This window comes from Cupressus sempervirens, chromosome 1, assembly GCF_028749045.1.
Source record: "Cupressus sempervirens isolate cs-2001-9-10 chromosome 1, ASM2874904v1, whole genome shotgun sequence".
NCBI classification, from domain to species: Eukaryota; Viridiplantae; Streptophyta; class Pinopsida; order Cupressales; family Cupressaceae; genus Cupressus; species Cupressus sempervirens.
The window spans coordinates 309,791,276-309,935,454 of NC_143118.1; the positions used below are offsets into that span (position 1 = coordinate 309,791,276).

Consider the following 144,179-nt stretch of genomic DNA (forward strand, 5'->3'; position numbering starts at 1 on the left):
TAGGAGTGAAGCATCAGGACTACCCAAAAGGTCACCCATCCCAATACTACTCCAACCTAATCTTGCTTAACTATGAAGTTTCCTCCATGGTTAAACCCAAATATTGTAACCCAATTTTAAAAACCTTCACCAATTTTTGTGCCTTATGAGCCATTCATTAGAAATCCCCTTAAGTTCATCAATTGATAAGTAGGCGATAATATCCACAGCAAGTCAAATTGTGATATTGTTATCATGATTTAATCGTGTAATTTTTTAGTCAAACTCATTGACCCATGTTTCATGAGTAGTGATTCAACATGAATCCATCTCTCATGAGTATAAATGGAACACTTAGCACTCATTGGATCTAGGTGATCCTCATAGGGGTAAAACAGTACCAAGGCTTCTTGGGAGGTCACTCATTCCAATACTACTCCAACCTGAGTGCACTTAACTAGGAAATTTCCTCTATCGTTAAACCCAAAGCTTGCAAAGACTTCACCAATTGTTGTGCATTATGAACCATTCATTATAAAGCCCCTTAAGCTCATCAATTGATGAGTAGGAGATAATTTCTATAGCAAGTCAAATTGTGATATTGCTATTAGGATTTAACTTTGTGATTTTTGAGTCAAACTCATCGACCCATGTTTCATGAGTAGTGATTCAACATGAATCCATATATTATGATAATAAATGGAACACTTAACACTCTTTGGATCTAGGTGATGCTCATAGGGATGAAGCATTGGGACTTCCCAGGAGGTCACCCATCCAATTACTACTCCAACTCGAGTGTTCTTAACTATGAAGTTTCCTCCATGGTTAAACCCAATCTTGCAACCCCATTTACAAAACCTTCTCCAAGTGTTATGCCTTATGAACCATTCATTAGAAAGCCCATTAAGCTCATCAATTGATAAGTAGGAGATAATTTCCACACTAGGTCAAATTGTGATATTGCTATCAAGATTTAACTATGTGACTTTTGAGTCAAACACGTTGACCCATGTTTCATGAGTAGTGATTCAACATGAATCCATCTCTCATAAGAATAAATGGAACACTTAACACTCATTGGATCCGTGCAATGCTCACAAGGGGGAAGCACTGGGACTTTCAGAGAGGTCACCCATCCTAGTACTACTCCAACCTAAGTGTGCTTAACTACGGAGTTCCCTCCATGGTTAAACCCAAAGCTTGCAAACCCATTTGCAAAAAATTAACCAAGTGTTGTGCCTTATGAACCATTTATTAGAAAGCCCTTAAGCTCATCAATTGATAAGTAGGAGATAATTTCCATAGTAAGTCAAATTGTGATATTGCTATTAGGATTTAACTCTGTGATATTTGAGTCAAACTCATTGACCCATGTTTCATGAGTAGTGAATCAACATGAATCAATTTCTCATGAGAATAAATGGAATACTTAGCACTCACTAGATCTAGGGGATTCTTACGAGGGTGAAGCACTAAGACTTCTTGGGAGGTCACCCATCCTAGTACTACTCCAACTCGAGTGCACTTAACTACAAAGTTTCCTCCATGGTTAAAACCAAATCTTGAAACCTCATTTGAAAAACCTTCAAAAAGTGTTTTTCCTTATGAATTATTCATTAGAAAGCCCCTTAAGCTCATCAATTGATAAGTAGGAGATAATTTCCATACCAAGTCAAATTGTGATATTGCTATCAGTATTTTACTGTGTGATTTTTGAGTCAAACTCATTGAGATATATTTCATGAGTAGTGATTCAACATGAATCCATCTCTCATGAGAATAAATAGAACACTTAGCACTCATTGGACCTAGGTGATGCTCATAGGGGTGAAGCACCAGGACTTCTTGGGAGGTCATCCATCCTAGTACTACTCCAACCTGAGTGTGCTTAACTATGAAGTTTCCTCCATGGTTAAACCCAAAGCTTGCAACCCCATTTGAAAAAACTTCACCAAGTGTTGTGCCTTATGAACCATTCATTAGAAATCCACTTAAGGTCATCAATTGATAGCAAGTCAATTTGTGATATTGCTATTATGATTTAAAACTATTTGATTTTTGAGTTAATCTCATTGACCCATGTTTCATGTGTAGTTATTCAACATGAATCCATCTCTCATGAGAATAAATGGAACACTTAGCACTCATTGGATCTAGGTGATGGTCAATAGTTTGATTTTCTGGTGATGCAGAGTTAAGGAGATATTCCAGACAATGTCCTAATGACGTGGTTAAGTGCACAGAGTCTAAGTCGAATGTGTTTGACAGTTGTACCTGATATACAAAGAGTAGTTCAGAGATGGAGTATTGGGAAAGAAGTTCTTGATGCCTAATTGCTATATTACATCTAAGATGAAATGAAGAAATGTGTAGTCACATAGTGACAAAGGACAGTCATGTGGTGATGTCAGCAAGTACACAAGCCCTGGTATCACACGTGTGAATTTTTGTATAGACAATGAGCCGAGAGTGCTATTTTAGTTGTGATTAATTAATTATCTTATTATAATTAATTGGGAAATCCTCAAGGCCGAATCAAGGAATTATGGAAAATTGTTTTCCTTATTTGTAAAGTATCAATCATTGTATGAATTGTGAAGTGTGAAAAGGAGCAGAGTGCTTACTAAATATGAGTAAGCGATTCAAGGGATTATTGGATGTGAGATTTGTGAGATCTGGTTATAAGATCTGAAGGAGCAGAAGCTTGGTTGACAAGATAGAGATAAAGGAAGGAAGTACATTTCAATTCTATTATTTTGCAAGTAATAAGACAAAGATCAGTTGGATAGTGGGTTTATTGGTATTAACCTTGAAGCTATTTGGGCAGTGGGTCTAGCTATCTTCTACAACTCCTAACAGGGTTGGCATAACTCTTAATAAGGTTGGCACAACTCCTAACAAGGTTGGAATCTCCTAATAGGGATTCAAAGTCTCCTAACAGGGACTCATATATAATGAATGTTGTAATAGACTTCTAACATGGTTTATCCTCTAACAAGGATGGTTTATATTAGTACATCATCTTGTGGGTACCATCCCCACTAAGGTTTTCCCTCTGATCAAGGGTTTCCCTAGTTAACATATCTAGTGTTAATTGTGTATGAGTATCTTGTTATGGTTTCAGTTTATATTACTCATATGTTTAAGTTTGTTTAAGGTTGATAATTGCGATATTAGTTGGATAACTGATTCACCACCCCCTCTCAATTATATAAGTGGACTATATATTCTAATAATTAAAATGAAATACTTATATCCAGTGTAGCTCTCTATGCCAATAGGTCCACAAAGGTCTGTATGAACCAGCTCCAAGACTTCTTCAGAATGATAATTCTTGCTTTTGAAACTTGTCTTTCTCATCTTTCCAATTTGAAAATTTTTGCAATTGCCCATTTCAAGTTTCCTCAAACTAGGAATACCTCTTACTCTTTTTTTTTTTCTTATCTTGACTAGGTTATAAAAATTTAAATGGCACAACCTTTTATGCCATAACCAGCTTTCTTTTACTTGAGCAATGAAACATGAACTTTCATTTAGATCCAGGTAGAATAGATTACCTTTTGTTTGATTACTAGACCCAACTAGATTTTCTTTTCCATCTAGTAGCTTTGCCTACCCATTCATGAATTCTACCTTGAATCCAATGTTTTTCAACTATACCACACTTAGTAGATTATGCTTCATTCCTTCAACCCAATAAGCAATGTCACATCTAAGTTCATTAGTTAGTTAAATACAACCTTTTTTCTTTTATACAACAAGGTTCACTATTTCCAAATTTGACACTCCCACCATCATAGTGTTCCATGTGTTCAAACTTTGTTTTATCACTAGTCATATGATGAGCACAACCACTATTAATAATCCATGTATCATTTTTACTAACATGAGAAATAAGTGTCATCTTATCATCTGATTCATCTTTTACAGCAATATAAACCATTTCATCAAATTCACTACTATCAAAATCTTTAGCCATGAAAAATGACTTCTTACCTTTATCCTTGTAGTCTTTTTAGTTTTTGAAATCCTTCTTGGCTTTGTACTTGTTTCTCTTCTTTTCCTCTTTTCCTTCTCTGTTTGGACACCTTGTAGCAATGTGACCAACTTCTTCACAAGAAAAACAAATTAGAGGAATTTTACTTTTGTACTTTCCTTTTCCTTTAGGACATCTTCTTGATGGTAAGGCTTCAGTGACTTCAAGATCAATGTCTGAACTATCTTCTTCTTCACTTTCAAATTGTTTTCCTTTAGATTTTGCAACTTTCTTCTCAAGTGAGAGCTTATCTTCAAATGCAAACTCAATGCTTTTAGAGTTAGGAACATAGTTGTCATAGTTATCCAATTCAAAAGGTGTCAATCTTCGCACTAGTGCATCTAAATTTATGTCATTTTTGGGATCACATCTCATTTCCTAAATAGCTAATACTTTAGTTGCATAGATAGGAAGAAGAGTTCTTAGTACCTTGCTAACCACTGTGACATCATCAATTTTCCCTCTAGAGGCTTTGATTGCAGTGACACTTTCTTTGATTCTTTCACTGTATTTTACAATGTTTTCATCCTCTCTCATCTTCATTTGATCAAACTATCCTCTTAAGCTTTCTACCTTGGCTCTCCTTAGATTATCATCACCTCCATAGATATCTTTCAGCTTGACCCACATTTCATGAGCAGATTCACAATTTTTTGACCTCATCAAATTTAGTATAATTAAGAGTAGATGCAATGCAAATCATCATAATGTTATGATTTTTCTTTTTAGCAATCTCTTCCACAGTCAAAGTTCTAGTAGGAGCCTTGTACTTGGTGTTCAAATATTTCAGACCTAAGCCACTGTTGGTTGCCAAATGTAGCTTCATAATTTCCTTCCATGCCTCAAAGTTATCTTTGTTCAACTTGGAAATCTCTACCTTGTAAGACATCTTGATCTTTAACTTAGGTCCTTGAAACCTTCTTGGCAAGCACCAAAAGCTTTGATACTAATTGTTGGAAATATAAGAGGAGTAACTGAGAGGGGAGGGGTGAATTAGTTACCACAAAAATAAACCTCAGATCCCTTAGATGTCAATATTAATCAAAACATAAACTCTGATGAAACTAAATTACTACTATCACTCGGTTAACACATAGTCACTTGGTTAATACTAACAATTTGTTGGAACTTGGCAAGCACTGTAATATCAAATATAACTTGGTATATACTAAATATGAATATCTTAAGATGTTAAGTGTGATTAACCTTAATAAACTTAGTTGCATACACATAAGAGAAATGGGATGAACACAAGAGACACCAATATTTAATTTGGAAACCCAATTTGGGAAAACCACCAATTGCAACTAGTTATTATTTTTTCACTCTTCTAAAGTGAGCTCTGTTAGGAGTCAACCCTATTAAAGGTTATAAAATACACTATTAGGTGTGACCCTATTAGAGGATTTTATCACCCTGTTAGGAGTGACCTTGTTAGAGGTCTTTAGACACTTCAATCTAGAAATGCCACCTTGTTAGAGGATTTACAAATAATTGTTAGGCTAACTCTATTCAGAGATTTGATTCACTACTACAATGGTTAGAGAGTAAAAATGAGCTGACGTGATTGTCGATGCAATTTTTTTTGTTGATTTAGATCTCAATTCTAGCTTGAATACTCGATCCTTCCTAATCAGATTAATCTTTGCAGCCCAACAAGGATATTTTTCTTATCTTTCCAATTTGCTTCCTCTAAGCATCTTCTTATCTTCCATACATTCTCACACATTCAATCCTCAACTTGACCTTATATAATTTATATCATATACATTATCAAGTTGACTTGAATACAACATAAAAAAATTAATAATCAATAGACAAATCCATTAAACTCAATATGCCAAAACAAGAAAATCCTTTGTTAGTCGACCTATCTTGGTAGACACTAACTCAGAAATGATTTTCTTGTGTTAACCAAATGGACTCAATTAACACTGCAACTTCATAAACTTCCTTTGGTAAATGAGTGAGCTCAATTAACATTGGTTCTATCCAACTTTCCTTTGTTAATTGAGTAAGCTCGGCTAACACTGAACCTCTTTGAAGTTCTCTTTGGTGCCTGAGTGAACTCAGTAGACAATGTCTTCTGAACTTGGTAAACACTAGAAGCTTAGCAGACACAGGAAATTGTCTTCATTGCCGGAGTGAGCTCAAAAAACACTAACTAGTAAAGATATGACATTTTGTGTAACATCAAAGATACTATACAAGTGAATAATTATTTTCAACAATTAAGTCATAACATAGGTTGATGTGTCATAGACTCAACCAAATTATCACTACATATTCTCGTTGTTTTATAGCCCATTGTTCACTAACTCAAATTCTAAAAAAATAAGGAAATATAAAAATGTTAAAAAAAGGGAAGTCAAAATGAGTTAGTTAAAAGTTAAATTATGGTATAAGTGTTAATTAATAAATTCTTTACAAATATATATTCTTTCCCTTCCCCTCTCCATTTTCCTATAGCTATCCTTGGTGTCCAAGTTCTAGTACTAAATGGTCTTTTTATTGGAGGGTTTTGAAATTGTAAACTACTTTCAATGAGTATGGTTAGTAGTTTAAGCATTATTTGCCTGAGAGAGGTGAGAAAGGAGGTAAATATTTCTTGAATTGGTGTTTTTTTTCTCAAGGGACGATCTTGATCAATTGGTATTATGATTTTGATTGATTATTTTTCTAATTTTGATCTATTATGGTTCCCATGTATTCTATATTTGTGTGTGTTTTGGTGAGGATTCTCAAGGATTTGAGGTAGAGGGGCGTAGATAATTTTGCAATGTGCGAATGTGAGGAGTTTCATCAAATTCATATGTTCTTGTGTCTTTCTTCAATGACATTGTTAATGGAAATATTTTTCATATGTTCAAACACTCGCCTAGATTTTCAAGTATCTAATACAAAGTTCTTGCGATGAGAAGAAGTGAATTTCATCAATGAGTGACAATGTTTAGCCAAAATCTTATGTTTTGGTTTTGAGTCATTGTCCAATAATAATGAACTAACCAAAGTGTTCTACAATAATTTATTGGTGCCTAAAATTTATTAATTCTAATACAAGTTTTCAACTAAAAGGAAGAAAGAAGGATAAGAGGGAGAAAACCATTCATGAGTTAGGGAAATTTTATTTTTACTACAAGAGTAGGGAGTTCCAAAGGAGTAAAAGAAAATGATAGGGGATACATTAGGGAACTAAAGAGGGTTAGCTTGGTGAAGTGACCTATTAAGAAGAGAGAGATTTGGTGTGGGGTTCCAGAGCTGAGATGAGTTTGTATAAGCTCAAACATGTGGAAAGGGATAATAAATAGATCTAGGTGGATGTAGATTGTGGGAATAGAGGTTCCAATAAGGTGGAATAGAGTGGAATGTCTTAGTGGAAAGAAATTATTTGTAGATTTTAAAGCCATACAACTACAATTTTATATGTTAGAAGATTTATCATGACAATAAAGTTTTATTACTTATTGCAATTTTGTGTAGTTGTAAATAAAGATTCTCTATTCTATTTAAGTCAAATAGAAAAATAAAAATACTCATCTTATTTGTTTAAAATATGTCTTTTAATTGATAAAATTATATATATACACACACATATATATATATATATACACACACACACACACACACACACACACACACATATATATATATATATATATATATATATATATATAATCTTAATAAATAAAATTTTGCTAATAAAATAATTATAATAAAGTACTAAAAATAACTTCATATATTTTAAACAAATAAGATGAGAATGAGAATTATATTTTTATTTGAATGTTTTCATTATATGTATAAAATGTAGAAAAAAATAAAGTATTAAAAGTAATTTAAAATGTAAATTATTTTTTAAAATTTTAATTGAATAGTAAAAGAGTATATAAATACTTATATAAAATAAAATTTAAAAATGACTATATTTATAAATATAATTTAATTCAAGAATTTAAAATATCTTGACTAAAATTTATATTTTAAAAAGATGCAAATTTTAAATATAAGCAAAAATTATATTTTCATAATTATTAATGTATTCTTTTAAAATTTTCAACTATTAAAATCAAACTTATTATTGTTTAAATATGCTTAATAATTATGTATATTACATTTTAAATATATATTGTGTTATTTTATCCTAATCTTAATATCATATTTTGCTTGTTTTGGCTTACTTCTTAAAAAGGATAGCTTAAAATTTTGTTAAATTATTTTTTGTTGATAATAAATTAATATGCTATCTATGTTTACATGAATTTTTGAAATCAAAAGAAAGATAAAAGAATAATAAAATATAAGTAAAAAATGTTGTCTATAATTCTACTACAAGAATTTAAACAGAAATTACTTATATAAAATTAAAATTAAAACTTATATAAAATAAAAATACTAATATAAAATAAAAATACTTGTATGAAATAAAAATTAAAAATAGAAGTAAATAATTATTATATTTATAAATCTAATTTAATTCAAAAATTTAAAATATCATAAGTAAAATTTATATTTTAAAAATATGTATATGCAAAAATTATATTTGTAATGACAACATTTTCATAATTATTAATGTTTTCTTTTCAAAATTTCATCTATTAAAACTAAACTTATTATTGTTTAAATATGCTTGTTAATTATCTATATTACATTTTAAATAAATATTACAATATTTTCTTTTATTCTTATTTTAATATCATATTTTTGTTTGGCTTACTTTCTAAAAGAATTTAACTTAAAATTTTGTTTTTTTTTGTTGATATTAAGTTAATATACTATCTATTTTTACATGTAATTTTGAAATCAAAACAAGGATAAAGCATAAGAAAAAATGAACTAATTTTTTGTGTGTATAATTCTATTACAAGAATTAAAAGGAAATTACTAATATGAACATGCACTCATTAAAGATTGTTTAATTAAAATAATTTATTTAATAATAAGTTTTTATATAATAAAATTTGAAATTCAATTGTACACATATTTTCATATAATAATCTTCTCAATATTTAAAATATGAAACATCAAAAATAACAAGTATATTAGAAAATATAAAATTAACATTTAAAATTATATCTAAAAATTTATTCGATAGCCACTTTAAATATTGAAATTAAAATATTGCATCTTATTGAAATTAAAAGATAACATTTTTTAATTAAATCAATTTCAAGGGGACATTTTTATTTCAATACAATATAAAAAAAATATTATTATCACCGTGATTGATTTGACAGAAGATGTTTGAAAAATTAGAAATTGTTACTGTTAGGGTAGGGCAGGGTAGAATTGGCACAACTTTTCACTGGGTAAATAAGTTGCACCATAGCCTGTGCCTTATGCTCAGAAGTGGTAAGGCGTATGGTATGAAGGTACCATTGGTTGCGTGTTGTGTTTCAAAATGACAAAACGATAAGAATCTATCTACGCTCCAAATTGTTTCCATGGCAGTCATTTCGATTTGCACAAATTCTCACCCTTGGATGTAAATTTTAGCTTCTCCCTTTCATATAAGGGAACGCCTACGGCGTAATTATTGTGAAGGTTGCTGCTATCACATTCTGCACTGGTTTGTGGTTGGGTTTTTCAGTCAATTAATGTTGGTTCATGAACCTATTTCAGTCGTCATCTTTAGACTTCGTGTTAATTTCAGTCGTCTTTAGACTTCGTGTTAATTTTTCTGGTTAAGATTTCAGATCCTATCCTATTTTAGTTAATCAAAACATGGAAAATTCTAAATTTAAAATGCAGTCACTCTCAATCTGATCGTACCAATCTGAGCACAATCGCTCTTTCAGTCCCTTGAATGTAGTAAATTTGTACATCAGTTGGCCCATTAGTTTGACATGCAAAATTAAAGTAGTACCACATGAGACCCGTGGCTATCCAGCCAACCAAACCTCATGAGATACAAGTAGAATTAAAGTTAATTTTTTATTCATTGTAGATCAAATAAAAGGTTAAGAATCATTACATTTTATAGAATTAATTTTTTGTGTATTTTTATATTGGTTTCTAAGCAAGGTTATAATAAGGAGGTTGCACGGTCGTAAAACAATGACCAAGTATTTCTTTCAAGAATATTTTGCATTTCATATAGGACAGATAGTTTAACTTCATTGCACAGAAAGTTATTAGACAAATTATATGGATATTGTTTCAAACATCAATTTATTTGCGATGTTTACTTTGAAAAACTTACATACATGGATGATGCACAGATAATTATTGATCCTCCTTCTCCTTGTGCCTATTCATACTTCTATTCTCATGTAGTCTATGTCAATATAGCATGGAATGAGTGGTGTATCAAATCAATATAACAAGTCATAAAGGTTATGTATTAGCCACCTCACGTAGCCATTGTCATTAAGTTTAGATCATCACTTATGAGTGGTGTGTATTTTCAACTCCTAGATCATTGATAGTCACATTAGAAAGTAGGCAATAAGTGCTACAAAACCCAAAAACTCCACTTGCAGCTAAATTAATATTTTAAAATGATGGAGCATAACTTAGGATAACAAAGTTAGTTTTTTTGGCAAAAAGATGTCAACAAAAAAGGTTTTTTCACATACTTTATAGTGGTGCATGATTTTATTAAAAAGAAATTGTCATTGGTGAATCTTATTGTTTAACAAAGTCTATATTCCAAGTTTGGATGTTCAAGCTCAAATAATTTGTTGTAATCACTATTTTTAAAGATTATTGAAGAATGTGAAAGACATTAAGGAGCTCTACCATAATGTTCATGCACTTTTTTAAAGAATAAGTTCCATGTATATTATGAAATTTTCATCCATGTCAAATTATCACTAATTACTTAGAAAACATGAGTCATGGAGAGGTTATGCCTTTTTGGAAAGGCTTTACTTGTAATATTGGCCATATTATGGAGCATCTATACTCATGTTGAGTTATCTATCTTTGTAGATTTAAATTAATATCATCTTTAATAATTGGATTTTCACTTCATCTTTGTTTGATCATTCAAAAAAGTGAAAACGATAAATAATTGAGAGATGACTCATAAAACATCTCAGATGGATTAATTCCATACCATATTTATACAATGCCATTCCCTAATTTGACACATCTAGTATTAATTACTTAGAATTATAATGTGTATCATGTCCTATGCATTATTGCTTTGCATAAAGATGATGACTTGTTCAAGTCTATATTGAATTTGAGTATTCTCTTTTTAGACTAAATTTAGAAATTATTTCGAAATATTGATAATCAACCTTTCTAAGATCATATTTTTAATGATTGTAATATGCATCTTCCTATTCAAACACTTTTTTTCTTGTAGTACTTTTAAATTTTTAAAGACAATAAATTGGCTTCAATAAAATTCAGTTATTCTTCATAAACAGTTGTTGCAAATAATATCTCATTGATTTCTTATACACATTGATTCCTTCCATTCACGTTTGTACTCCTAGTAATATGTTAACACTATGAACACATCATAATAGATATAATTATTTTCTAACACTGTAAACTAGATTACTTCAATCAATCTTAGGGTAAAAGTGAGATGTAGAAACGTAGCAGTCTTAGAATTATAACTAAGATGAAACAGAGAGAGAAAAGCCAGGTTTGAACAAGGAAGTTCGCTAAACCGGTAAACGAGACGAGGAGCTATCTTCACGATCCAGCCCACTGACCTCGGCACTTCCAGCGCCGATCAATTCATGGGAGGTTTCATCGCCTGAACGGAATAGCTCCAGAAGCCCACACCGCTCTGCTCTAGACCATATGCATTCAACAATGTCATCTAAAAAAATATTTGCACCGCAGAGGTGGTGGAATCGGGCACGCGCCACGGAAAATTCTGCCAATCGGCGGAAACCAATGTACAGGCCACACAAAGAAATGGCAACTAGACTTCCTAACACAACCCAAGAGAAGGTCTTCACCTTACGTGCCACAACCGTGTAAATCGCAGCCATAAACCCAAAAGCAGTTAAGCCAAAGCTGCAGGAAATCATTAAACTGTTGCCGGTCATGAATATCATTCTGTCCCCTGGGGAGTGCACTGGAATCATCTGCCAATTTATACAAACAAAGAGATAGAAAGAAGGCTATGCAGTCGAAGAAAAGAAAGAGCTTGAACGAGGTGAAGGGTATGAGAAGAGGGCTCCCTATCTAAGGCTCGCTTGTTAATCCTGCGTAATTTTCCAATCTAGATTGGACTATAAGATATTATTATTCTACATAATTTGGTCTTTTCTGATCAGAAGATTGACATTTCTTATTGCTGCCAAAGTTTCAGAGTGCTGAGTGTATTACCCATTGACTCGTGGACCATGGTTTTCATCAAAAGTAAGTGATTTTTAATTTATTTTTGATGTGGTACTGGTACTGGTTATTTTTTATTGTCTAGTGTCCACTGGTGACTGGACATCTCACATGCTAAGATAGGTTTGTGAATTTTATTGGGTAATACCATAGACTATAGTACCGTAGTGGTAGTACCTTGGTACTGGTACTGGTTTTCATAAAAGGTAAGTAATTTTTAATTTATTTTTGATGTGGTACTGGTATTGGTTATTTTTTATTGTCTAGTGTCCACTGGTGACAGGACATCTCACATGCTAAGATAGGTTTGTGAATTTTATTGGGTGATACTGTAGACTATAGTACCATAGTGATAGTACCCTTTTTTATGAGAATGAATCATATTATTGTTATTATATGTAGTCTAAGTAGTCTATTGTCATAGTCTTTAACTTGTCACTCTTTGAGTCTATTGTTCAACAACTAAGTTGATTTGTTTTTTGTAGCCTTTATTGGTTAGCAATATCAAACAAGACAGGTAACAGGGGTTCTAATAGGATCCTTGACAACCAAGAGAGGCCACCATTACCAAAAAACATAATCATATCCACATATTTTGGTAGTGGAAATGTTGGCAACCTACAAGATTCACAAATTAGCTCTCCAGTGCTTATTGAAAAAGGAGATTCATCACAAGTTGGAGACCATATTGAAGAAGTTCAAGTTGGTGACCCTGATATCTCAGTCAAGGTAAAACTTGAACACGATTTGGAGGCACTTCCCCTGAGTAGGGAGTCACAAATTGATATTATAGACTTGGAGTCAGTTTTGGACCAATCGAGTGAGAAAACCAAAAGTGATTTCATAAATCATGTTCATGTTCATATTCTTTATAGGAGAAACTTGAACTACATAGAAAATTGTTGAACTGTAATATAAACAATATAGGTATTCAGTGCTCCATATCTTCTATTAAAACACAACTTTGGGCAATCTTAATCATTATGTAGGGGGAAATGATCCAGAATAAGAGGTAAATAATAGTAGTTTAAAGAAAGAAATAGAAGCTTCAAGCACTTAATTTAGTAGTTAAAGTAAGAACATATAAAAGAGTTCATGGAGAGCTATTCGATGATAAAGTCTAGATGCACTCTAATCTAGAACAAATCCAAAAATTAATTTAGGTTTCTTATAAAAATATTTGTAGGAATGAAAAGCATTAGCAAGAGGTGCATTTTTTTTTAGAAGATATCATTGAAGATGTCCTTTTGAGGAAGGTGGATCAAGATTATAGTGATTATATTGATTGAGACTTTTATATTGAACGTGTTATTTTTTCAAAGGCCCCTAATAAAATTTATTGAACTGACAAGTTATCAATTGAATTTTATCAAACTTTATGGTAACATAAAAGGAAGATTTATATTTTATATACCCTAAAGATATTAATGATGGATCCTAGGATTAAAATATGAATAGATGTCATATTAAGTATCTTGCTAAAGGATATAATTTAGGTTGGGTAACTAGATGGTACCCATTACATTGTTCAAAATGTCTTACAAAATAATTGCAAAAGCTTTAGCTAAGAGGATGAAAGTAGTACCCAAGATGATAGTTAGACTTGAACAAACTATACTACATGTGAGGATGTTATTTAGAGACACAAATTATGAATTAAGGGTCAATAACTCACTATATTATCCATATCCCTTATATTTCTCAACATGACAAGGTTTCCCCTTATCTCCATTTTTCTATGTTTTAGTTGTTGATGATCTTAGCTATATTTTTCATACATAAAATATTATTGGTCCAATCAAGGAAATATATATATTCCTAATAATTTAATGGTAACTTTAATGGCTTGATCTTCATGAGTATAGATCTTGGAAACTAGTGTCAAGCCTATTTTTTTTAACACTGTTCACATTAGAGGTAGATATTATAATGTTTTATTTGACATTTCTTGAGCTACATTTTCTATGTTCACAATTGATGATTGAGTAGAACGATGGAGCTAGATACCAACAACACTTGGATGAGACAAAGCATCAATTTTTGCAACTTTAGGAAGAAGAGATGATATGTTAGAGATAGCTTCAATGACTCCTAAAATGTTTACACTTAAATTATCATTACATATCATTCCAAATGTACATTATATTTTGGAATTGATAGTTGGGTCATTTACGATATAAGCTAGTTTCTAATGAGCATGCAATATGATTATTTTTTGTTCATAAAAGTCAATGTACTTCCTTTAAATTATTATTTCTTTCATGTAGTCTTTTGATTATAGTGTAGTCCTTTTGGTCATGTATATCTATATTTTATTCAATTTTAGTAACTTTTTCAAGTTAACAAATCTTCTACTTATAAATCCTAAATTTTAGTTTAAAGAGAAAGAGGATACTCAAGATCAATAATTAAAAATGTGAATCTATAACTCATAAGACATGATACCACCTATAATTCCAAGCATATTTTTTTATTAGGCATGTTAGGTGGAGGAACAAGCATATAAAAATATAGTAAAATATCAATACATCTAAGAGATTTTATGAGCTCAATTTTTTATGGTCTCCCCTTTTTAGGATACTCAAATAAGAATGAAATGAAAAGAAAACTATCACAAATATGACATTTCATTAAAATTACCAAGGTCTAATCCTCAAAAAGACTATAAAAAAGTCCCAAATAAGATTAATATTGTAAATTAGGATTTTCCAAAATTCCCAATCTCTCTAGGAGTTGGGATTTCTAAGACTTAACAATATCATGATATAGTAAATATATGAATATAAATAAATTTAGGAATTAATTAAAAAAAATGCATAAGCATAATGATAGAGCTCCTTAATAATTTTCACACCTCTAAAAAATCACAAATAAAAGATAGTGGCAAAATATTTTAGCTCAAAGGTCCATAATAAGAAAATAGACTTTAGTGAGAATAAAATTCATTGATAAAAACTATGTAGAATTAACCTATACAATTACAAGGTATGTGAAACTACCTTATCAATGATATCTTATTTGAAACAAATTGAATCAATTATCCTATGTTATATGTTTGATTGAACAAATATATCCAATTTGGCTATAGGTGACACAAATTTGGGCCCCAAGGCACTTATTGCTCGATTTCCAATATGATGATCAATGCTCCAGGGGTTAAAAATATGCATCACTCATGAGTGATGACCCAACTCCAAGTAGTGACTATGTATCATTTGGTGCTTACCTCACCCCTTTCCTCCCACCACTCTAATATTACTTACTCATGGTTTATGGAAAACCATACACTATATAGAAGTATACAATTATACATTTAAATTAAATGAATAAAATATTAAATTTCACAAAATATTTTTGAGCAAAATTTGTACAATGTAATGCAATTAAATAATAGTTCCATATGCAGAGGTTGTAGAGTTGTGCAAATTGATGTAGTTCTTGGATAGAGACAAAAAAGTTAGGAACTATTCTCATATTTACAAGCCTTGACACTTATTTGCACTACTTGTACAAACCATATAGTTACTTATTAATGCACACAAACATGAAAATGGGCTAAAAAATTCTTTGATGCCTAGGTCAAGGTATTAGCTATAGATAATTTTGTAGACCTTAGTAGGATTGTTGGGTACTTTAGACATAGTGGTAGATCTTTTTCCCATTCTACTCTAAAATTTCAAAAACCTCTTGGATGTGGTAAGTCGCACTAACTTGAAACACTCAAATCTTTTTGAAAATATATTATATTTAAGTGAAACAAAACTATCTTGACTTTCTTAGTCCTACTAGAATCAATGCAAAGGTAATATATCCTCCAACATGTGCCAAAGATTGCCAACAAACTCACAAAAAGTCTATTATTTGACAATAGCTATAACTCATTATCAAAGAATGCTTTTGCATGACCATGGTTTCAAGATACCATGTAGGACATGTTGAAGCTAGAAAATCAAGGATTAGCAATGAAAACAAAAATGTCTTCAACATTGAAGTATGCAAGATAATGAGATTTCTTGAGTACTAAGATATGTGATATCAAATATGCTACAAATGTATCAAGTGCGACTCTACAATTGTTCCATAATCACTTCACTTAGGTACAAGTACAAAGCTATGAGGTATTAATCTTATATGAAGGGAATCCAGATGTTGCGCCTTGTATGTATCATTTTAGAAAGCTTAAGAATGAAAGAAGCACACCAACAAGAAGCATGTGAAAATATACACTTCAAAAAGAGTACGCATAAATTGATTATATAAATACAATTTTTTGTTAATAGAACAAATAAATAAAAGTAATTCAATAAATTAACTAAAAAGAAAAAAATAGTAAATATGAATAACGCATTATGAATGTTATCAAAACAAACTTGCATTTATGTAATGTTTGCAATATCTACAATTCAGATAAATGAGAGGCAACCGAATTGCAACCGTTCTTAGTGGGTTTTAGTTTGTGTACTAATTCCTAGTGCACCATTCTAGTTGTTTCATGGACGACACCAGACGTTGATTGAAAATTAGACATACCATTTTATGTGTGGTAAAATGATCATTTTTCACTCTCACTAAAATCTGTACGATCGAGAATAGACCCACCCGAGGTGGGGCCTCAAATTACCATAGTTAAGATAGCGCTTTTCAACAAGAGAAAGACGATGATATCGTATGGCGTCATCTGTATGATGTTAAGATTACGTGCCAGTCATTTAATGTTTGCTATATAGTGACTTTCATTTCGCATGTCAAATGAATGGGCCAACTGCTGGTTACATCTTCTACCCATTTTCTCCATACAAGTCTATATTTCATTTAGAATCAGATTGGCATCATAATATTGAGAGTGACAACACTGTAATTTGGCGGTCCGTCATCTCGTAGTGGACGTAAAATGACTGCGATGGAGTAATGACGCGCTCTAAAGTCTGCATATGTGTGTCAAATGAATGGACCAGTCTAATGGTACATCTTTCTACATTTTTTCCATAGGCGTTTGGAATCAGACGAATATATTTCACTACATAATTTTTTCACACGAGAGCCTCATGGAATGCAATATAAGAGTTTATTTCACGCACGATGTGATCACATCTTAACAAAACAAAATTGGTGGTAGTATCCAATTGATGAAGCATCTTAGCAGTAGATGAGCTCAGTAAATATGTGACTCAATTTAAAGCATCTATTATCTGAATTCACATTACAAAAGAATAAAATTACTAGATTAATTGCCGAACTTGCATTATAAAGTGTAAATGACCAGCCAAAATGGTTGAGTCCGTCCATTTGTAGATTAATTTTGTAATTGAATTGAGTCCATGCAAACATTAATTAGTGCTACAGTCTAGATTCGTAATACATTCTTTGTAAATTGGTTCAAAAATCTTTACGGTTAAGTATAAAGAACATATCAGTAATCTACTATATTTTATTTAATATTGTAAAGAAAATAAGTGTCATATAAGAGCATGTATTTTCCATAATTTATAATAGCTTAATTAGATATATAGAGTACTAAAGTTAAAAATTTGATAAAATTTAATGAAAATTTATCAATATTTAATTAATATTATAAAATTCAGGACTAATTTAATTTTTTTTTTAAATTATATTTTTACATTAAAAATCAAATTTTTAATTTAGAAAAATAATTTTAATAAAACATTTATAATTAAACATAAATGTCATCATATTGTTATAACTAATAAAATTGTATCTTAAAGTATTAATATTTTATCTAAACTTAATTTTTTTTATAAAAAATATTATTCATAAAATATAATCACAAGTTATTATAAAAGAAAAACATTTTATTAAAATAATTGTATAGTAACATATTATGGATTTAATATTTTACATAACAAAATATTTTTACATTCTAAAATATTGGATAGTGCTTCCTCAAAATCCACTCCTATAAGACCCAATTTTATATGCCAGGAGAGGAGCACCATTGAGCAAAAATATGCAAAGTAAGCAGTGTTGAGCGAAAATGTGTGAACCACAAAAGTTGATTTGGCTTTGCACCATGAAGAAAATTAGTAGGTTAGGCGATATGATTTTGTAGGGATTCTACAACTGCACCATAAATAATAGGGTCAAGGAAAACAATAAAGATATCACGAAAGGTTGTTGATCCTGCTCACTGCCAACAAGGTGGCGAAGGATAAGTTTGGGGTCGACGGCAGTGGACACCTGGGTGTCCCCACACATATGACCATCGATGGTGGCTATTCTTTACCAAGCGCTCCATTTAATTCTAACTCCCTTGCAGGCAATGCTTTTTCTTCCAAGCAGCCTCCTATACCTCCTCCTTTGGCTAATGCTTTTGCCAACATTAATGGATATCCTCTATTGACCACTAGCAATTATTTTAAAGCTAAATCTTTCTCAGAGGGAGTTTCCAACTTGGTAGGTGGTATCCATGAACACGCGAGGTTTGTTGTTGCTGCCCTTGACAACTATGAGGTCACCAAGGATGGTAAGAGCCATCTGGCTCCCTCAGCTCATTTTTCTTTAGTTCCTACTTCTGAGATGGTTACCAAAATTATTAAAGAGAAAGGTAGGCTTAAAAATAGTGCAATCTTTTTTATTGTTGTTGAAATTGAAAAATGTCCTCCTCGCAAGTTTATGGATGATTGGTTTCATAATTTCTAGAATGCCAAACTAGGGTTTCACATAACATTTTGCAGATAAATTCAAAAGGGGATTTTTGTTATCTTTTTTGCTAACCATGAAGCCCAACAAGAGGTTCTGAAAAAGAAATATTGGACAGTTGGGTCGACATCCTCTTGAGCATTGGCTTGGACCCCTAAGGCCGTCCATGAGGAGGTTTTGGCCCTCTCAACACCCAGGTGGATTCTTGTGAAAAATGTACTGCCATTTCTTCGGAATTTTTTGCCACAACTATTGGAAAATTTGGGAAAAATTATTAGGATGGATGAAACTATTAGATTAGTCCCACATATGGATGCTAGGGTTCTTATATCACTTCTTCCTGGCAAAGAAATTCCTTCTAAAATTAATATTAATGTGCTTAATGAAGATTTTGTTTGCCCTATTCAAAATTTAGGGGGCTTGAATGCTTATTTTCTATGTAGGAAGGAGGGTGATCGATGTAGAGATTATCCCATCCTTAATAAGTCTTCTGCTAAGTCTTCTAATAGCAATAACCCCCTCCCAAGCCCCCTTTTCTGGTCAACCCCCCTATTGCTTCTAAATTTGATCATCAACCTACTATGAAGGCTCCTATTTCCTTAGATTTTAACCAGGTTGTCTCTACTCTTAACTTGAATTTATTTCCCCCTCCAGAGTCTATGTTGGGGCCTAATTTAGATGATGGATTTATTCCTGTTAGAAGTAGGAAAAGGAGGAGAGAGACTACTTTGGATAACCCTAAATCCAATTATGTTAATCCGGATTCTCATCCCATATTAGATCCCCTGCTAAGTGTGGTCACGATTGGGTGTCCTGCTTCTTCCATTGAAGTTGTCAAGCCTACCTTGAATTTGCTAAAGGATCCACCAAAGGTGTTTAAGGAAATTGAGGATAGTTATATTTTTGAAGTAATTCTTGCATCTGGGTCAATTCTCTTTGATCTCAATATGGATATGGAGCCGTCAGTCCTTGATGAGTCTCCTAAATTAGACATCATTTCCACCAATAGGTGTGGGAGGCAACCAAGGTCCAAAAACAATTCTGCTAATAAGAACCTTGGGGATGCTCCTAGTAGTCCTAGCATGACTGTTAAAGATGCATCCCAAACCCCTTGCAATGTGTCTCAATGAATTGCCTATCCTGGAATGTTAGGGGGCTTGAGTCCTCGGATAGAAAATATGTTGTTAAGCATGTTTTAAATTCTTTTAACTCAATTGATTTGTTTATGATGCAAGAAATTAAAGCTTTTGGTTTCATGCTCGATATCAACCTTAATTTTATTTGGAAGGATGCCATTAAGTTTTACTCTAGGCATATCATGGGTAAAGGTGGAATTGCTATCCTTGTTAATCCCAAGTGGGGGAAGTTCATAATTGATAATGGTGTTTCCCCTTGTCAAAGGGCTGTCTAGTTTACTATGCATATTAATATTAAAAAAATAGGGTTTTGCTCTATTTACGCTCCTAATGATACTAAGGATAGAATCTCCCTCTAGAATTGGTTGTCCTCTCTCCCTGATATTCCTTGGTTTTTTGGAGGAGACTTCAATATGATTGAGTCCCAAAAGGATAAAATTGGTGGCAACCCGTTTAGGTGGAAGGATTATGAGTATCTACATTGGTCTAAGTTTATTAACTCAAAAAATTTGTTTGACCTTCTAGCTAACATTGAAGACTCTCATCCTAGAATCTGGCACACTTGGTGCAATTTCCAACAAGGTTGATCTAGGATCTATTCTAGATTAGACCGCTTTTATGGCAATAAGGACTTCTTTTCTTTTCTTCCTGAATGTAATGGTAACATTGTTTTGGTTTCTACCAACACCCTATCTAATCATCATCCTATTTTCACCTATATCAACATTAATTCTAATCTTGTTCGTCATAAAAATACCTCTTCCAAATTCTTGTTGACTTCTAAGCTATTGCACAATGATGATGTTCTATGTACCTTGCAACTTATCAGGAACATCAACTTCTTTAACATGAAGGACTCTTTCATGATTGACAAGTGGAAGGCAAATCTCCTAACTTGGAAAGGTTTCCTACAAACCATTGGCCAATAGTATGCCAAGGACTATAGATTCACTAAAAAGTTGCTCTGCTTTAACCTTCAAACTACTGAGTTTAATGTTCAGGCTAACCCTTCCAATGCAGATCTTTTGAACCAAGCTATTGCTGCTAAGAATGCCCTTAGCAAGCATCAATAGACTAAAATTCATGGAGCTAGAATCTGTTCTAAGATTAATTGGATCCAACATGGTGATCAAGGGTCTAAACTTTTCTTTAATTTTCTTAAGCAGAAACAAATTAAAGAATCTATTAACAAGCTTGTTATTAATAATCAGGAAGTCTTTGATCTTGTTTGTATTTATTTGGCTTTTGCTGATTATTGTAGTAAGCTTTTCTCATCTGAAGACTCCATGGAGGCTAAGGAAATTAGATCCAAGTGTAGACCTCTTATTCCTTCTAAATTAGATGTTGAAGATGTTATGCTTCTTTTGACCCCTATATCTATTGATGAGATCAAGGGGGCTATTATAGCTCTCAAGGATGATAAGGCCCTTGGACTGGATGGGCTTTCTATTGAATTTAATAAGGCTAACCTTAGTTTGATTAGCAAGGACTTGTTTGATCTTTATAATGATGATCCAGGGGATAAAAATTACTGAAAAGTAAAATGTCCCAATGCTCCAAGAGTCAACATCATTACAAAGTGTTCACAATTTTGAGTCCAACATAACTTGAACGAGCAAACTTGGAGTTCAAGTGCAAAAAGTATGACTAGTCAAAGTTTGGTCAAACTGGGACTAGAGGCCATAAAAGGGTGAAAAAAATAATCATCTCAAAAGTATTTGACAATGGATTTCAAATGGAAGAGCTCGTCAAAAGCTTTCCAATGGCGTTCATTTCATCAAGAACGGATATCGGATATAAAAGTTATGATGGTTTCAAATTCAAGCAAAAGTATGGATTTTGATTATGTCAGCATGACATCACAAAATCATAAAGAGAGGGAAAACATTCAAATTTGAATTAAAATAGCTATTTAATTCGAATTAAAGGAATGAGATAATGGGAGTTGAACTCCTAACCATTGGCCTCCTAAAATCAAGGCCAACCAATGGGCTATTTATGGTATATAAAATATTAAGGGAAGAGTTGTTATCTATCCATAACAAATCCGCCCAATCTTATCTAAATAAGGGTATTTTTTGAAAACAAACCCTTAAAATTTTGGTGTGAGATCATAACAAAATATTGGTAAAAGAGGTAAATTCGAAATATGTAACCAAAATGGGGGATTATGTTGGTTAATTGTTTTAGCCCATTTTTGGCTAAATTTGATGTATAAAATGGGGGTAATAGGCTTTGGAAAGACATCCAGGTGATGAGAAGGAGATTATGATCTTGGAGACTTGATGATTATTCCTACACATTGGAGAGTAATGCTACAATTATGCTTGAAGGGAAGATCTTGAACACTTGTAATTGATTTTGGAGCAAATTGAATCAGTCCCTCTATTGGAGCAAGACCCGAAGATGTAGTCTGACCCACAGATGAACTTTGTTATCAATCGTGTTTTGTCTTATGTCTCTCTACTCTCTTTCTTTCAGTCATTACTCTTTTATGCTTTGTTCATTTCAACATTTAAGTTGTGTTAATTTGCTAATTAATGCTTTGAAATTTTACTTTATGAAATAATGTTAAGCATTCCTCTGTAATAGTCCTAGATCCTAATCAAATCAAATTTGGTATTAGAGCTTTTGTTGGACTAGTATTGCAGATTTGAATACTAACAAGATCCAGGATTGAGAAAGGCGAAGGAAAGCTCGAGGAATACAATCTTGAGATTGGAAAATGAAGGACTAAACCATCATCACAAATGGCAGATGAAGGTGGTGGACAAGCTTTTCAAGATAAGAGTATTCAGAAGACTCTTCAGAATTTGCAAACAATGGTAGAAGTTTTGGTACAAGAAAGAGAAGAGAAGATGCGAAGACGTGTCGCTTGAAAGGACAAAGGGAAAAAGAAAGGCGATGATCGTGATCCACCAAAGACACCTCCATCTTCTCCTTCTTCTCCCTCTTCTCCTTCTTCCCCCTCTTCTCTTTCTTCTACCCATTCTGAGTCTTCTAATATTTTTAAGGGTGGACATAAGCATCGAATCAAGTTGGATGTAAAATTTGACTTGCCAAAATAGTGTGGGGAGTTAAATGCTGAAAAACTAGATGATTGGATTCAGCAAGTAGAAGTCTACTGTAGAGTTCAAAACCTTGTAGATGATGTTGATAGAATTCAGTTAGCCACTCTTCGGTTAGGTGGTGTAGCCTTAACTTGGTGGGAGAGTAGGTCTCGGGATGAAACTTCACAGTTTGGTAAGTTTAATTTGTCTTGGTCAGAATTTGTTACAACTTTAAAGAAGCAATTCTACCCCCTAGGCCATATGCAGCAGTTAATGATGAACCGGCAACATTTTAGGGAAGGGAAAGGTCAGTCTATCTAGGATTACACCCATGAATTTCATAAAAAGGCTATTTCATTAAATGTCCCATTATATACCCAGGACACTTTACTCAAGTATATAGGTGGTCTTCATTCTTACCTAAGGCATTCTATTCTCATCCTGAATCCTTGTAATTTGGATGAAGTATGTGTCCAAGAAACACATTTAGAATCAAGGGGTAAGGGTACTTTCATTGATAAGTTTGATAAAAAACCATCTAAGTCTGAAGAAAAGTCCAAAGGCAAAGGAAATGGTAAAAAGACAACAACAGAAAGAAAGAGAGTGAGAAACCCACATGCTCACATTGCAAGAAAGAAAGGCATGATGATTCTAAGTGCTGGAAACTGCATCCTGAAAAGAGGCCAAAGCGATTTGGTGGAAACAAAGGAAAACAAAAGACTGCTGCTATAACTCAACAAGATCTTGGATTTGACTCTGGAGATGAGACAAAGATTGTTGCTACTAGGATTCAAGGTAAAGGAAAAGCTATATCTCTCACATCAACTAAAAATTCTTCTAGTATAAGTGCAAGTACAAGTAAAGAATCTTCTCCTAAGAATGATAAGCAAAGGAATGAATTATTTCACATCCGAGTTGTTATCAAGAATACTAAGGTTGATACATTATTTGATACCAGGGTTCTCAAGTTAATTTGATATCTGAAGAAGTTGTTAAAAAGTTTAATTTGACTACAACACCTCATCCAGAACCATATCCTCTTGGATGGGTTTGCGATGATGCACAGTTACAAGTAACTAAACAATGCAAGTTAAGATTCGCTATCACTGCAAACTTTGTGGATGAGGTGGAAGTTGATGTAGTCCCTTTAGATATTTGTGGTCTTGTACTTGGGAGTCCCTATTTGTATGATCAACAAGCTATCTTCTATAGGGGGGAAAATAAGTATCATTTGTTTAAAGACAATATTGAATACATTGTACGGGTACATAAGGTTAATACTAATCTAGCATTAGTCAATGCTGGTCAAATGAAAAGGTTAGTCAACTCTAGTAAGAATTTTGTGTTAATGCTTGTAAAAGCCAAAGAAGATGAAACATCTAAGGCATTTAAGGGATGTGATCCAAAACATAAGGCTGAAATGGTCAAAGTTGTTTCTGCTTACGATGACTTGTTTCAGGAACCAAAGGGATTGCCTCCTAAGAGAGAGATACAACATAAGATTCAGTTGCAGCAAGATGCACCACTTCCTAATATTGGCATGTACCACTTATCAATGCTGCAGAATGAAGAAATCAAAAAGCAAGTTCAGGAGCTCGTTGAGAAAGGAGTTATCCATCCTAGTACTTCTCCTTGTGGTTCTCCTATTGTGTTGGTTCCAAAGAAAGATGAGACTTGGAGAACGTGTATTGACTACAGGGCTCTGAACAAGATAACGGTAAAGAATAGGTACCCTCTTCCCAGAATTGATGATTTACTTGATCAGTTGAAACATGCAATTTATTTCACTAAGCTAGACCTACGTAGTGGATATCATCAAATAAGAATTGCAGAAAGTGATATTTGGAAAACTACTTTTAAGACAAAATAGGGAACTTTTGAGTGGTTGGTCATGCGATTTGGGCTTTGTAATGCACTAGCTACATTTATGAGAGTCATGAATGATGTCTTCTGTCCCTTTATTGATGATTTTGTCATAGTCTATTTAGATGATATTCTTGTATTCAGTAAGTCTTGGGATGATCATGTAATTCATGTGAAGAAAGTACTTGATGTACTGAGAAAAGAAAAACTCTATGTAAAGATGTCAAAATGCTAATTTTCAAAGACATCCTTAGTGTACTTAGGCTATGTTGTAGGGAATGGTCAATTGAAAGTAGACCCTACGAAGGTCGAATGTATTTTAAAATGGCCTAAGCCAAGTACAATTATAGAAGTCAGAAGTTTCTTAGGTGTAGTTCAGTACTAGAGAAAGTTCATTGCAAACTTCTCTTATATTGCATCACCGTTGCATGAATTAACCAGTAGCAAGGAAACTTTTCAGTGGGGAGGTCTACAACATAAGGCTTTTGACACTTTAAAGGAAAAGTTGAGCATTGCACCAGTGTTAGCTCTACCTGATTTACGTCAACCATTTGAGATTGAGACAGATGCGAGTGGGTTTGCCATGGGAGTTGTACTCATGCAAGGAGGTAAAGCAGTCTGCTACCACTCTGAAACTTTTTTAGGAGCAGTAAGTAAATATCCTACGTATGATAAAGAACTTTATGCTTTAGTTCAAAGTGTTAAAAAATGGAAACATTACTTAACGGGAAAAGAAACTGTAATCCACACCGATCACTAGCCACTACAATATTTGCGCTCACAATCTAAGTTGCGACAAAGTAGGCACTTTAGGTGGATGGGTTTTCTACAACAGTTTCATTTGGTAATTAAGTATAAGAAGGGTTCCCATAACAAAGTAACAGATATGTTGTCTAGACCTCCTGTTCAGAATGCTTTGATAATCCTTCAAAATAGTTCTATGGTTCATGAAAGTTTTCAAGAACAATATGCTAATGATGAGAACTTTAAGGATATCTATGCAGCTTTAATCCAGGGTAAACATGTGGAAGAGAAAGATTACTGTGTGTAGGACAATTTGTTGTACCACTTGGGAAAACTTTGCATTCCTAAAGATGAATATGCACATGTAATTCGTGAAGCACACACTTCTTTGATTGCAGGGCATTTCGGGGTAAGTAAGACATTAGCTCAATTGCAAAAATATTGTTACTGGCCTCGTATGCAGGAAACTGTCACTAAGTATATAAAAGGATGTGTAATGTGTGCAACCAGCAAACCAAGTAATAGGAAATTGGGTTTGTACACACCATTACCTGTACCATCATGTCCATGGGAAAGTGTGTCTATGGACTTTGTAGGAGGTTTACCTATGTCTAGGAAGGGTCATGATTATTTGTATGTAGTAGTTGATCGGTTCAGCAAAATGTGTCTTTTAATGCCTTGTAAAAAGCAGGTCACTGCTGAACTGATAGCTCATTTGTACTTTCAAAATGTATGGGTTCATTTTGGGTTACCTACTTCTATTGTATCGGATCGAGATTCTCGATTCTTAGGGGAATTTTGGTCATCTTTGTGGGAACTCATGGAAACCAAGTTGAAGAAGAGTACAACCTTCCATCCACAGACCGACGGATAGACAGAGGTAGTGAACAGGACAGTTGTGCATCTACTTAGAGGCTATTGCAGCAAACATCCTAAGTTGTGGGATGAAAGTCTTCATTACGTGCAGCATGCTTACAACCATGTGGCACACACTTCTACAAAGAGGTCTCCTTTTGAGACTTGCTTCGGTTACTTGCCTAAGACACCAATGGATTTTGCTTTTGGGAAGGACGATGTTGTAGATAAATGCCATGATGCAGAAAAGGCTTTAAAGTTCATCCAGAAGGTCCAAGCAATCCATCAAGCAGTAGAAGCACAGTTGGAGCAGAGCCAAGAAAAATACAAGGCTCGCCATGATAAGCATCGTATTGATCACCAATTCCAAGTTGGTGACAGAGTTTGGTTACATATCAGTAAGGAAAGAATGCAAGGTGAAGGAAGGAAACTCAAGCCTATCAGGTATGGTCCTTTTGAAATCTTAGAGAAGATTGGTACCAATGCTATCCGCCTTAATCTTCCTCCATACAAGAAAATTTACTCAGTTGTCAATGTTGAGAATCTGAAGTTGTATGAGCCTCCAATGATCTTGGATGAAGATGTTACTGTTCAGGTTCCATCAATTGATGACCTTTCACTAGAGTACATGTCAGAATTGCCACAAGATGTCATCCTTGACAGGAATGTCAGAACTTCACGAAGAGGACCAGTTGAATACCTCTGAGTGTGATTGAAGGGGATGCATCCAAGCAAGGCAAGATGGATGGAGATTGGTAAAGTGAGGGAACTATACCCTCACCTTCTTTCTGAGTAATCCAAACTTTCGGAGGTTCGAAAGCTCTTCAGTGGGGAGGCTTGATCCAGGGGATAAAAATTAGTGAAAAGTAAAATGTCCCAATGCTCCAAGAGTCAACATCATTACAAAGTGTTCACAATTTTGAGTCCAACATAACTTGAATGAGCAAACTTGGAGTTCAAGTGCAAAAAGTATGACTGGTTAAAGTTTGGTAAAACTGGGACCAGAGGCCATAAAAGGGTGAAAAAAAAATCATCTCAAAAGTATTTGACAATGGATTTCAAATGGAAGAGCTCGTCAAAAGCTTTCCAATGGCATTCGTTTCATCAAGAACGAATATCGGATATAAAAGTTATGATGGTTTCAAATTCAAGCAAAAGTATGGATTTTGATGACGTCAGCATGACATCACAAAATCATAAAGAGAGGGAAAATATTCAAATTTGAATTAAAATAGCTATTTAATTCGAATTAAAGGAATGAGATAATGGGAGTTGAACTCCTAACCATTGGCCTCCTAAAGTTAGGGCCAACCAATGGGCTATTTATGGTATATAGAATATTAAGGGAAGAGTTGTTATCTATCCATAACAAATCCGCCCAATCTTATCTAAATAAGGGTATTTGTTGAAAAAAACCCCTTAATTTTGGTGTGAGATCATAACAAAATATTGGTAAAAGGGGTAAATTCGAAATATGTAACCAAAATGGGGGATTATGTTGGTTAATTGTTTTAGCCCATTTTTGGCTAAATTTGATGTATAAAATGGGGGTAATAGGCTTTGGAAAGACATCCAGGTGATGAGAAGGAGATTATGATCTTGGAGACTTGATGATTATTCCTACACATTGGAGAGTAATGCTGCAATTGTGCTTGAAGGGAAGATCTTGAACACTTGTAATTGATTTTGGAGCAAATCGGATCGGTCCCTCTATTGGAGCAGGACCCGGAGATGTAGTCCGACCCGCGGATGAACTCCGTTATCAATCATGTTTTGTCTTATGTCTCTCTACTCTCTTTCTTTCAGTCATTACTTTTTTATGCTTTGTTCATTTCAGCATTTAAGTTGTGTTAATTTGCTAATTAACGCTTTGAAATTTTACTTTATGAAATAATGTTAAGCATTCCTCTGTAATAGTCCTAGATCCTAATCAGATCAAATGAGGCCATTAGTGTGGGTTCTCTTAGCCTTGAGATCAACAGAGGTATCATTAAACTCCTTCCCAAGGAAGGGGAAAAAAATCTTATTAAAAATTGGAGGCCTATTTCACTCCTTAATGTTTCTTATAAAATTTTAGTGAAAGTTTTAGCGCTTAGATTGGTTCACATTCTCCCTAAGTTTGTTAGTAGTTCCAAAACTAGTTTTATTTTTGAAAATCTTATTACTGCTTGGGAAGCTATGGATTGGGATAAATGTTCTCATCAGAACTCTGCTTTGCTCCTCCTTGAATTTGAGAAAGCTTATGATAGGGTTGAATGGAAGTTCATGTTCATGATGTTGCAGTCTTTTGGTTTTCCTTCGTACTTCTGTATGGCTGTTCAAACTCTACTCACTAATGCTTGTGCCCAAATTGAGATTAATGGTTCTATTTCTGACCCTTTCCCTCTTAGTTGGTCTATCAGGCAAGGTTGCCCTTTAGCTCCTGCTCTTTTTATTATTGCTACTGAAGCTTTATACTATATCCTTAGAGATGATATTTTGTCCATGGAAGTTAGAGGGCTTTTCCTGCATAATAATTAAGAGCTTATAAATAGTCACTTTGCTGATGACACGGCTATCTTCTTTGAGCTTTTTGACAACAACCTTAAAAATTTGTAAATTAAGTTGGACTTATTTTGTACCATCTTAGGTGCTAAGATCTCCCAAGCTAAGTCTATTTTCTTGGGTTGGACCGAATAGCCTCCTAATTGGTTCTTCTAGCACAAGTTTCAATGGGGAGGCCCCAAAAATATAGTCAAGTATCTTGGTATCCCCTATTTGGTTGATCCTACTCTCAAGAACATGCGGGCTTGGGTTAAGGCCAAGATTGAGAATAAACTTAATAAATGGTATAACATATCATTATCTCTGGCTGGGAGATTTCAAGTTTGTCAAAATATTTTATCTTCTTATAGCATTTATTACTCCTCTACCTAGATGTTCAATAATTACAAAATTCTTGAGATTCAGAAATTCATCAGGCATTTTCTTTGGTTTGATGGCAAGGGCATTAGAAAGTATCATGCTATTAAGTCCCTAGGGGGGTTGGGGTTAAAAGATCTCAAGCTACAAGGTATAGCTCTTTCTACCAAATATATTTTTCAATCTATGGAGGGTGATAGTCCTTGGAAAGTTCTTGTTAGACACAACATTGAGAGAGGTTTTCCCAAGGAGGCTAGATCTTGAAAGAATCTCTCTTTATGTGACCTTATTGTTGGTAAGTTCTCGGTTGTGGTCCAAGGTTCGCCTATTCTTAGATCCATCTGGTGAGCATGTTAGGAAATTTATCACCAATAGGGATTTTTATGATGATTGTCACCTTCATAGAGAGAGATCCATTTGGTGGAATTTGAGCCTAAATAACAAACCCTTAGCCCTCTACCAGGGGTGTTTTGCCAAGTCCTGGGCTAAAGCCGGTATTTCTCAATTTGTTGATATCTTCAAACATGATTCTCTTATCCCTTAGGAAGATCTCAAGATTAAATTTAATTTACCTCTGTCTCAGATGAAAACCTATAATTGAATTTCTCAAGCTTCCAAGCATATTCCCTTTCTTTGCCATGTGGACTCTTATAAATACATTAAATGCAAGTGGCTTGATGAAATTGTTCTAGATAAGCTTAAAGCTAAGAATATTTATAAGGTTATTGCTCATAATGAGGATATTCTTGCCCATGTCAATAAACTCTAGTATTGTTCTTTTGATATTAAAGTTTGTAAAAAGTTGCTAAATTCTATTTGGAAAGGTCCTTGTGAGCCTAAAATTCAATGTTATAAATGGTTGTTGTTAGTTGATAGACTTCCTATTAGAAGAGATAATCAACATTCTGATATTTGTAATATTTGCAGGTTACCTAAAATAGGTAGACATATCTTATTTGATTGCCTTTTTGCTAAATAAAATTGGAATTTATTTGGTATTTACTATCCCATTAGTGTGAGCATCATTGAAATTGTTACTGGTCATATTAATAGGTTTAGTAAGGATGCTAATTTCTTCTAGAATATGCTGTCCTCTAACATTCTTTGGAAAATTTGGAAATGCAGGAATGAGGAAAAGTACCAAGGTAAGCCAAGGATTTTTATTGAGTTTTTTCAAAAACTCACACATTTTAAAATCTTCTTGTAGGTGCAAACCACCATGATAATTGAAAAGGACAAATTAAGTAGATTTCTTAAAGATGGGTAGGTTATTTTCTTTGTTCATGAACTTAAGTATGGCTATTAATGGCAAAGGACTATGGATAATCTATGGATGTTTGAGCACACATGTTGGAAGCTGAACCAAGATATTAAGAGGAACCATAATTCTAGGAAGGAGGAAATCTTTATGTTGTCCCAGATTCAGGAGTGGAAGACTATTGTTTGGATGGAAGGCCCACTCGATTGGACTGCTTGGGTAGATTTGTACTATGATATCTTGTACTAGCCTTGTGTTGTTTGGTTTTTGTTGTTCTTTGATATTTTCTAGCTGATCTCTTGCTACTATGGCTCTGGTTTGAGGCTTTGCCTCTTTTGTAGTGCTCGGAGAACTGTGTAACTCTTTTTTGATCTGTCTATATCTAATAGATTTTTTTTTATAAGCCAATGAAATTCAAATAAAATAAATTTTAAAATTTAAAAAATTAAAAACCTCATAAATAAACATTACAAAAATTTAAAATTAAAAGTTAAAATGAAAATGAAAAATACTTACATCTAATTGGTTGAAATAGAAAAGTTTAATAACTAGTTAAGTACAACTGTTTGCAATAGTATAGCCTACGACAAATACAATAATAATAATTCAAAGAGATAGTCTTCATCACTAGAAAAATTCTTATAGAACATGACAAGTGCCATGTACTTGTTCTTAATAGTTAATATTAATAGTTAATAATTAATAACTAATTGAATAAAATTTATAACCATTATTTTTATAAGTTGGTTTTCAAAAGTTAATTACTTGTCACACTTGAAATTGTTTATAAGATTATATAATTAAAAAGAGTAAAAAATAAAGTAAGAAATGTAGAATATAATAAAACTTATGTAATTCTAAGGTAAATTTTTAAAATTTACATATACATATATTTAGGTTAATTTGATTAAGTTGCAATTTAAAATTGTCATTTGATTGGGTTGCAATTTAATTGTCATTATAAATTTATTTTTAAATATTTCTATTAAACTGAATATATAACCATAAACATATGTGTGTTTATGTTTTAACCTAAAAGATTAGTTAGATGTTTTTAGAAAGTTGTTTATATATTATACAAATTAATGTTTATATTAGTATTAATAATACAATACATATGCATAAATCTTATGTAAAAAAATTGATTTAGAATATGTGGGTATGTGTTGGATCATGGTGTGCCAAAAAGTGGCGATCTAAAAAATATGCAGTTCTGGAATGCCTCAAAGAATTTCAAAATCTATTCCAACTTTTTTCCCACCCATCATGATACTAAATGAAAACAATTAATACCTTTATAATTCTTACTATATCTTTTGATACCAACCTTATATGGTCATCTTTAAAACATCCCGAAAATGTATTTTTGGCATGTTCTTATGTGTTTTTTACTTCAAGTATGTAGCTGACGACTTTTTTTAAACCAAAATTTGATGTAATGAAAAGGGTTTCTTAAGAATGTTCTTAGCTTTTCATAAATGTAAGGTTTGTCAAATTTCAAGTTCAGTAAGTAATTATTACTTATTTTCTAATGGAGTTAGGTACAAAGTGTTGATTGACATACTAGTTGAAAAATAGCTATAACTTTCAAACCATATAAGATTTGTGAAATCAAAAAGATGCATCACATTCTATGCTTCAACTAGTATAAGAAAAAAAAAAAAAAAACTTAATTTTGATTTTTTTTTAACTAGTTAAGGTGGTCAGACACGAGAGTTTTTTAATTCTGAAAATAGTATAGTAGAAAATTCATAATTAATTATTTATTTGGAATAAAAATTCCCAAAAATATGCATCACATCCAAGCATGAGTCTACTTTTTATATCTAAAATTATATTTAAAAATATTATCATTTGATTATGATTAAGGTGGTCAGACATACACCTACTTTTTATTTTTGCCCTAAAATTTTTGTAGTACTGCATTAAAATCCAAACTTTTGACCAATCAAATAATTTTTTCTTTAGATAAGTCCTTGTAGTTTAGAAACTAGATTCAATTTCCTATAGATTATTTTCTTACAACTTTTTGATATAAAGTCCAGAACCACTTCAAAATTATGTGTCAAGTTGACATAACCCTGATTTGCTAGTTTTTCACTACCACTTAAGGCCATAGTTTGGTACACCATGATCCTGCACATACCCATGTAATAAAAACATTAAGCTAATATTCAAAAGATACCATTTTAGTTTAATAAAAAATAATTATAGTTCAAATTTTTGTTAAAAAATAAATAAAAATAAATAATTGCATCATAATAAAAATAAAAATTTGATTTTTTTGTGGAAAAAAAAGAAAATGGAAAAAGCCTCTGAAAAAAGGGCTCCTATAATGCCAAATGAAATCAATCTATCATAGTTGAGATAAAACATTTATATAATATATTTATTTAATAAATAAATTTAAAACTTCAAAAATATTTGATTAAGAAAAATATTGTTGTTTATGATTGGTTGATTGATTGATAATTAATTCACTAATTTGGAGAAGTGAATGCAATAGTATTTGCCTATGACAAGTACAATAACAATTGAACCAACTATAAATCTAATTCAAAAGAATGCCAAATTGTGTTATCGAACCACAACAAAATAAATGTCAAATATTTTGATTAATGAAAAAGAAGATACAAGGTAAGAAAGAAGAAAAGACTAGGTTGTACATTTACAAAGTTAATTACAATAAATAAATGGTATATTATAGTTTTATTAGTTTGTCTTAGTTTATATAACTTTAGAAAAATATAATATGTATTTATTTTGAAGTAATATAAAAATTAATGTTTTTAATTAAAAGGTTAAAATAGGTTTTTATAGAGGATCCAAAATCTCAAATAGTTCTTACAAAAGATATAATTATTAAGTCTTAAAAAAGATCACTTGTTGGTCAAGACTAACAAGACCACAACCATAGCCCTAACAACCAAAAAAAACACCCACACTAACAAAACCACCTATAAGAGACATTTATAGGAAAAAAACAAAAAAGGACAAGAAACTAACACACCATGATTTAGGAAAACTTTGTAGAAGACACTATTAGTTCCTCCTTAAGCTCATACATTTTATTAACAACCTTCTTTATCTCCACTAGGTCTAGTGAGGGATTGAAAACTCGCTTCTTCTTTGTACTAGATCTTGTATATTTCTATCGCCAACCATCTTACCCATAATATCCATTACATCTAGGTCCAAAACCAACATTTCCCCTACCTCTTGATCCACTTTTCCCATTATCTTCTTTAAGTAATCAACCGAAGCCAACATGTTTTTTTGACAGGTGTTAATGACACCTCTAGCCAAGTTCTCAAATTTATCCATCCTTTCCTTTAGCTCCTTAATCCTTGAAACAAGCATTTTCTTCTTCTCAATCTTCTTATCTCCTCCTACACATCCCCTTGACCCTCTTACATCTTAACATTTAAGGTTCCACATTTTAGGTGAAAGGACTTAATGGAATTGAACACCCACTTCTCCAACTAAAAGGAGTACATCGAGATAGCTTTGGTGAACTAGACTAATGTTGTCCTCTAGTAGCTTGAAATGAACCTCACTTGGGTCAATAGTCTTAAGGAGGGGGATTCATCTTTTATTCACCTCTTTCTCCTTCTCACCAGTAGTCTCACTCTCCTCATCCCTGTTGTTGATCTTTTCAATCCTTTCAATAGAATTCCAAGGGGAGATCTAGGTATCATGCTCCATAGAGTCATCATAGTCTACCATAATAGTGGCCTCTTTTTCCTCTAACACATCATTATCAACCTTGTTCATATCATTCTTGATCACACCCACCCCGGTAGGAAGGATTTCTGCCTTATATAAAAATTAATATTGGTATTAGTATAATCTAAAAATGAAGTTTTGATGTTGTTCTTGTTACCAGGTTCAAAATTTAATGGATATGTTTCTGAACTTTTCTATCAAATATGAGGTCTTATGTTTCTAACCTTATCAGCTCACATATCCAAGTTAAAAGTGTTTATTTTAAGATAGAAAATAAAAATTAATCATTAATTATTTTTTACATTCTTCATCTTTTTTTTATTAACACTTTTAATTATCCTTTTCTTTATTGTTCTATATTCTTCAAAGGAAATATGTTACAAGTATGAAAGAATTATTACTGAAGTGAGAAAATTGCATCTTATATAGGAGATTTGTTTTCACATTAGTCATATATTGTACCACAACTTTGGCTTCCATTTGAATTATCATTTTAGATTTATAGCTAACTCAACTAATTTTATATTGTATAATAATATTATTTATTCAATATTGGAGATTTTCTATCTTTTAAGTTTATTTATTTTTATTTTCCTAATAATGAATTTGGCTCAATAAAACACCCCAATTTACTCATATTGACTATACCAAGTTATCAATTTACCAATAATTCTTGGAAATCTAGATTGTAGTATTTTCTAACATTTAAGTGGACTTAGTTAATTATTAAAAAAAAACAAATAGAAGGATTTAACCATTTTTTCTAGTCATTTATACTTTGTAATTCATATTCATTCATCTTGTCTAATCATTTAAATTGAGGTTCAATGGAAGGGAGATCCCCAAAATGTACCAAGTTAAAGTTGATTACTATTTTTGAGGAATATTTTTAAGTTATTGGTCCCATGAGCTTTGTAATCTAATTGAACTTAAAAAAATTAAGATATTTTTTAAAAGTTCAATTAGATGTCTCATAAATACACTACCTTTACATGTGTTTCATATATTTGGCAATAGATACAAATAGATAAAATAAATTATTTTCCCTGGAAAAGGTTTTATTTTACTAAAATAAAAACATAATTGCTTAACAATTGGCATATATTCCTAATTTGGTAGGACAATTAGTTTCACCACCAAGTTTAGAGAGGTTTGGAAGCTTGCTTCTTCTTCACACTAGATCATGTACATTTCATGGTCCATCATCTTGCCCCACAATGTCCTTTACATCGAGGTTAAAAAATAGCATTGTCCCTACCTCTTGCCCCACTTTTCCAATTAGCTTGTTCAAGTAGTCAAAAAAAGCCTCCATGATTTTCTGATAGCTATTAATGACATCTCTAATCAAGTTCTCATAATTATCTATCTTTTCCTTTATCTCATCAATCCTTGAAACAATCATGTTCTCCACCTCAATCCTCTTATCTCCTCCCCCACACCCTCATGACCCTCTTCCATATTAGGATTTAAGGCTCTATACTTTAGGTTAAGGAACTTAATGGAATTGAACCTCCACTTATCCAACAAAATGGAGTGCATAGAGATAATTTTGGTGATTTGGACTAAGGTCATCCTCTAGTAGCTTGACTTGAACTTCACTTGGGTCAATAGTCTTAAGGAGAGGGATGCATATTTCATTCACCTCTTTCTCCTTCTCACTAGTAGCCTCACCCTCCTCATCCCCACTATTAATATTTTCAACCCTTTCAATAGAAATATGAGGGGATATTGGGGTATCATGCTCCATAGATTCATCATAGTCCACCAGAATAGTGATCTCTTTTACCTCTTTCACATTAGTATCAACCTTGTTCATATCATTATTGATCACCCCTTTCCCAATAGGAAGGATCTTCGCCTTATACATAAAAAAATGGTAGTATTAGTATAATCTAACAGTTAAGTTTTGACATTGTTCTTGTTAGTAGGCTCAAAATTTAATGGGTATGTTATTGAACATTTCTATCAAATATGAGGTCTTATGTTTCTAACCTTATCGGTTTGTAACTCCAATTCAAAAGTGTTCATCTTGATTGAGAATAGAAAAAAAAGAACATTAATAATTTTTATACTCTTCATCTAATGTTCATCTAATTTATAAATTATAAATTTATAATTATCCTTGTCTTTATTATCTCTATATTCTTCAAAAAAGGAATATGTTACAAGTATGAAAGAATTATTAGAAAAATGCAAATATTGTATCTTATATAGGATATTTGTATTCACATTAGTCATAAATTGTAACACAACCTTGGCTTCCCTTTGAATTATATTCATATTAGATTTATAGCTAACTCAATTCATTTTATAATGTACAATATTATTGTTTATTCAATAATGGATATTTTATATGCATTTGGTTTATTTATTTTTGTTTTCCTTATAATGAATTTGGCTCAATAAAATACACTAATTTTCTCACATTCTTTATATTTGACTATAATGAGTTACCAATTTTCCAAAAATTTCTTGCAAATATAGATTGTAGAATTTTCTAACATTTAAATGGGCATAAATAATTATAACAATAATATATCAAATAGAAGGATTTAATCAATTTGTCCATTCATTTATACTTGGTAATGTGAAATCATGTATTTTGATTAATCAATTAAGTTGAGGGTCAATGGAAGGGGGTTCCTAAAATCTATCAAGTTAAGGTTGCTTGATATTTTTCAGAAATATTTTAAAATTATTGGTCAAATGAGATTTGTAGTCTAATTCAACTTAAAAAATTAAGCTAAAAAAATTTAGAGAAGTTAGTGGTCTTATAGATACACTACTTTTACCTTTGTTTTCAATATTTGGAGACTAATAGAAGTAAATAAAATAAAAATTTCCCTCCAAATTTTTTTTTTACTAAAATAAAAACTTAGATGCTTAACAATTGGCATACATTCCTAGGTTGGACAATTATAGTCTCACATACTTTCTAAAAATGTAGGAGTTTCTATTTTGTAGAAAAAAATGTCAATTAAGCCCACACACAAAAAATAAAAATCTTTGAAAGTCGTCGGAGGATTCAACTCCATAAAAAAGCCCTTAGGGCATCTTTCCATTCCATTTCTTACCTTGTTTTGTATAGTAATGATTGCTCAACTTTTTTAGGACAAATTGATAGGGCGGGTGGCCTGCAGGTGAGGGGAAGGATTAAGGGTAGTCTTATAGTGGCAGGTGGGTTGTAGGGATAGGGGAAGAGTGGGCAAAGATAGGGGTAGATAATCAGGGGGTGGGCCCTATGGTTTTACTATACTGTCATACTATTCTATCGTAGGTGGGAGGTGTGCATTCTAAAGCATTAAGGCTAATGCTAGGTCAAGGTCATTAGCTCAATTCAGCCTGGAGCTGGCGTCCCCATGAATATGTATTTTGTTGTTTATTTTGAATAAAAAATTCAAAAATTTGAATTAGTTAGTTTAATAGAAATTTATAAATAAAAAATACAAATATAATCTTTTAAAAAGGAGAGAAAATTATTTGTAGATCCATGTGGAATTTTTGGCAATATGCAACCACTTCCTATTTTTAGTCCCCACTTTTCTCATAGCTTATTTTTAATTCCTAAACAAGATATTTATTAAAGCTTGAGCCCTTGCCTTCTTTGAAGAGTGGAACATAGATTTCAAAGAAAATAAGTGGTCAAATACATAGATACAATGGTTGTTAAAATAACAAATTGTTAGTCTAAATATAAGTTCATCAATTTCATTTAATTAAGTAAGAAGATAGGGAGACACACATGATAATTTTTGAATGGATACACATATTTGCAAAAAATATTCACAATATTTAAGGCGTAAGAGGAAGCTCTTTTAGTTTTCTAGATGTAATTTTCCTAATTCATAAACATTTGTAATGGACACATGACTAGAAATTTGTGCCTCTAAAAATGAGAGTAGTAATGTCTTTAGATTTTAATAAAGTAGAATGGTAATGTCATTGAATAAAGGTAAAGTGCTCAACAATATCAAACTTAAATAATAATATGTATATGTTATAATTCAAAATTTTAGGAGGGCTTATTAAAAATCAAGTAAAAGTAACATCAATAATAATAATGGTAGCCATGAGATAATTTTTCATACAAAAAAGATAATAGATGAAAAATCTTATGAATTACTTGATAAGCGATAAATTGGCATACAAATCTTTCTTCTATAGATAATTGTTTTATGGCATGGTTTTCCACAATGATATCATGTATGTTTTTTTTTTGGCTTTTCATTCCTATGTTCTCCACTCTTTGATGATTCTCCTTCTTTAGTAGATGATATAGTATCAGTATAACCTAATATAGAGGTGTCATGGGGTCTTATCTATGATATCATCATTTCTTCATAGTATCTTACAACTTCTTTGGGTTTATTCATCCTTTCAATAAATTCCTTTCTAGATCTCAGATTTGCAATCTCCACATATTTCTTATTTAGCTCTTGATTTATACTTAGTAGTTGGCTGAACATATCAAATTGCTTATGTGTGAGTTTCTACACATATGTCCTTTCATCAAGTCTTGTACCCATTAGTCTCTTGTCCTCATCAACCACTTTCTTATCTTCTTCAACTTCCTTTTCCTATTCGATCACTTCACATAGTCTTGCTAATTGGATTTCATGTTCTTTCTTTAGTCCTCTTATCTCTTAATTCAATTTGTTGTTACTCTCCAATAGATCTTCTATTTATGTGTCACTTTCACTAGAATTTTCATCATCATATAGACCTTCAATGTCTTCCTCCTAATATTGTGTATCATTTTGTTGGATTTTCATTTCCTTCCTTCTCTTTAAAGACTTCTTTAGATCTTCTCTTTTTGTTTTAAGTTGATTTAGTGCAAGCTATATATTAAGCTTCTGATTTTTAATGATATTACCTAACTCATAGGCCTCCATCTCCAAGATCTTGCCTAATACCAATTGTTGGAAGTCTTATGGGAAAGTTTGAGATCTATAAAAATTTAACCCTTTCCATTATCAAATCTCATAACTTCATCTCTAATCCTTATCTCAAAAATATCATAAATCACATAAACATTTACTGCAATGATGTATTAGATCTAACGACTAATCACATACATGAAACATGTAAGAAAATGATCAATATATAATACAAAGATATTGGTTACCAAAAAACCTCCAAGGTGAAGGTAAAACTAGGGTGGGAATGTCACCCAAAAAATTCACTACTATAGTAATAAAGTTTTCTTGTTAGGGCTATAATTTTGATCACTTCTGATGATCTATCATGTGTGGGGTCTACCCTCTTAAGATCTTACAAGACTTATACATTCTACCTTGATTAAATGATTTAAAATTACAACTAAGTAAGCACTCTATTAGGAGATTTATAAAGGTCTGTTAGGACCTCTCTGTTAAGAGATTCACCTTGATTACACTTGCTAAAATAAATCATTACCTAATCCTTCAATTTAAACTTCAAATGTTGATAATAGATCTTCTCTTTATAGTTTATGATCATTTTACTAATCTGATATGTCTTTTCTCTTCACTTCATTGCTTTAATTGGTCACTCTGTCTGATTTACCTTCACACTTTTCCTCTAGTATCCAAACTTGCAACCTCTCTTGTGCACACATCTAAAATTAGGGTTTGAATCCTCTTCTTATAACCATATGTATAAGTTTCTAGATCTATATATTTTTCCACTTAGTCTTTCCATTTTTCTAATTTTCTATTCACATTGCATAGGGATTAATGATCTTTAGCAAAATACATAGTAATCTCCTTGATTGTTCCCTTGATCATTAAAACATGCGTTTAAGTTAGCTAAAAAAGTCTACTTCAATATTTGCATCATTCAAAAAAATATATCAAAACTAGTTCACTTGACATTTGATCATTCTGATGCTCAGTCATATCCAATGTTCATGCTTTCACTCAATCTATATCTTCTCAACTTATTTTGTGTAACACAACATCTATACACTCTACTTAAACTATCTTCTAGATGAGTTGACATGTAATGGAGTATTCAATGATCATAGAATTTATTTCCAATAGTAATTGCTTAGTTTTAACTAAATTACATAGAACTCTTCTATAATTTTCTTAACCTTAGCAAGATGGCTCAATTGTAGTGATGACTGGCCAACTCTGCCTAATGAATGACTAAGTGCTTGATCCTAATAGATAAAATACCTTAGGGATCAACACACTCACACTCACATGCTCATTACCTAAAAATTAGATCATACATCCTCCTTAAATAGATGAGTGTGTGAACCTTATAGATCCAAATCAATGATCTAGAATCATTCCTTTTTGCCACATAGTCCTTGCATTTTTCTAATTAGTGGATTCCCTTACCTAGGGATTATTGATCTTCCTTTGAACATGTAATCACCTCCTTGATATTAAAAAAAAGCTTCCATCTCAAAAAAAAATTTTTTGATGCAAGACCATCATGAGTTGCCTTACTATCTTGCTCATCTTTGTTCATTTTTCCTATTAGTTCTACATTTTAGTGATTGTTGGGCTCCAATTGTTGTCGAGTTGTTTAGTGTTGGATGAGTGCTTTGGTAGCTGACTATTCCTTCATGTTTCAAGTGAACCTAATGTTTGTTGATACTCAAATCCTTCTTTGACTGAGTTTATTTATGATTGGTTCTTAGTTTGAGCCAAATTGTGTATTTAATTTGGATTGTGATTTTAATGTAAGGACCTTGTCTTGGGATGTGTTTTAGACCATTTTGAGGTTGACCTTCTATTATGTAATGGTCAAGAATCTTCTTTAAGTCATTTTGGAAATTATAAATAGGGATTTTTAGGTTTAGGTGAGGAGAGGCTTAGGGTGAGTATGAAGTCAAGTAATCTTAAAGAGTTGGGATGAAGGATCTGTGAAAATTCTAAGTCTAGGATTTCATAAATCTTGTTGTTCATAACCCATAAGGAATATATGATAAATTAATAAAGGTTTTTTTTTCCTTCTCTCCTTGGTGCTATTCTCTTTTGTGTGCTTCCATTATATTTACTCAACAAGATGATTGGATAGTTAGGTGTGCATCTGGCCCTAGCTATTCAATCCCTCCTTGCATTAATTTTAAATAGGATTTAGTGTTGTTCCAAAAAATATGTAAAACTATTTTACTTGACACTTACACCATACTAACTCTTAGCATAAGCAATTCCATCATGGTTTCCATCGACCTTAACTGTGCTTAGCTAGAAATGAATAACTTGACCTCTTTATCACACAATATCAACTATTATCTCTAACAAACTTGATGTACATTGAAGTACTTGGAAACTATTAGCATGATCGACAATAACTACTGTTTGACACATGTCTTGGAACATTTACATGTCAACTTGGCCTATATAGGATGACTTACTTGCAATGATTAGCAAATAACCCTACCTTGTGAATGATTACACTAATAGACAACATGAATTAGGGATCAAAAATTTGCCCCTTTGAGATTAGTGATAAAAAAAACTTTGTCGTGATAACATATTATTCAATACAAAAATAAAATATGAGTACTCTTCCTAATAATATAATCCATACCTTGACTTGGTATACACAGTACATGTTCTGACTCTTGCACTCAATATGTTCATGTAAAATTTCAAAATTTCAAGATTGGTTTCTTTTCTAGAAATTTTTTATTGATCATCATAATCATCTTCACTATGTTCCTTATCTTTGTCACTCATGGCTGCTGGGGTGAAGTAATGGTAATGCCATACTTTTCCAAAAATTCTTTGTAGATCTGTAAAATCATGGCTAGAACATGATCCCAACTTGTCCTTACATACTCCAAAACTTGAATTTTGATTTCTAGTGTGGCTACTAGATCTACTAAACTATCAACATGAGAGAGATTTGGATCTCTTTCTACTACCTCCTTTGCTGATTAAATCTGTCTGCATAAACTTTAAGTGAGGTATCAACATTTTTTGAATAGAGATAAGATTATCCCTTATTCTTCCATCATTAGCCAATGATTTAGCTAACCTTTCTTTGGCAAATGTTAATCTATTAAAATGAAATGAGCTCTTACTTGCATCCACACTCAATGTAATTCGAGAAAACTATAAATTTTCTTATTGTTTATCTATAAGCTCTTGATTTTCCTTTGTAAATAATGTTACATCACCAAATTTTTTATACAAAGAATGAATGTTCTTAATAACTTCTTCCATACTATTTACAAGGTTTGAAATAATTACTTGCCTTACTACAATTTTAGTATAAACATTTTCCATAATTTTCATCTCAAATATCTTTGCTAACCATTGCATCATCTTTTCATTTGTGTCAGTATTAGAATCATTTACCTTCTAAGAAATATTCAGTAATTGGTCCATGAAAGGTGATTGCACATTAAGATTTTCCACCATAAAATCTTCTAGTAAAATATCCTTAATCTCATGCAACACATGTAGTTGTTGTTTCTTTCTTCACAAATCTTCTTGTTTTGTCTTCCTTGCCAATAAATCTTGCAAGGTTTTCATTTGTTCATATGTAAAGTTATTAGTGTCTCAATTAGGAATCACAATACCTTCATCTAATGTCATTGGCTTCCTAGGTGACTTAGTATTTGATTTTCATAGTCCTCATTCATGGAGTACTAGAGCTTGACAATGATAACTAAAAAAATTGAGTCTAGAGCTCTATAATAAGTACATTTACAATTTCTTGTGTGACCTCAATAGCATTTGGATCTTATTTTTTTATCTATACCTCAATTGATGTTAGTTCAATAGTTTAACTTGGTTGCACTATCTCTTTTGCTCCCTCATTCAAAGGTCTTGAGACACTAGACCTTTTATAGCTAGTAGTAGATTTCTCTACTTGAGCATTTTGTATCTCTCGCTCCTTATTTTCATCTTGGGTGCCCTTGGTGGCAACATTTATCTATTCTCTTCCTTTATTTTCTAACACACTCTACTACTTGGCAGTAGCAACATCACCTCTTGCTTGATCTAAAATTTGTATATTTGTATCATAGTAATTATAGATGTATCAATTAGACTTACTATTACCTATTGAGATTATTCTTGTTCACCAATATTCATAAATTCCTTAATATGCACAATGACTAAATTAGTTTCCATCAAAGCATCTTAATTAATTTTTGATCTTGCTCCTTGTTTTTTTTCTTAGTCTGCTCAATCCTGTCCGATTCCTTATTAGTAGTAGTCACATCTATTAATGGATTTTATATAGGTTCATCCTCTATTGTGACTATTTATATTTCCTTTTCACTCTCATGTTCTATTTGATGTATTATTTCAACTAGTTTCATGGCATCATCATAGATATCCTCTTGATTAGGTTATTTTACTTCTCTTGCATCCTTCTCTTCCTCATCTTCTTTCTCCTCATTTGTAGGCATAAGTACAAAGGCTTTCTTCCATTTTATTTTACTTTCTCATACAACACCTTCATTTTTATTCTTCAAAATTTTATATTCCCTTGTCTTTGGCGTAAACTTCTTAGCATATTCCTCTAATGCTATTGTCATATGATGTTTACCTAAATCAAGCATAACCTGGGATAATGTAGCCTCTCTCATTTTTCTTGCTATAGTTAGAGCCCATTTCTATTTTGTGTCTATTTTATTATATAATTAATTAGGTTATATGTTGGCCTAACTCTATTTACATGTATACTTATAATTTACCAACATATCAAGAATAGCATGTTCTATCCTTTCTTTATCAGTATTATCTAAAGTATAATAATTTATATCTTTAAATCCTACTAGATTTGCTGAAATCTTCAAGTTCTCACAAACCTTATTAGTGTCCTAAGGTTCTTTCCTTGGCACAATTTGAAATTAACTCAAGTCATATGAATAGGTTTATTCAACCTCATCTTCCTCATCATCATTAGGTTGGACTACCAATTTTCTTCGTAGTTTCTTCTTTTGTTGGTCTTTCTTTTCCCATGTTGCATTTGATGTCCTCTTTTGATGAATTTTTCCTTTAACTAGCCTTGTGATATTTACAATACCTTTTCTCACTGACTCGATAGTTGCAAGCTTGATGCCTTGGTTCTCTACTTTATGATCCTCTATAGTGTGGTTGTGGGCTTGGCTACCACTTTCTTCAAGGTTTTCTTCACTTCAAGCTCAACCACAAAAGCCTTCTTTCCTTTACTTTTCTTGGGCTTGGAAACAATTTTTTTTTCCCCCTTACCTTCTTCTTCTTCTTCATCATCATCACCCTCATTACTATTGAGATCTTCACCTTTTCCTTTAGTTGTCTATAGTGGCATCTCTCCAAGTTTACCTTCCAAATCTTGGACCATCTTCTTCCTTTTCTTTTCAATCGTTGGAACCCCTTTTGCATCAACATCTTGGCTTTGGCTATCTCATGTGTGTTGAAAGGTTCAACATTCTTTTCAGTTTCCTCAACCAACATTATTGTGATGACAACTGATACTTTTTCAATATTTACCACATAATGTAGAGGTCTTAGCCATTCCACTCTAGGAATAACAACTTGAGCATATGTATAATCCATATAAACAAGGAAACATATGTAATTATAGTATTCGACCACAAAAAACTTAGGGATCTTAAACTTGTTCTTGATTTAAAAAAAATTCACCTATTTGATTGATAAAATCAGTTATCTTCTTGGCAACTGACTTGTCTTTATCCCATACTACATCTCTAGTTGTCAGAAACAAGTTTTTTACATAGAAAAATATACATACAATAAGAGAACAAAACTTACAAGATATGCTCTTATCCTTCCTAATTGCTTCAAGCCTTTCTTCCAGTTCAACTAGTTGCAACTTGGCCAAATCATAACTATAGTTCTTTTTGAAAAGTTTGTAGCCCATATCAACAGCTATGCATGACATATTATTCAGCTAGCTTGACTGATGAATCTTGTCAACAATTACCCTAACTATAAACTTGATCACAATGTCTTCTCCAGTGGTGGTGGATATTCCTCTATCATTCCACTTTACTTTTATGTTTCTCTCAATTACATCTTAGCCTTGACAATGAATAGTCTTCACTCCATCGAAACCAGGGTATCCAATCACTTGATGAATAATTGACCTCATAATCCTGAGTGGTCCATTTTATAACCATAATTTCATGTCATGTATTCTTCTAAACACAATCTTTATCCATTCAACTTTAAATACCTTAGGGAATGCTAGGGAATGAGTCAACCCTTTCTCTACCATGACCTTGTTCTCTTCTCTCAATCTTCCACTGTCACACAACTTTTCATAGGCATTTCCCAACACAAAGTTGACTATCTCTCTAATTTTGCACAAATAAAATGATCTCACATCATGTAGCATAATTACCCTAGGAGGTATTTTACAAAACACCCCTAAAGAATCTCTTGATAATGCAATGTCTAGGTATGTTTCAAATTTTGGTGGAGGACATGCCTCATTCTAAATAATCTATACATTTCTTTCCTTCAATGCCTCTTTTTCTCACTCATAGATGTAGATGATGCTATTTTCACAATCTAAGGTTTTAAATTAAACAACTTTGCCACTCAGTTTAAACACAACTTCACACAAGTTATTCATTAAGTTGATAGCACACACTTGAATCTTTTTGCAACTTCACACAAATTTCTTTGTAATTACTTGAATTCTTCACTCTATAAATTCTCAATCCCTTGGTGCTACAAATGACTTAAAAAAATTACTATATACATTTTAAATTTAATTTTAGGGACCAATAAATACTTTGTATGAGTTGTAGGTGTATATAAGGTGCATGATAGTTGTCTTAACTTTCCCAATGAAACTTAGTATACACACCATCAACTTTTTTAGTCAATATCAAGACTTGGTTCATACTAACATACAACAATAGTACTCAGTCTCTACCAAATTTTCAACTCAATACCAAAATTCATATTTTCTCAAACATTAACTTCTGTCCTTACACATCTTCTTTCATGTTGATTTGGACTTACATGCACGGGGTATTAGGAACTAATGTATAATATGGAAATTTGAAACGTAGTTCCTTAGATACCTTATCATCTACATTGATGTGGGGGAATCACCTAACCTATTGGATTCAGTGATCACAATTTCTTCATTTACACTATTGCCTCCATCTGACTTCTTTCTCCATGTTTGATTCATTTCATTCCTTACTTCTTCTGCATTGACCTTTCTCTTCCCACTGTTCATCTCAACATTTGGTGCTAGTGCTCGGTTCATACAATCCTTGCTTATATGACTAAACTTCTAGAAAATGAAACATACTAGTCCAAAATTCCTCCAGTTACTAGATCTCCCTCTAAAATACATCCTTCCATAATGTGTTGAAATGTGTCCATACTTTCCACAATATTGATTATTTACCCAAGTATTGTAATCCCAATTTATGGTATTGCCTTTCTTCGGTTCTTGTCCTTGACCTTTAAATGTCCAATCATTCTTTTCTTTAAATCTGCAATCTTGTGCGTTATGACCATACTTTTGACATGTATAATAGTAACCTTCAAATCTAGAAGTAGGTGGTTCTTTATTTACATGTGATCTATATTCATGTGCTTGATGACCTTGTTTGTTGCAAGTAAAGAAATAACCATTAAATTTAGGTTTAGGGGTTTACTTACCAATCTTGCTCTTGCAAAATTTGATGTATGGCTTGGTTTCTATAGTGATAACATGTAGGTTTCTTGTTCTTTGGCTTTATATTTGCATTTGTTTGATGAATCTCCTTACTTGACACCTGATGGGAACTTGACATAGCAGAGTCTAGATGTTTCATGAAGTCTCCTTGGTGCATTCATCTATTCATCAAGAAATCTCATAGCTTCTTTAGATTTGTTCAACCTCTCAACAAATTCCTTTTCATCTTTTAATTCATTCACCAATCTATCATTCTCACATTTCAAATTTGTAATATCCAATTCTTTTCTTGAAAACTCATGATTGACATTTAGTAACTAATTAACCATTTCTAATTGATTATGAGCCATCTTCTACACTTCAATAATTCTTTCATCAATTCTTGTAGTTATTTGTATGTTGTCTTTAACAACAATTGCCTTGTCATTTTCAGCTTTTACTTTATCTTCCTTGGCCTTTTTCTTTTGTTCACTCGCTTCATATAGTCTCACTTCTTCTCTATCATGTTCTCTTTCCAATGATTTGACTCCTTCATTCAAAGTTTTTTCTTCTCCAACGAATTCTCCATTGCTACATCATATTCAATGGACCTTCCTTCATCAAATAGTTCTTTAATAGTCTCTTCTTTGAATTGTGTGTCTTTTTCCTTGAGTGACATGTCCTTCCTTTTTTTTTAAGAACTTCCTTAGTTCCTCTTTAGCAACCTTAACTTGTTTCAAGGCAATCTACAAATCGAGCTTCTTATTTTAAATTGTCTTTCCCAATTTTCAAGCTTCCATCTTCAAGATCTTTAACTCCCAAGTGGTTAGACTTTGTCCAAGAGTGCACTATTCTGATACCAATTATTGGAAATCTAATAGGGAAAGCAAGACACTAAGAGGGTGGTAGGGTGAATTAGGATCTTAAGAAGGTAGTAAAGGTAATTTAATAAGTGAAATGAAATTAACCTTTTACTCTAATAGCCCCCCTTAAGATGAGTAACAATGCAACTACAAACAATGCAGAAAGAGCAAGGAAACTACAATACAATGCTCAAATAAAACTTGGATCTCGATGACAAGTCCTAATGAGGTACTTAGTCACAACCAAATCTTTATGAAATAGAGAAATAGAGAAAACCCAGTTGGAAAAACTATACTTAAAAAAAAGATAGAAAATGCTACACAAATGAAAAAATCTCAAGAGACTCTCTCAAGAGCATAAGTACGATGAAAGACCCCATGATAGATGCAATGCCCACCCATAGTTTTCTTTATATTATATATGTTGAACTCTTTTAGGCCTATCTCATACATGTGTTAGTTTCAAAGCTATATGGTATGATATTATTTCATTAGTTGAAACTATCATTTATGATTACATAGTTGATTATATTTCATGTGTTGTATATTATGATTACTTATGTGTTAATATTTCTTTAATGATTCTTAGTTAGTAAATATGATTGCTTTCATAATGATGTCAGATGATATTTGTTTAATGATGATTATTTTGCATTCATAGTAATGCATTGTTATATCTAAGCATTTGATGAGTTGACTTGTGATTCATTATGGTACTTACCCCATACTTGCATGTTTATGGTGTGCATGTCTATTTTGCTTTTCTTTTTGATGTGTCTAATGTGGTTAAGAGAGAGAGACATAGTCACTTGCTAGTCGAGATCTACATGATGTGCCACTCCTTGCCATTAGCCATCTAGTTTATATATATATATATATGTACATACTTTTATTTTATGTAGGTTGCAGGTCCTGGGCATCAACTTCCCTAAATTGCCAGGATGAGTGTGCCCTATCATAATAACTCAATGGTAAGAATGGGAAGATAATGATTATGTCCAATCCCATCCATAGCCTAAACTCTTGTCCTATAAGGATGACTCATATTTAACTCTTACATGGTTAAGGGAGGGAGACGTAGTCACTTGCTAGTTGGGATCTACATGATGTACCACTCCCTACCATTGCCTATCTAGTTTAGTTATATATATGCATATGTACATGGTTGTCTTTTATGCAAGTTGTAGGTACTAGGCATCGACTTCCCTAAATTGCTAGGATGAGTGTGTCCTATCACAATAACTCAATGGTAAGAATGGGAAGATAATGATCAGGTCCAATCCCATCCATACCCTAAACACTTGTCCTATAAGGTGGACTCATATTTGACTCTATACCCCTTTTAAACCTGTGAGTTTATCTTTGCATGTATTGTTTGAGTTTGAGTTTTCAATGGTTTTGATAATGTGGATTTGACTCTGTTATTTATTTGGCAAAAGGTTTAATGATGATATTTAGATCAGTCACATAATATTTGAATTATAATATATATATACACAATTTTTTACAAGTACACTGATTCTAACATAAGGAGCTCTTAGAGAAAAGAACCAAGAAGAAAAACTCCCTTCATAACCCCATTAAGAAAAAACATCCAAGAGATGAAGGATAATAGAATCCCAAGATAAGAACCTCAAATTTATAATTAATAGAAGATATATATATATATATATATATATATATATATATATATAAGGAGAAGGTTGAAACTACCACTAGAAACCTATATACTAAAAACCCAAAACCACCTTGCCCCATATTTTGCCTAACATAGCATAATACAACTAGATGTGATATCAAAATCTGAATATGTAGAGAAAACCACTATAGGAGATATACTTGTCATTTGTCAGCATCCAAACCCAAAAGCTAGTAGAAAACACTCAAAACCTGTGCAAGTAACACAAGACAAAAAACACAAAGGGAATTTTTTTTGCATAATAAAATATCTTATTCCTCCATAAGACCTTCTGTATGATCAGAATGTCCAATCTTGAGAGTGAGATCAGGGATCGGGAAGAGAGGAGCCAAAACTTACGAGACTATAGGTGCCTAAGAAATGTCTTGTTCCAAAAGATCCAAAATGGAGAACACCACCTAATGCACACTATTCACACATTCTCATGAAAAATGGGTACCATATTGCTACAATGCAGCCTTAACTGGCCAAAAAGACTACCTCTCAAGAGCCTTTTTAATGTTCTCAAAACCAACATAAGCACCATGGTTGTTAAGAAGAGCATGATTATGAAATAAATCTCCTATTAGAGTAGTGCCACACCAAATATCATATTTCTAGGAAGCTCTTACAAGCTTACCACCTTTTAGAAATCCAAGCTTAACGAACCTAATAACTATCAACTCTAAGTGGAATGAAGATTGCAAAAGACTGATAAAATCTAAGAAGAGTAGATAATTAGTTTTCCTTGAGGGAAGAGAATTTCATGCCTAATGATTCTCTTTATCCCTCTACGAAGGTGTGGGCGATCACCTAAAAAATGTTTGCCAACATATCATCTTAAATACAACCTAGAAAAGGCAATTCCAAATTTTCAATTTCCAAACAAACTCTATAATTCCTAGGGTAATAATCCATGTGAAGTATTGAGTAGACCAAATAGATCTCAACTAGATAACTAATCCCTACCATAGAACTGGGACAACTAGACATAATGCTACCCATAAAGAAAAAACCAGAAACCAGAACCAAAAGCCAGAGAAGAAAAGAAATAGATATCAAACCCACACAACTAAACCAACTCCTACTCATGAGTTTATAACCTTGATAATGTAATGATGAAGAAGTAGGAGATCCATCACATAAGGTGAAATAATTAGAATGCATGAATGATGTACAGTGCCAAAAGAGAAGACTAAAGTTAAGAATAATTTTGCACAAGCAGCCACCAACCAAATTACCCAAAAGAACTCTACAAAAATCTTTTCTATGGAAAGAAAATCAAAATCCAATCATCAAATGAAAGCTGTTACTTTCCTCTATAGAAATATACCAAGGAAAATGTAAGCTTGCTGATGACTCTCAATAAGTATACATGATCTTGAATTATGGAAAAAAATAGGACCCAACCATTAGATAAGAATACACCATGTAGGCAGACCAAGTACATGTGATGAGCCCACTCTAAATTAATGAAGAATCCACTAGCCACTAACCCATAATCAACTTTAACTCAATCAATCCACTAACCACCAACTACTAACCCTATATTACCATAACTAATGCACCTAAATTAACATCATGCAAAGCATACTTATAACCATATTTGCTTACACATATATCCTATATAATCAGATATACATAAATATGCCCAAATGATGGCATTAATCATACTAACATATCATTAGCAAATCACATCTAGGAAGATATGAGTGCCTCATTCTTGATGATCACAAGAATGGAAGGAAAATTATCAAGCTTAGTAGCAGGAGAATGAGAGTCCAAAACAGATCTATCACATCCAAAATTTGTCAAGAAATTCGTTAGGTTATTACCTTCCCTATAGATATGGGACAAAATATATCTTTATAGTGAATCAATGAGACCCCAAATCTACTAGAGGACATTAAAAAGTTGCCAATTGTTACCCTTCCTATGAATGCAAGCATTGATGAAAACTAAAGAATCACCCTCAATACGTAAACAAGAAAGAGACATTCTCTTAGCCAAAATTAATCCTTCTAACAAAGCAAAAGCTTCTACCATATTATTGATTCCATGACTAATGGGGGCTACACAAAATGAAAGCACTTCACTAAGATGGTTTCTCTAACAAATCCCAATGCTTGACTCACTAGAATTCACTCTGGATGAACCATCAAAGTTGAGCTTGGAAAGAGAGGAATCAAGAGGCTCCCATTTAATTGAATATCTACTAATTAGAATATTTCTGATACAAGGAAACATAGGATAAGTAGGAAGGGAGATAAGCTTCCAAGATTAGACTATAGAACTATCCCAAGATGAGAAGATGCCATTCCCATTAAAATGCCGAAAAGCATAAGTATTCACTAATTTAGAGATAAGACACTCAATTGTGGTAATAACTATATTCACATCTGCCACTTCTTTTCTAAAGATTCTCTTATTATGTTCCCACCAAATAGACTAGATAATTGAAGAGGTAATAATGATCCATAAACATGCAAATATTGAATTAGCAAACAATATGGAATTAGATAATTTTCCCATAACATAATGCCAACATTGTAGAGAGAATTGATAGTGTACAAATAGATGATCAACCAATTCCACATATAGTCCACACAATACACATGTAATGGAATTGGCTATATGAATTTTTTCTAATCTATCACTAGTTAAGACTATATGGGATAGCTAACTAGGGGAAAACTCCAACCTTAGGAAAAACATAATTATCCCAACAAAAAACAAAGGCTCGATAGGATACATGTTGCTCATCCATATGTTGAAGGGCTTCATAACCATACTTAATTGAGTACACACCATTTTTAGTAGGGCACCATAATAGTTTGTCACATCCTTTGGACAAAAAGACCAACCTATTTGCCAAAATATCAACTAATTTCATAGCCCCAATTCTTCCTATAGGAAGGGAAAAAGGGTCTTCTAGTAATCTTTATGTGATACAATGTCAACATGATCCACATAATTCACCAAAAAATTCCCCCAACATGATGAAGACACCCTCATGACTTCCTCTAAAGTAGAATTGAGGCATAATGGAGGACACCCATTCCATGAATCTTTCCAAAAGAAAACATTAAAGCCAAAGTGAACTTGCCAAGAGAGGAACTTGGAAACAAGTGCTCTAGAAGCCATCATGAAGTTCTAGGTAGATGACCCTAAAGGGGGTTTAGAAATAGAAAAAATTCTACGAGTGCGAGAAGAATATAAATATTTGGCTTGCATAATTGGGCACCAAAGTGACTGAGGTTTGGAATACATATTCCAAACCAATTTTCCATGTTCTCGAGAGATAAGTTTTGCACTTCTATCCCTCTAGCTAGCTTGCTAATGGAGAGCTTTTGTAAAGAGACAAGGGGAATCTTTCTAGTATTTTTCATATTAGAAGACCATAAGAAAGTACATATGATTTTCTCAATTTGACTAATTATCGATACAGGTGCTTGAAGAATAAAGATATAGTAATTGGGGATGGCTAGAAGAACCATTTTAATCATAAAATTCTACTAGTTAAAGAAAGCCACCTTGCCTTCCAGGTTGAGATTCTACTTTTTAACCTAGTGATAACATTATCCCAAAATGAAGCTTTCACTTTACCCATGAAGAACGGGATCCCCAGATATGTGGAAGGCAACTCATCCATTGAAAAACCTAGAATTTTAATTATTCTTTACTTAATAGACTCAAACATAAAGAGAATAATTTTTTTTGACTTATTCATATTGAGGATGACCTAACCCAACCTAGAAGTATATGTATCTAAAAGTTGCTTAATACATCTAGCCTCACTAATGGAAGATCTTCCAAATAGAAGCATATCACCAACAAAAAAATTATGACTCATAGAGAGATCTAAATTTGGAATACTTATACCCCTCTAGTTAGCCAACAAATTTTTCTCATGTATGGATCTACTAAGGGTTTCATCCATGATAATAAACAAGAAAGGAGATAGTGCATCCCCTTGTTAGACCCCCTGGGTTGCTTGAAAAGAAGAAGAAGGTTTTCCATTAATAATGACTACAAAAGTGGCTCTAGATAGACACTTCTTAATCCATTTACACCAGGTGGTTGAGAAACCAAATTTAGAAAGGACTTCCAAAAGAAATGGCCAATTCACTTTATCATAAGCTTTCATCATATCCAGCTTAGCCACAAAAGAAGATGTCTGGTAAGTTTCAATGGTATGTAGGACTTCCAAAGCAACAAGAGCCCCATCAGAGGTATCCCTACTAAGAACAAAACCACCTTTCTGAGGAGATACTAATCTTGGGATTAGGGGTTTAAGCTTGAGGTAAATATATTTAGTGATGATCTTATAAATGGAATTAGATAGCTAAATTGGCCTAAAATCAGCAAAAGTTTGAGGAGACTTCAATTTCAGAATCAAAGTAAGGTTTGTTTTGTTAAAGCTCTTAACAATGCAACCTTTCTTATGAGATTCCTAAACCACCAATAAAAGGTCAAAATTGACAACAACCTAACACTTCTAGTAGAATAGCATGGTGAAACCATTAGGGCTAGGAGTTTTCTCTGGTGCCATAAAAAAAAAACCAAACAAAGTTCCTTAATACTAAAAGGTATCTTAAGATTAACATTATCTTGATTAGTAACTAAGGTAGGGATGGATTGCAATAACACACTCCTATCACACTTATTATCTCTTAGGGGAACATAAGGGGCAAGTAAGTTTTTATAAAAACCTACACCCTCATTGCTGATATCTTGCTATGATATCAACATATCCCTCGACGACACACTATTAATAGACAAAATAGAGAAAAGCACTTTCCTAAATTTAGCAAAAGCATGAAAAAGCTTTGTATTCCTATCATCCTCTTTTACCCACAACTCCTGAGATTTCTATCTCCAATAAATCTCCTCTCTAGCACACAAAATATCCCAATAGCATTGAAGAGATTTTTGTCTATCAGCTACGTTAGTATTTAAACCAAAATTAACAACATGATCTAAAATAAGACTAAGATCATTTTCAACCCTAGCCTTTTCATCAAACACATTTTTGAAGACTTCCTTTTTCCATATACTAACTTTGGACTTTTCAAATTTTAGCTTGTTATCAAATTGATACATTCTAGTACCTTTATAGAAAGGCACATTGGTCCACCATTGCCAAAGAAATTGAAGAAAATGGGGATGAGTGAACCATATGCTTTCAAACTTAAAGGAGGAGCCCTATTTAGACTTAGCTGGGTATGTCAAATCAAGAGAAATAGGGAAGTGATCAAATTTTGAAGAAGACAGAATTTGAGCAGATAAATTTAAATTCAGAAGCTTCAGGTCCTAGGAAATAAGAAATTTATCCAACCTAGATGAAATAGGTGCAACAAACCTATGATTGGTCCATGTAAATACCCCATTGAAAAAAGGAACATTACACAACACATTATTTTGAATAAAAAAGCTAAATTCTTCTATGACCCTCTGTGCAGTAACATTACCCCTGACTTTTTCAACTAGTGAAGTGATGGCATTAAAATCACCCCCTACAACAACTGGGAGATCTTCAAGCTTACTAATTTGGTCAATTAGAGCTTCCCATAGGTTGAGTTTATCTTGGGGTGAAGACGGACCATAGACATTATAGTTGCACATAATTAGTGGGCTTTAATTATTATTAATGATTAAACTAATGATATGCAATTTAATTGCACATTAATTAATAAAATTAAAATAATATTTTTTAGTGGGGAATAAGCTATTTAATTTAAAAGAAAGGATATTTATTTATTTTATTATAAAAAGATAAATCTATTTTGTGAAAAGAGGGTAATAATTAAAGAATATTTATTTATTTAATATTAAAAGAAGGGAAAAAAAATAGAAATTATGTATTTTTTTTCTTAAAAAATAATTGAAGTGATTTTATTTATTTTTAAAAATATAAGAAAACAAAGAATAATTATTAATTTATTTTAGTTGAGTTACCTTCTTTTGCAAGTTTATTTATTTTGGAAACTTTAGTTTTATTAGTTTTATGTTTTTATTTTTCTTTATTAAGAGGTCATTTTGGGTATTTAATTTAATTTTTTTTTTTGGAGAACAATAAGATAATTTACAATAGAGATTTTAAGGGACAAGTTATAGGTTATGCATTCAGATTTTGAAGTAAAAGATTTTTTTCAAAGCTTGGGAGTAAAGTCTACAATTCAGTTTTCTTCTTCTTCTTAACAAATCAACTTGGTGTTTGAAGGTAGGGGTTTTAAAATATCTTTGCAATTTTTGTTGGAAAAATTATCTTCTTTGTCTTTTCCTAATTATGAATGAATTTGTTTGCAGTTACTTGTGTGTTAGTTTGAGGGTTTGAAACATGTGATTTTTCTATAACTTTTATTACACACACACACACACACACACACACACACACACACACACACACACACACACACACACACACACTTTTAGACACCCATTTGGATTTTATTTAACATATATGAAAGTCATATATGATTGTTTTGTATAGACATGATTAAATATTGACTGTTATGCTAAAACTAGGAATATTTGAGCTTTATTCTTTAACTAGAGACACATGAACAATCACTTATAACTTTTTAAAAATATATAGTTATAAAAATATATTCTTTTCCATTGTAAATAAGTCTATGATGATTACCTTTCTCGATTTTCATTAAGATCCAATAGTACAAACAAAATTTATGCTCTTTCTTCTAAATTGGTCACCTTTCAAATTTGAATAGCGCTAGGAAGATTCATATTTTACACCATTCAAATGAACTTTTCTTTAGGATTGGTAATAATGAAAAATGTGTGAAATTAAATTATATTTCCATCGATATAGGTTACAGATCTGTATCATTCCATATGAGATTAAAAGATTTAAATTAATAGCTGATTTACATAGAGAAAATGCATAAAAACTTACTATTATGAACTTTAAAGATATTTTAACTTTATTGTTAACTATTATTGATTAAAATAAAATAATAATAATTAACTCTAAACTTATTATATAGTTAACATATTGAATTTATCTACACTTATATACCCTTTATATAATCAAATAAAACTTCTAAAAATAATCTAATCAAAATCATTTGATGGAACCTTGTATTATTTGATGTGTGTTTATTTGAAATTTTGTGGTATTTGTTTTGTGATGGGTTTTGAATTTTTTTAATGTGGTGTTTTATTTTGTGATGGATTTTATGTGAATAGGATGTGCACCAGAGGTGTCTTTTAATATTTCTTTTATGATGGTTATTTGACTAGATGTCAAGATGTACTTTATGATTCAAAATTGAGGGCTTATGTTTATGAGATTTATTTGGTGAGAAAATATGATGTCTTGGGTTTTGAGAACCAAAATATATTTTTGGATTGCCTATTAAGGAGTTGAGTTCTATCATTATGGGTGTTGTGGTATGGGACACAATTGTGGTTTATGTGCTTAGGGGAGGTTGTTTAGGTACATGTATTTGGGAGTGGCTTGCAATAGTGGTCTAGGACCCAAAGTGATTAGTACCAGGGTAACCTATTGTAAGTTGTGTAATAAGTGATAACATTGTAATTAAAACATCTTTCCTAGCCTTTTTTTCTTTGAGATACACTAAAAAGATAAGTTAGAGATGTTTTCCTTACAGATGCGTTGAGTTCTTGTATAGGCTAAGGATGGGAATGGGATGATACCTAGTGATAAGTATCACTAGATTTCCTCATCTCCATGAGAGGGTATTCTGGTTCAACATGTGTTATATTGAGGGTCTGGGGTCTAGAGTGACCAGTCTAGGGTAACTCAACACTTGAGGGTCTGGGGTCTATTGAGAGACCATTCTAGGGTAACTAAAGTAGTTTGATCATTTGATGACACTCCCTAGTATGTAGCCTTAGTTATCTCCATAGATTTTATATTTGCCTCTAGTTGTGTAGTTATTGGTGTTCTTCTTATTGTTGGTTATTTACTTTTATTGATGACAATTGTTATCTTTTGATTATTGTTCTTTGACAAGAGGCTTTTGACTTAAGGTGGATATCTTTCATTGACTTTATCTTTATTTTATATGGTATTATATTTGGTATTTGGATGTTGGCTTGGTGTGGCGTGTTGGTATTATATTGATTGTCCTTTTGACTTTGATTGTCTTTTTCTTCTTGAGTAGTTTGTGTTATCCTTGGGGTAGAATTGGCTATTAGGATTCCTTTCTTGGGATTCTTTTATATTTTATTAACCGTTTGTGGATTGTTCATTATCTTCCCTACACGGTGGGAATGGAATACTGATTAGGTAACCACACAGTCAGGAGGTAGTGAATTCTTACCATTTGAGTCCCCCTCAGATCTATACATGTTGGAAGTTTGATTATGTAGTTGTACTTTTATCATTCTTATTCTTATCTCAGATAATTGTATTCAATTGATGTATGTATGATACCATGTATCTTGTATTCTGATGTAATTATATCTATTCTTGCATACCCTGTGACATGTGTAGTGGAAGCTATCCATTAGATGTATTTCATTGTATCAGTTGTATTCATGCATTTTCTTATGAGATTAATATGTTATATTTTTATGATTATGGACATTGTACTTAAGACTTAAATAATTAATTAAAAATCTTAAATGTGATTCAACATGAAGGAACCCTTGAGGAATGAAATCTATATTGTAATTGCATGTGTAAATGTTTTGTTTGTGTATATTTCTTTCGCATTACTACTTTGATGTTGTATAAACTTGAGAAAACAATAGTTCAGTAAACTTCTTAACATATTAGGTTAATTTCTTTTGGGTTCCCAAGTGGGGTGTTACAATAGAAGCTTGAGACTCCAAGGCCCCCAGAATAGTGGAACTCCTATATCGATGAACATACCAATGTGGCTCCAATCTAGTAAAAAAAAAGGCAATAAAAAAGGAGGATATAATCCCTAAATGTAAGGTGAATCTAGATGTCCTAGCCAATGCTTAAAGAAGAATGAATGAGAATCTTGAAATGGAATCTCCAATAGAGGTGAGATAATAGGTGAGATGAATCTATTATCTAAGAAGAGATGTGTGTCCTTTGATATATCCTCAACAACTATAGTAGGTGGTGTGATGAATGGAGCTACAATGGTAAGAAATGTTGAAGAGTAATCATTTGAGATATAGGAAATATGAACATGAGGTGGATGTGTAGAAGTCACAACACTGGTCTCAAGAATAAAAAATAAGTTCAAGTGATTCAACTTCACCTTAGTAGTCTCTTGTGAAGAAGGAGAGTGAATCTTGATAGTGGAGATGGTGGAACAAAATGAGAGAAAGAGTATAGGTAGGAAGAGTGATCAACAATCCCTATAGAAACAATATTTTTAGTCTCATTATCTTTGATGTGTGTTGAATCTTATACAAACTTAACTGTCTTCCATGTCACACTATGTGTAATCTTAAAAATAGAGAGAAGGTTAGAGGACAAACATGGAACAAAGAGTATATCATGAAATGTACCATCATCAATGCCAATATAACCTTTCTCACATATAGTCATAATAGTGTTGTTCCCCATCAAAATGTGTGGAGTAGGAGAAGCCTCAAAAGTAGAGAGAAAATTGTGAGAAGATGCCATATGGTGTGAAGAACTTAAATCTAGTAACCATCTAGAAGAATGTGGAGTAATAATTACACATAGTGCATGACCCTTTCCTATATCTTTACCATCTGACTAAAATAATGATGAAGACAATCTATGGGAAGTAGTAGGAATATCAATGTTTCTCTTCAGAAGGAGTTGTCAAATTTGAAACCTGTTTGGTATAGCCATCTAAATTCTTCTCATAGCAATGTGACTCATCATGATTAGTCTTATTACAATAAGAACACTTTGGTCTTTTTTAAATTTGGTTTATCCCCCTTATGAGGAAGTGGCCCTGATGAAATATGAGGGATAAAATCAATTTGAGACTCTATAGAGTGTAATTTCTATATCTTCTACTTCATCCCAAAAGATGACTGACCTACCAATGCATAATTCTATGAGCCTATGAGAGAATCCCTAGCTGAGAGAGCTTAAGTTGCTCTCAAGTCAAATGATCACAAAAAACCTCAAATGATGACATTTTAAATCTATTACCCAAAGAATATTTGGTGGAATAGAAGGTAGAAGCAAAAATCTAAAAGTTTCCACAAAGTTTAGAAAGAATTAGGTAGATGCACTCAGTTTTAGTCTTGATTTTCCCACAACCCTTCAATAAAGATCTTTATTGTTTGAACTTCATCAAGAAGTTCTCAATGGAAGGAAAATAATCTAGTACAAGAGAGTTAAGATCTACCTCAATCTAAAGTTCCCTAAACTCATTCGAACTACCAAACAAGCCAGTAAGCTTGGTCCACATAGCTAGAGGGGTATTGCACCCATCAAGGTGAAACTATAGACTATTAGATACCTATAAAGAAATCAACCCCATTACTTGATCCATCTTTCTTCTATTCTTCATGACCTCAAAGAGCCTCCATAAAATAGGATGCATTGTGTCTAAACAAGGTTAGAACACTTTTTCCTGGAGAAGTTGTCTCATGAAGGTCTTCCATGTGTGATAGCTATAAGAAGTCAAAAGTTCTAGACAAGAAAAGATTTTGGAAATTATTTTATAAGGTTTAGGATTATTTTAAAAAAATTCTAGTTTATTGATGCAAATAATAGAAATATTAATACAAAACACCCCCACAACACAAAAAACTGAACCCTAGCTGCTAGAAGGAATGCATAAATACGAATAGAGAAAAAAAGGCTTTAGTTTGAGAATCACATGTACATTTGATAAATAATGATGAAAATAGTAAGGAATATCTATAGTGCTTGAGAAGACATTTTTGGCACTTCTTTCAAATTAGAAAATGGAGCCAAAATGAACAAGTTACGCCCCTTGGAAGATAGAAGACATCATTTGACCTCAAGTGAAAAAATAGGTCTCAAATTGGAAAAAATACCAAAAAATACTTATACCATCATCTCCATCTCTGAAAAATCTATCCAACACTTCTTTCAAATTGAAAAAAGATCCTCATATTCTCAAGTTAGAGAAAAATGACCACCATGGCCTACAGAAGGCAAGAAAATAAATAAAAAAATAAATATAATTATATATATATATATATATATATATATATATATATATATATATATATATATATATATATATATATATATATATATATATATATATATATATATATATATATATAGTGGAGCTTGAGTAGTGCTTTCAAGTGGCGGTGTCTCTTGGGCAGCACTCTAGCTAAGCACGAGTTGAGTGGCAATGGGAAGGAGCTAAGCGTCAGAGGTGGCAACTTGGCAGAGTTGTGGTTGTGGGAAGGTTGAAGGCCGCAATAGTTACATTATGGTTTAAAAACCATAGTGATGGTCGTTACGGTTAATGTGACCACGACAGTCAAAAAATGCATTTTTGTGATTTTTTTGGAATGCATGTAGAGGTTGTATGACCCTATTATGCAATTTTTGTTTGACTCCCTAGTAAATGTTATCCAAAATCAAAAAAATTTATATGAAAATCAAGGTTTTTAAGCCTTCTGAATTGAACCCTAAGGTCTATTTAGTCTCAAAGTGCTCCAAAAGTTAGAGTCCCCCCTATTTTCACAAAAAATACCCAAAAAAATGCCAAATTTGTTTTGTCAAACACTTGTTCTTCTTTTTCCTCAAACAAGAATAGACAACCATATGTAAGGCTCTAATACCATATAGAATTTGATGATAAACAAATTCATAGATCCCTGAATATCTTGCATGTAAATAACTTGTTACAAGGAAGTAAAAAAGGTAGATAGAGAAGGGTTTTCTCAGAAAACAAGAAGATTGAATTTACTTGTGCAAAACAAAATGAATGAATTTACAACCGACCAATCCTTATGAAGGAGATCAAAAACCTAAAAAGGGAAACCTTAAGAGGTCAATGATATTTAATAATTACTAATGAATGATACAATGATTTTATCACTTCTAATGATCTATCCTATTAGGGGTCTACCCTATTAAAGGCTAAAAGAACTGCTAGGTTATACCTAGATTAAAGGATTTTACATAATAATTAAGTGAGTACTCTGTTAGGAGATTTACAACAACTTGTTAAAGCTACCATGTTAAGTGATTTAAACATTGAAACACCTACTAAAATGTTCAATACCCAACCCTTCGGTTAGCACTTCAATGCTTGATATTAGATGTCCTCTATGCAATGTGATATCAACTTACTATGATAGATCCTCTTTGTCTCTTGTCAAAAATATTTATTGCACTGTTTGGTCTCTACACTTTGATTCACCTCCAAAACTTCACTCTTCACCCATACACACTCACATGCTCATTACCCACAAATCAGATCAAAGATCCTCCTTAAATAGATGATTGGGTGAACTTTCTAGACCCAAATCAATGATCTAGAATCAATCCTTTTGCTTCTTAGTCCTTGCATTGTTTTGATTTGTGGATTCCCTTACCTAGCTCAATTAATAATCTTCATTTGAAAACATAATCACCTCCTCAATCTTCAAAATGTGCTTCCAACTCAATAAAAATGGTTTACATATCATTTAGTATCATTCCAAACAACTATGTAAAACTGTGTTACTCAACACTTACACTATATTGATTCTTAACATAAGTTGTTCCATCATGTTGTCCATTGGCCTTAACTATTCTTGGCATGAATTGAATAACTTGACCTTTGTATCACTCGATGGTAACTATTATCTCTGACAAACTCAACATACATAGAAGTACTCAACGACTATCAACATGCTCAATAGTAAGTACTATTCAACACATGGCTTACAACATTATAGGTCTTTACTCCTTAGTTTAGCATATATACGATGACTTGGTCACATTGATGACTGAATAAACCCTCCTTGTGAATGATGAAGTGTTTGACACGAATAGTCAACATGACCTAGGGATAAACACTTGTTTGCCTCAGTTAACCACTAGATTCTTCATCTTTGTTTCCTTAGCAAGGATATCTTTCTATTGACTCCTACATGATTCATCTTCTAAATAATTATTTTATGAATTGTCCCCATTAGCCATGGCCCTTTGCAAGAGATCTAATTTCTCCTTAGTTTCATCATTCTTCTTGAAAATATCCCCAAAGGAACATTTACTCAAGCTAATCACATTTATCTTGATATTGTAAATTTTAGCAAGAAGCCTAAGTATAGCAATTTGTTCTATAGAGATGTTCAATCATTTCTCAACACAACTCTCAAAGTCATATTGAGATTCCCATGTGATCTCATTCTGGAATGGCTTTTGGCCACTACTACAACCATTAAACCAATTATATAATATTGGAGAATAATAAAAAATTATCACGGGGAGAGAAGAAAGAGTAGAGGTAGTCAACAACTGCTAATCCACTAAATTAATAAGCCTATCCAACTTAACTTGAATAAGATACATCCCCTTTTAATTATTAGACAAGGTAAAGAGAGCCCCATTTAGATATACATCCATTAGAACATTCTTGTTGATGAAGTCCAATAAATTCTACATACATTTTCTTAGAGGGATATAGAGGATTATTAAAGACTCCTATGTGCATAACCATTTTATTAGCACTTCTAGCTCAAAAGGCTAAAATTTCATCCCATTAAACCTTCCTCCTAACTTGAATATTAGGGGAATAGATGTATTAGGGGAATAGATGTTAACAATGTTTTAAGTCTTGTTGCAGCTAGAACATTCTATGATAATAATTATTTTCTTCTTCAACAAAGTCCTACCTGATAACACATTAGAATTCTAAAGGGTAGCAACATCACCTGAAGCACCCTCCTCTTCACTATAGTTAGAACCAGTAGACAACCATAGCTTTTCCAAAAAAATTGGAAAATTTAAAGCAAGGCATCTTTACTACTTGAATAAAGAGAACATCAATCTTAAGAGACACAATATATTATTTAAGGGAATACTATTTTAGGAGGTTATCCATCCCCCACATGTTCCAAGAAAGAAACTTCATTTCTTATCTTTTGAGGTGAACTCCAAGGTCAACTACCTTCCATTGGAAACTTCCCTTGGAATCTATTTTATCCTTTTACCCTTTCTATTTGGTTTGCGTTGTTTAACAACACTACCAAGATCAACCTTCTTCCTACCTCTTGTCTTTTTCTTTGGAATATGCCACTCATTGACATTTCTACCTTGTGGTGGGGAAGGGACCAACTAGGTTTTTAGCACATCATTTCCAACCAATTTGGTGAGTTATTTGAGAAGGGGCACCATGGTGGAAGAGGACATCAACTCATCTTTAGGAGTAAACGGGCCATAGCACTCTCCCCACTTTAGCTTTTTGGCCATTCTGACAATAGTCCAACTACCTATGATAGCTATTTCACAAATTAATGAGTATATTTATTTTTTTAACAGGTATATTTCTTTTGTTCCCTATAATATTCACAAATTCTTAGATATTCAAGTATGTATTAATATTCACCAACCTATGTTTATTCTATTATCATATATCCTACAAGATTCTTTAGAATTCTATAATATAGCATACTATATTGACAAGGTTACCTCCATTAACAATTTTTTAATATATCAATTAGGAGAAACACCTCTAAAAATATTAGAAATTTAATGATGTTATTGCCACTTGATTATGGGCATTTGAGGTACTAATTGCAATTAATCTTACAATTAGACATTTCAATGTGACTCAAATTAATATACTTATAAATATATATGTAAAATAGGAGTATACAACATTAGGATTATGTCATTAATTAGAATATTTAGGACCTAACATGCCCCTCCCCTTAAAAAAAGTATTTTCATCGAATATAACATAAAATATTGATCTTGTGATGTTGCATATTCAATTGACACATTCTTCCTCTTCGTTGGAGACTCATGGGTATCTCTTGTTTTACTCTTTAATGAATAATCTTCTTAAATTCCAATGTAAACTCATCTTCTTCATCTAACTCTAAATATTCTAATTTAGTTAAAATATTGTTACTTATAACTTTGTTTGAAATAGACATGTATGTATGTATAACATGCCCCTCCCCTTAAAAAAAGTATTTTCATTGAATATAACATAAAATATTCATCTTGTGATGTTGCATATTCAATTGACAAATTCTTCCTCTTGGTTGGAGACTCATGGGTATCTCTTATTTTACTCTTTAATGAATAATCTCCTTAGCTTCTAATGGAAACTCATCTTCTTCATCTAACTTCAAATATTCTAATTTAATTAAAATATTGTTACTTATAACTTTGTTTGAAATATATATGTATGTATATATGTATCTTTGTGTGTGTATGTTAGATAAAGGGTTGACATGCAAAAGCATGACCAACCTCTATGCACGCAGAGTAGAGATATAATTACAACAATACTATATTCTCTAGACAATTCTTTATATATATATATATAGATATATAAAATTTGAATCCAAAATACAATCAAATATTCAATCTGATCATCAAATCATTTCAACTAATCTAAAGTACACATCTATGCATGCCTTCAATCTGAATTTAAAATAAATCCTACAATTAAGACTTGTTTTCTTCATTAATTTGATAATGATGGAATCGTGAAATGAAAGAGTTTGGTTATGAAATTGAATGTTAGTCTTATAGAAAAGTGTGACTGAAGCGAGCAAAGCCCTAGCCATCTCTGCAAATTTTTGAAGAAATATGGTTGCCACGGGGGGATCTTCAGTTGCTATCACCGACCAGGGAAACGCGGGTGATAAGAAAATAGAAGCAACAATTAATGGAGTGCTAGTAGCCAATTGCAACAAAAAGTAGCCTAGAATGGATGAAGGCTTTCTCAAAAAAATGCGATTAAATCTTAGGTTTGTCTAAAAAAAAATCAACAGCGGCTGATTTCCAAGGACACAAAAGTCATGCAAGAGGAGTCCAGGCAAAATGTTCAACTCACAAACCTTGTTTCAGAAGAAAAATCCCAGATCGGCCCTAATGAAAGTATTACTAAGAGAAATCCCTCTGATGCCGCAATGGGAATAGGAAAAAAGAATGCTGATTCTAACGAGCCTACGAAAGAAGAAAATCTAGGTCAAACCCTAGCAATCCATCTTCCTGATGACATTGTTGAGATTGATGAAGACTACCCAAAAAAAAAGTTTTTTTTTTAATAAAGTGACATGAGTCCATCTGAATCAGATTTCTATGAATGAGCTAAGACTAAATTGGAAAGTAGGGAATGGGAGATTGAAACCCTATGAGGTCTAGGAAAAGGATATGTATCTTGCATTTTTAAATTAGAAGAGCATGTCCAAGCTACGCTACAATATGGTACTTGGTAATATGTGGGAAATTATATTATCTACAAGATTGGACATTCAACTTTCACCGTGAAGTCCCTTGTTGCTCACATTATCTAATGTGGGTTTAATTGCCATTTTTTAATCTAATTTTCTAGACCACCTTAAAGGATATTCTGGCTAGGTTGGAAAAGAGTAATCTGGTGCAAAATAAATACTAATAAATTTTCAAGTCTTTGAGTCCACTTAGGGGCATGTGTCAAAGTAAATATCAACAATTCATTGCCAAAAAATATTAGGCTTTTTTTTCCCTAGTTTTGAATTGGTTTTGCCATTAGTTAATTTGAAAAAGCCTAATTCATGTTTTTACTATCGAAAAGAAGGACATTTGATTTACGATTGCCCCATTAGGAAAAGCAAACTATTCTAGCCTTTGCTAAATTATACCCCATCTATTGGCCATTGTTCATTGCCCACTCAAATAGACTCTCCTATTATGGGTCATTTATCTTCTTCTGCCATTAAGACCAAAGTTATTCTATCAGAATGCCATAGTAGTTTTCTTATTGTTCTAGATACTTCCATTCCCTGATTTGGAGATGAATTGATATTAGATGGTTGGAGAATGAACATGAAGAGGAAAAACCCACCTACGTCTTGCTCTCGTTCTTTAATTCAGTCCCAATCTAGAGTCCACCCCCTTCCCTTTGTAACTTGTGATATATCTCTTTCTTCTTATCCCCATTCTCTCTCCCCTACTGCTACATCCTCTAAATCATGTATCAACCATCTTTCTTTTCATCATTCATCTCTTGAACCACACATTAGTAATTCCATTTCCACTTTTCATTCTTGCCAACACTCATGATCTCCCTCTTCTTTGAAAGAATTTGAATCCAAAGATTCCAGAGTCAACTTAGATAATAGCTTTAGTGTGTTTTCTTAAGATGATTTAACTTCTCATGATTATCATGACTTATAAAACATTCTCTTGGAATTTTTGAGAGATTTGTCTCCTTCCTCAAAACTACAAGGGGAAAGAAATGATTTCAAAATGGAAACCTAATGTCATTTTCCTTCACAAAGTAAAACTCAACAACATTAAGCTATAACTTTCTTTATGCAATGTCTAGAAAGATTCTACCTTTTCGTATACAACTCATCAAGATTGTAGGGGATGATCTGCTATTGATCTCATCCCTTGGGTCACCAAGTATGTTATTGATAAAGGTGAGGATCCATCTCATTATTGTGTTTGGGTTCTCACCTTTATCAATAACATGCTCATCAATTTTCCTCCAGTTAATTCCCCAAAATTTCTAAGGAGTGCACTAAGTTATGGAATTGGATGGATGTTAGTCATCCCTCAATAGATTAGGTTTTAGGGGAAGACTTCAATATGATTGACCATTCTTTTTCTGACAATTGGTTTAAATAGACCAATCTGAGTCATGAATAATTTAATAGCTAATTACTATGCTGGAATTATTTGGGAGTGGTTGATCATATTCATAATAAATTCTCATGTCAATCCAACAATTGGCTCACTTGGTCAAACTGTAGAAAGGGTGGTGATAGGAAATTGAGCAGATTGTACATATTTAATATATCACCAATGCTACCCTTTGTTTACAATTTTCTAGGGGTGAGTGTTTAGGTCAATTATCATCTACCCTTTCTTACCATTATCCTATCCTTTCTAATTGTAATTTGTCACAAACATTAAATGTTAATAATTATCAAAATTTCAAGCTTAATGCATCATATTTAAAGGATCTATTCTGCATATAAACTCTATCAAATATTTGGGACTCTGCCCCTAAACCTATGAATAGGGAATCATGGGTTGAATGCTAGTGCAATGTAAGTGCAAGGAATAATCACTTCAATAAAAAGTTGCTTGTACTAGGAATATTTTGAATTGTGAACCTAGTAATATATTCACATTCAATCTTTCATTGTTGCTATAGAGGATGAATTGTGCAAAATAAAGGTATCAAATATTTCTTCAATTACCTTAACTTTAAACATTAGAAAGAAAGAGAAGAAAGAATAGATATGATTAGGGATGAATTTGATATCCATTAGTCCAACCCGTCTACGATTGCTAATATTTTCAAATGTTTCTATGAATTTTTTTTTCACAATGTCTATTAGCAAGATACTCAAGAGGGTCTAGAAGACTTTGTCCATGATTTCATCCCTACTTGAATTGATCTTGAGTACAACCATTACCTAGATAGAATGTTGACTTTAAAATAGATAGAAAATGCTTTATTTTCAATGGATCCTTACATAATCTTGGGCAATGATGGACTTCAAATGGGGTTTTATCAAGCTATGTGGTTGCATATTAAGGATGATTTCTACTACTTGTACTTGGAGGCCATCAAGAAAGAATCATTGGGTCCTACTATCAATGGAGGTATAATTAGATTTATTACTAAAGGAAAGAAGAAAGATACCATTTTTGGTTGGCGCCCTATCACATTGATTAATACCTCCTACAAAATTATTGAAAAATCCTTGGCCATTAGAATTGAACTTGTTGTACAAGAAATTGTTAGACTAGATCAGATAGGGTTCATTCTTGGCAAATTCATCCTTGATAACCTAATTTGTGCAGGGGAGACATGTGAATGTGTCCAAAAAAAAGCCAAAATACTATTTTGATTAAACTTGATTTTGAAAAATCCTATGATAGATTATATTGGAGCTTCTTTTTAAAAATGCTTCAATGGTTTGGATTCATGCCTATGTTTCAAGCCCATGTTTAAATGTTGTGCAAGTATGCTAATGCTCAAATCATTGTTAATAATATGACATGAAAAAATCATTTCCACTACAAGGATCTATACAATAGGATGCCCTTCATCTCCATACCTTTACAACCTTACAACTAATGGTTTAGGATATATGCTTCATTATGCTAATAACATGCATGATTGATTGTTGATCCTAAGATATCCTCCAATGATCTCACTTTCTCTCATGACCAATTTTTTAATGACATGATTATGATGAGCAGATCTTTGATTAAGGATGCTAGAAATTTTAAAAATTGTCTTTAGGTGTGTACTAAGGCTTCTAGACAATTGATCAATTGGGAGAAAATCTCAATCTTCTTTATCAATATCCCTATCCCTAGATAGGGGAAGATAGCCATAATTTTTGACTATAAATTTTAGAGTTTGTCAGCATCCTCTTTTGATCTTCATTTAGGGTTAAAACCTTCATGGTCCTTCTTAGAAAAGTCATTTGATAGGTTCAATTCTAAATTGGCTTTCTTGAAAGGTTCCCTTCTTAGCCAAACATGAAAAATTCAACTTCACATTTTTACCTTTCAAAATCTTCCAATTTATGCTCTTAGTTTGTTTAAAATTCTAGGTAAGTTCATGGATACCATTGAAAAATTCTAGAGGAATTTTGTCTAGTCTAGTGTTGAGGACAAAAAAGGCTAGTGTTGGTTTCCTAGGATAAAGTATATATTCCTAAAGTGAATGGAGGCCTAGGAATTCACTAAATTAAATTAAATTATTTAATTCTTCTATATTGGCAAAAAAAAGGGCAAAATTTTGAAGACAAGTAAATATTGGAATAAGATCCTCAAGAGAAAGTACCTTATCAACAATTTGAATATTATGGATTTCCTGAGCTCCCAAAATTTGGTTAATGGGTCTAGAATTTGGAATGTCATCTAACAAGGTAAAGAATTAATCATATCTAGAGCCAGATGAAAAGTGGGCAATTATACTAGTGTGGATTTTTGGGAAGATAAGTGGAGCTTCTAGAATCCAATTTTCACTTTGATGAGGTTTGAATCCTTCAAGGAAAGATGTATTCTTTGTATTTGGTCTGTGGTCCTGAACTATTTGTAGAATAGAAATTGGGTGGATCTCACTACCCCTGATCCTATTTTTTATTTTGTAATGACTAATCTTAACTCTATTATTCTGGTAGGGAATGAGTCAGATAGGGTTATTTGGGAAGGCAATGCTAGTGGATCGTATTCAATGGTTTTTGGTATTTTATCTCTTAAAATTCATACCTCTCCTTCCCCATTTTAGGCTAAGTTATTGAACCAACATCTTATTCCAAATATTAATATCTTCCTTTGGCTATTGCTTCAGAACAAGATCCTTATGATTGACAATTTGATGAAAAGAGGCATTTATTTTTCTAATAGATGTTTACTTTGTGAAGGGGCTTTAGTGGTTGTAGATCATATCTTCTTATAGTGCCCTTATGCCTAGGAGACTTGGATGTGTCTCTTCCAATGATAGAATCTTCAGTGGATTCTACTTGGGCTAGTGATGAAACTTTTCTCTATGTGGCATGGATGTTTTCCTCCCATGAAAAAAGGTTTTTGGTAGTTTCTTGCCCCCATGTCTCATGGAACCTCTAGAAAGAAAGATATAATAGAGTCTTTAGGGATGTTTCTTAAATTCCAATACTGTTGGCTACCAGAATCAAACTTGATGTAGTGGAAAATCATCATAATGGCTTTAGAGGTAAGTTAGGTTTTCAGACTGGGATCTTAGTTGATAACTCTCAAAAGCCTAAACATAGTAATAAAACTAAATGTGATAATGTGCGATGGGATTTCCCACCAAATGGGTGGAGAAAATTGAATTTTGAACGGGCCACCTAGGGGATGCTAGTTGTTGGGAAATTATTTGTAATGAACATGTCAATATGGTCAAAGCCATGATACTTCCACTTGGAAGTCACACTAACCACTTAGAAGAAGCAATGGGTCTTCACCATGGTTTGAGGCTTGTGGTCAAGTGTAGTTGGAAGTGATTATGGATAGAAGGAGATTCCATGAATATTTTAAATTGTTTACAAAAAGGTTAAATCTTTGTTGTTAATACATAATATAATGTTAGAGTGTTTTTCTACTGTTAATACTCCGGAGAAAGTGGTCATCAGCCACATGTATAGGGAATTGAACAACATAATATATGTTCTTTCCAACATTGTTGTTGCCACCTCAAAACCCATAATGTGGAATGAGTATTTATTAGTGTATGAAAATCTCAAAGCTATGATTGATCATAACAAGGTGCTTTGTAAAGTTGGAGATTTTAGAACTATTGTTATTAATGAAAACTATGCATTGGGATATGAAGTGCAATGATGAGTGTTCTTATATTATGTGTCAATATCACAAAAAAATCTTACATTTTGTGGGTGGTTTTCATTTTGAGATTTCTTTGATTATAGAAAGTTGTATTTTGAGTTTTTTGGTCTTGGAGAAAGTTGTAGAGGTTTCACCATGGGAAAAGATTTGAAAAGTATGGAGCTAGGGAATTGTGAACACTAGAAAAAAGAACCAGAAGTATGGGAGAAGTTGGATAATGAAGGTCCGGTGCATTCTAAGACTATAATGAAGGATGCCAAGTTGGAATTACTAAAGCAATTATCAATAGCCAAGGCATGGGAACAATGACTCATGCTAGGTGAAGCCTTAAACTAGATATCAATATGATGGTTATGATAATGGGTCTCAATAGAAAAGGTATGAATTTATACCACAACAAAGATATTATTGAGGAAGCAGGTAGTAAATTTCCAAAGGCTAAGGATGGGGCTCTTGTTAGAGAAAGGGGTGGGGGTGTTGGCTTCTTCTTCCATTAAGAAATTGTGGAAACTCATTCTTAAAGATGTAATTTAGTATGTGACTTATGATGGGCAATATGATAGGGCTCACAACTATCATTTTCTTTTGCTCAATTGCTTTTGTCATAAAATTAGGGTTTGTTTCCCATTCTAACTTCTTTATTTTCTTTCTCATAGTATCAAAGAGTAAAAGGAGAAACCCAAAACCCATTCTTCATGAAGGGTTAATATAGTTAATTTTTGACTTGTGATAGATGATGTAAAGGAAAATTTCCCATCATATGTCCTTATTGAAAAAAAATGTTCCATAAAACCCCAGTTCAATAGTAAAGGTAAAGGCAAGAGATTGATGGCTAAGCTAGGATAGTTGAAAATGTAGTCGAGTAAAAAAAATAAAAAAAGAGTGTAAATTAAAAGGAAATGGAGCTAGATTCATATGAATCTGGTGGTTATAATGTTAAAAGACTAGAAATAATTGAGCAAGAAGAGAGTGATTTCTCTAGTGGATTGGTGGGAAAATGTTTTTGGCCACCTATCACCTAACCTTCCCTTATTTCTATTCATTTTGAGGATTTGAAAGCTAGTTTCTAGAAAAAGGATGAGAGGAGAGGCACAAATATGGATCCTTGTGAAGAAGATGAGGAAATTAAAATGTGGAGACATGGGAAGAAGAGGATGACTAGGATAAAGTGGCCTCAGACTATAAATATTTATAGGATAATGTGACTCATGATGTGTACATTGAGATTGGGAATTCCCCTCTCAATGCACCCTCTAGAGAGTTTGAGGAGAGGATTAAGGAAACAAGGGAGATGAAGTTTCCTATTTCCAATACTATGAGTGTTGAAGAGGTCCATGCCAAATTACTAGAGGAAAACTTGAAAGGTGTAGGAACCCAACCTCCACTAAGAGTGGTCCAAATAGAAAAATAAATTTCATTATACACTTTTAGAATGTAGCAATGGAAATTTTGTTGACTATTTGGCTAGGTTAGACATTTTTAATTTGTCATTTATGGAAACATATTAGTCATATAAGGTGGGCAGATCATGAAGATGAAGTTATGACATGCATACTTAGAAAATTGACTAAGTGTCATATAACTTATCTAATAGAACATATAGAGTTTTGGTTCGCAAGTTTCACAGGCTTATCACAAACTGCAAAGTTAGGTACAATTATCTGGCATTGTGATGATGACATATGCGAGTGTAGAAGACTATACAAACAGAGTTATGATAAATTTACCAGTTACAATAGTATACATGAAGAAAAAGCATGATGAGGAAACATATATTTTTGGTTAAGGAAATATTTTATTTGAAAAATAATTACTTAACTAATTAGGGATGACATCCTAGATGTCAAGCATAAGTGGGAAAGAGTTAATATCATATTTTTTAAAGCGTACAAAGGCATGAAGGCCAACTAGGTATATAGTTTTAAATTAGCAAGGTATAAAGGAAATATTTCTATGTGTGAAGTTTTGTGAAGAATGGATGATATTTGATGATATGAAAATTTTGTGAATGAGAAACAAAGGCAAGATTCGATATTTAAGATATCAATAGTAGCATAAAGAAGTTTTTGTATCTATCTCTTTGTACTGAAGGAACTATACTTTATATTGCATGTTTAGATAGTGGGCTCATCTTGCATCCATTTTTTAATTGTACATAACAACTCCTAATAGGGTTGAGGTTTCTAGAAAGGCCTAGTCCTCTAATAAGGATTGAGACACTATATAAATGTAATATACTCCTAACAAGGTCACTATCTTTCACAAGATACTTTTGATTAGTTGATCATTCTGTGGGTACTATCCCCAATGAGGTTTCCCTCTGCCAAGGTTTCTATAGTTAACAAAATATGGTGTTATGAGTTCTCTTATTTCATGTTTATGTTTACTCTTCAACATCATTAGTTTTCTTTCTTATGCATGTTGTAAAGTTGTTAAAGATGTCCAATTTTGGACTAAAGTTCGTGAATATGGTGTTATGAGCTGAATCATATCTAAAGTCTAAGAAAGCAGATATCAAATCCAATCTCACTAGAGTGAAATTTGAACTTGAGTTTACCAAGCTACACTATGTATAACTTGAGAAGTATAACACTATTCTAAAAAGGGAGTTAGCCTAGTCTAAGCAACAACTTGAGAAATTATATTCTAGGAGTGAGAAGATTGATGAACAAATATAATTTTAGAGACCCTTTTATGATAAGACTGAGCTTGGATATTTTATTAGAGAAAAATCAACTAAGAAATCTAAAGCTAGAAAGGAACCTTGGTGAAGGAACACCTCGGTAGGGATCATGGAAGACCTAGGGTTCCTAAGTTATTTTTTCTTGTAGAGGTACTAGCCACACCACTAGATTAATAAAGGGACTAGCTTGGTCCTAAGTTGAGGTGTGTTAGCATAGGAAGCTTTATTAGGCCTTAGTTGCCTTAGCTGCAAGTATCACCTTATGAGGTCAAATAGGGTATTTTTATGATTTTGGTGATAAGTTGACCAAGAAAGGGACTTGAGGTCCATTTTCAATGTTTTAAAACCTTAGATAGGGTTTTGGTAAAGTTGGTGGGCTTAGGATCAATTTTGAATGTCAAATTCAAAAAGTTGTAAAAGTTGTTGAAAAGTTGTCAATGTTCTCATTGATAACATTGGCAACATTTTGTTGCTTAGGAGAAACTTCGTGCTTTGGGTATCACAACTATTTGAAACCATTTATTTTGGACCTTGGTTAATCATTTAAGGCCATACTCGACCTATTGATGGGGTTGGTTTAATAAAAAGGGCATGTGTACGGAATAATTGGCATCAATAATAGTCATAGTTCTTACTCTTTGAATATTTTGGCATTTTAATGGATTAAAATCTGGACTGTAGTATGTGGAAGTATTAGAGTAATTTATTTGAAGGTTCTGTGCATTGTTAGATTACAACTTTTTGGGCTTCTAGTTAGTTTGTAAAATTAGTTTATTTTCTACTAGTTTGTTGTCTTGAACTAGGCAACTGACAAAGATGGGGTCATAGATCCTCTTCCCACTGTGGAATCTACTCAAGATTTTGTAATTAGGTATATGAATCTATGAAAATATTACACAATGAAGGAGGTCCCTTGGAAAATAGGGAAGGCATTTTTAAGGTGATTCCCTAGGTGAGCCAGAGTTGCATGGCTAGGGATCACAGTGTGTTACAGAGGTGTTAAGAGAGATTGAAGGCATAGATAGATTCAATAAAAGCTTGGATAATGGTAGAAGAATGTGAGTTTATAAGTCCCAAATCTAATGGTAAGTTTTTATGAAAGATCTTAGCAAGGTAAAGTGAAGTTTTTGCTAGACAAGCATGAAAAGCCTTAAAACCTTATTTTTTGGCACATTTGTTGCCTTTACTGTACGGGTAGTTTGGGATAGATAGAACTTTGAGACATTTTAGGTCTCTAAAAGGAGTGTCTACATTTATAATTAGTTTCCCTCATTGTTAAGGACTTTTTCAAGTTATTCAAGATTTCCATCAAATGTAGGGCTAATTGCTTGTAGCCCTATTTGGAACACAACTATACAGTTTTTGCGAACTCGATTAGGGTTCTAGTCTCAAAAGTGGTTGTAGGTCTTAGAAAGGATCCAAATGACCTCCTAAAGGTCTATGCCTATTGGAGGAGTTTTTTCTAATTGGTTGGAGGAGGGATGCAAAATTGGTAAAGATGAAGCATTGAGGGCTAGTGTAAGCCTAGGAAGCAATGTATAGAGTTCATGCAATTAGATTTCCACAATCCATGATTTATAATGCTAAGTTTCTGGAATAGATTGTGTAAAGATTTTTCATCAACGTTTCGAATCACACTACGTGATCCATCATCAGGAAGAGAGAGCAAGAGGTGTCAAATTATGTAAGATGCAGATTTGGCATAGGGTCAGAATTTAAGGAGACCTGGAAGAGAGGGATTGTACACGCCCCAACGCAAGTCAAAAGAAGTAAAATAAAATAAAGACAAAAAAACAAGCATGGGGGAGAGACAAAACCACCCAAGACACAAAGTGAAAGCACCAAGAGAGATAACAAAGAAAATAAATAGGACAAGATAATAAACTCCAAAAAGGAAGCAAAAGGTAAGAGGTAGTATATGTAAAAATATAAATATATAGTAGAAGAATAAATTACCTATAAGAGAACAAAACTGAAACCTATACATAGTGTCAACATGTGAATATGCCACATAAATGCAATAATATATACAATATAATACTACCAATTAATAATAAAAAATAATAAAATTTATGTAGGAGCAAAAATAAATAAATAAGTACATAAATAAAAAAATAAGACTAAAAAATAATAAAAAGATAAAATTAAAATAAAAATTAAAAACATAAAAAACACAAACACACACACACACACACACACACACACACACACACACACACATATATGTTTATGTATGTATGCATGTGGATAATATAAACTAGTGTCAAAATATCAATAAACTCCCATCTGAAAGCAAAAATTGTATATATATATATATATATATACTTACTAATAAGTAAGCAATATATATATAAATAAAAAACAAGCAAAACTAATACATACACATGCCACCATGTAACATATATATAAATATATAAATATATATATATATATATATATATATATATATATATATATATATATATATATATATATATATATATATATATAATGTGCACATATCACAACTAGATGAAAACATACGCAAAAAATAATAATAATAATAATAAACAACCCCTATACACAACCAACGTATGGAAATAGATACATATGACACCAAAAAGCAAGAGAATGCTAAACAAATATATATATGAAATATACTATCATATATGTAACAAGAGAAAATTGTATATAATTACAAGTATATTTTGAATAATGAATATAAGGATAGAAACACAAGGTAAGGAAGAACTCCAACAAAAGAACGAAGGACGAAAGAGCAACACAAAAGGCGAAAAGGCAAGGAGGAGGGCACAACTAACTCAACAAAGAAGACCCAAACTCCGAAGGAGGAGAAGAGCAGCAACAAAGACCTAAAGTGGACTAGAGAAAAAAGTGGGGGGGGGGGGGGAGGGGAATCAAACCACACACGAAGAGATGAAAACAAATACAACATGAAAGAATGAGGAGGAGAGAGGAAGAATCACCAAAGATACAAAAGAAGTGGCCAACCTCGGGGAAGGGTACAAGGCACCAGAGGAGAGGAGAGGGGGAGAGAGGACAAGAACCGAGGAGAAGGGGAGCAACCAAGCAAGAAGGAAAGAGAGAGAAAAAGAGATTAACCAACACAACAAGGGCGTTTCTCCGCAAAAGTCAACAAAGGTTTCCGCGAGGGGTTGAGAAGCCATCCATCATCATGATTGAGGTTGATGGGGTGGTTAATAATTTCAACGGCTTCTTTAAGCTTCCTCTTAAAATAGTTTTCCTCGTAGGAAATGATTTGCGTGTCCTCCAAACATATGTGATGTTTGGTCAAGAAAGAATGTTCAGCTAGTGCCGATTTGTAAACCCTATCGTGTCTAATGTCTGCCACATGCTTCTTGATACGGGTGTGGAAGGAGCGGCCTATTTCACCAATATAGGGTGTGCCACAAGAGCAGACCACTTTGTAAACCCCTGAGTTGGAATACAAATCTGTGGGGTCTTTGATTGGTGGGACACGATTCTTGAGCTTGAAGAGGGGCTTGAAAGCAACACGCAAACCATTTTTGGACAGGATCTTAGCAATTTTATGGGAAATGCCTCCCACAAAAGGGAGGGAGGCGTGCAGAGCATGAGGGGGGGGGGGGGGAAGAGAAGGGGGCAAGGAGGCAAGGTGGAGGGACCTAGCTTGGTTCAGGGCCCTAGAAATTTTCCTGGGAGAATAACCATTCAGCCGAAAGACCTGGTGGAGGTGGTTGAGCTCAAGGTTTAGATGATCATCATCACAAATCCTATGGGCTCTTAGAGCCAGGGTCTTGAGAGTGCCAGTTTTATGGCTAGGATGGTGGTGGGAGGAAGGATGAATGTACAGGTCAGTATGGGTGGCCTTTCTCAACACACGACGACCGAGGGAGCCATCCAGTTTCTTGATGAGCAAAACATCAAGGAAAGGCAATTGGTTGCAAGGATTCTTTCACCAAAGAGCTAGAGTCTAGAAACCAATTGTCTTTCCTTGATGTTTTGCTCATCAAGAAATCGGATGGCTCCCTCGGCCGTTGTGTGTTTAGAAAGGCCACCCATACCAACCTGTACATTCATCCTTCCTCCCACCACCATCCTAGCCATAAAACTAGCACTCTCAAGACCATGGCTCTAAGAGCCCATAACATTTGTGATGATGATCATCTAAACCTTGAGCTCAACCACCTCCGCCAAGTCTTTCGACTAAATGGTTATTCTCCTAGGCAAATTTCTAGGGCCCTCAACCAAGCTAGGTCCCTCCACCTTGCCTCCTCGCCCCCTTCTCTTCCCCCCCCTTGTGCTTTGCACGCCTCCCTCCCTTTAGTGGAAGGCATTTCCCATAAAATTGCTAAGATCCTGTCCAAAAATAGTTTGCATGTTGCTTTCAAGCCCCTCTTCAAGCTCAAGAATCGTGTCCCACCAATCAAAGAACCCACAGATTCGTATTCCAACTCAGGGGTTTACAAAGTGGTCTGCTCTTATGGCACACCCTATATTGGTGAAATAGGCCGCTCCTTCCACACCCGTATCAAGGAGCATGTGGCAGACATTAGACACGATAGGGTTTACAAATCGGCACTAGCTGAACATTCTTTCTTGACCAAACATCACATATGTTTGGAGGACACGCAAATCATTTCCTACGAGGACAACTATTTTAAGAGGAAGCTTAAAGAAGCCGTTGAAATTATTAACCACCCCATCAACCTCAATCATGATGATGGATGGTTTCTCAACCCCTCGTGGCATCCTTTGTTGACTTCGGCGGAGAAACACCCTCATTGTGTTGGTTAATCTCTTTTTCTCTCTCCATCCTTCTTGCTTGGTTGCTCCCCCTCTCCTCGATTCTTGTCCTCTCTCCCCCTCTCCTCTCCTTTGGTGCCTTGCACCCTTCCCCCAGGTTGGCCACTTCTTTTGTGTCTTTGGTGATTCTCCTCTCTCCTCCTCATTCTTTCTTACCGTATTTGTTTTTGTCTCTTCATGTGTGGTTTGATTCCCCTCGCCCCCCCCCCCCCCCCCCCCCCCCCCCACTTTTTTCTCTAGTCCTCTTTAGGTCTTTGTTGCTGCTCTTCTCCTCCTTCAGAGTTTGGGTCTTCGTTGTTGAGTTAGTTGTGTCCTCCTCCTTGCCTTTTCGCCTTTTGTGTTGCTCTTTCGTCCTTTGTTCTTTTGTTGGAGTTCTTCCTTACCTTGTGTTTCTATCCTTATATTCACTATTCAAAATATACTCGTACATATATACAATTTTCTCTTGTTACATATATGATAGTATATTTCATATATATATTTGTTTAGCATTCTCTTGCTTTTTGGTGTCATATGTATCTATTTCCATACGTTGGTTGTGTATGGGGGTTGTTTATTATTTATTTATTTATTTTTTGCATATGTTTTCATCTAGTTGTGATATGTGCACATTATATATATATATATATATGTGTGTGTGTGTGTGTGTGTGTGTGTGTGTGTGTGTGTGTGTGTGTGTGTGTGTGTGTGTGTGTGTGTGTGTGTGTATGTATGTATGTATGTATATAATTTTTGCTTTCGGATGGGAGTTTATTGATATTTTGACGCTAGTTTATATTATCCACATGCATACATACATAAACATATGTGTGTGTGTGTGTGTGTGTGTGTTTTTTATGTTTTTAATTTTTATTTTAATTTTATCTTTTTATTATTTTTTAGTCTTATTTTTTTGATTTATGTATTTATTTATTCTCCTACATAAATTTTATTATTTTTTATTATTAATTGGTAGTATTATATTGTATATATTATTGCATTTATGTGGCATATTCACATGTTGACACTATGTATAGGTTTCAATTTTGTTCGCTTATAGGTAATATATTCTTCTACTATATATTTATATTTTTACATATACTACCTCTTACCTTTTGCTTCCTTTTTGGAGTTTATTATCTTGTCCTATTTATTTTCTTTGCTATCTCTCTTGGTTCTTTCACTTTGTGTCTTGGGTGGTTTTGTCTCTCCCCCGTGCTTGTTTTTTTGTCTTTATTTTATTTTACTTCTTTTGACTTGCATTGTGGCATGTACAGTCCCTCTCTTCTAGGTCTCCTTAAATTGTGACCCTATGCCAAATCTGCATCTTACATAATTTGACACCTCTTGCTCTCTCTTCCTGATGATGGATCACATAGTGTGATTCAAAATGTTGATGAAAAATCTCTACACAATCTATTCCAGAAACTTAGCATTATAAATGGATAGAGTTGTAGTTCTTTTTAGTTGATGTTCACTAGTTGAAGGAGGTAGGATCTCATAATTAAGATCCTAAGGAGAATAGGGTAGTTAGTAACCCTATAAAATTAGAAGAAAGATCTAAGGAGGCCCTAGAGTTAGTTGGGGTAGGAGCAAGACTATTGTTACATTAGAGTGGTATCAGAGAAACTTAAAGATTTGGGAATCTTGTATATGTCTACAACTATGGGTGAATCAGTAGGTGAGTCAAGCATGGTGAAAAATGCAGAAGGTTGATGAGAAAAAGGAGAAGAATGGAATTCTTGAAGAAGACTTAGAAGAGGTGAGGATAAAGTTAGATGTAGTTGCTAATGCAACCAAGGAAAAAGGAAAAAAGATCAATGTCGCCTTGAACTAGGTCTTGTCTTGAATGAAGAGCCTTTCTTGAAGGCCATAAAAGTGATAGGAGGAAAATCCTTGGAAGGTGTTCCATTGTTTAGTGTGAAGATGGACATTGATGCAGTAATGGATTAGATAAATGAAATGGAGAATCACTTTGAATCTGAAGGAGTGACATAAGTAGACAAGCTCAAAGTAGCCAAGTCAAGATTCATAGGGTCAACATTAACATGGTGGAAATATGTTCAAGATGAGAGGGTTAGGATGGGTAAGAAACCCATAGCCAGTTGGAATATAATGGTAACTAAACTAAAGGATAATTTCCTACTAGAGAAGTATGAGATTCAACTTCACCAGAGGAGATAAAGACTAAAGTAGAAAGACATGGATGTGACCTCTTACGTAGAGGAATTTTAGAGGTTATGTCTTAGGTCTCAGAAGAAAGAAGAGGAGCCAATAAAAGTGGGCAAATACTTGGGTGGTCTAAAATGGAACATTCAAGAAGAGTTAATTTTGTGTACACCTATTACTATTCAAAGATGTCATCAACTAGCCCTAAATGTGGAAGTAAAGAATAGAAATAAGGGAGACTCTAACTTCAAATATAGAGGCAACAGAAGAAATCAAAGGGGACAAAGAGGAGGATATCAATGTAGAGGTAGTGAGAAGAGGAACCAAGGAGAGACCAAAATCACTGAGAAAAGCACAAAAAGCACTCCAACAGGGGTTTATAGTAGAGGAAGGGGTAACCAAGAAGGATCTAATAGAGGTAGAGGATCAGGAAGAAGTAATTCCTATTTTTCTACCATGAAGTGCTATAATTGTGGTAAAATAGGTCATCTAGCATATAGGTGCCTTGATAAACCTTCTTCTTCAAACCATAACAAGAGAGTGGCATATGCTCAAGAGGATAAATCTAGTGGCAAGGAACCTAAAGTGGATTAGATACAATCAGAGAAAGGTGAAAACCTCATGTTTAGGAGGGTATTGATCAAGAAACTAGCCCAAGATGAACCTAAGAATAGGAGAGATTTTTTTAGGATTAGATGCAAGATTTTTTGGAAGGTCTACAAGGTAGTAGTGGACTCTAGGCCTACTAAAAATAAAATATTAGAGGAGGCAGTCAACAAGCTTAAACTAACCAAGATACCCCATGTGAATCCCTAAGGTAACTTGGCTCAACAAGGGTCAAAGTATTTTAGTGAATGATCAAACTTGGGTTAAGATCTCCATAGCAGGGTATATGGATAGGTTGTTAAATGTAACATCTTGCCCCATGGATGCTTGCCATTTACTGTTGGGTAGACCCTAGTAGTTTGACAGAGAGGCATTGTATGATGGAGGAAAATTCCATAACATTTAAAAAGGGATGTAGAACTTTCAAGATCCAATCTCTGTTGGAAGGAGATGAACCACAGTCCAAGAATCCTAATGTGTTTCCATGTAGTGGAAAGGATTTTTTTAAGGATGTCAAGGATGATAAGAGTCCAAGCTATGCAGTTGTACTAAAGTCTAAAGAAGAGGAAATGATAGTCAAAGAACCACTACCAACAAAGATACAAGCATTTCTTGAGAAGTACAAAGAGATTGTAAGTGATGGAACTCCTACCACCTTACCTTCTAGAAGGGTAGTAAGTCATTAAATTTATTTTGTCCCTGGTGCATCCTTACCAAACAAGGAAGAATATAAGCTTATTGGTGACCAAAACTTGGAAGTAACAAGACAAGTACAAGAACTCTTGGTTCAAGGCTTGATCAAGAAGAGTGTAAGTCTATGTGTTGTACCTATTGTACTAGCATCCAAGAAGGGAGGAAATTGAAGACCATGTATAGATTCAAGGGATATAAATAGGGTCACAATTAGGTATAGATTTCCCATACCTAGGATTGAGAATGTTATGGATTGTCTTGGAGGGGAAATGTACTTCACAAAGTTGGATTTGAAAAATGGATATCGCCAAATCAAGATTAAGGAGGGAGATAACTAGAAAATAACATTCAAGACAACATATGAGTTGTATGGGTGGCTTGTGATGCCATTTGGCCTCTCAAATGCTCTTAGCACATTCATGAGGCTCATGAATGAAGTGATTAAGGACTCCACTAGGAAATTTGTGGTTGTATATCTAGATGATATTACTAATATTCAACAAACCCAAGGAGAAGCATATTCAATATGTGGAGGCTATACTCTAGAGGTTACATGAGGAGAAGCTTGCTATAAACCTTGAGAAGTGTGACCTTTTCAAAAAAGAGCTTGTGTATTTGGGCTTTGTAGTGTCATAGGTATCCTTGAAGATGGATCAAGAGAAGGTTGCAACTATTCTCAATTGGCCCCCACCTACCACATTTACTAAGGTGAGAAGTTTTCTTGGTTTAGCCCAATTTTATAGGAAATTCATTAGCAATTTTAGTGGTATATGTGTACCTTTGTAAGATACCATTAAGGTTGGGGTCAAGTCTAAGTTCAAATGGACTTTGGAAGTACAAAAATCCTTTAAGTTGTTAAAGAAACAAGTAGCCACACAACCTATTTTATAGTTGCCTAGTTTTGAGAAGCTCTTCACCATAGAATGTGATGCAAGTGGCTTGGTAGTAGGGGGAGTGTTGAGTCAAGATGGTAGGCTAGTAGCCTTATTTAGTAAAAAATTGAATGAAGCCATGAAGAAATATTCCTCTTATGACCTAGAACTGTATGCCTTAGTTCAATCTCTTAGGAAATAAAGACATTATTTGTTGCCCAAGGAATTTGTTGTGTTTACTGATAACCAAGCCCTAAGCTATATCAATGCTCAAGAAAAGTTGAGTAATAGGCATTTGAAATGGATGGAGTACTTATAAGCATTCACTCTCAAACTCAAGCATAAGAAAGGGTAGATCAACAAGGTGGCATATACATTGAGTAGGAGATTGTTAATTGTCCAAGAAGTTCAATTACATAGATTTGGGATTGAGAATTTAAATAATATCTATAAGGAGGATGAAGACTTTGAAAAATCTTACAAGGTATGTTATGATTTTGAGAACCATTTCCATAGCAAGTTCTTTGAATTTACTTTGCAGAATGGATTGTTAGTTAAGGGCAATTAGTTATGTGTCCCCAAGAGGATCAATAAGGGAAAACCTCATTCAAGAAAAGCATAATTGGAGCCTAAGTGGTCAATTTAGTGTAAAAAAAACTCTAGAGTTAGTCAAAAGATTCTACTATTGGCTAGAACTAGTAAGGGATGCAACTAGGTATGTTGAACAATGCATGGTGTGTATGAAAGCCAAGGGTGGAGTGAGTAATACAGGTTTATACCAACTCTTACCAGTCCCGAATAAGCCATGGGAGTGTGTAAGCATGAAATTTATAGTAGGTCTACCCAAGACAAAATATGGATATGACAATATTCATGTAGTGGTTGAAAAATTCAGCAAAAAGGGGCATTTCATACCATGCAAAACTACCAATGATGCTAGTCACATTGTACATTTGTTCTTTAAGGAAGTTCTGATGATTCATGGAATTACATTGAGTATTATTTTAGATAGGTATGTGAAGCTCATCAGCCATTTTTTGGAAGACCTTGTGGAGTAGACTTGGTACAAATCTTTCATTTGGTTCAGCCTATCATCCTCAAATAGATGGTTAGACTAAGGTGGTTAGCAAACTATTGGGAAATCTCTTGATGTGCCTAACTAAGGAGTATGGGAAAACATGGGATGTTATCATTCCTCAAGAAGAATATTCTTACAATGATAGTAAGAATAGAACCATAGGTAGAAGCCCATTTGAGATTGTGTATCAGATGCATCCAAGGGGTGTATGTGAGTTAAGAGATCTTGGAGGCATGGAATATAAGAGTGGTCATGCTAAGGACTTTACCCAAACTAAGAAAGAAATTCAAGAGCAAGTGAAGAACACTATCCAAGATAGCATAGAAAAGTTGAAAGCCAAGGTAGATGAAAAGAGAATATGGAGCCAATGCATATAAGGTTGATTTGCCATTAGATTTGGGCATTTCTCCTATTTTCAATGTACAAGACTTAGTTCAATTCAAAAGGTCAATTTCCTAAGATTTCTCACAACAATCAAGGAGTCAATGTTGATCTAGAACCTTCAATAGTGCCTTCAATAGTTAAGTTAGAAGTTGAAAAGGTGTTGGACTCCAAAGTCAAGAAGGCCACTAGGCATAAGGTGTACATGGAACACCTCATCAAGTGGAGACATAAGCCAAATTTAGAGGCAACTTGAATTGCTATAGTAGACTTCAAAAAAGTGGGCATCAACAAAGACCTATTATCCACATGAGTGATATAGTTTTTCTTTGTAGGGCAGTATGGTGCAAGCACATCTAGGTAGGGCTCATGGAAGACCTAGGGTCCCTAAGTTGTTTTGTTTTGTAGCGGTACTAGCCACACCACTAGAGAAATAAAGGGGCAATCTTCATCCTAAGTTGAGGTGTGTTAGCATAGGAAGCTTTATTAGGCCTTAGTTTCCTTAGTTTTTATTAACCTCATAATGGTTTTTGACAATTGAGTGCCAACACACTTAATCACATTCTACATTGGAGCCGAGTACATCATGTATGCCAAGTCAAAAAAGACATCAGGTGCCAAGTGATCTTCAGGTGCTAAGTAGATTTCAAGTGTCGAGTGAGTACAAGTGCCGAGCATGATCCAAGTACCGAGCATCATTCAGGTGTCAAATCTTAAAGGATGCCGAGCAAGATAGGAGCATGTATAGAAGTTGAGTTACAGAAGGTGTCAAGCATCAGGAAGTAGTAAGTGTCGAGTAACTCAGAATCAACATATGAGTTTGAAACTTCACAAACTCAGATGTAAAATGTTTTCATAGCTGACAAAGACAAATCTTGAAGGATCTAAGTGATAAGATCTAATTATTTATATTTCCTATGCAATCTACATGCAACCAATAAGAAAAATGGAGAAGGCATGCAACAAATAAGTGATGTGCAAGGAATAAGCAAATATCAGATATTAAATATGGATTGTAGATCCATACCTAACCCTAAGTCTTTGAGTGTCTTTATAAGGAAGACAAAATCAGATCAAGATCAGAGAGAGAGGTAAATGAAATAGGTGTGTAAAGAAAACTATTTCAAAGAAAAGAAGTATTAGATCTCAAAGATGATCAAGATCACAGAAGAGCAGATTGAGTGCCTGTATTCAAAAATTGAAGGATTGTAAGCCATCAGGTTTATCATACCTAATACTCTTTAGCCATTGTATTAGAAAGTAAATCCTATGATGATAGGTTAGCTTAGCAGCCATTTTGTAAATCCTTTCAATAGGTGATTAAATCCTTTAATAGGGTAACACTTCATGTAAAGTGTTTGAAATCCTTTAACCAGGTCACTATTGATACAGTGTAAAGCCTTTGATAGGGAAGGCCTTTAATAGGGTAGACCATTAGAAGTGGTTAAACATCATTACTGCAGTGATTTTGTGGGTATCATCCCCACCCCAGTTTTACCTTCTTATTTCTGGAGGGTTTTTGGGTTACCAAATCTTAAGTGTTATGTGGTGATGCATATTTGTTTCTTATGATTGCTTAATGTTTATATGCATGCAATTTACTTTTAGTTAAGAAGTTTTAAAGGTCAAAGCACAATACTTCTAATTCACCCCCCTCTTAGAATCATTCTTTCCAATAAGATATTCCAACAATTGGTATCAGAGCTTAGTTTCTCTCAAAGAGAAGCCTAATAGCCTGGAGGAAAAGATCTAAGGATGGAAGTCTTCAAACTTGGAAAGATCATTGAAAACTAGGTAATAGTTGTGCATCTCGCTCTACAAAAGGTAGAGGAAGCTAGAGTGGAATTAAGAAAATCTTTTAAAAGAAGAAAGGAGATAGCCATAGCTGAAAATGACATACACTATAAGGAGATTGATACCACACAAGTGTTTGCCAATGGAGACACTAAATAATTTGATGCAGCAATAGTAGAACTGATGGAGAAAAACAAAGATCAAGCAAATGAGATAAGATCTCTCAAGATGGAACATGAATCACAGGCCATAATGTTATGTGAAATCATTGAATAAAAGAAAAGAGCAATTGAGGACAAAGTCATGATGGAAGATGACAAAAGAAATCTTGCAAATAGACTAGAAGAAAAGAGTACTGAATTAACAAGGATCTCAAACATGCAGATGGATACACTTACTCAAATGATGAACCTTCATCATGAACTTAATATAAAACATATTAAGATCTCTACTCTGAGGATGCAGAATGAACAATTATAGAATGAACTAAAAAAAGAAAAGGAGATAGCAGAAAATCTCAACAAGTCAAGCGAAGCCATAAAGTACTTTGAACAGTTATTAAAATTCCCAAGATCAATCCATGATACATCAAGACTTGGATACAATAGCAGTGAAGTTGGAGAATCATTAAAGAGTATTGAGCAAATAAGTGACAAAGGTAAGGAGTCTAAATCCACTTTTCATTTCTATAATAAAAGGGGACATACTGCTAATATTTGCAGGAATAGAAGAATCAATCAGTATAACACACATAAAAGCAAGAGTTACTATCACAAGTGCAAAATGCAAGGACATATGACACAAGACTATAGATTCAAAATCCCAAGAACACAAAGATTTGATGGACATTGTCATAACTACAAGAAATATGGACATAGGGCATTTGAATGCAGATCAAAGCCCATGTGGACATCATATCAACCAGCAAAAGGGAATGAAAGTCACTACTATTGGGATTAAAATACCAGGTATAGTTGTCACTATTGCTAGGAATATGGACATACACCCCAAAATTGCATAAGAACATATTTCAAGGGAAACTATAAAAGATGGTTGAGTCAAACTACATGTTTGAGTTGCTTGAAAACTGGTCATACCAGCAAAAACTATCCAACAAGGTCCAAAGCACCAAATACTGATGCCAACAAAGGAAAAGAAAAGATTGATGTCATAAGAGGACAAATGAACAAGACTTGGAAGAAGAAAGATGAGTGCAGTACATCAAGCAAAAGGATCACTTCACCTAATGGGTCAAGTGATCACACTTCATCAAACTAAACATAAGGGAGATGTATGGGATTGATATACAAAGTTATATCATACATCAGTCCCAAGACAAAGAAGCACTAGAAAGAAGAATTAAGCATAAGATAAGATGCTAAGACTAAACTCAAACAATAATGCCGAGTTGTCTTTGGATGCCGAGTGAAACTACTCTAGATGCCAAGTTATCAACAAAGTAACTATAGCTGCTGAATGGATGCCGAGTTGAAGAACATTTGGAAGCCAAGTGACAGGTGTAGGTACTAGTATGCATTAAATGCAAAAGTTTCCTCTATTATTTAAAAGTAAAATTCAATTCATTCCTGAGTCATTCAAACGGAGAGCGATTATTTTGAGCACATCTGAGCAATTTTCAAGCTTTCAACTAGTGATTTGCAGCAAATCAACATCCACGCAAGCGATCAAAGTATCTATTCAGGTATTTCCCACAAGTGCCGAGTTTTATAGTTTGAAAAGTTTTGCTTTAAATTGTTAAAACCTTAGTTTAGATACAAATTGTGACAAGCTCAAAAATGACCCAAGAGAAAATGAGTCATGAAATTCAACTTGTTAGCAATGAAGTTAATAAACCTAAGTTTAGACCAATACCAGAGGTTGTATACAAAAATGATCCTGCTGGTGCCCTATTTGCCATTCCTAAAAAAGTCGTTATGGTTTAGGATGTGAGAAAATACTACAACTTTAAAATAGGAGCAATAGGAGATTTGGAAATCTTCAATGCCTATGACAAACTCTGTGAATATGGTATTTTCAAAGATGAGTTTTCTGTCATAGAAAAGAAGGGTTTAACCAAAGCCCTAGTTTTCCCAATCATATTAAAAAATGAGTGGATATACATTAAACTCAGCAGAATCCATGATGGATCATTCTGGTTAGAACAAGGGCAAGTTAAGATTACTAAGAAAATGGTTCATAGGGTTACTGGTTTTCCAACCCTAGATCGGCCAAAAACATTGAGGAGCAAAAAGAAGGAAACAATTGAGAAAAATACAGGTGCAAAATGGAACAATAGAGGAATGACCATAGATACTATTACTGATCTTCTTTTAGATTTTGCTGTAAAGATCATATCACACAAGTTCTATCAATCCAATAGGTTAAATAGTGTAACCTGCATAGCAGTTGATGTGGCATACAAAATTGTAAATAAAGACCACACTTATGATCTTGCATAACTCCTGTTGCAACAAATTAATGAAAATATTGGAGCTATTAGAAAATCCAAGGGAGCACAGTGTAAATTTGGTTCAGTGTTGGTTTGCATGTTCTTCTATGTAATGAAGGAATTCCCTTCATTTGGAAAAGTCAACTGGAGTCAAAATAAAACAATTGTTGATCAAATTAATGATTTCATTGCACAAATGGGAGATAGCTTTGATGATCAAATGTCTATCTATTTTGAGGATTTCAAAAATGCAATGAAGAACAGAATTAGAATACCAGTTTCACTAGTAGAAAAGCATATAAATGAGATATGTTTTCTTGTTGATATTGATTACACCTACATACAAGCAGTCCTTCCTAGAACAAGATGGCTAAGACCATTAGGATATGAGCTTGATGTTAACCAAGCTTTTGCAGCCATCACAGCTTTACTTGCAGAAGAAATGGACAAATCTACCAAGGCATTTGGGATATATGACACTGTAAAATCAAGAGTTGTAACAGAACTCAAGACAACCTCAGCAGTAAAGAAAAAGGACAAGCTGGTAAAGAAGATCAAGAAGAAATTTGGTGTTGAAGAATCAATTGCAGCAGATGAAGAAGAAGAGATTAGTGAAGGAGAAGAAGAAGGTGAGCCAGAACAAGAGCCACTTGAACTGACTCAAAAACAAGATGAAGAGAAAGAGAGTGCCAAGGAAACAAAAACCAAGGAAGCACCTATCAGAGGTAGAGTCATTAAAAGGAAAACAAAGGCCTCTCCTGCCTCGCAGCCCTCACCAAAGAAAGTTGCCGTGCAAACACTAAAGAATCCAACAACCAGAGAAAAACAAGAGTATGGAAAAAATTGTACAAACCATTTGAAGATGCTCTTGAAGAAATACATAGAGAAGAAGCTACTGCCAAACCGGAAGAAAGAAGAAGAGGAGAAGGAAGAAACCCAGAATAAAGAGGAGTCTGCAATACAAACTTTGGTAGAATTACCAAAAACAGCAACTCCCACCAAATCCAGTCATGAGCAGAGTACTGAAAAGATAACTTTACATGTCAGTACACCAAGTTCAAGTTCTACAAGGGTAGCCAGGACCATCCATTATGGTATTCCTGAGCTTGATGAAGAAATAAAAATACCCTATTATGATTCAAGCACTCTCAATGAGGAAAAGATGAATGAAATACAGAGTGCATTGGATAAGAGAAGAAGACAAGAGGCAATGAGAAGAGACTAAAAATACAAGTAGGCAATGAATGAAATAAAAGATATATTCATGGATGTTTTTAGTCTTCAACCTCCAAATGCAAACAGGCCAATACTTGAGCAATTATCTGATATAGTTGATCAAGTAAATAATGAAGACCATGATACTAATGCAAAACTATTGGAATGGTCAGAAAAGAAGTTTTTGGGCAAAGTCAACTAAAAAATAGCTAATAACATAATTTTGGGACAGGTTGACCTAGCCAAGAAATTAGAAAATGTAAAAAGTGTATTAGGAAACATATTTTCCCTTTACAACAAATTGTGTGATTTTTCCAGATTCACACATGAAATAAATCAGAAGGTTTTGAATCTTGAGAGTAAATTAAAACTCTCTAGCATGCAACTACCCTCTAATCCTACACAATGTACAACACAATTTTCTCATACCTTACACACTCAGAGGGAATTAGTTGCATTATCAGTAGAAGAGGCCACTATCAAAGAAAAGTTGATGCAAATTCAAGCCTCCATAACTCCTCACTTAGAATTATTGCACAAGGAGCAATTGTATGCAGAAACAGTCCTAAAGAAGGATCCCAATATTTCCACACATGAAGGACTTTTTGATCTCGTAGTAGAGCTTGCAATTCAACAAAAGTCATTGGATATTGCCTTAAATAACTAGGATGCACCTCTCTAAATACTCCTTGACGTAAACAAGACATTTTTGGCCAAACATGGCATTACTATTTAGGAAACTTTGACATAAGTGTCAAAAAGGGGGAGAAAAGATATAAAGGAGGAGATATAGATATTAGACACAGGGGGAGATAATGAGTTAATGGAGGAGCATAATACAGAGCACAAGATAGCACAGATACTAGCACAATCAACTCAGGGGGAGCTACACTTATTTTGAGGTATATATACATTTTGCAATTTTGAGTAAGGTTTTTCAACCTTTGTATATATCGAGTAAGTTTAGTACATGTACTCATAAGGTCAGTTAAGTGTTTTTGTCACTCATGTCAAAGGGGGAGATTTTTAATCTCATAATGGTTTTTGACAATTGAGTGCCAACACACTTAATCACATTCTACATTGGAACTGAGTACATCATGTATGCTGAGTCAGAAAAGACATTAGGTGTCGAGTGATCTTTAGGTGCCGAGCAGCTTTCAGGTGCCAAGTGAAGATCAGGTGCCAAGTGAGTACAGGTGCCAAGCATGATCCAAGTACCAAGCATCATTTAGGTGTCGAATCTTAAAGGATGTCGAGCAAGATAGGAGCATATACAGAAGCTGAGTTACAGAAGGTATCGAGCATCAGGAAGTAGTAAGTGCCAAGTAACTCAAAATCAGCATATGAGTTTGAAACTTCACAAACTCAGATGTAAAACATTTTCATAGCTGACATAAGACAAATCTCAAAGGATCTAAGTGATAAGATCAAATCATTTATATTTCCTATGCAATCTACATGTAGCCAATAAGAAAAATTGAGAAGGCATGCAACAAATAAGCCATGTGCAAGGAATAAGAAAATATCAGAGATTAAATATGGATCATAGATCCATACCTAACCCTAAGTCTTCGAGTGTCTTTATAAGGAAGACAAAATTAGATCAAGATCAGAGAGAGGCGAATGAAAAAGGTGTGTAAAGAAAACTATTTCACAGAAAAGAAGTATAAGATCTCAAAGAAGATCAAGATCACAGAAGAGCAGATCAAGTGCCTAGATTTAGAAAATAGAGAATTGTAAGCCATCAGGTTTATCATACCTAATACTCTTTAGCCATTGTATTAGAAAGTAAATCCTGTGATGATAAGTTAGCTTAGCAGCTATTTTGTAAATCCTTTTAATAGGTGATTAGATCCTTTAACAGGGTAACACTTCATGTAAAGTGTTTGAAATCCTTTAACCAGGTCACTATTGATATAGTGTAAAGCCTTTGACAGTGTAGGCCTTTAATAGGGTAGACCATTAGAAGTGGTTAAACATTATTACTACAGTGATTTTGTGGGTATCATCCCCACCCCAGTTTTACCTTCTTATTTCTGGAGGGTTTCTGGGTTACCAAATCTTAAGTGTTATGTGGTGATGCATATTTGTTTCTTATTATTGCTTAATTTTTATATGCATGCAATTTACTTTTAGTTAAGAAGTTTTAAAGGTCAAAGCACAATACTTCTGATTCACCCCCCCTCTCAGAAGCATTCTTTCCAATACGATATTCTGACAGTTTCAAGTATCCCCTTATTAGCTCAAATAGGGTATTTTTTATGATTTTGGTGATAAGTTGACCAAGAAAGAACCCTAGGTAATTTTTGAATGTTTTAAAACCTTAGATAGGTTTTTGGTAAAGTTTGGTGGGCTTAGGATCAAGTTTGAATGTCAAATTCAAAAAGTTGTAAAAGTCATTGAAAAGTTATCAATGTTGTCATTGACAACATTGACAACATTATGTTGCTTAGGAAAAACTCCATGCTTTGGGTTTCATAAATTTCTAAAACCAATTGTGTTGGACCCTAGTCAACTATTTAAGGCCATACTCAACCTATTGATGGGGTTTGCTAAAGAGAAAAGGTGTGTGTATAGACTGATTAACATTAGTAACAATCACATTTCTTGTTTTCTAAATATTTTGGCATTTTAATGTATTGAAATTAGGACTTTAGAATTTGGAAGTGTTATAGTATTTCATCTTAACATTTTTTGTAGTGTTAGATTGAAATTTTCTTGGTTTCTAGTTAGTTGTTAAAATTATTTTGTTTTTTGCTAGTCTGTTGTCTTGAACTAGGCAACTGAGAAAGGTGGGGTCATAGATTCTCTTCCCACCATGGAATTTGCAAAATATTTTGGGATTAGGGAGATAAATCCATGTACATATTATACAGTGAAGGAGGGTCCTTGGAAAGAAAGGAAGGAAGTTTTAAGTTGATGCCTTAGGTGAGCCATAATTACTTGGCTAGGGATCGCAATGTGTTGTAGAGGTGTTAGGAGAGATTGAAGGCATATATAGCTTTAATAAAAGCTTGGTGAATGGTATAAGCATGAGTACAGAAGTCCCAAATTCAATGGGAAGTTTTGATGAAATATTTTAGGAGGGGAAATTTAAGTTTTTCTAGATAGGCTTGAAAAGCCTTAAACCCTTATTTTTAGGTACATTTGTAGGTCATACTGTACAGACAGTTTGGGTACCGTAGACCTTGGAAAATTTTTAGGTCTCTACAAAAGGTATCTAGATCAATAATTAGTTTCCCTCCTTGTTAAGGATTTTTTCAATTTATTCAAGATTTTCATCAAATGTAGGGCTAATTTCTTGTAGCTATATTTGGAAGACAAATATGGTGTTTTTGTGAACTCGATTAGGGTTCCAATCTCAAAAGTGGCTATAGGTTTTGAAAAGGATCCAAATGACCTCTTAAAGGTATATTTCTATTGAAGGAGTGTCTTTTGATTAGATGGAGGTGGGATGTGGAATTGGTGAAGAGGAAGCATTGAGGGCTAGTGTAAGCCTAGGAAGCAATGTGTGGAGCTGTAGTTCTTTTCAATTGATGTTTGATAGTTGAAGGAGGTAGGATCTCATAATTAAGATCCAAAAGAGAATAGGGTAGTGAGTAAGTATATTAGGTTAGAAGAAAAGCCTAAGAAGACCTTAGAGTGAGTTGGGGTAGGAGTAAGACTACTGTTATATCAAACCTAATCCTAAAAATCATTAGCCTATGCAAGATAAAGAAGATCTGAATAAGATTGAATCAAATCAATCTAATAATACACCTAACGAGATTGAGAAAGTCAAGAAACTTGAACAAGTTGATGAACCTAAGAAATATGAGAAAATTTATTCACCTAAATAAGTGAGATATGAATTCAAAGGTATATGTTATGGATGCAATCAAGTTGGTCATATGAAAAGCAATTGCACAGGTAAGTCATTTAAACTAGTTGCTGATTTTTATTGTCATAATTGTCATGGTTTTGGTTATGGAGGAAATAATTGTAAGAAACCTATATTTGATAATATTAATAGCAATAGTAGAATGTTTATAAGTACTAACCCTTCAAGAAGAAGACCCGATGAAGGAAATAATGAAATGAGAAGTAACATTATGTGTTACAAGTGCAACAACTTCAAACATATTGCCAGAAATTATAGAGCACATGTTAACCAACCTTAACCTATATTTGGAAACAATGCACCAATATGTTAGTTATGTAATAGCTTTGGTCATATAGCAATATTCTGTAGAATGGGCATGAGTAATAACACAAGGAATCCTAATTTAAAAATTAGCATGAATAGAAATGGCAGAAGAAATGACAATGCTAGTGATGCCTAGAAAGACAATCTAATAGAGCATGTAGATAAATTCAAAGTTATATTTTTCAAAGAAAAAGTTCCATCATGTTCACATGTAGTTTTGGTAGAGCATTCAAATGAAGCACCTAAAGGCAGATTGAAGTTAGTTGTAGTGATTGATTCATCCTATTTGAATTAATCAATTTATTGAAGATCAAGATATAAAAAGGTTGATGAAGTGCTAAAGAAACAATTATGACATGTGTAATTAATATGATGTAGAATGTGATGTTTTGAAGCTATTGTTAAGAGCACAAAGGATTTGGAGTTCGTATGTGAATACATGAAAGAAAATAAGTCTGCTAGTAATTAGAAACAACTTTTTGTCGATTGTGTACTTGTGCAATTAATGAAGTAGGTAAATTGAAAGGATTTAAGGATCAGAATTAAGATTTTGAGCATCATTCAAATGTGCTAGAAATTAAGAAGAAAATTATGGGTGAATTCAAGGCAAAAAGAGTAGCATTTAAGTGAACTCACCTACAAACCCTATTTCTGCAAAATTGAGGTATTTTGATATGGATTTAAAAACTTTAATTTGTGAATTTGAGTTCAAAATTTATAGTAGACATGGATACATCATTGATTCATAATGTTGACGATGAGGCCAAACCAACCTGAAGATAAACATTGTACAACCCTTAGAAGATGATCCTATGACAACATTTTCAGATTCTGGATGAAGTATTATATTCGAAAAATATTGGCAGCTATCTTAAGAGTAAATTTGAGACAATAGGAGAAGAAAGTGTAACTAAGGAATTTTACCTAATCTACAATCAAGACATGATATTTAAGAGTGGATATGAGCACCTAGAAGAAACTAAGTTAATTAAGTTCTTGCTTTCACATGGTTTTGATAATGAGGATTGGGCAAAGGTAATTTTTAGCAGTATCCATGATGGACAATTTTGATTGTGAAAATGCAGTAGATATATTAGATAACTTAATTCATGAAGTGACTAAATTATGCAATGAAGGTTCAATACCTATGAATGAAAAGAATGTAAAGACAATTATGTTAGAGAACACTAAATCTAAGTATAATGGGAGAGGCATTGTGATAAGTGAATAGAAAGAAAATGGAAACCTCTTCTCAACCCTAATTTCCAAAATGAATGATCCAAATTGATTAAGCACAACAAAGTGTTCAATGCATAAATGGATCAAGTGATGGAGAAAACGGTGAAAAGAGGTTCAATTAGTCTTCTTTCTATTTTGAAGGGAGTATGTGCTTAAAGCCTAAAATAGATAAAAGAGAAATACAAACCTAAAATCTACAAAATGCTGATTTTTGATGTTTGTGTAAAATTTTGCTCAATTTTGCAACCTGTTCAAGACTAAAAATGTCAAGATAGAGAAAACCCAGAAATATTTTGTCTTTTTGAAGGGAGGTCAACCTTGACCCTATTGACGGGGTACTATCTTATCCTGAGGCACAACTGTACCATGAATAGTTGACCACCTACATCGCTCTAACAAAATTTATGTTCATGGAGCTCACAAGTTTGATGAAAAGGGTATCTAAAATTTCTCTCCAATTTGATGTTCCACACATGTATCTACAAGAGAAATGGTTTTGTTGTTGGATGGGGGGTTTTCCTTGGTCAAACCCTAGCTTGGAATTTACCTTGAAATATAATTAAAATTGTAATATGCATAAACAAAGTAAATGGTACTATTCACCTTGCTTATGTGGAAATCCTTGTGGAGGATTCTAATCCTTGAATCAAAAAGTATAGATGCTCCAAATGAATGTAGGACATGTCTCAAATCAATGGCATTGATCTTCAACACCAATATTGAATGTATCTTTTCATAGGAAAAGGCTTGGATGAATATGGCTAAAATCTTCAACAAGAGGGCTCCATAGAGATTGAATCCTTCAATGGCTAAAAATGGATATCCTTGATGAATTGGATGCTTGAATGCTTAAATTCTTGGTGGATAGTAGATCTTCACTTCATGAAGGTGCATGCTCGTATATGTGCTCATGAATTATGGATGTCAAAATGAGGGAAGAAGGCTTCCTTATATAGAGATCTAGGGCACAAACTCCTAGAGAAGGCTGACATAGGAGCATTAAATCCCATTTAACCTTAACCCCTAGGAATAAACCTAGATTAAATGTAATTTAAGAGTCAACCATTCCAAAACTTGAAACAACCGACCTGAAAGGTGGAAAAGAAAATTTTCAAAGCCAAAGATCCCAAAACTTTTGAAAATAAAAAATGGTCTTGGGGTCATGGATAAGGTCCACCCTACCCTAGGTTAGGGTTGAGGTTGTCCTTGACCTAGAAGGTCATCCTTTAGTTAGAGGCCAAAGTCCTTAGTTTCATAGGGCAATTTGTCAGAAATAGGCTGGAAATAGAGAAAGAGAAGTAGATCAAGGGGAAAATAATGAGATCCATGAAAAGACCCATTCAAGGCACTTGACATGATCCTAGACCACTTACTCAAAGGGATAAACACTCTTAACATGGAAGTGCTTCCATTTTAAGATGATACAACAAGTAAGATTAAGTAGCATGATGTGAGATTCTTATGCAAAATCATGGCATCAAATATTTGTGCTAGTTATAGAGAGAACAACATGAAAAAATGTTTTATCCATGCAAAGTATAAGTGTTGGAAGAACAACTAGTATCCCCAAACAACTAGCAACAACACAAAACTAGGCGACAAATAGAGACTAGAAAAACCCAAATGACAAACTAAGTGCCTAAAAAAAAACTAAAAAAAAACTAAAAACAAATGGAAAAACAAACCAAACCAACATTGTCCAAATTCCATTGCCATCTCCTTCACTTCCTTAATCTTCTTGGTAGGTATTTTGACATCCTCTTTAATGTTTTCATTAGTCTTGGTCTTTAGATTCTTGGTAGTAGATTTGGTTCTCTTCTTACCCTAAGTCTCTTACATGACCTTAGCCTCATCCAATTCCAAAACCATAATATTTTCCACTTGCATATCCATATTTCTATCAATTTTGTTCATATTTTCACTCTAAGCTTCCAACAATTTATAGTAATTGATTTATTAGAGTGGAAGTTTTTATTTCCAAATTATCAATATTGTCCACCAATCCTTGTATCTTTTCCTGCACATTATAACCAACATTAATAGTCCCTACCTCCCCATTAAATCTATTCTCAATTTCCTTCATTTTTGCAATTAGAGCTTTGTAATTGATATTGAATTTTTTAATAGAGTTGAACACATTAGAAATAGGAAATACTGAGAGTTGGGAGGGGGGGAACTCAAATCAGTATTTCACAAACTTTAGCCCAAAATTGGATATTTTTAACAACTTTACAACAAGCATAAGAAAGTAAACTAGCTATGTTGAATAGTAAACATAACCATGAAATAAGAGAACTCATAACACTATATTTTTTTAAATAGGGAAATCCTAGCCAAGGAAAAATCCTAGTGGGTATGGTACCCAAAAAGTGATCCACTAATCAAAATTATCTTGTGAAAGATATTGATCCAGTTAGGAGTCTATTACATCTGTATAGTGTCTTGTTTCTTGTTAAAGGACTAGGCCTTATTAGAAGCCTCAACCATGTTATGAGTTGTTATATATATAATTAAAAAATGTATGCAAGATGATTCCACTTCCCAAACATGCAATATATAATATAGTTTCCTCAATATAGATAGATAGATACAAAAACCTCTTTACACTATTGCTGATATATTCAATATTGGATCTCGCCTTTGTTGCTCATTCAAAAAATTTGTATTCCTCTAATTATACCATAGAATTTTCATATCATCAAATATCATACATTCCTCCCAAAACTTCGCACATAGAAATCTTTCCTTTATGCCTTTCTAATTTACAATTATCTACCAAGTCAGCCTTCATGGCTTTATACACTTTAAAAAATACAATATTAACTCTTTTCCTCTTAGGGTTAACACCTAGGATCTTGCCCCTAATTAGATAAGTAAGTATTTTGTAAACAATATAATTCCTTAACCCAAAATATCTATTTCCTCATCATGCTCTATTATGCTTTTATATTTTTGTAACTGGTAAACTTGTCATAACTTTGTTCATATAGTCATGTACACTCACATACATCATTGTCACGATGTCAAGTAGTTGTACCTAACTTCACACATGTCCATGATAAACCTATGAAGGTCACCAACCAAAAATCTGTTAGCATGAATGTTGATGGTATTCCTTTGTGGGGGGTATCCAAAGCATTTGATAGATAGATAACATGATGGACATGTTGTATTCATGATTGTGTTTGTCATAGATGTCAACATAGTATTGTTTTTGTGAAGAATTGAAGAGTAGAAGATATAGAATGAAGTCATACAAAATTTTTATTGATGATCATGTCAGTAATAGTTGAGGGTGTGTTCTACAGTGTATTCTAATAAATTAGATAAGTGTGTGTATAGAGAGTCAAAGATATTTAAAAGATATTTTTGAATTACATAACATAGTAAGAGGATAGAGTACCTAATAAGTGGTTTTTGATGATTGATTTGTATCTCTTAACTAGGATAGATTTGCAATGAGCATAATTAGACATTGATAGAAGAAATTTTGATGACGACATTAGTAATTATTAAATGATTATTTATCTTGAAGGGGTCCTATTATAATTAATTGGGAAAGCCTCCAGGCTAACTCAAGGAGTGCTTTTGAGGACATAGTATAAAGGAAGATTATTTTCCTTCTTGTGGAGTATGTATTCAAGTGTGTGATATGTGAATATTTGGTAAATACGAGTAAGAAATCCAAGGGATTATTGGATGCAAAATTGGTGATCTAAGTATTGAGATCCAAAAAGGTTTTGTCCAATCAAGAGGATAGAGAAGGAGCTAAGATTATTTAATTTGTATTATTCTACAAGGAATAATATAGAGACCAATTAGATAGTGAGTTCAGTGGTCTTGCCATTGAAGTTGTTTGGACAGTGGGTCCTTCTTTTATCTACAACTCCTAACAAGGTTGGCACAACTTCTAATAGGTTTTGAATCTCCTAATAGGGACTAACATGTATTGAATATATTTCATTGGCTCCTAACAGAGTCCATCCTCTTACAAGGAACTTTTATATTAGAGCATCATTTTGTGGGTACCATCCTCACTAGGGTTTTCCCCCTAATCAAGGGTTTCCCTAGTTACTATATTTGGTGTTATTGTGTATGTATATCTTCTTATGGTTGCTGATTATATTGTTCACATGGTTAAAGATTAATAAGGTTGATAAGTGTTTTAATAGTTGGATAACCGATTTACCATCCCCCCCCCCCCCCCCCCCCCCCCCGAGTTATTTTGGTGGACTTTTCTTTCTAACAATTGGTATCAGTGCTTTAGTTCCTTGAAGAAAAAGATTAAAAACTTAAGGAGATCAATGATGGCTTGCTTCAGAAAAAGGAAGTCCTAAATTTGATGAATTTAACTATGATAGATGGAAGGAGAAGATGAAGAATCATTTCTATGTATGGGTCCAAGGTATTGGCTGATGACAAAGACTCAAAAGAAGATTTTGGAAGAAAGAAAACTTGACGAATGCAGTGAAGCTAGAAGAGATCTATGTATGTGTAATATGCTTCCAAGAGACATCTCATGAAATTTGGGTACCCTTAGAATCTTCTTTTGAAGGTGATAAGAATGCTAAAAGAATCATACTACAAAATTTGATATGTTTTTTTCATGATGCTAAAATGATGGAAGATGAATCTGTGAGAAACTACATTGGTTGAATATCAGAAATTGTTTCAGGAATTAAGTCTTGTCAAGGATTGAAAGATGAAGATGAGATTATATGGTAGATTTTGAAAACTTTGACTCCACAATTTAGATGAACAATTCAAATGATTGAACAAGTGATACCTTTGTATTGAGAAGTTTACTAGAGAGACTTTACTTCAAACATTATAGGAAACATAAGTAAGCTTGAAGAAATTTGGAGAATTTCCTAGAGTGGAAACAACTTTTATTGCATTGAGTGTTCATCCTTCTTTATCAAGAAGTGCAAGCACTAGTGGAGACTTTGCTAGTAGTAGGAGATCCAACTCTAAGGAGGATAGAATAATTGAAGAAGGAATTTCTCTTCTTGTAAGAAGAGAAACAGATAGTAAGAGAATTTTTGAATGTTGGACTTGTATTGAATTTAGACATTATGCTTCTAAGTGTCCTAAAAGAGAGAAAATGTATAAGAATAATTTCAAGCCTAGAAGATCTAGAGATTGTTTATATGCAAATGAAGATGATGATTCTGAAGAAAGAGTTCAGAGTGAAAGTGATGATGGATTAGGATCTATCCTAAAAAAGAAATTAGAGAAGAAAAAGCCCTAGTTTTGTAAGTTGAAAAGAAATCTTGTTGGATTATAAATAGTGGATGTTGGCATCATATGACTAGAGACATGAATAAGTTTGTTAAATTTAGTAATCATGATGAAGAATTATTAGAGGTTGTAACAATGCATCTTGTCATATTAGGGGAATAGGATCTATTACTCTTGATGGAAAGATTAACACTGATAATGTTTATGTTTTAGATAGATTAAATCACAACCTATTGAGTGTTGGATAGATGGTTGATAAAGGTTATCAATTACAATTCACAAAGAACATATGCATTATCAAGGATAAAGAATGTAATTTGATTAGAACTAGTACAAGATCTAGAGATAATGTATTTCAATTGAATCATACACAAATGACCTATTTGGTTGCAAAGGTAGATAACAACTAGTTATGGCATAGAAGATTTGGTCATATAAAATTTGATAACATTGTGAAAGCTAGTAGTACATTTGTTGTCATAGATCTACCTAGAATTATAAAACCTACTAATGTTGTTTGTAAAGAATTTGGTATGGTTAAGCAAAAGAATGTTTATTTTACTAGCAAAAAGTTCACTAACACAATGAAATTGGAGATTGTTCATACAAGTTTGAGTGGTCCTAATAGAACTAGAGGATTTTATGGTGAAAGGTGCTTTATGATTTTTGTTGATGATTTCACTAGAATGATGTGGGTAGCAGTTCTTAAAGAAAAGTTTGAGACATTTGAAAAGTTTAAGTTATTCAAGAATAAAGTTGAAAATGAATCTCAAGTAAAAATAAAATGTGTAAGTTCAACTAGAGGTGGAGAGTTTACATCAAGAGAGTTTAACATATTTTGTAAAGAAAATGGTATTAAGAGATAGCTATGAAAACCTAAGACCCCTAAGAAAAATGAGATTGTTGAAAGAAGAAACATGTCCATAATAGAAGTGTAAAAAGATATAATGTTTGAGAATAATGTATCCAAGACATTTTGGAGAGAAGCAATCAACACAATAGTGTACACCATGAAAAGAGTATAGATTAGAAAAGGTACAAACAAGACTCCTTATGAATTATGGTTTGGACATGCACCTTGAGTAAAATATTCAGAATTTTTAGATGTAAGTGTTACATAAAGAGATATGATGATATTGGTAAGTTTGATTCAAGAAGCAGTGAAGGTATGTTACTTGGTAATTCAATGAAAATCAAATCTTATAGATGTTTTAATCAAAGAACAAAGACTATTATTGAGTGTGAAAATGTGAAAGTGGTGTTGGAAATATAGGATAGAATAGGTTATTGAGAGGGGAGAGGTGAATCAAGAACCAATAAAACTTAATCTTAATTCACCAATTAATCCTTCATATCTATTGTGATCTAATTGGATGAATGAAAAATTGAAAGCATTAAAATATTCTTAACACTTTGACACAAGATATGGTGACCCAGAAACCTTCCAAATAGTAAGTAAAACTGGGGTGGGGATAATACCCACAAGCTTTAGTATTGCAATATAAAGTTAGTCGGTTAAGGCTTACAATTGATCACTTTTGATGATCTACCCTATTAGGAGCAATAAGGACTACTAGATCCACCTTATAAAAGGATTTACAAAACATATAATGAAGTATGCACCCAGTAAAGAGATTTACAAAAGACTATTAAGTCTACCTTGTGAAAGGATTTAACTATTCCACTTGCTAGGATGAACCAATGACTAATCTCTGATTTGCAAGTTTCATTTGCTGGTTGAGATTCCTTTGGAGTATAATGATCACCTTGCTATGATAGACAAATCTTTGTTGTTCCTTATACTGCATGTAGCCTTCTTACTTCACACTTATGCTCTCATATATATCTTCTCATATTATTAATACATTTGGATGTGATACAATACATTACATATATACCAATCCAAATTACAATTCATCAAAATCAGCTACAATACAAGTTTCACCAAAATACACAAAGTCATCCCAAATAATGGTACTTGTGTTTTGAAGACAAACTTGGTGAGGTTCTAATACTCAAAAACCATTGTCAACACTCAGCATCGTCATGCTCTCAGTAGACATAGAAGCTTAGTTCATACTAATCACTTCCAAGTAGTTTGAACTTGGTCAGTATTGGTGACTCAGTGAACACTGCAAAAATTAGCATATAAATTGAATCACTTGGTTCACACTGCATAGATCAGTCAACACTATCACTATGAGCTGGGTATAAACTGAATCACTTGGTTGACACATCCTAGCCTAGTCAACACTAGATTCATAACATTGATGTTGTGAACTTTGTAAATATTGGAGAACTTAGTTTGCATTGTGCAAATTGGTAAACACTATGAAGCTTAGTTTACACTAATAATAATCAACTTGGTAGATACTACTTAGTGTGAACTGAATACTATTTTTGGAACTTGGTAGCAATTATAGAACTTGGTAGAACCTGAATTACTTGGTTAACACTGTAAACTGCAAGATAAGATTGGTAATTGCTAACCATTTGATTAAGAGTGAGTCACTAATAAAAAAACTTGACTATAATGTCAACAATATCCCTTTTGGAATTCGCAATAAAAACATTTATCAATCATAAACTAAATTCTCAAAATTTCAAGTTCAAAACAATCTTTAGTCTCCATCTTGTGTCTTCAACTCGGTAACATACTCTGTTATTGAGATTTTTCAAAATTTCTTTTTTAAGAGATGTTTTCTAATTATCTATACATGTAGATGTGAAATATTATGCTACTCCCCTAGACATATATAAATATTTTACTTTACTTACTATATATCTCATATATTTATATCACATCTTCTCTCACTTTTTATCTTATCTTATCTTCACATCTTCTCCCCCTTTTTGACATAAATGCCAAAGGTGTATGCAACATGGTAATGTCAAAATGTGACAAGAATTTAGAATTTACTTTTAAAATTAGTGACATTTTCTTGTCCCAATTTTCTTGTAACACTTTTCTTGTATGCAATGCAATCTATACTTTTGTTCATAACTCCATTATGTAATCAACTATGCAGAAGTTTTTATCATGGATAAGAGTTTTGGCATACGCAATGTGTTTTTGCAATGTATCTATGTTTGGAAGAATCACGCCTTGAATGTCTAAAAGTGTGGCCCTAATCTTGGCTTCTTCCTTTAATAATTATTCTTGCATATTAATAAAAAATCTTATCTTTGTGTAGTGCGTAGAACTATAGCTCATGTCAAGGGACAATTGGTGTACACTTGCCTTCAAGTCTTCATCTATCTTAGAGAGTTTATCTTTGATTTTCTAAGTAAAGATAGATGTATCACATAAATTGCTAAATAATGAAGTAACATTATTTGCATAGGTCTCCAGTGAGTTGAGAAAAGTAGACAAGTCTACTTGATATATTGCAATTTTTTGAGCAATTAGCTCCAATACTTTGTTCTCAAATTTTTTCTCTACTCTTTGTAGAAAATTTTCTTTCCCATTTAGATCTTCATTGAATTTCTGAACAACTTCTACTAAGTGAATCAAAATAGGTTGAGTACTATCAACCTTGGTACTGAGTGCATCTGCAAGTATGTTCTTTACATCTTCTAGCACTTGGTTTTCTCTGTTCTTCTCCTCTCTAAGATTCTATTGCTTAGCTTTCTTCTACAATAGTTCACCTACGATGTGCATTTGATTAGGATTTAGAGTAGAGATATCCCAATTTGGGATAACTATATCCTCATCAAGATCAATGTCTTCTTCTTTACGTTTTCCCTTGCTTAAAACTTTAGTACTCGGTTGAGGCTTGCTCTCAACTGTCTTTGTACTAACTATTTGCATATTGGGAATTATAACAATAGTAGAAATAGAAGGGCTAACAACAAAAGTAGATATTTCACTAATAGTAGAAATACCTAGTTGTTGTGTGGCCAAATTTGATGAAGAAGGAAGCACTAGTTGCTTGGTAGATGAAGTGTTGATCACTTTAGTCAATGTAGTAATTAGTTGAATAGGTGTAGAGACTAGTTGGGTGCATGGGTTGCAGTGATTTCCACAACCAACTTGGTAGAAGCTTTCTCTGAGCTTGATGGCTATAAGGCTTTTCTTGGAGAGTGAGGAAATTAGGCCATAACTACTATTACAATCTTTTTTGGGTTAGTTTCCTCAATACTCTAAATCTCAAGGAGATTCTCCTTGGTAGCTTCCTATTCTTGCTCCTCATCATCTATATTAACATCATCTATTTCTATATCTTGTTCATCATTATTTTCCTTTTTTGCCTTGTCATCTTCATCATCAACATCACTAACATAAACAACTAAATCATTCTTTTGATGAAGATTGTAGAAATTCTTCTAAGTAATAGTAGTTGTCCTCACCACATGTTCAATGTCATTAACCAATATCATGAAAGTGTTAAATTTTAGAGTGAGTTTTTCTTCATTCCTCTTCATGGATTCTTGTACATCTTTTTCACTAAGACTTGGCATGAGCTACCTCAGAGTCTATGAAAATATATCTTTTGCAATCTTTTTACCATTTTCCCATCTAGGCTTGATTCTTTCTATTAGTTCATTGGGAATTTTCTATACAAATTGATCAAATAAATATTTCCATTTACCTGAGTTGGACATAATCATGTCTTCAACTTGCTTCTTCTCATCTACATTCCTGGTCTCATATTTGAGAGATTTAAAGTTTTCCATGCCAGCTCCTACATCAATCTCTTCTATTTTGTCTTGAAATGTAGGTGGAGGTCTTTTGAAAATAACATTCTCTACTTCTTCTTCACCTAATTTTAGTTTCTTTCTAGATCTAGATGCTCTTCTAGTGAATATTGCAGTAGATGACTTGGTAGGTCTAGTTATGATAACCTTACCTTTCTTCCTAATTAGCTCTTCTTCTTCTTCTTCTTCTAATTTATTTTCTTTTGCCTCATCTTTTGCATCATCTTCTTCCACATCATCTCCTTTTCCTTTTGTCAATAGGAGAGTAGAAATTTCTTGTCTCAGTTTTGCTATCCTCTTCTTTCCTTTGTTGACTACTTGAGGAATCTTAATTTCAAGTTCTATCCTTTCTTTGGCTTCATCATAAGTACCAAAATATGTGGCCTTGGGATCCACATGTTCATTCAACATTGCCTCAATGATATCCTTGGTGTCATTAATGTTAACCTCATATCTTAGAGGTTTAACCCACACCACTCTAGGTTTGACTGCTTGAATGTATGCCTTATCATAGTCTACCATGAAAAAAAATCATCCTTGTAATCGTCTACATGTTTTATAGGAATTCTAAAACTGTTATTCATTTTTTCTTTAAATGAATCAAAATAATTATCCATGATACTAACATAGTTCTCACCCATCTCTATGCTATACTCACTAATTTGATATAGGATTGGTACATCTTTTCTCCATATGAATGAACCTTTCGAAGGGAAATTTTTTTGCACATAGAAGAATAAACAAGTTAAGAGTGAACCAAAGTTACACAGGTTATTCTTCAAAGTCTTGATGCTCTCCATGCTCTTGTTGAATTGATTCAACATTAGCTCGACAAGGTCAAAGGGCATGTTGTTCTTCACCACCTTGAGAGATAGATCAACTACCTCATATGACATGCTATTGAGATTACTAGAGCTATAGATCTTATGTTCTATCACATGGATACCAAATTTCAGCTCCATGTTAGTTACAAAGTTGATCTTCATACCTCTTCCATCCCATTGGGCAAGAGTTTTTCTTTCTAGTTCAACTTGACTTAGGGTTTTGGTAGTCTTAGCCTTGTTCAACATTGGGAGCCCTATGATTTGATGAATAATTTTCTTTGTTATTAGAATAGACTACTCCAACCATATCTTCCCATTGTATACATGGCTAAGGATAAATCTTATCCATTTTATTTTAAAGTCTTGGGGCATATGTGGAATGTGGGTTAAACCCTTGGTTTCCAAGTGTTGATGCTCGGGTTTCAATGCACCATTCACACATAAATTTTCCAGATTTTCATCCATATCTAGGGTTCCAATTTCTTGTATTGAAAAAAATTGAATGAATATTGTTAATAAGTAGTACCTTTGGTGGAACTAGTGACTGATCTCTGATTGGATCAAGTGGTTCTGCAATTGCTGGAATCAACTTGAAGTCTAGTGCCTTCCAATCAAATCCTCAAGCCAACATCTACGATCCTTTCTTGTTTTTGCTGCTAGAGGATGCCATGCTTGGTAGGGTTTATGAAAACACAAAAAAATATTCAACAAAAAATCACATAGATCACTTAGAAGTACAAAATCACTTTTAGCAAATAGCTCTTCGAAAATTCATGGTGATAAAGGAATTTGATTCCTTTCCTTTTAACAAATTTCACTTTCCAATCACCATAAATGCTTGGTACAATCACTTGTTTGGTGATAGACTATCTTCTAGTTAGTTTGATCTTAGTGCTCAAAAGAGTCATCCATAACTCAGTATCCACATAATGACTTAGTGTATCCTAACCTTGCTTAGTAGGGTCTTGCAACCTGACCTAGCTCGGTAAGGTCTATTTTTGCTTTAGACACTCGATGATCCCTTTGCATCTTGAATGTTGATATGGATCTTTCCGTCTAGATGATTGGAACTAATGTAAGATGTCCGCTTCAGAGTCTTAGTTCTAGTTATCTCTTTGGGAGATCAAGTACAAATTCTAGAGTCACTCAATTCTTGAGTGACATGTGCTTCATGGCCTAGACTTGCATTCTCAAAAGATTTCAGAATCCATTGCTGTCTCATCTACTTTCTAATGCTATCAGCCTTGGATTTCTTTTCATCTTCAATTCTTCTAGTGTTCATATAGTTCTTGGCAAAGTGTCCAAGTTTTGTACAAATAAAACATCTTCTAATGGCGTCTCTAGTCCTTATGTGATGTTTTACATAATTTTCTTCAATGTGTCCAAATTCTCCATAGTAGTGGCATCTGCACCATGTGTTGTAGTCCCAACCAAATATAAATTTCACAATTCATTCTGCTAGGTTCAATATATTGGTTTTGCATTCAGAAGATTTGTGCCCATGCTTCTTGCATTTGTGACATTTGCCTTCAAATTTAGGTTTCTCTTTGCATTCAATAGCTCTATGACCATTCTTATTGCAATTGTAACATTTTCCATTGAATTTAGCTTTACCATTACTCCAACATTTGTTTGATGTATGACCTAACTTATCATAATGATTACAAGTAGGTCTTTGATTCTTTTGAGCTCCTTTCTTGGATGATTCACCTTCTTTTGTGTATCCTATTTCTGCTTTGCCTTTCTGTCTTTATTGATTTTGCTCATTCAACTGATTCATGTCTTCTCGAGATTTCATCATCCTCTCATTGGTTTTCTTTTTAATGTTTAGATTATTTTTAAATCTTTCATTCTTTGATCTTAGATACATGATTTCTTCATTTTCATTAGTAAGTTGATCAATGAAGTCTACATATTGAAGGGATAGATGTTGAATTTCATTGCTCTTTTTTTCTATGTATTCTTTTGTCTTCTCTTTTTCTTCCATGACATCACATGATCTTACTGACTAAATTTCTTGTTCTCTTTTCACCTTTCTAACTTCTTCTTGAAGGTTACAATTCTTCTCTAATAGTTCTTTGATTGCCTCATTAGCTTCATCTAAATTACTTTATGAATATATATCTTAAATTCTTTCTTTAGTGTAGAGTTTTTCATTCATTTGTACAGCAAGATCTTTTCTTCTTTTGAAGTATTGAGAGAGTTTCTCCTTTGCTTTCTTAAGTTGCACATTAGTCAATTCCAAATCTAACTTTTTATTGTCAATAGCCTTATCAAGTTTGAATACCTCCATTGCCTTTGATCTTTTCTCAAGATATTAAACTTCTTTTTTTGAGAACCACAATGCTCTGATACCAATTGTTGGAAATATAGGATATGGTAGGCTACTAAGAGGGGAGTGGTGAATCAATAATTAATAAAACTTAATCTCAATTCACTAATTAATCCTTCATATGTATTTTGATCTAATTGCATATATGAAAAACTAAAAGAATTAAAACATTTATAACACTTTGACATAAGATATGGTGACCTAGAAACCTTCCAAATAGAAAGTAAGACTGGGGTGGGGATGATACCCACAAGTTTTAGTACTATAGTATAAATTTGACCAATTAAGGCTTACAATTGATCACTTTTGATGATCTGCCCTATTAGGAGCAATAAGGACTGCTAGATCCACCTTGTAAAAGGATTTATAAAACATACAATGAAGTATGCACTCAGTAAAGAGATTTACAAAATACTAGTAAGTCTACCTCATGAAAGGATTTAACTATTCCACCTATTAGGATGAACCAATTTCTGATCTCTGATCTACAACTCTAATTTGTTGGTTGAGATTCCTTTGGAGTGTAGTGATCACCTTGCTATGATAGATAAATCATTGTTGCTCCTTATACTACTTGTAGTCTTCTTATTTTGCACTTCTGCTCTCACATATATCTTCTCATATTATTACTATATTTGGATGTGATACAATACATTACATATATACCAATCTAAATTAAAATTCATCAAATTTAGCTACAATACAAGTTTCACCAAAATACACAACCTCAACCCAATTATTGGTACTCAAGTTTTGAAGACAAACTCAGTGAGGTTCTAATACTTGAAAACCATTGTGAAAAGTCATCATCATCATGCTCTTGGTAGATGTAGAAGTTTAGTTCATACTAATCACTTCCATTTAGTCTGTACTCAGTTAGTATTGGTGACTTGGTGAACACTAGAAAATGTGGCATATAAATTGAATCACTTGGTTGACATTGCATAGCTTGGTCAACACTATCACTGTAAGCTCAATATAAACTAAATCACTTGGTTGTCACATCCTAGCTTGGTCAACACTTGATTCATATCACTAATGTTGTGAACTCAGTAAACATTGGAGTACTCAGTTTGTACTGTGCAACTCAGTAAACACTATGATGCTCGATTTACACTGATAATTGTCAACTTGGTAGATATTGCTTGATGTGAATTGAATACTATTTTTGGAACTTGGTAGCAACTATAGAACTCAGTAGAACCTAAATTACTTGGTTAACATTGTAAATTGCAAGATAATCTGGGTAGCTGCTAACCATTTGATTAAGTGTGAGTCATTAATAAACAAAATTGACTCTAATGTCAACAAGTGGATGAAAGGTTTAGAGTAAAAGAAGGAATGATGGATTATAATTTTGATGATGAAGAAGATAATCTTAAAACTATTAGAGAGAATATTGAAGTTTTCTTTGAGACTAACAATGATTTGTGGAATGATGTTCAAATTGTTGAAAAATGAGGAGAACCAATATCTGAACCTAGAGAAGAAGTTAGATTTGAAACAACAACACCTATATTGAACATAAATTTGACAAGGAACCACCCTCATGACTAGATTAGTAGAAGAAAAGACAAAGGAGTTATGACAAGAAATTGATCACATGAAGAATGGTGTCTAATTTCTCAAGTTGAACCAAAGAGTGCATATGAGGCATGAAAGGGTGATCATTGGATTCAAGCAATGAAGGAAGAACTAGATCAGATTGTGAAGAATGAGAAGTGGGAATTTGTTCCTATACCTAAAGACAACAATGTTAGAGGAACTAAATAGGTTTTCAAAAATAAGATGAATGACCAAGGTGAATTTGTGAGGAATAAAGAAAGATTGGTATGCAAATGATATTCATAGCAAGAAGGAATAACTTATGAAGAAAAAATTTCCATTGTTTCCATACTTGAAGCAGTAATAATGTTCTTGGCCTATGTAACAAGTAAGAAGTTCAAAGTGTATCATTAGGATGTAAAGTCAACATTTTTTAATGGAAAACTTGAACATGAAGTTAACATTGTGTAACATGAAGGTTTCCCTTTAATAGAAGAAAAAGACATAGTATGTAGATTGAAGAAACCATTGTATGGTCTAAAGAAAGAACCTAGAACTTGGTATTCAAGTTTGGACAAAAATTTGGCAAAATTGGGATTTGCTAAATGTATGAAAAATAGTAATTTGTATTTAAAATAAATTGAGAATGGATTGTTGATTATTGTAATATTTTTGGACGACATAATCTTTGTAGGACATGATGAAGCAACTGAAAAAATTGTTGATGAAATGAAGAATGAATTTGAGATGAGTATGATTGGTGAGATGACTTTTTTCTTGGGACTACAAATTCTATAGAATAGTAATGATATTTTCTTAGCACAAGCTAAGTATTTGAAAATCTTGTTTGAAACATGTGACTTGGAAAGTTGTAAGCATATTGGTGCACTTATGATAAGTGGTCACATGTTATCTAACAAAGATGAAACACCTACAATTGAGAAAAAGAAGAATAGATCAATGATTGGAGGTTTGTAATATATGACTCACACCAAACTAAATATAGAAAATGTAGTTGGAATGGTAGAAATGTTTCAAGCTGATCCTAAGGAATAAAATTATGCAACAATAAAAAGAATATTCAGATATGTGAAGGGTACACTTGATTTTTAATTGTGATATGATAGATCAAGTGATTTTACTTTGTGTGCATATAATGATGTAGATGGGGAAGGTGGTATGGATGACAAAAAGATCACCAGTAATGGAGCATTTTTTCTTGGAGGAAGATTGGTTTCTTTGCTAAGAAAGAAAGATGATTTTATTTCACAGAGTATAGTACAAGCAAGGTATGTAGTAGCAAAAACTAATTGTAATTAGATCATGTGGATGAAGTAGATGTTGAATGAAATTTGGATAAAAATTTTAGAACCTATTATCATACATTGTGATAAAACAGTACAATAAGTATGTCTAAGAATCCTATGTTGCATTCGAAGAATAAGCATATATCTATTAAGTATCATGTTTTGAGAGAGAAAGTTGTAGAGAAAGAGATCAGATTAGAATATGTAAGTAGAAAAGATAAGATTGTAGATATCTTTACAAAGCCTTTGCCTAAAGAAATATTTGAGTATTTGTGAGGTATACTTGGGGTCATGCACCTACCTACATTTGAGTAAATGATGCAAAAAGTGCATCAACCCAATGGTACATAGCACTATTATTTATCTAGGCTGAATGATGATTCTTCCTATATGGGGGAGTATTTGAGATAAGAAGAGTCATCAAGGACTCGTGGTAGTCGTTTTTAATGAAGCCTTTGTCATAGATGTCAATTGGAAGAAATATACATGAAAAACATATCCTATGTGTTGGGAAGAAGTATTGTAGATGGAGAATATAGGCTCTCTAACATAATGAAGGAGAAATACTATTGAAATAAATTGATGTCAATAGGGAGAACCATTGAATGGAGGAGAAGTGTTATAATGGGAGATGTACTATTGAGAGTAATTGTTATCAATGTAAGAGAAGTGTGAACAACTAATTTTGATCCTACGAATGAGAAAGAATATACATAGCATTGTTCTTGTGAGTTTCAAATTTGATTGATGAAGAGGATTTGAAAAGAAGAGAACATCAAAAATAGTAGAGTTTGATTTGGTATTCTAGAAACTTAGATATTTTTCATCTATATTTCCATCAATGCCAAAGGAGGAGATTGTTAGCATGAATGCTGATGGTATCTCTAGGGGGAGTATCCTATGTATTAGATGGATGGATAGCATGATGTACATGTTGCATTCATGACTGTCTTTGTCATTTATGTCAACATAGTATTGTTTCTATGAAGACTAACAAGGTAGCAAACAAAGAACACACTTTAATGGCTTGTGTATTAATGATTAAGTCAAGCATAGTTGAGGATGTGTTCTACACTGTATCATGATGAAGTGGATAACTAGGTGTACAAAGAGTTGAAGACATGGAGAATATATTCTTGAATTAAAAAAGATTGTAAGAAGAAAAAGTACCTCATAAGTGCTTTTTTATGATTGATTTGTATCTCTTAACTAGGATATAATTATGGTGAGTGCAATTAGACAATGATAAAAGATAGTTTGATGATGATGTTAGTGAGTGCACAAGGACAGATGTCGCACATGTGAGAAGTTGTAAAGATTATGAGCTGACAATGTTGTGTAATTTTAAAGTGATTGTTTATCTTAAAGAGGTCCTATTATAATTAATTGGGAAAGCCTCAAGAATAACTCAATGAATTTTTTTAAGGAAATGGTATAAAGGAAGGTTATTTTCCTTATTGTGGAGTATGTATTCAAGTGTGTGATATGAAAAGTATTTGGTAAATGCAAGTAAGCAATCCAAGGGATTATTGGATGCCAAGTTAGGGATTTGGTATCAAGATCAGACAATGTTTGGTGGTCTTTCCCTTGAATTTATTTGGAAAGTGGACCCTTCTACCTTCTACAACTTCTAATAAAGTTGGCACAACTCCTAACAAGGTTGGAATCTAGGGATTCAAAGTCTCCTAATAGGGACTCATATGTACTAAATGTATTTCATTGGCTCCTAATAGAGTCCATCCTCTTACAAGGGACTTTTCTATTAGTAGATAATTTTTTGGGTACCATCCCCAGTAGGGTTTTCCCTCTGATCAAGGGTTTCCCTAGTTAACATAATTGGTGCTATTGTGTATGTATATCTTCTTATGATTGATGATTATATTGTTCACATGGTTAAGGATTAATAAGGTTGATAAGTGTTTTAATAGTTGGATAACTTATTCACCCCCCTTAGTTATCTTGGTGGATTTTACTTTCTAAAAAACTGTATGTTTTGTCAGATTGGCCATATGACAATTACATAATTTTCTAAGTATACATGCCATAACTTCATCTTCATGATCTACCCACCTTATATGACTAATATGTTGCCATAAATAATAACATAAAAATATCTAACCTAGCCAAATTGTCAATAATCTCCCCCTTTGGAATTTACAACAATATAGGGAAAATTGGCTAAGTCTAAAAATTAAAACTTCTCAAAATTGACCTTGACAAAATTTCAAAATTTTAGAACTATGGATCATTACATATTTACCATTTTTCCTTATATCATATAATTATATTATAACCCCAACTTTGATTATAATTCTAACTTTTATTAAAACTTCTACATTACTCACCCTTCACTTATACATTGTCTTTTCCTTATATGCAACTTTCATTTTCTCTCTCCTTTAGACACATACTTGTGTGTGTGTGTGTCTCTGTATATATATATCTAATATATAGTATATATGCCTATATATACACACACATATATATACACATATATACCTATATGTATATATACACATATAGATATGTATATGTGTATATATACATATACATATATAACTATACTTTCAAGATGTTCATTATTTACTTCGCACAATTTCTATATCATGTTTTCTCTATCTTTTGATCTGAATCAATTAATCTCCTTTGTCTATTAATTAATCTATCATAAAGGTCTTTCGTGATTTTAACTTGAATATCTTAATCTTTATTATTATACAAGATCACATTTCTAATAACCACATTCTCAAGCTTTAGTTTATCAATACCAATGTATAAGTGATAATATTTGTTTGATTATGAAAATTTACCTTGATCAATGATAGCACAATTTATTTTCTTAATTTTAGGCTTCCAAGCCTTCCTTACTTTGCTTACAATCTTTGATTGTTATTTTTCTAGCTTTTCTAGCTTAGCATTCTTAGGAGTGTCATCTTGACCTCTCATCTTCTTCTTGGATTCAAATGACATTATCTCATTGTGCCTCTTTCCTGGTCCAACTACCATCTATTTTACTCTTTTCTATTTATGAGTCTTTGTTGGCTCTTTCTTGATATCAACTTATATAGTTGACTTACTTTTTGTTCCCACAATCTTTAATTCTTCATCCTCTGCATTAGATTCCACTGATTGAATAGTGGGTTCTCTCTATGGTTGCTCTTGTGACACAACTTCATAACCAATCATTGATGCTCTTGCTTGAGGTTCTACAACATTTATACCTTCTAATGGTCTTACTACTACAAGAGGTGTAAAAAGAATGATGCCTTCTTGTCCACTCTTCTTCATACCTATTACTATTTGTCTAATAGTTGTTGCTTCTTTAGGGGTCATTTGGGCTTCTTCCATGATCTCCTTCATGGTGGCCTCAACCTTTTTCTTTGTTGACTTCTCAAGGTGGGCTTGATTAGTCATCTACATGATCTCTTCAAAGGTTCCAAGTCTATTAATTTCCTCATCTCTTGCTGACTTAAGAATTATTTCCACATATCCTTCAATTTTTCCTCACTAACCTCATATCCCAGAGGCTCTACATATTAAATTCTAGGTTCTATTTTCTCCATGTATATAAAGTTAGTGTTAGTCATAAAGAATATATAATTCTTGATTTTTCTTGAAACTTGAGTGGAATCATATACTTTTGATTCATTCAAGATTGGAAAATCTTCACAATTAGATCCACATTGCTCTTAATCTTCTCAATAGGATATCTTTTGTACAAGTGAGTTATATTCTCAATGGTCAACTTGTTATTGTTAAGAAACTCAGTCCCATGACCTTCTTCTCCACATGAAAAATAAGTACCCTTAAATTCTTCTCTACTTGTCCATCTCTTTTCCTCAAAAGGCTTTGGTTCACCCACTGCACTTGGCTTATCTTTTTCCAAGTGATCATGCTTCTCCTTCCCTTGGGAACTACCTTGATGTCTTCTTTTCAACTTTTCTCCTACCTTCAAATCATACTAATAAGCATCCTCAACTGATTCAATCTTTAGTGTACCAACCTCATCCTGAGTATTGAATCTCAAATGATTAATAGATTGAGCCACCTTCTCCTTAGAAAGTTCTCTATGTCCAAACCAAATTATTAACTTATAAAACTCCTTGGTGTAATGTTTCATAGACATATCCTTCTATTTTAGATTCTACAGTTTATTAAACAACTCAAGTTCATAATCAAAAGGAATGAAGCTCGATTTTAACTTAGTCACCATCAATTTCCAACAAGTGATCCTCATTTCACCTTCTTCCTCTCAATCATGTTGCAATTCTTTCTAGCAAAGAGAAACATGTCCTTTCAGCTTAGTTTGTACCAATCTCACCCTGAGTGGATCATCAATATCATCTAACTCAAATTAGTCTTCCATTTCACTAATCCAATCAATCAAGTCTTCAAGATTAAAAGTACTTGACAAATTAGAAACATCCATCTTATGCTTCAACTTCAATCGAGCGTCAAATCTATTCAACCATGAAACTCTCTTAATGCAATTTACTCTATCTTCACCACTAGATCCAGTAGCTTCAATGTCTTCGACAACATCCTCATAACCATCTTCAATATTGACATTCCTAGGTACATTAGATAGAGGTCTCATGATTTCATTTCTCATTAACTCCATTTTAGATCTGAAATCTACTTTAATCTTCTCTAAAATCTCAATCTCCACAACATTACAAAGATCATTAATCACCCTAGGATCCAATATTTTTTGAGGAATCTTCCAAGATCTTTACAAACCTAAAGAAATAAATCCACAAGATCAACCAAATAGATCCCACCTTCACTCTAATACCACCTAATGCAGTGCAAAACAAGATAAAACCCCAATGGAGGTAATCTAGTTTCCACCAATAATAATACATTAGAAACACAACCCAATATACAAGATATCATACCAAACTCAAGTCTTTATTCACACAAAAAACTCGTTACATTACATGTGTTGGGATATAACACCTTCCTAGTTACAACCAAATATAAAGAAAATAATAGTTCTAGAAGATCCAACCTAAACCCTATCTCTTGTCTATGTTTGTAACACAACAACAATTTGATAGAAACATTAAGAATTATCTAAACTTGTGCTTACAAGCCACCAAGTAATCTATTTGTTTCCCAATATGTAGCTACTAGATCTACTCATAAATTATCTACTCTAGATTACATACTCAAATCTCTTCTCTCTAGCTATCTTCCTCCCTCTCCTACAACTCTACCCCAAGACCTCCTTAAATACTTGCACAACCACAAGTTAGCCTATTGCAAATAGAATCATCTAGAACCTCAATAAACAAAATATGCCACAAGTCATCTTAAAACAATCATTAAATACACCTAGGACAAATAACTAAGACTCAAATAGGTCCACACACATCCCTACAATTAATCCATGTCACGACCATACACTACACACATTCAATGTACCAAGTTGATCGATCAAATCCATAAGGATACAAATGACGAGCCAAACTACTGAGCATCACTCACTAAGAAAGCCAAGTATTGCTGACCAAGTATGACGAATGAGCTCCACAAGCATTTCCAAGATCCTGCAGTTGATGAGTTCCTTGTTCATCACTACACCTCAAGAACGATCGAGCACCACAAGCTTCACCAAGCTCCTTTAGTGATCGAGTTCTTCATTCAACACTGCAACTAGGAACTATCCTAATAATGATCAAGAAATATCCCTTGTTCAACCGAATTTTCCAACTTGAAAGTCTAAAGTAATCCCAATATACAAGATTGACTACTACCCAAGGATGCTCCCACATCACTATAGATGACAACAACATTTATAGAAGGTTTTTAAGGGACCCCAAAACAATATAAAAGAGAGGGTGAGATCAAAAGAATAAAAAATTAAAGACCCAATTTTCCTCAAGGGAGAGAAAACCTAATCCAACTTAAAGGAAAAAAAGCTAGTATTTTTCTTTACCTCTCTTCTTCTAGGATCATAAATTCATTTTGAAATGAAGGGCATATTTTTTATGGTATTCTATAATAACTCATTTTTAGACATCCTCAACCAAAGAAATATCCTCCTATGAATCCAAAAAATTGATTCAATCGCAACATGCCTAACAATCAAAATGTAGCCAGAAATAGACCAAACAATAGAGGACATAATTGCTTCAAAATCAGCACTAGGAGAAACCTTAGCACCAACAAACTTTTCTAGAAAAGGAAGACCCATAGGAGTAGATGGTAAAATGAAGGAATCATCCAAAGAATGAAGACCAGTAGTGATAGCACAATATCCAAGAGATATTCTAGAAGACATTGGAGGAATAGAATACCCACTAAAGCCAATAAAAATAACATCCATACTAGCCAAATCACTATCTAAAATAATACTAGTAGCATCCATCATAGTAAGAACAACAAGGGAGGCAATTGAAGCACCAAAAATCTCAATAACACAGAACCCTACACACTCTTCATAGGAACAATATAATGTTTAGAAGAAGCACCATATCACCAAGAAGAAGCCTTTTTAGGCTTAACCCTCTATAAACTACATTGAGCCTCCAAGTGCTTGTTACTATAGCATTTTCTACATCTAAAGTCTTGATAGTCCAAAGTTTGAATCCAAATACCATTAGAAAGCTCCAATTTGAACTTTTCATCAAATCCCTTAGAAATATCCACCTCCACAAGGATTCTAACATAAGTAGAATGCATAATATTTGATGACTCATCATCAAACATCAAGAAATCATGTATAGATTCTCTTGTGGCTTCTAATAGGGAATTTGCCAAAAGATTAAGACATATGTAAGGAAGCCTTATTCAAATTAAAAACTTATTAAAAGATTTTGAAGCAGGAGGAAATTAGGGTGTCATAGTTATATCATCCATGGGTGATGATGATTAGACCAAGTGAAAGAAAAAACAGAGAGAAATCTTCTTTCAATCCAAAATATTGTCAAACTTCAAAATAAAAAACCCCTTGGCCATGATAAAAATATGGATAATGCCTAGCAAAATGGGTTCCCACACTAAATAAATACATTCATGCAAATTAGGAAGACTTGGTCACAGGCTTTGGAAGAGACAGATAATAGCATGATAAAAAGATTGGAGGAAGCATCTTTGATGTCTTTCAGCATATGTTCATCCAAAGAGATCAATATAGGGTTAGAAATAGGAAAGGGACTATTCTCCTTTGAATCCGATTCACCACAAGGAAGAGGAACCAACAAAACTTCCATGACATTAGTAGAAAATGATAGAGAACCAATAGATTGAGGGTCCCTAGCAACCAAAAAAAAATAGTAGACAAGGAAAAACCAAATGAACTTATAGTAGAATCCTTAGTGTTAGTGCAAGCCATAGAACCATCAAGAAAACTACTACCAAAACTACCTACAATAATAATCGTAGAAACACTATAGGAGGAACCAATACAAAGATCAACACTAGTAGTTAGTAAAACCCTAAGACCAATACCAGTGGTCATGCCAGCACCCATACCAACCACAACTAGTAACAACACCAATAGACAATAAAACCCTAGTGCCAACACCTAAGAAAGTGCTTATGCCAACACCCAAACTTATCAGAGTAAAGCTAGCAACTACACTAGCAGATGATACAACCCTAGCACCTGTGCACACAAAAGCACAAACTCCTATATTGGCACAAAATTGGTCTTACCAATTCTAGCCATGACACCAATAAATGACAAAATATTCACTAATAAATTATAGGTCAATTTTTGACCTTTACTTCCACCAAGCCCTTAATTAGCTTGTTGAATAATTTTTATTTTTATTTTTTATGCCCAAGTTGGTTGAAATTTCAACCAAATTAGGTTTTCCCAAAATGGTCAAATTTCAACCAAATTGGGTTCATAATAAAAAAAAAAAAGAAAAAAATTTCCATCACTTTCTTATTTGGTTAGAGGAGGTTGAATGTAGTTTGTGTATGCTGGAGCCATTTCATGTAAGAGCATTTTGCATTTATTTGTTTTCATTTAAGTTTTGTTTCCAAAACTGCTCATCAATACTTCAAATCATTTTTTTTCTTGTTTTAATGTATGATTGTGATAGTCATGTCCTTTGAGTCTTAATCATTAAACATCATGGGGATTTCCTTAATGCATATTTCTGATGCTTGAGTTTGTATGTTCCTTTGTATTGATTCTAGTAATGCTCTACCCTTGTTATTTACTTCATATTTATATTATGATAAGGAAGAAATATTGGAGGACATTCTATTAATGTCTACAAATTATCAGAATAGGGTAATTGGGCTCAAAAATTAAAGCAAGGTTTTAGCAAACATCTAAATAGTATGTTGTGAACTATGAGTTTCGTTTTCAACTTCTGAAGGCTTGTGATTGTCCACTTTATCAAGGAGGATCAAAATTAGAAAATGATATTGTTTTATACTACTTCATGCTATATCATTGATGTAAGTGACATAATCAAAAGATGTCAATGACTACAAGTGCAAAAATAGGAATGAGTGAATATTCTAACTCCCAATTTTTTTTTTTAACATTACTTTCTTCTTTAAATACCTCAGTTGGTCTATTTTGGTAGAACACTTTCTTGGAGAAAATAGGGCCAATCTTCAATGATATTGGGAGACTATTCTCTCTCATTATAAATTTTGTGTCTCTCCATGTTTCAATTCTTGCTTGTAGCTCACTTATCATATCACTGATAGAACTCCATGAGTTCCCTTCTTTCTAATTAAGTTGTGGAGAAAATGGAATAGATAAGCTTATGTAAATTGAAGTCGGATTGATTTTTTTACAAATGCGTATAAAGATAGAATTTTAGAAGGAAAGTAGAATATCATTTTTCTTTTATACTTTTAATTAATGTTACAGGATTTTAGAAATATGATTTAAATCTCAATTAAATTTAATTTAATATATAGAGAGATCTTTTTTAAGGTGCTTATTATATCTTAGCACAATAGAAAAATTGATCCAACTGCATATAATATTCCAAAATCCAAATAATAAAACAATAAAACTCGTTCAACCTGTGCTAAGTGACTTACCTCAAGATCTTGCACAAAAATAATGTAGACTAGGAAAAATAATCATCGATAGATTTCATTTTAGTATTCAAGATTTCAAGATTGGTCAACACCCTCACTTGTAAACCTCTCAGGTGAAGCACTTTCTACATTGTTTCAACACCATGTTCTTGCTTTTGAGCTAATAGTTCTTGAGGTGCATTTTCTTGTAAAACATTAGTTTTGTTGAAAAATCCATTGAGAGGCATAGATTTTGTCACAAATACAATGACTTTGATCTTCACTAGGAATTTCTCCATTATTGAGCTCAAAGTCATGCCTCCAACATTTTGACCCACCATTATTACCTGCACCGAACAAATTAAAACCAAATGGAAGTAAAAAAAAACATTTATTGAGAGGGAGAAAGAAGTGGTGTAGAGATCATACTTTTTGGAGGGGAGGAAGAGAGTTGAACAACTCAATAAGTGGCTGATTTATGTTAGACCATGTTTGAATTTAATGGGCATCTATTAGGTGAATTCCACAGGATGCAAGATCTATTGTAGTGGCATCATGGCTTGCCTTTATTAGGAGAGGGAAATTTTTTTACCAACACCAAGCTCCATGACATCCTCCATGAACCAACACAAATTGTGTTTTTGCCCCTACCACTACCTTTTCCTCCATCATTGATTTTCTTTAATGAATTGACACTTTCAAAAGAGTTGATTATAAGCAAAGGAAGAACAAATACAATAGATATATGACATCATACCATGCCATGCCAATAGAAGAAAAAGATGAAACACCTCCATTTCACAAGTCAAAGAAAGTAGAAAGTAAAGGTTATTTGCATCACAAATTGATTGAAAATAATGATCACTAACATGTGTCATATTTTTTTAAAAGAGAGACCATTAAAGGTAAATAGAACAAATACAATGGATATATTACAACATTTCATATGAATTGAAGTGAAAGTCTTGAATGATGAGATATATCTAGATCACATGATCAAGTAAATCAAGAAATCAAAGATCATTTGCATTAATAGTATTGACTACCAACATGACTTATTATGGATACATCACATCATCTCACATTTCTTCATATTGAACATAGAAACCACATTCAAAACTAAGAACTTCAATGTTGTTTTAAATAACCATCTACTACCAACATGTTGTTGGAAATAATTAACTAATTATGTATTATCTTTGATGTTACACAAAATGTCATATCATTGCCAATCAATGTAGGTCAAGCTCGCTCAGGCATTGAAGATAGTTTCATATGTCTATTGAGCATTCTAGATTTTTTCTAGTTTAGAAGACAATGTCTACCAAGTTCACTTGGGTGACAAAGGAAAGTTTGCAAAAGTTGAGTGTTAACCGAGCTCACTCATTTAATGAAGGAAATGTTGGATGAAACTAGTGTTAACTAATCTCACTCAATTACCAAAGGAACTTTGTGAATATGTAGCACTATCCATGTTCACTTGGTTAACATAGGAAAATCACTTTGAGTTAGTATCTATCGAGTAGGGTCAAATAATGAAGGATTTTCTTGTTTTGGCATATTGAGTTCAATTGAATTAGTTGTTGGTTCTAGCTAATTGAGGAGATGATTATTAATTATTATAAGCAGTATTCAAGCCAGCTTGACAATGTATAAGGTATAAATATAAGGTCAAGTTGAGGATTGAATGTTTGGAACATAATTAAAGATTTTGATGATGCTTAGAGGAAGTGAATTAGAAGGATAAGCATAATATCCTCAATGAGCTGCAAAGATGCATTCAATCAAGAAGGATCCAGTATACAAGCTAGAATTGAGATCTGTAATCAGCAATTCATTTGCATCAAAAATTAAGTCATCTCATTGTTACCTTCTAACCATTGTAGCAGTGATCTAAATCTCTTAAGAGAGTTGGCTTAATAGCTATTTGTAAATCCTCTAACAAGTTAGCATTTCTATTGTTGTATCTCAAGACCTCTACAAATCCTAATAGGGTTTAAATCCTCTAACAGGGTCACACCTAATGGTGTGTTTTGTAACCTTTAACAAGGTTGGCTCCTAATAGGGCTCAATTCAAAAGAGTGAAAATTACTAACTAGTTGCAATTAGTGGTTTTTCCCAAGTTGGGTTTCCACATTGAATCTTGGTGTCACTTGTGTTCATGCTATTTTCTTTTATGTGTTTGCAACCAAGATAATCAATGCTAATCACAATAAACATCTTATAATTTCCATTTTCTAAGTTACTACTATTATTTAAGTTATTGCTAAGTTGCAATGTTTTATAGAGTAAACTGAGTACCTGTGTGTTTGTCGAGTTACAACAGAGTTTAGTTTAATTATAATTTTAATTTTTATTGACATCTAAGGGATCTAGAATTTATTGTTTAGGGTAACTGATTCACCCCTATCCTCTCAATTACTCCTCTTATATTTCCAACAATTGGTATTAGAGGATTTGGTGCTTATAGAGAAGGTTTCTAGGACATAAGCGAAAGATCAAGATGTCTTATAGAAGAGAGATTCCCAAGTTTAATAGAGATATATTTTCAGCATGGCAAGGACTAATGAGGTTACATTTGGCAACTATCAGTGATTTAGGTTGTAAATATCTTGATAGTAAATAAAAGACTCCTATTGGAACATTATTAGTTGAAGAAATTGTTGAAAAGAAAAATCATAACATCATGATGTTTAACATTGCTTCTACCCTTAATTATGCTAAATGTGATGAAGTCAAAAGTTGCACTACAACTTATGAAGTATGGATCAAACTGAAAGCCATCTATGGAGGAGATCATAATGTAAGAAGAGCTAAAGTCAAAAGTATTAGAGGCCAATTTGATTAGATGGAGATGAGAGAAGATGAAAACATTGCAAAATATGTTGAGTGAATTAAATCAAGTGTGAGCACAATCAAAGCATCTGGATGAAACATTGATGACAAAATAGTTGTAAGAAAGGTACTTAGGACCTTTCTTCCTATCCATGCAATTAGAGTGTCTATTATTCAAGAGCTGAGATTTGATCCAAATAGCAATATAACTTTGGATTCTCTAGTTGGAATATTGATAGCTTTTGAGTTGGATAACTATGATAACTATGTCCCTAGTTCCAAAGGTATTGAGTCTACATTTGGAGCCAAGCTTTCACTCAAGAAAAATGGTAAGAAATCAAAAACCAATCAATTAGAAAGTGAAGAAGTGGAAGAAAGTTCAAACAATGGTCTTGAAGTTGTTGAAGCCCTACTTGCAAGGAAATATTTCAAAGGCAAACGAAAGTGTTAGTTTGTGGTGACTGATCAGGAAAGTACTGTACATACTTCATAAATTCTTTGGGGCTCGAGGCATTAGCTCAATTTTTTTTTTTTGTACTATTCATAGGTTCACCATTCATAGATTCACCACTAAAGTAATGGCTAATTTATGGCCAACATGTAGTAACCCTAAAGTGGTTTAATACTTGTATAAAAGGGCTTAGGATCAGGGTTGTTTCATAGTAGTGATGTGAAATAGGTTCTTGCAGTAGTATTGAGCTATAAGGGATTACAGATTGTAATCAGGTTGTAATCATTGGATTGTAGTAATATCAAACTTGTTGTTTGGTGGACATAGCCCAGGGATTAGGTGAACCATGTTAAATCTTGGTGCCTTGTATTCTTTTCTATGTGATCTATTATTTTTTTTTATTGGTTATATATGCATGTAATTGTTATTTTCTATCCATGGTTTAATCCTAATAGAAAGTACAAAGGTAAGATTCCTCTAATCTATTTTTCTTGTGAAGAAGTTGGTCACGTCGCTACAAAATATCCCAACAAAGAAGATAGAGAAGAAAATATAAGCATTAAGTTCAAAGGCAAGAATGAATTGAAGAACTAAAAGGACTACAAAGACAAAGGTAAGAAATCTTGTTTTCTGGCTAAAGATTTTGATAACAGTGAAGATGAAATGGTATATATTGTTGTAAAAGATGAATTTGATGATGAAGGAGATAAAATGACACTTATCTCTCATGTTAGAAAAAATAATACATGGATTATTGATAGTGGCTACTCACACCATATGAATATAGACAAAACAAAATTTAAACACATGGAACATTATGATGGTGGTAGTGTAAAATTTGGAAACAATGAACCTTGTTGCATAAAGGGGAAAGGTTGTATCTCATTAACTAATGAACTTAGATGTGATAATGCTTATTAGGTTGAAGGAATAAAGCATAATCCATTGAGTGTGGCACAGTTAAATAACATTGGATTCAAGGTAGAATTAATAAATGGGAAGGCCAACTTCTAGATGAAAAAGGTAATCTAGTTGGGTTTCGTAAACAAAAAAAAAAGGTAATCTATTCTACCTAGATCTCAGTGAAAGTTCATGTTTTATTTCTTAAATAGAATAAAATTTGGTTATGGAACAAAAGATTATGTCATGTAAACTTTGATAATCTAATTAGAATAAGAAAAAATTGAAGACTAAGAGGTATTCCTAATCTGAAGAAACCTAATATGGGTCTATGCAAAAATTGTCAAATTGGAAAGATGAGAAAAAATAGTTTCAAAAGCAAGAACTATCATTCTGAAGAAGTCTTAGAGCTTGTTCATACAAACTTATGTAGACCTATTGGAATAGAGAGTTACAATGGAGATAATTTTTTCATTCTTTTTGCTGATGATTATTCTAGAATGATGATTGTAATCTATCTAAAAGAAAAGTATGAAGTATTTCAAAAACTTAAGTGGTATTTGGCAAGAGTAAAGAAAGAAACTAGAAAGGAGCTCAAATGTTTGAGATTAGATAGAGGTGGTGAATTCATTTCCACTAAGTTCAATGAATTATACATTGACAAAGGAATTAAGAGACATGTATTAGCCCCCGGTACACCTCAGTAGAATGGTATAGCTAAAAGAAGGAATAGATTCATCATGGATTGTGCAAGAACATTGATGATAGAAAAGAATGTTGCAATCAAATACTGGAAAGGAGCAATTAGTACTATAGTACATACCTTGAATGGAGTATAGATAAAGGAAGACTCAAATCAAACTCCTTATGAACTATGGTATGGCTACAAACTTAATGTAAGTTACTTGAAAGTATTTGGTAGCAAGTGTTATATCTTGAAGGATTCTAGGAAAGGTAAATTTGATGTCAAAAGTGATGAAGGAATATTCCTAGGATACTCCTGCAAAAGTAAAGCATAAAAATTTGTAAATCTATCTACTCATAAAATCATAGAGAGTGCACATGTGAAAATTGATGAGTTTGTAGAAAAGAGTGAAGAAGACAACAGTAAAGAACCCGAGGACTATAGAAAGTTTGTATGTTCTATGAACCTAATACACTACCTAATCAATCTAGAAGTTAGGAAGCTTCACCTCCCAAGTCCCCAAAATCTCCTAAAAGCTACTGAGTTGCAACCAATGAAAATTGAGTCATACTCTGAAGGACCCAAGTTGTAGTCAGAAGCTACTAAGGTGTTGCTAGAGAAAACTAAGTCTAATGGACCTCAATTATAGACAGTGAGACCCAAGATTAATATAAAAGATCATGAAGAGGTTAGTGGAACAAACTCTAAATCCAAAGTACCTATGTTAGTAAGATATGTCAAAAGGTGTCATGCACCTGATCAAATCATTGGAGACAAGTTAGATAGAACAATAACAAGAAACAAATTGAAAGGTACATTTTTGTTTGCTAAATTTGAACCTAGCAATGTTAAAGATTCTTTGAATAATGAAAGTTGGATTGAAACCATGAATGAAAAAATAGAAAAAATAGAGAAGAATAAGACTTTGACTCTTATTCCTAGATCCAAGGATAAAAATGTAATAGGCACAGAGTGGGTATTCAGAGACAAGTTGAATGAAGATGGAGAAGTTTCAAGAAACAAAGCTAGGTTAGTTTGTAAAGGTTATTCTCAAGAAGGTATTTATTATGGTGAAACTTTGTCTCCTATTTCAAGATTAGAAGGTGTTATAACTTTACTAGCATATGCAGCATATGAAGGATTTAAAGTTTGTCAAATGGATGTAAAATCTACATTCTTGAGTGGAATTCTTGATGAGAAAATTTACATAGAACAACTTGAATGTTTTGTGGATTCTACCAAAAGAGATATAGTTTGCAAATTACACAAAACATTATATGGTCTCAAGAAAGCTCCCAAAGCTTGTTATGAAAGACTTCATAACTACTTGATAAAGATTGGTTTTCAAAGAACAAATGATAACAATAGTCTATATATCAAAGAATGACTAGACAAGAAGATTGTGTTGCCAAAAATATTTGTGGATGACACTTTATTTATAGGAAATGATGAGTTGTGCAAAGAATTTTCAAAAGAAATGAGTAAAGAATTTGAGATGTCCATGTTTGGAGAGATAAAATTCTTTTTTGGATTACAGATCTAGTAGAAGAAAGATGGTATCTACATTACTTAATCTAAATATATCAAGGAAATACTAAAGAAGTTTGGAATGAAAGATTCAAGAATAGTTGGAATACCTGTGTCTATTGGCCATAAGCTTTCCAAAAATAACAATTACAAAGAGGTAGATCAGACCACATACAAATCAATGATTGGGAAATTGCAATATGTAGTCCACACAAGGCTTGATATTACATTAGATGTTGGTATGGTGGGAAGATTCTTAAAAAATACCAAACAAAATCACATGATGGAAATCAAAAAAATCATGATGCATCCAAAAGTTATTGAAGAATATGGTTTATGGTACAAAAAAGGAGGCAATTTTGGTTTGAAAGAATTCACAGATGTTGATTGGGTAGGAAGTGTTGATGATAGAAAGACCACTAGTGGTGGAGCATCCTTTCTTGGTAAAGACTAGTATCTTGGACAAGCAAGAAACATGTTTTTATTTCTTAGTCCACAATAGAGGTAGAATATGTGGTAGCAATAGTTAATTATACAAATGTTGTTTGGTTCAAGCAACTATTGGTAGGTATTGTTGGAAATATTCAAGATATAACAGTTTACTGAGAGGGGAGGCGTGAATCAGTACACATAAAATCTTAAATCAATTCATATTAACCAGTAAAATATTTAATCACCTAATTCTGCAGTATGTAGACATTCATAACACATAAGCACAGAGATTTTGGTGACCCATAAACCTTCCAAAATAGAAAGTAAAACTGGGGTGGGGATGAAACCCACAAATCTTCTTTACTGCAGTAGGAAGTTAGCCGGTTAAGGCATACAATGATCACTTCTAGTGATCTGCCCTATTAGGAGCATAAATGATTGTTATATCCACCTTGTTAAAGGATTTGAAACATACTTCATAAGTATGCACTCTGTTAGGAGATTTAGTACAAAGACTGTTAAGTCTACCCTGTTAAAGGATTTATAAAAACTGATTCACCTATTAGAATGAAACAGTGGATCTGAATACAACTGATTGCTGATAAGATCCGCTACGCTCTGATTGTCCTTGATATGACAGATAAAACATTTCTGCTCCAATGCTAACCTTGCTGAAAACCTTCAAAATTCAGCTTACATGCTTTCGCACACATTCTTCACATACTTCATATATTTCACATACATTTTGAATGATACAATACATTACATATATATACCATCCAAGTTAAAATTACATGCAATGGTCGGCTGAATAAAAGTAGACAAAATTTAACTGAGTCAGCCAAATAGCAAAACAAACTCGGTAGAACAAACTTCTTTGTTTATCGACTGCGCTCGGTTAACACTGAGTCCTATGTTAACCGATCGAACTCGGTTAACACTGCATCCGTCTTTACTCGGTTAATATTGAGTTCTTAATTAATCGACCAAACTCGGTTAATGCTGAGTTCTTAGTTAACCGACTGAACTCGGTTAATACTAAGTTCTATGTTAACCGACTGAACTCGGTTAACACTGAGTTCTTCTTTACTCGGTTAATACTGTGAGAAAAGTGTTGTCACTAATGGCAAATAACTTTATGCCAACAATCTCCCCCTTTGGCATTAGTGACAAAAACAATTATGTATCAAAGTTTATGTACAGAAATTGACATACATTTCAAAAAGTTTCAAAATTGTAGATCTTATTAGATGTATGTCTCCCCCATACAATATGCACAGTATTTATAGATCAATACATATATCTTTGCATGGATAGCTCTGAAGTTTTGAAGTTCTGTCTCCCCCTTTTTGACAATAATGCCAAATAACATATATTTACACTGAGATTTCAAAATGAGAGAGAAATTCTGAATGTACCTTGAGAATAAGAGCCAAAGTCTTATCCCAATTTTCTTGCAAAATTTTGCTGGAGGAGAGTGCAATTTGAATTTCTGCAAAAAGTTCAATCATATGATCTGCAACTGAGAAATTGTTGTCATGAATCAATGTTCTGGAATGAGCAATATGCTTTTGCATTGAAGTCATGACAGGAAGAATCATATTCTGGATATCTATGAGAGTAGACCTGATTCTTGCTTCCTCTCGCAGCAATTCTGCTTGTTTCTCCGACAAAAATCTTATTTTATGATGATGGGATGAACTTGTACTGAGGTCAGATTGCAGCACTTGGGCACTGACCTTCATATCCTTATCAATTTTATTCAACTTTTCTTTTATATCCTTGGTATACTTAGTAACATCACAGAGTTTTCCAAAAAGTGAAGTTACATTATTAAAAGAATTCTCAAAATTATTCAAAATTGTAGACAATTTTACCTGATTTAATGCAATATGCTGAGCAATGTGCTCAAGCACCTTATTGTCAAATTTCTTCTCTGCCTTTTCAATCAACTTTTCTTGGCCGGAGGTATCCTCATTGAATTTGTTTACAGCCTCTTCCAACTGAATCAAAATGTGTTGAGTAGAATCTACTTCAACACCTATAGCCTCTGTTATAATATTTTTAGCACTCTCAATGATGCTATATTCCAGATCTCTTTCATGCCATAGCTGTTTCTGCCTAGCCTTCTGCTCTAATAGTTGACTGAGCATTCTCATTTCATCAACTGATGCTGTATCAAGATCTATTTTAGGAAGGATAATGTCCTTATCCAAATCAATTTCCTCATCCAGTGTCTTGCTGGAAAACATGTATCTTTTTGCTTTTCCAGCAAAGACTTCATCTTGACCCTTGTGAACTGAGACTATAGTTGATGAGGCAGGGCTGGCTGATAAGACTGGAATAGGACTATGTAAAGGAAGACTAAGAGATGTGCAAATGGTATCAAAAATTGATGTTGCTGTACAGGATGGCATGGAAGAGCTAATAGTTGCCAAAATTTGATTAAGAGAAGTCAAAATTGTAGTATCTGTAGGTACACTTATTATACATTCTATAGTAGAGGTTGATGTGCATGATGAACTTACTGCAGAGACTGATGGAGACTCGGTTAATGAAGGTGGTTGTAGCTCGGTTAATGAAGTGATTGGCACTTGCATAGATGGTACACGGAGCTGAGAGGACTTACCAGTAGAAGCTATTTCCATAGTTGATGTAACTGTTTTGGATGGAGAGTGTGGAAGAGATGTAATGACTTCAGCTGCAATTTGTACTGGATCTTCTTCCACCTTTGCTTGTTCATCTTCTTTCTCCTCCATTTCTTTTTTAGCTTCTTCTTCCTCTAATTCTTTCTTAGCCTCTTCTTCCACTTCTAACATGATTGAATGAAGATCCTCTGGAATATCTTCAATATCATCATCATCTTCATCATCATCACTGTTGTCAATGTCCTTGATTTCAACAGTATCATCACTGGATTTGTGTAGATGATAGATGTTTTTCCACATGTTTGTTGCATCATTTACCACATGCTCAATGTCTTTGACAAGTATCAAATAGGTGTGGAATCTAATCATCATATTGCCTTCGTGATCTTTCAGTGATGCTTTCACTTCAGCATTAGTGAAACTTGGCAGGAGATTCTTCAGTGTCTGCTCATAGATGTCTTTTACAGTCTTGGTTGCAACTTCCCATCTGATTTGCAACCTCTCCAATAGTTCTTTGGAGATCTGGGAGGCTATCTGGTCCAGTGAGTATTTCCATTTACCCATCTTGTTCAGTACCATTTCCTCAATCTGCATCTTTTCTTGTTCTATTCTGGTTTCAAACTTCAATGCTTTGAAGTTTGTGAAGCTAGCACCTGCTTCTAATTGCTTCAATCTATCCTCAAATGTGAGTGGAGGCTTAATAAGTACAGGTTCTTTCTTTCCTTGTCTTGTTCTCCTGGAGAAGACTGCAGAGGCTTTCCTTTTAGGTTTGGTGATGATCACCTTGCCTTTCTTTTGTTGAGGCTCCTTTTCCTTGTCTGACTCGGTTTCCTCTTCTTCTTCTTCGTCTTCTCCTTTGCCTTCAACTTCCGTCTTCAGTTGGGTTATCCTTCTCTTTCCTTTGCTAATGGCCTGAGGGATTTTAATTTGAAGCTCAATTCTGGCCTTAGCTTGATCATATGTTCCAAAAATTGGTTGCCTTGGGTCTACTGGTTCATTCACCAGTGCTTCTATGATATCCCTGGCTTCGTCAATTTTTACCTCATAGGGAAGAGGTTTCACCCATGCTACTCGAGGCCTGGCTGCCTGAATGTATACCTTGTCGCAATCTACCATGAAGCATATGTCTTCCTTGTATTCTTCAACCAGTTTGGGTGGAATTCGGAACCTATGAGTCATCTTTTCCTTTAATTCTTCAAAATAGTTATCCAAAATACTATCAAAATTTTCACCTAGTTCTGCAATGAACTCGTTTATCTGATAAAGAATTGGTATATCTTTTCTCCATACTACTGATCCCTTTGATGGAAAAGATTTCTAAATATAGAAGAATAAACAAATCAAAAGCGAACCGAATTTGCAGGGATTGTTCTTGGAGGTTCTAATGCTTTCCATATTCTTATTGAATTGGGATAAAAGTAATTCTGATAAATCAAATTCTAAATTCTTCTTCACTATTTTGTACGCCAGATCCACAGCTTCACAGGATACACTGTTTGGACGGCTTGAACTATAGATTTTGTGAGCAATGACGTGAATGCCAAATCTCAATTCGACGTCAGCTACAGTATTCAGCTTAAGTCCCCTACCATCCCATTCTGCTTGGGTCAGTTTCTGCAATTCCTCCCGACCTAGGGTTTTGGTAGACTTGGCTTTGCTCAGCATGGGGAGTCCAGTAATTTTGTTAATCATTATCTTTGTGATGAGCACTGGTTGCTCTAACCACAATTGGCCATTGTGAACTCGACTGAGTACATACCTAACCCATTTAACTTGAAATTTCCTTGGCAAGTGCGAAATGTGGGTTAACCCTTTTGTTTCAAGATGCTTATGTTCGGGTTTTAGGTTTCCATCTATGCTCATTTCACCTAGGGCATTATCAATTTCTAGGTTTCCAAGTTCTTGAATAGAGCATTTAAAATGAGATCTTATATCATTGATAAGAAGTACCTTTGCAGGAATTTGAGATTGGGCACCATTAGGGTCTAGTGATTCTGCAATAGCTGGTGCTAATTTGAAGTTCGGCGCCTTCCATTCCTCTCCTCTAACCAGCATTTCTGAGCCTTTCTTAGTCTTAGAGCTTCCACTTCCGGATGCCATTGTTACTTGGTAGGTGTAGAAAAATTCTGAATTGATTCTTTCGCTCTTTTGAAAAATTTGCTCGAAAATGTCTTAAGCTCGCTCTGAAATTGCAGAAAATACCTTAGCTCTTTGTTCGCAGTAAAAATTTAGATCAAATTTTGCCCCTTTTGATAACAAATTTTCCATAAATGTTTTGGTACGATGGCAGAAGAAATGACAGGTTGTCATCCACTAGCTCGGTAGATATCAACTCGGCGATCGAAAGAAAGTATTGAAGTACCGACCTTACTCGGTTAGGTCACGAACCAACCTTGCTCGGTTGACACAACATGGTCAATGAAACTTAGTTGTGACCGACTGAACTTGGCAAAGTCTCTTACCGACTCAACTCGGTAACTGCTACTCAGTTAATGAAGCTTTGTTACATCCAACCAAACTTGGTAAAGTATTGAACCGTCCTGGAGTCAGAGTGTATCTACAATACTAATTTGATCCATCTTCTTCTTTTGGAGCTGCATAGGATAAATCTTGGAAGATGCAGTTCCAATTTTTCTTATATGAATACTAATTGGAAATGATAGAGTCACCCACCTCTTGAGTGACACTCCTATCTGACTTATCTTGTTCGGTAGATTTTGGAATCCATTGCTGCTTCATTTGCTTTCGAATGTTATCTGCTTTGATTTTCTTTTCATCTTCAATTCTTTTGATATTCATGCAATTTTTGGCTATATGACCGAGTTCTGTACATGTATAGCACCTTACAGTTGTGTCCTTTTTCCTTAGGTGATGTCTGGCACAATTCATGCCAGTATGTCCATACTCTCCACAATAGTGACATCTGCACCAGGTGTTGTAGTCCCATCCGAATATGGCTTTGACAAGTTGTTCAGCTGGATTGAATGATTTGGATTTGCACTGGAATGCCTTGTGACCATGCTTTTTGCATTTGTAACAATTACCTTCAAATTTTGGTTTTTCTTTACACTCATTTGCCTTGTGACCATGCTGATTGCAGTTGAAGCACTTACCATTGAATTTTTCTTTCCCATTGCTCCAGCATTTGTTTGATGTATGACCTATCTTGCCACAATGATTACAAGTTGATCTTTTATTTCTTTGTTCACCTTGCTTGGAGGATTCACCAGCTTCCTTGTATCCAAGACCAGCTTTGCTTGTTTGTTTTTGAAGATTCTGCTCATTCAATTGATTTACATCTACCTGAGATTTCATCATCCTTTCATTGACTTGCCTTTCAGAGATTAAGTCATTTTCCAAGCTTTCATTGATTTGTCTTTCTGATCTCAAGTCATTCTGTAGGCTTTCACTGATTTGCTTTTCAATGTTCAAATCATTCCTTATTCTTTCATTTTGTGCTCTGAGAATCCTGATTTCTTCATTTGCATTGGTGAGTTGGTCTATGAGATCTTCATACTGATGAGTTTGATTGCGGATTTCATGACTTCTATCTTCCAGTTCTTCTTGTGCTTTGTTTCTTTGATCCAAAGCTTCACATAGCCTGATTGACTGTATTTCTTATTCTCTCTTAAGCTTTCTTACCTCTTCTTGCAGAGATCCATTATTTTCTAGAAGTTCTTTGATTGCTTGGTCAGCTTCTTCTGAATTGCTTGATGGTAACAGGTCTTCAATCTTCACTTCAACATACTGATGATCATTCATTTGTTTTGCAAGATCCTTTCTTCTTTTTAGGGATTGAGAAAGATGTTCCTTTGCTTCTTTAAGTTGAACCATGGCCATTTCAAGATCTAACTTTTCATTTTCTATAACTTTCTCCAATCTAAATATCTCCATTGACTTTGATCTTTTCTCAAGCTGTCAAACTTTGTCCTGAGAACCAAGTTAGCTCTGATACCAATTGTTGGAAATATTCAAGATATAACAGTTTACTGAGAGGGGAGGGGTGAATCAGTAAACATAAAATCTTAAATCAATTCATATTAACCAGTAAAATATTTAATCACCTAATTCTGCAGTATGTAGACATTCATAACACATAAGCACAGAGATTTTGGTGACCCAAAAACCTTCCAAAATAGAAAGTAAAACTGGGGTGGGGATGAAACCCACAAATCTTCTTTACTACAATAGGAAGTTAGCCGGTTAAGGCATACAATGATCACTTCTGGTGATCTGCCCTATTAGGAGCATAAAGGATTGTTATATCCACCTTGTTAAAGGATTTGAAACATACTTCATAAGTATGCACTCTGTTAGGAGATTTAGTACAAAGACTGTTAAGTCTACCCTGTTAAAGGATTTATAAAAACTGATTCAACTGTTAGAATGAAACAGTGGATCTGAATACAACTGATTGTTGATAAGATCCACTACGCTCTGATTGTCCTTGATATGACAGATAAAACATTTCTGCTCCAATGCTGACCTTGCTGAAAACCTTCAAAATTCAGCTTACATGCTTTCGCACACATTCTTCACATACTTCATATATTTCACATACATTTTGAATGATACAATACATTACATATATATACCATCCAAGTTAAAATTACATGCAATGGTCGACTGAATAAAAGTAGACAAAATTTAACTGAGTCGGCCAAATAGCAAAACAAACTCGGTAGAACAAACTTCTTTGTTTACCGACTGCGCTCGGTTAACACTGAGTCCTATGTTAACCGATCGAACTCGGTTAACACTGCATCCGTCTTTACTCGGTTAATATTGAGTTCTTAATTAACCGACCGAACTCGGTTAATGCTGAGTTCTTAGTTAACCGACTGAACTCGGTTAATACTAAGTTCTATGTTAACCGACTGAACTCGGTTAACACTGAGTTCTTCTTTACTCGGTTAATACTGTGAGAAAAGTGTTGTCACTAATGGCAAATAACTTTATGCCAATAGGTATGAAGATAGAAATCAAGGATCTAGTGGTTATGTTATGTGATAACACCAATGTAATTAATAAATCAAAGAATCTTGTGATGCATACAAAAAAAAAATATTGCTATAAAATATCAATTTTTGAGAGAATTGGTAGAAGATAAAGAGGTAATATTGGACTAAAGAGAAAATTGTAGATATATTCACCAAGCCATTACCTAAGGATGCATTTCGATATCTAAGAGGTAATTAGGGGTCATTCCCCTATCTGAAGCTCAGTAAATGAAGTTTAGTGATGCATCAACCAGTGCATGTTGAAGATTAGTTAGTTGATGTAGTATTGATAAGGGCACATTGCAAATGAATTAGTACATGAGGTACATTGATATTCATTGAATATTATATTTGGTATGAGATGTCAAAGAGGGAGAAGTTTACTATCATATTATAAAAAAATTCTTAAAAGGGAAAGTTTAGTCATACATTAGAAAAAGAGATGTCAAAAAGGGAGAATGAACTTTGTTTGATATCAAAGATAGAGTTTGCTATCAAAAGATGTTGAAGATAGAGTTTTACTGATAGAGTGAGAAAATGAAGGCAAAGAGAGCTCACACTGATAGAGGGAGTTCTCATGGATGAGATCAAGAAAGAAACTAAGGATATGTTCCTTATTTTATTCTTGCTCTAAAATTTCATTGCAATATGACATGTCATGTTACCATAAATGCCAAAGTGGGAGATTTTTGGAAAAAATATGATTAATTGTGTATTGTCTTTGATGTTACACAAAATGTCATATCATTGCCAGTTAGTGTATGTCAAACTCACTTAGGCATTGAAGATAGTTTCTTGTGTCTACCAAGCATTCCAAAGCTTGCCTAGTTTAGAAGATAGTGTCTACCAAGTTCACTTTGGCGACAAAGAAATTTTTGCAGAAGTTGAGTGTTAATCAAACTCACTCAGTTAATGATAGAAATGTTGGATGGAACCAGTGTTAACCAAGCTCACTCAGTTACCAAAAGAACTTTGTGAATATTAAGTGTTAACTAAGTTCACTTGGTTAACATAGAAATTTTTTTTTGAGTTAGTATCTACTGAGAAAGGTCGGCTAATGAAGGATTTTCTTGTTTTGGTGTATTGAGTTCAATTTAACTATTTGTTGGTTCTAGCTAACTAAGGAGATGAATATTAAATTATTCTAAGTAGTATTCAAGCTAACTTGGTAATGTATAAGTTATGAATATAAGGTCAAATTAAGGATTGAATGTGTGAAACATAATTGAATATTTTGATGATTCTTAGAGGAAGTGAATTAGAAGGATAAGTAGAATATCCTCGATGAGCTGCAAAGATACATTCGATCAAGAAGGATTAAGTATACAAGCTGGAATTGACATCTATAATCAGCAATTTAGTTGCATCAAAAATTAGGTCATCTCATTGTTACCTTCTAACCATTGTAGCAATGATCTAAATCATTTAACAAAGTTGGTTTTAAAATTATTTGTAAATCCTCTAACAAGGTGGCATTTCTATTGAAGTGTCTAAAGACCTCTAACAAGGCCACTCCTAATAGGGTGATTAAATCCTCTAATAGGGTCACACCTAATAGTGTATTTTGTAACCTTTAATAGGGTTGGATCCTAACAGAGCTCACTTCAGAAGAGTAAAAATTAGTAACTAGTTACAATTGGTAGTTTTTCCTAAATTGGGTTTTCACATTAAATATTGGTGTCACTTGTCTTCATGCTATTTTCTTTTATGTGTTTGCAACTAAGATAATTAAGGCTAATCACAAAAAATATCTTATAATTTTCATATTCTGAGTTACTACTATTATTTCAGTTATTGCTGAGTTGTAGTATTTTCTAGAGTAAACTAAGTACCTATGTGTTTGCCAAGTTATAGAAAAGTTTAGTTTAATCAAAGTTTTGATTTTTATTGACACCTAAGGGATCTAGGATTTATTTTTGTGGTAACTAATTTACCCCTCCCCTCTCAGTTACTCCTCTTATATTTCTGACATATGTGTCAACAATAGTTGATTCTAAGAAATATAATAGATATATAATATCATATGACATGAATTAAAGGAAAAAAACTTGAATGATGAAACATATCTATATGACATGATCAAGTGAATCAAACAAGTCAAAGATTACTAGTGTTATAATTTGATTCCAAAATTGAATCAAACTGTGAAAAAATTTAGTTAGGGTTAGTGGTCATTTTGAACATTATAAGAAATGAAAAAGCTGAACATTATGCATAATAGAGAACATCTTATCTAGTGTAGTACAAGATTGAGTAATTGTACCTATAAAATTTTATCTTCTCTAAAGTACAACATTGAGAAATTGTGGATATAAGGCCAATAAAATATGAGATTATTTTCATGGCATCTACGTCAGACCTAATGAGGGAAATGATACATGTCTTTTTTATTTTTGATGAATTTTTTAATAAAGCAATTAAAGAAGTGAAGCATACAAAATTTGTGTAGAGTGCCCAATATTTTAATATAACAGATCAATAAAATATGAGATCATTTTCATTGCATCTATGTTAGACCTAATGAGGGAAATGATACATGTCTTTTTCCTTTTTCATGAATGTTTTAATAAAGAAGTTGAAGATGCAAAGCATAAAAAAGTTTTGTAAGATGCCAAATATTTTAATATGGTAGGCCAATAAAATATGAGATCATTGTCATAAAATCTATGTCAAACCTAATGAGGAAAATCAACACCATGTTCTTTCTTCTGAGCTAACAACTCTTTAGGTGCATTTTCTTGTAAAACATTAATTTTGTTGAATAATTGTGAACTCTTAAAAAGTTCATTGTTGTTTTCTATTAGCATTGACGAGCTTCCCTTGAAAAAAATCAAAATGAAGAGGCATAAAAAAAAAAAAAAATTATGACATCTCCTTCATTGCACCCATATCTTCTCATTATGTCCTTAAGCTAGACAATAATGTCTATTGTTTCTCATACACAACTAAGATAATTATCTATCTACCACTATCAAAGTTTATCAATGGGAGAACAATAGTCCAAATAAGTAATCAATATGAAATGTGAGTTTTATTGATGTGGTAGATGGAGATATAAATGGAGCATATTTGTAGGGGTGAGATGGGTCAATCATTGGGTGAGAAATAGGGATGAAATGCAAAGGTGGGATGTTGAAAAGGAATAATGGTGAATTTGAGCAAGGTGACCAAATTTTTCTTTCAAAACTAAATGTGCAAATATAAACATTAAGTACATGTCTAATATTTTTGTAGATATACACATTAATTAGACCAAATTTTTCTTTCAAAATCATATGTGTAGATATAAACAATAAGTGTAACATAGCCAATATTTTTGCAGATATACACATTAATTACACCAAGATTTTCTTTCAAAACCATATGTACAAATAGAAACATTAAGTATAAAATGTCCTATATTTTTGCAGATATACACATTAATTAAACCCAATTTTTCTTTCAAAATATTATATGTTTTCCTATGAAGAAAGATCATGCCTAGCACTATGAACCTAGAACAAAATAATGAGAAAATTGCTAGATCATGGTCTTAGTTGCAAAGAAAAGTTGATAAATGTAATTTTCCTTGAAAAAAGTGTAAAGGTTTAAAGAATTGAAGAATTATAGTGACAATAGTCTAGAGTCATTGTAGGAAACATGGTCACATTGAAGGAGGGCACGATTTTTATTGATTGGTGAATGTGGATTTCCAACTCGAGGAACATGGAGGTGTGAATATTCAAGCTGGGCATAATGTTTCCATGGAAGAAGATGATACTATGGCATAGAACACAATTAAAGACAATGGTATTGGCATAGCTAATAATGTGCTAGAGGACATGAATGAAGAAGATGGTATTGGCGTAACTGATCAAGATGATCATGATGATGGTACTAGCGCATTTGATAATGATGATGAATATGGTCTTGATATACCTATACTTGAGAAGGTATACAAGCCCCTATACCAAGGATCCCAAATGACTCTTCTCTCTACTATAGTATTGTTGTTGAACATGAAGGTTATAAATGGTTTATCCAAAGTAGCAATGTCATCTATGCTAAGGTATTCTATTATTGTCATCTTCAATGTTAGCATACCATTATTAATCATTATATTAACAATTCATATTCATTTTTTTAAGTTGATAGGTAAATTTTTTTTACCACCATCAAACATTTTTCCTTTTTCATATTGGAAATTATCTACCATTATGAAACAAATTGGAATGAAGTATGAGACAATACATACATGTCCTAATGATCACATTCTAGATCATAAAAAACATGAATTTGGAACATAATTCCCTAATTGTCATATTAGTAGATATCAATCAGATCAAATAACAAAAAAGGTTCCTTACAAGGTTCTTTGGTACATTCCTATTATTCCATGTCTTGAATAATTATTCAGGTGTACTAGCTTGATACAATTTATGGATTACGATGCATGCAATAGAAGTCAAGATGATATTATACGAATTCCTATGGATGGTTCCACATTTAAAGATAGAAAAAGCATGGCCACACTTTAAAGAAGAACCTCATAATCTCAAACTTTTATTGGTAGTGGACGGTATCAATCCATTTGGAGATATGAGATCTGTTTACTCAGTGTGGCCTATTTTTTTTATTAACAATAATATTCCTCCTTGGATGTCCATAAATCCAAAGCACATAATGTTGTCAATGATTATACTAGATATTTTTTTCTTTTAATAGTTATCTAAATTAATTTATAAAAATTGCATCAAAATGTTCATAATAATTATCTAATGTTTTTGTCCATTCAATTACTTGGTAAGTACCAAGTTAAAGATATGAATGTGTATATCGAGCCCCTTATTGACAAGTTGTTGAAGTTATGGAATGGGGTCACTGTGTATGACATCTCTAGAACAATAGGAAAAAGATAATTTCAATTCCATGCAATTCTTGTATGGACAATATATGATGCCCCTGAGCTAACTCATTTTTGTATTATGTTATATTCTTATGGTCACATATTTTTGGTATGTTATAGTGTTTACACATTATTGTTGTATATTTAAGTTGTGCATGATAATTTTACATGATCCAATTGTACATGATTTTTTAGGTCTTCAAACACAGAGAAAAATTGCATTTCTAGTTTATGGTCCAAAGATGAAATCTCATCATTCAAAAAGTTTAGAAAAGTAGGTGTTTGATGGGTTTAGGCACTTTCTCCACAATAATCATAACTATCAAATTATTGAAAAAAATCTTTTAATGAGAAAAAAGAGGTAACATCAAGACCATAAAGAATGACACCTCATCTATGAAAGTTGGAATACGATCGACTAAATTGTCGAGGTAATGTTTATTTAATGATTTTTTAAAAAAATTTATATTATGACATTGTCTTTTATTTAGTAATGATGTAATTGATGCTCATAAAGATTGTCAAGGCATCAATGACTAACTTATTAGGTTACTATACTACAAGAATCTCCCAATCATGTATTTGTTTTGTGTTATGTATATTGGAAGGAATGCAATAGATACACTATAAAAAATATTGGATGGAAGGTGTGGCAGAGAAAAAATTGACAATATTTGTAATGACATTCATGAATCCAATCATGGACTAAAAAATTTCATTGAATCAAATAGAAATAGAAACTACATAAATACAAGCATCCTTCCTTGGTTATTAACAGAACAACAAAATGATACATTAAAATAAGTCATAGTTTTTTTTTTCGAACAAGATTTGCTACAAATATAAGTAGTCTTATATCAAAGAAAGGTGATATTGAGCCAAGGTTGAAAACACATGATTAGCATGCCTTCATCAAGGTAAGTCATATTCTATATTTGCAAAATTGTATGTACTTTTATTTTATTATTTCATAATATACTTAAAAGATCAATTTTCAATGATCGTACTACATCCTACCTCTAGCCCTCCCACACTAGTTTGACAACAATATTAAACAAGTTATATATGATTTTGGAAAATACATGAGGTTAGAAGTGTTATTTCTTATTTTTTTGTACATATATTATATTTATTACTTGTTTTAATTTTTATCTAATTTATTATAATTTTTTATTTAAAATCTTGTTTATATGTTCCTGCATATTGAATCTCTTTTAGGTGGTTATCATCTAAAGAAATTGATAAAATAAGATATAAACTATTAGAAGAGAAAAATTCCATAGCTTATTTGTGAAATGCAAAAGTGTCTACCTTCAACTTTTTCAATTCTCAAGAACACTACCTCATACATCAAGTTGAGGAGATTGAATTGTGTGGACCTATACAAACTAGGTCAATGTAGATGGTTGAGAGGCACTTCAAATTTATAAAAGGCTTGGTCAAACAGGTTTGACAAGAAAACATGTTTTAATGTGATCCCCATAGAAATGATTGAAAACTAATCTAAAATCAAAACTTCTTTTTTTCAAACTGTGTAGAATGGAGTCTAGTTTCTAAAAAACTAACTTGTTGCAAAATTTGATGAATGAGCTAAAATCTACGGCCCAATTAGTGCATGTTGGTTTTTGATAGAAAATGGACATACATTCAAAATAAATTATAGTTGAAAGGCTTGAAATAGTTCAAATTAAAAATAAACTATATGGTTATATAGCTAACACATAGATCTACAATGTCATGTAACCTAATTTTATCGATGCTCAAGCATGAGGAAACTTGAAGGAAAGCGCACAAGTAAAATCAATCATTTTTTGTATGTTTGTAGAAAAACATGTTTGAGACTAGTTTGGAGACTCCAAACCTTTGGGTTAGATCCCCAAAGAAAAACCAAACCTTAGGCTTGGTAGAATCCAAGCATTTTTTAAATTTATGCTTACATAGCGCATATGAGCTTTAGTGTGCACACACTCGTAAAGCCTAAATTTTAATAGAGTGGGAAGGAGCGAGGGAGAGAAGGTAGAGAATGAGAGAGTATAGGATGGGGAGAGAGTAGGAGGTGGGATAGGGAGAGAGGGAGGGAGAAATAGGGAGAGATAGAGAGTAGGGGATCAGAGAAGGTGGGATAGGGAGAGAGAGAGAGAGAGAGAGAGAGAGAGAGAGAGAGAGAGAGAGAGAGAGAGAGAGAGTAGGGGATGGGAGAGGGAGAGAATAAGAGAGAGGGAGAGTAAAAGATGGGAGAGGGAGAGAGCAAGAGAAGGGGATGGGATGGAAGAGGGTTTGATGGGGGGGGAGAGAGAGAGAGAGGGGGGGAGGGGACAGCAGTGTGAGAGAGAGAGAGAGAGAGTAGAGGGTGAGAGAGAGAGAGAGAGAGAGAGAGAGAGAGAGAGAGAGAGAGAGAGAGAGAGAGAGAGAGAGAGAGAGAAGGGGATGGTAGTGAGAGAGAGAGAGTAGGGAGAGAGAGATAGGGAGAGTAGTGGATGGGAGAGAGAGAGAGTGAGTGAGAGAGTAGGGAGAGAGAGAGAGAGGGGGGGATGGGAGAGAAAGAGTAGGGGATGGGGGGAGAGAGAGAGGGGGGTGGGAGTTTGCGTGAGAGAGAGAGAGTAGGGCATGGGAGAGAGAGAGAGTGTGAGTGGGAGAGAGAGATAGAGAGAGAGTAGGGGATGGGAGAATGGGGGAGAGAGAGAGGGGGGATGGAAGTTTGTGTGAGAGAAAGTAGGTAGTGGGAGAGAGGGAGAGAGGGAGAGGGAGAGAGAGAGAGTAGGGGATGAGAGAGAGAGAGAGAGAAGGGGATGGGGTGAGAGAGAGTAGGGGATAAGAGTGTTTATGAGAGAGAGAGAGTAGGGGATGGGGTAGAGAGAGAGAGAGAAGGGGATGGCAGTGTGTGTGAGAGAGAGGAGGGGGTGGGAGAGAGGGAGAGAGAGAGAGAGAGAGAGAGTGAGAGAGAGATAATAGGGGATGAGAGAGAAGGGGAGAGAGAGAAAGAGAGAGAGAGAGAGAGAAGGAGAGGGTGGGATAGGGTGAGATATATTTTTCACATAGTGTGTACGCACTATAGTGCACATGCACTTTAGAGGGTGTGCGCACTATACACCAAAAAATGTCATAATGAAAGTTTGGGTCCCTACTAATCCATATTCTATTTTTTGTCTCTTTTGTGTTCTTCTTTTTTAATAGAAAATAGTGGTTTCATGCTATTGGAAGTTAGCAAACACCATATTCAATCATTGGATGGATTATTTGAAGGCTTTTTGAACATTCTTTCATTCTATTGGAAGCTAGCTAACACCAAATTCAATCATTAGATGAACTATTTGAAGGCTTTTGAATATTATTTCTATAGGAAAGGTTAGTGCAATCCTTTTTAAATATTATTTGTTACTATATAGAGACAAATTTGATTATAATTTGACAAGTTTAATATATAGTGAATCCATTGAAGTTTCTATGTTTGAATGAATTGTTATTTGGAAATGGTTAGAAATCTGACAAGTTGTTGAATATATATTGTGTATTCATTGAAATAATTGTAATTTGTATATGTATTTGAATTATTTGTAATTTACAAATTGTAAGTAATTCAAATGTTTGAATAATTTGACATATAGAAATCATCATCATGCTAAGGAAGAAACCAAAAACTCAAACAATGGAAGAGAGGGAGAGAGATTTGGAAATATAAAGAGAGAAAATAAAACTACTATGTGAACAAAGAAAATTGTGAAGCAATAATGAAGAATTGACTTTCCAAGAGGAACATGAACTAATGATACAAAGAAACAAAGAGGAAGAATTGGAAAGAAAAAGTGAATGAATGCGACTATTATGCTCAAGAAGATAATTGAATTGTAAAGCTACACCGTCTTCCAATGTTGGAGTCATATCATCATTTGATGTTGAAGAGACACTAATTTATACATCAAAAAATGTACACACTTCATCATGTCATGTTGAAGGCACAACATCAACATATCAACTAGGTGATATTCCACCTTTTGCATCTTATTACCAAGGCACATCATCTTCGGTTCAAGGTAAGGAAAACACTCAACCTTATATTGATGTTAAAAATGTTGAGGAAATGGAAGATATTATAACTCTTAGAATTTTTTTTAGAAAACCAAAATATTGGATTGATATTGATACTAACATTTTGAAATCAATGCCTAACAAGATTATCAAGCGTACTTGTCAAAGAAAAGTTAATCGTATGTGGAGATTATTCTTTGTAGAATTAAATATTACAAGTCAATGTCAATTATTTATTGAAATGATAAGGGATTTGAAGTTCAAAATTTTAAATTTAGGCCTATCATGAAGACTCTTGGGCTAAGAATGATGGATGATTCAAATGAAAAAAGAAGTGTAAAGAATCTAATGAGTGCATATGACAAAATGGGTTCTAAATCATGCACCAAAGATAGTAATATCACAAGATGATTACTTACATTGACAATAGTAAGTACCCAAATGTGAAAAGCTTAATTCATGAGAAAGACAAGCAAAACATTGAAAATTAGTAGAGGTACTCCAAGGAGAGCCATGTTAAGGTGTGAGAGATTAGAAGATCCAACAAAAAATGAGTTATGGACATTTAGTGGTAGACTACCATGAAAGGATAAAGAAATTAGTGAATCTTTGAAATCATTGATTGAAGATTTTTGGATAAATAAAACACATG

General features: G+C 33.2%; 1 pseudogene; it reads right to left on the bottom strand.

The window, feature by feature from the left end:
• Nucleotides 1-11,637: 11,637 nt before the first annotated feature.
• Nucleotides 11,638-120,807, bottom strand: LOC149577341 (methylesterase 3-like; annotated as a pseudogene).
• Between the last annotated feature and the right edge of the window lie 23,372 nt (nucleotides 120,808-144,179).